This window comes from Pistacia vera, unplaced genomic scaffold (genome assembly GCF_008641045.1).
Source record: "Pistacia vera cultivar Batoury unplaced genomic scaffold, PisVer_v2 Contig398, whole genome shotgun sequence".
NCBI lineage: Eukaryota > Viridiplantae > Streptophyta > Magnoliopsida > Sapindales > Anacardiaceae > Pistacia > Pistacia vera.
This window is the reverse complement of record NW_022196221.1, coordinates 547,474-667,128: the sequence shown is the minus strand read 5'-3', so window position 1 is coordinate 667,128 and position 119,655 is coordinate 547,474. Positions and strand designations below refer to the sequence as shown.

The following is a 119,655-nucleotide window of genomic DNA, read 5'->3' as shown; positions in this document are numbered from 1 at the left end:
GTTTGGTCACACCAAACAAACATAGGTAAAGATTAATTCCAAAGTTTCTGCATTATCAATACTTTTATCCACCTCCACTCATACTTCATCTAATTACTTGGGTTAGAATTAAGCCAAAACATAAATTCTCTCATTATTTTTATCAAAACTTTCACCAGTAATTTCTCTAATTGGGCAAAACATTATCAATTCATATACATGAAAATAAGCATATGGGTGTATCGGTAATATCACTAGTAATAATAAATTATGAATCAGGATCTAAGATATAGTGATACAATTCATATTTAATATAAGGAAAAATAAAAGTTGACCCGATAAAGACGGGCGATCAGCGTATTTGGGTCTCTTTCAGGAGGCTCCTTGTGTGTCCTAAATGCCGCATCAATCATCACCCAATCTAACGGCTACTAAATATTATTTAAAAAATGGATAATTGGGGATTTGATAATAATATCACTAATTAAACGGGTATTTAGTGAATTCCAAAATGATTGATTTGATGAAGACACGCATGAAATGATCAGGTTGAGACTTGAGATAATATAAAATAATCATCTGAAATCTACGAGAATATAAAAAATATTTAATTCTTTATATTCTGTAATTAAAAAGTTATTTGTTTATGATTTGATGAATCCCTCTTTCTAAGATGCCCATTTCTATTTTCTAATTATATATTAATTCCAAATATTTTTATAATTATTAAAAAAAAAATTCATCAAATAATTAAGTACTATTATTTGATACAAAATATAAAAATAAAAATTTATTAATAAATTATTATTACTTAGATATACTTGAATAACGAAAAACACCATATGGGTGTAGTGATAACTAAATCCTTCTATTGTTAAGTATTTAGTATTAAAATAAATAAGGTAGGGAGAAATTTTGTTTTTTGATTAAATTCAAAGACAGAGAGAATTTCATTAAATTATGAAAGAAAATTACATAAAAAAAAAAAGAGAGAATTTCATTAAATTATGAAAGAAAATTACATAAAAAAAAAAAAATGACCCTTTTAAAAATAAAAAAAAAGATGTGAGCACGTTAAAAACATAATTGAGAGGAGGGCATGTGATGTGCACTTTAGATTCAATTGTTTGATGAGTTACTTTTAGCATTTTCGGGAATGAAATTACATACGCACGATTTGGGCGTGACTTACTCTGCATGTGTATTAAATCAGATTGAAACACGTCAGCAGTTGTTAAATGCACATGCACCAGGGGAAAAATAGTCTTATCATATCTATTTATCTAATCTTAATTTTAAAAGAGAATACTTCATATTATATCAGTTTTAATATTTAACTTAAATTTATACTCATCAATCAAATAATAATAATATCCCAATTTGAGTATTTTTTTTTTAATTATCTTTATTTTACAAATACTAGTTGGATTGAATTGAAATGAAATAATAATTATTATAATTTAATTAAATGAAAATGTTAGTGAATTATTATAATTAAATATGAAAATAAACTTATTTTACAATCAAATACAATTAACTATTATGTTTATATTTGTGTGACTAAGATGCTTCTGAAATCCAATATCATCCTATGAATTTATTACTATTATTACTCATTTATTGACAATTAATATGTGTATGACAAAAATGTCCCTATATAAGAAATGTAAGTCTTCCTCCTCTAACGGACATAAGAAGAAGAAAAGTAGAAAACGAACCACAGCCGTCATCAAGGAGCGTACCAACCCAGCAGGAGAGAGAATTAGTTTCTTCCTTATAGTTTTTTAAAAATACATAGAAACCCAAAATTTATGAAAAGTTACAAACACACGCCAAAAGTTGACAGATATTACCCGAATCTAATTATAAATTTATAATAGAACATAAATCTTATCTTCTGGACCCCCAAACCATTATTAATNTTTTTTTTTTAATTATCTTTATTTTACAAATACTAGTTGGATTGAATTGAAATGAAATAATAATTATTATAATTTAATTAAATGAAAATGTTAATAAATTAATATAATTAAATCAATAAAATTAGAATATAACGAAAACCTTCCACGATACAATTAATTATTATGTTTATATTTGTGTGACTAAGATGCTTCTGAAATCCAATATCATCCTATGAATTTATTACTATTATTACTCATTTATTGACAATTAATATGTGTATGACAAAAATGTCCCTATATAAGAAATGTAAGTCTTCCTCCTCTAACGGACATAAGAAGAAGAAAAGTAGAAAACGAACCACAGCCGTCATCAAGGAGCGTACCAACCCAGCAGGAGAGAGAATTAGTTTCTTCCTTATAGTTTTTTAAAAATACATAGAAACCCAAAATTTATGAAAAGTTACAAACACACGCCAAAAGTTGACAGATATTAACCGAATCTAATTATAAATTTATAATAGAACATAAATCTTATCTTCTGGACCCCCAAACCATTATTAATTACTTCTATATCATATTAGATAGTGGAAATAATAATAATAAAAAAAAAGAATATTACAAACGGGTTTTTATATAGTAAAATAATGAATTTCATTAACGGCTATCGAGTTTGTGGGTGCATTTGTTACTTTCTGAAATATTTGAGTGAGTTATATTTTCCCCAGCCATTGAGGGGGAAATTGTTACAAACCCAAGCAGCAGATAATTCATATCCCTTACAAAAAAAAAAAAGAAAAAAACAACCAAACTTACCACTTAAGCCCCCTTCTCTTTTTATCCCCTTCCACTCTGTCCTTACACTGAACCCACTGTCTCACTTTCTTCCTCCTTCCTTTTCTGTTAGTTAAAACTAACCCTCCCTTCCCTTCCCTTCCCCCTTCCTCCACTCCCAACTTTTGTCTCTTTGTCTTTTCTTCCATCACACTCTTCCCCTTTTTTTTCTTCTCCCTTTATCTCACCATTTACTCCACCACATCCTTATGGGAAACAACTGTTGTTCTCCCTCCAAGACTCGCTCCAAGAAATTAACCCCGACCCCCGAAATGGAGTTCCATTCCAAGGCTCGCCCAAACAAATTAACTCCGACGCCGGAAATGGAGTTCCATTCCAAGCCTTGCTCCAAGAAATTAACTCCGACGCCGGAAATGGAGTTCGATTCCATCAAGATCAAGCCGCCGCCGCCGCCGCCTACCACCACTCCCACCGTCAAGTTGTACGGCTCCGCCACCAGCTCTCTCACCGCTTATACTCGTTTTGCGCTTCTTTATAAGTCTGTTTCTCCTCAGTTTGTTGCTTCTAATATGGAAACCACGGTGCAAATCTGCGCCGGTTTTGACTCTGCGACGGGAGATCGCGAAACGCTGCTGCGTTTCGTGGAGAGCAGGTTTCCTCAACCGCCTTTGACGGCGGTGACGGTGATAAGGGATGATTATCGGGAGAAGGTTTATGATGACGTGACGTCGCCGGTTATAGTGAGGGTGGTGGTGCTGCAGCACAAGAGTGTGAGGTGGCACCTAGAGAGGATTGTGAGGTGGGCGGAGGATCTGGCGAAACGTGGCGGGAAGAAGGCGGTGGATCCGGCGGTGGGGAGTCCGAGGATGGAGATAAGGAAGTTCGGGAAGAGCTACTCGCAGCTGCTGGAGTTGATGTTAGAACACGCCCAAATGGAGGAGAGAGTTGTGTTTCCGGTGCTGGAAATGGCTGATCGAGGTAAGTTCTACTGTTTTACCATGCAACGCGTTGTACTGTATCAAAATATGTCTAAAAGTAAGGATTATTAATTTTACTAAATTAGAGATTTCATGATCATTATGATTAGGAATAAAGATTGATTAAAATTCAACAGATTTTTCATTACAATTAATTTAGATTATTATATCTTGAACACGAGACAATGAAACTCACGGTATAAATTGGTGGGTGGAAACAGTGATTTTAATCCTTTTTATAGGCCTAAATATGAAATTGACACTATAGCTGTAACAGTTCAATCACATAGTTTATGTTATTACGATATAATTATGACTTGAAAAGAATTATTTGATTTTTTTTAATTAATAAAGTTAAACATTGCTTGAGTTTTACTTGTTTTGTGCAAATGGGCAATGTATGTAATGCTGATAATGAAATTTGTACAGGACTTTGCAAGGGTGCAAATGAAGAACATGCAAAGCACCTCCCCATAATGAATGGCATCAAAGAAGACATCAAATCCATCGGAGTTTTAGATTCCGGAACCCCTGTTTATCAAGAAGCTCTTTACAACCTTTCCGCTCGCCTCAAATCCTTACAGGTATATATCAGTTCTGTTAGATACGCACTGAATATTACTAATGAGGCTATACATTGTTAAAGTAATCGTATTGTGCTGTGGGGTAATGTTACATGTGCAGTAATGAAAGAGAAACCTTACCCTTATTTGTGCACCATTGAAAAAGAAAGGAATAGATAATGTAGGCCATGTTAAAGTTTTTATTTATATGCTTTTATTGGCATTGATTTGCTGTTACGCTTTAAATTTAATCATAGTTGGATTGACAAGGCAAGATTCAAAGCTTGATGATTTAATTTTGTGATTGTGGTTGTGGGTCCAAATATTGGTGTCGATAGGGGCATTGTAAAGAGCATTTTGAGGAGGAAGAAAGGGATCTACTGCCATTGGTACAGGCCACAGAGATGAGCAAAGAGCAACAGAAGAAAATACTGGTTCAGTGTGTGAGTACGATGCAGGGGACTCACTCACATTTGTTTAAAGTTTTCCTTGAAGGACTTCTCCCACAGGAAGCCATGCTGTATCTGGACTTGATCACCGACGCCGTCGCCAAGAACCAACTCTCTCCATGTTACTTATGATTGATCGTTCAGTGTTCAGATTTAGCGTGAATGAAATTTGTCCCAGTAATACTGGGTTTAGGGATTATGTAACTTGAAATGTAAAACTTGTAACAGTAACGGTTTACAAATTACAAGTTTTATGTAGTATTTACGAAAATCTCGGTAGTCCTTTAAGATTGAGATAGAACTTGGGCCTGTTTATTCGGCTAGAGTTCATGTATATTAGTTATGGATGGTAGTTTATGGTTTTCTGGAATTGAAGAGAGAAAGCTTTTATAATTTGCAGAGCAGGTTTGTGCAGAGAAATGGCATCTTATTAGTATTTTGTAATAGGAGAAGACAGGTAAAATGTGTAAAAATATATGTTCGTTACAAAGAAACTGTCAGTTTTATGATGAATAAAGATTGGTGTTGGAATTTGTCTAAGGGTTTGAGTAAAAGCTACATTCCATGTTATATATTTTTTATATTTATGTTTAAGATACGGAGTATAAATATATATGAGAAATGCAAATCTATTCTTAAAATAATGGAAAGTATAATGAAAAGAAAACATAATTTTTATTTATTTAAAATAGTTCAATAATAATAATAATAATAAAAAAAAAGTTTCTAAGAATCACCTATATTTTATATTTGACAGAGTTTATATATAATGAATATTTTTTGATATGATTTTCTACTCAATCAATTTTCACTTGATTTTTATTGACTAAACATTTTGGTGACAAGTGGCAGTATCATACTATCGATTAAGGTTTAAACCAAATAAATAAATAGAACCTAATTGTGAATGTGAAATTTATACATTAATTCCTAATACCCAAAATATGCAAATTTTAATATGGGAAATTAAATAAAAACTTTCAACCAAATTAATAAAATAAAACAATAATACTACGGACACCGGCATTTTTACACCGAAATCTTGTATCGACCTATGTGTCCCGTGATTCACACCAGCAAACCAAACATGTTTCACGTTATTTTTATTTTTTTCTAGTGAACGGCCGTTTATCAAATATGGACGGCCGTTCACTTACATAGACTCCCGTCCATATTATATGGATGAGATCCATTTACTACGGACGGGCGTCCCTAAAATAGGGACGCCCGTCCATTAGTAAAATAGAATAGTTTTTTTTTTATAAAAATTAGGGACGGTCGTTCATAGGTTATGGATAGCTGTCCTTAAATATTGGACGGGCGTTCATATTTTAATGGACGCCCGTTCATTAACAATTCTTTTAAAAAAATTAAAAAACATTTAGGGACGTCCGTTCATCAGTTATGGACGGCTGTCCCTTAATTTTGGATGCCCATCCATAAATTATGGACGGGCATCCCTTAAGTTTGGACGGGTGTCCGTAAGGAATGGACGCATGTCCCTTATTGTGAAATTTGGATGCTTGTCCATAAATTGTGGATAGGCACCCCTTAAGTTTGGATGGGCATCCATAAGGAATGGACGCCTTCATTATGTATGGACGGCCGTCCGTAAGGATTGGACAGCCATCCCTTATGTAAAGGACAGTCGTCCACATAATATGAACGACCGTCCATAATATAACAAAATGTTTTTTTAATTAATTTTTTTTTATTTGCGAATAACATTAGCTTCTCCAATACGCTTCTCCAAAAACCAGCGCCAAGAAAACTTCATTTTATACCTATCGTCGTCTTCTGCTTCATCGTTGTCGTCTGTTCTTCGCGTTTGCATTCCTCAGCCGTTTCTTCCTCATTTTCCAGCTGCTGTGACAAGAACGAAAGCTATAAATTTTTCATCAAACAATTTTTTATAGTGGAAAGGAAGATAAGAAGATCAAAATTTGTCCAGATTAGAAAGATTTGTTGAGGTTGTTAACTGATTAGAAATGGAGTTCCATTCCAAGGCTCGCCCAAACAAATTAACTCCGACGCCGGAAATGGAGTTCCATTCCAAGCCTTGCTCCAAGAAATTAACTCCGACGCCGGAAATGGAGTTCGATTCCATCAAGATCAAGCCGCCGCCGCCGCCGCCTACCACCACTCCCACCGTCAAGTTGTACGGCTCCGCCACCAGCTCTCTCACCGCTTATACTCGTTTTGCGCTTCTTTATAAGTCTGTTTCTCCTCAGTTTGTTGCTTCTAATATGGAAACCACGGTGCAAATCTGCGCCGGTTTTGACTCTGCGACGGGAGATCGCGAAACGCTGCTGCGTTTCGTGGAGAGCAGGTTTCCTCAACCGCCTTTGACGGCGGTGACGGTGATAAGGGATGATTATCGGGAGAAGGTTTATGATGACGTGACGTCGCCGGTTATAGTGAGGGTGGTGGTGCTGCAGCACAAGAGTGTGAGGTGGCACCTAGAGAGGATTGTGAGGTGGGCGGAGGATCTGGCGAAACGTGGCGGGAAGAAGGCGGTGGATCCGGCGGTGGGGAGTCCGAGGATGGAGATAAGGAAGTTCGGGAAGAGCTACTCGCAGCTGCTGGAGTTGATGTTAGAACACGCCCAAATGGAGGAGAGAGTTGTGTTTCCGGTGCTGGAAATGGCTGATCGAGGTAAGTTCTACTGTTTTACCATGCAACGCGTTGTACTGTATCAAAATATGTCTAAAAGTAAGGATTATTAATTTTACTAAATTAGAGATTTCATGATCATTATGATTAGGAATAAAGATTGATTAAAATTCAACAGATTTTTCATTACAATTAATTTAGATTATTATATCTTGAACACGAGACAATGAAACTCACGGTATAAATTGGTGGGTGGAAACAGTGATTTTAATCCTTTTTATAGGCCTAAATATGAAATTGACACTATAGCTGTAACAGTTCAATCACATAGTTTATGTTATTACGATATAATTATGACTTGAAAAGAATTATTTGATTTTTTTTAATTAATAAAGTTAAACATTGCTTGAGTTTTACTTGTTTTGTGCAAATGGGCAATGTATGTAATGCTGATAATGAAATTTGTACAGGACTTTGCAAGGGTGCAAATGAAGAACATGCAAAGCACCTCCCCATAATGAATGGCATCAAAGAAGACATCAAATCCATCGGAGTTTTAGATTCCGGAACCCCTGTTTATCAAGAAGCTCTTTACAACCTTTCCGCTCGCCTCAAATCCTTACAGGTATATATCAGTTCTGTTAGATACGCACTGAATATTACTAATGAGGCTATACATTGTTAAAGTAATCGTATTGTGCTGTGGGGTAATGTTACATGTGCAGTAATGAAAGAGAAACCTTACCCTTATTTGTGCACCATTGAAAAAGAAAGGAATAGATAATGTAGGCCATGTTAAAGTTTTTATTTATATGCTTTTATTGGCATTGATTTGCTGTTACGCTTTAAATTTAATCATAGTTGGATTGACAAGGCAAGATTCAAAGCTTGATGATTTAATTTTGTGATTGTGGTTGTGGGTCCAAATATTGGTGTCGATAGGGGCATTGTAAAGAGCATTTTGAGGAGGAAGAAAGGGATCTACTGCCATTGGTACAGGCCACAGAGATGAGCAAAGAGCAACAGAAGAAAATACTGGTTCAGTGTGTGAGTACGATGCAGGGGACTCACTCACATTTGTTTAAAGTTTTCCTTGAAGGACTTCTCCCACAGGAAGCCATGCTGTATCTGGACTTGATCACCGACGCCGTCGCCAAGAACCAACTCTCTCCATGTTACTTATGATTGATCGTTCAGTGTTCAGATTTAGCGTGAATGAAATTTGTCCCAGTAATACTGGGTTTAGGGATTATGTAACTTGAAATGTAAAACTTGTAACAGTAACGGTTTACAAATTACAAGTTTTATGTAGTATTTACGAAAATCTCGGTAGTCCTTTAAGATTGAGATAGAACTTGGGCCTGTTTATTCGGCTAGAGTTCATGTATATTAGTTATGGATGGTAGTTTATGGTTTTCTGGAATTGAAGAGAGAAAGCTTTTATAATTTGCAGAGCAGGTTTGTGCAGAGAAATGGCATCTTATTAGTATTTTGTAATAGGAGAAGACAGGTAAAATGTGTAAAAATATATGTTCGTTACAAAGAAACTGTCAGTTTTATGATGAATAAAGATTGGTGTTGGAATTTGTCTAAGGGTTTGAGTAAAAGCTACATTCCATGTTATATATTTTTTATATTTATGTTTAAGATACGGAGTATAAATATATATGAGAAATGCAAATCTATTCTTAAAATAATGGAAAGTATAATGAAAAGAAAACATAATTTTTATTTATTTAAAATAGTTCAATAATAATAATAATAATAAAAAAAAAGTTTCTAAGAATCACCTATATTTTATATTTGACAGAGTTTATATATAATGAATATTTTTTGATATGATTTTCTACTCAATCAATTTTCACTTGATTTTTATTGACTAAACATTTTGGTGACAGGTGGCAGTATCATACTATCGATTAAGGTTTAAACCAAATAAATAAATAGAACCTAATTGTGAAAGTGAAATTTATACATTAATTCCTAATACCCAAACTATGCAAATTTTAATATGGGAAATTAAATAAAAACTTTCAACCAAATTAATAAAATAAAACAATAATGCTACGGACACCAGCATTTTTACCCCGAAATCTTGTACCGGCCTACGTGTCCCGTGATTCACACCAATAAACCAAACACGTTTTACGTTATTTTTATTTTTTTCTAGTGAACGGCCGTTTATCAAATATGGACGACCGTTCACTTACATGGACTCCCGTCCATATTATATGGACGGGATCTATTTACTACGGACGGACGTCCCTATTTAAAGGACGCTCGTCCATCAGTAAAATTGAATAATTTTTTTTTTTTTAATAAAAATTAGGGACGGTCGTTCATAGGTTATGGACGGTTGTCCCTAAATATTAGACGGGCGTTCATATTTTAATGGACGCCTGTCTATTAACAATTCTTTTTAAAAAATTAAAAAACATTTAGGGACGGCCGTTCATCAGTTATGGATGGTCGTCCCTTAATTTTGGACGCCCATCCATAAATTGTGGACGGGCGTCCCTTAAGTTTGGACGGGCGTCCGTAAGGAATGGACGCATGTCCCTTATTGTGGTTTAAAAAAACAAAATAAAAAATTTGGATGCCCCTCCATAAATTGTGGACGGGCACCCCTTAAGTTTGGATGGGCATCCGTAAGGAATGGACGCCTCTATTATGTATGGATGGTCGTCCGTAAGGATTGGACAACCGTCCCTTATGTAAAGGACAGTCGTCCACATAATATGAACGACCGACCATAATATAATGAAATGTTTTTTTAATTAATTTTTTTTTAATTTGCGAATAACATTAGCTTCTCCAATACGCTTCTCCAAAAACTAGCGCCAAGAAAACTTCATTTTATACCTATCGTCGCCTTTTGCTTCATCGTTGTCATCTGTTCTTCGCGTTTGCGTTGCGTCTGCATTCCTTAGCCGTTTCTTCCTCATTTTCCAGCTGCTGTGACAAGAACGAAAGCTATACATTTTTCATCAAACAATTTTTTATAGTGGAAAGGAAGATAAGAAGATCAAAATTTGTCCAAATTAGAAAGATTTGTTGAGGTTGTTAACCGATTTTTATTTAACTTATGCAGTTATTTAGTTTTGTATTCTATTTTGGATTGAATATATGTTACAATAGAAAAAAACTGATAGAGAATATTTTTAGTGATTGTTATGAATCAGATTCGTGAACAGGAACACTAGTATTGGTTTTGCATTAAATTACAGAATATGGAAGAGTCCAGTTTGCCTCATTTCAATGATGTTGAGGTAAATTGTGGTCGAAACCTTAACTTTTTTGTTAACATGATTTTAACTTTATTGTATCGTATTGTTTCTTTTGATGTGCTGTATTAGTACATTCTAATTTTGTCTATTATAAAACTATTAAATAATCAGGAAAATGAACGTGATGAATTAGAAGATATGGGATGCGCAGAGGAAGAAGTAGAGCCTCATATTGGAATGGTGTTTGATTCAGTTGATAGTCTGGTAGAGTATTACAAACGGTATGGTAACAAAATGAGATTTGAAGCAATGATACGTACGTCAAAGAAAGGCGAAGATAGAGAGATGAGATATGTGCAGTGGCATGTTCTTGTTCTGGGAAGGAGAGATGTAAGTCCAGAAATACCTAGAAAAAACAACCTGTTGCCAAAACAGATTGTAAGAGTCGGATTAGTGTAGCTTTGAATGGTGAATGCAAATGGGAAATTAAATCAGTTGTACTTGTACATAACCATGATCTTACAAGTCCAACAAAAAAGAAGATATTTCAAGGTTAACCGAACGATACAACCTTATGTGAAAAGGCGACTTGAAGTTAATGATATGACTGGGATTAGACTGCGTAAAAATTTTCAGTCATCTTCAGTTGAGGCAAGAGGTGTAGAGAATTTGACGTTTCTACAAAAAGATTATAGGAACTACATTAAAAAAGTGAGAAAGCTACAACTTGGAGTTGCAGATGCTTCAGCAGTACTTGAGTATTTTAGGAAAATGCAAAAGGAGAATTCAAATTTCTGGTACATGATTGGTATAGATGAAGAGAGTCAATTACTAAATGTGCTATGGGTTGATGCTAGATGTAGGGCTGCATATAAAGAATTTGGTGATGTTGTCACCTTCTACAGAACATATCTGACGAACAAGTATGATATGCCTTTTGCTGCTTTTATGAGGGTTGATCATCATGGACATTTAACGTTGTTAGGTTGTGGGTTAATTTCTCATGAGGACACTGAGACATTTGTATGGTTATTTCGTTCTTGGCTTGAATGCATGGATGTTGCTCCTAATGGAATTATCATTGATCAAGATAAGGCCATGCAAAATGCAATTGAGATTGTTTTTCCTAGTACAAGACATAAGTGGTGTTTGTGGCATATAATGAAGAAACTGCTTGAAAAGTTAAGAGGGTATAAGAAATATGAAACTATAAAGTTTAAGTTGCAAAATGTTGTGTATGATTCCTTTACGCGTGAAGAGTTTGAAGAGCGGTGAAACCAATTTGTTGACATGCACAACCTTCACGAAAATGCATGGTTATATGGATTGTACAAAGAAAGAGTACGATGGTGCCTGCATTTCTTAAATATACTTTCTGGGCAGGTATGTCTACTACCCAACGTAGTGAAAGTATGCATACATTTTTTTATGGGTATGTAAATTCCAAAATTACTTTGAAACAATTTGTGGAACAATATGATAATACATTGCGAGCTAAAGTGGAAAAAGAAAGGGAGGTTGATTTTAGATCTTTTAAATCTTGGATACCATGCATAACTAATTACCCTATTGAGAAACAATTTCAAAGTGCATACACAACTGCAAAGTTTAAAGAGTTTCAAGAAGAGATTGCGGGGAAGATTTATTGTGAGTTATCTTTTCTAAATAAATATGATTCATACGAGGAGTATCTAGTTTTGGAAGATGTTTGGTTTGGAGATAGTAGTCACCATGTTTCGTTTGCAGTATACTTTGAAGAAAGTTCATGTGATATTCGTTGTACTTGTCATTTGTTAAGTTCAGGGGGATTTTATGCAGATATGCCATTATAGTGTTGATTCATAAAAAGATTTCACACGTTCCAGAAAAATACATTTTATGGCGTTGGAGGAAAACTATAAACAGATGTCATACGAAAATTAAGGTGAGTTATAATAGGTGGAGCACCAACATTGAAGGACAACGTTTTGATAAGTTGTCTAATTTAACGCTAACAGTAACGGATATGACACCAAATAATGAGGAAGATTATAATATGATAACGGAGTTTATGATTAACATGAGGAAAAAGTTGGAGCAAAAGGAAAGTGAGGGAGGACTTGGTACAAAAGTAAACATCTCTTTCACAACCGGGTTGAGTAGTCAAGATGGGGATAGTCCTCCGAAAGAGGGGAATAGTCTAATTATTAGTCCACATGCAGCTCGTAGCAAATGTCGTCCTCCATGTAGAAGAAAGCAATCGAAGGTTGAAGAAATTGTACGTAGGGTTAAAAAGAAAAAATTACAAAAAACAAAGAATTGGTATGAGTTATACACCTATGCTTACATGATAATATTTTTTAAACATTATTTACTTATTTGAAGTTTAGAATAATATCAACTTGATTATTAATGTGTTATGCTACTTTTTAGGAAAAAGGATCATCGGTACATCAACAAAAGGAACAGTACAAAAGGAACAATTTCTTTCATGTACTTCCGTGGCCGATGCGGAAACTTAAGTGTTGTCGAATGATGTTGTTACTACTCAGGTATGTGTTATGTATGTTGTATAATTGTAATTGGCTTAAGTTTTCTATAACGTGTGCTAAATTGTTGTTGTTAAACAATGACAGATGTCCACTGGTCTGGTTCAGAATCTTGCAGGACAAAGTAATTTCTATACTGGATAGGGGTTTGTAAATGATGAACATGCCTCGCTGGGAGATGTTTGATATTGTTGACAGGTTGAAGCATATAGAATTATATTTGGTAGAAATTTTTCATGCTTTGGTTAATTTCTACCGAATGCAATTGAGTTGTATGCTTATTCAATTGTTTTATTTTTAGTATTTTCTTCATTGGTTGTGTAGGATAGTGAATTCATGATAATGACCTTAATGTAACTCATTATGAATGTTTTCACATTATATTATCATCACATTGCAGACTTCGGTTGTAGATGGAATTTTGGATATACATTTCATTTGAGATTTTAATTTTGATGTCTTTCAGTATGTCTAGTATTACATATACATATGCATTCAAAAGAGTAGTTCACACATGTATAAACAAAAGACAAATCTATTTATAAATAAAAGACAATCTTTATCAAGAACATCCGCTGAAATCAATATATTTATAAACAAAAGGCAAAAATAATCTTCATACATAAAGCTAAGTATTTGAAGTACACATAATTATAATTAACATTCATAGTGCATTCCCCAAGAATGTTGACAAGGAGCAGGCTGTTGCGTCTTCATCGTGGTGCAAGGGGTAGAGTTTGACTGGAGGAGGAGGAGGCTGTTGAGAAGTTCTTCATCATACTGAAAATCTCTGTCATGCGTTCCCCAATGATGTCAACTATTTCTTCTATTCTTGATGCAAACGTGTTGAAATCACTTTGCAATTGATCATGTTGTTCTTGCATTTGCCTCTCAATACGTGAAAAATGCTCCTCTTGAAACTTTTCCATCCGCTCAAATCTGCTTTCTATTTCCTCTAAAGTATGAGAAGACATATCTTCTACATTCTCAGATGATCCAGGTTCAGTACTCGTTCTTCTTCTTTTGCGCACATAGACTTGTCCTTTATTAACCCTTTTGGAACACTGACACCTTCCTGAACTGTTGCATCTCTCTCTATTTCATCCCTAATCACAAACCATTGTCTTGCCATATTCTTTTTAATCAAACCCATTTTATTCATGTCACATCCCCCAAGACATTATTTGTAGAAAACTTAATCTTATTTACTACATCATCAGGGGTGATCTCAATACCCAACTTCTCACATATTAACGCACCAAGCATCCCTAATATATTTCTCTTTTTTCTGCTTGAATCTCTTCCAACTTCTTAATCAGTAACTTCGCTGAATTAACTTGCCTCCCTGCTACTGCTGCTTCCATGAACATTAAATCCTTAACCGTCACATTTCCATTTGTCTCTTTCCTACCATTAAATGTGTAAGTCAAATATTTGTGAAATACTCTCATAGCAGGATTCTTTAACTTTGTAGATTTACACCTATGTGAATGGTAAGTCCTTATCCTAGAAACATTAATCCAAGCTTGTTTGGAATCCCAAGTTCTAGATACGTTTTCCAAACCTTCAAAATCAAATCCTATCCAGGTTGCTAAATCTTGTGGTCTCACTACAAAGTTCTGATTCTTTAATCTAAAAAACATTGTATACACCAAAAACTCATCAGTATCTGTCTCCACAACTTCCAAACTACCAAAAAACTCATAGATCAAATGCTTATATCCATCATATCTAATACTGACCAACCGATCCCATTTCAAATTATTAATCCAACCATTCATTTCATCATCTAAACCTAAACTTGTTAGAAGTCCTAAATCCAAACTTCTTCCAAGGTAAATATCTTTTTTCGACACGTCCTCATATTGTTTTTTATGTTGCAAGTCTCGAAATTGAATTGCAGATGATGATGTGCCTCCATGAGGAATAGTTGTATTTTTTGCTTTCTTCTAAAACCTGTATACATAAAAAAGTCATCATCATTATCTGCCAAACCTAAATAGATTTGCAATTACCTTTCAAAGTATTGCCCATACATACTTTAAAAAATATTCCTTAGTATGCTACACCGCCTGACCTAAACCAAAAACTACAATTCTTAATACACTAGTAGATTCTCAACCACCATTCCTTTGTAAGTTTCAAGTTTCAGCACAAGATAAAGTTAGATGAGCTTGTATAAAAGACATCACAAACCACAAAACCTACCAATATATTGCCAACATATGTGCTTCAGTAAAATTGGATACAGAATATAAAAGCAGAAGCACTCAATTTTTTTTTCCTTTTTTCTATAGATGTGCTCTAATGCATTCGAGAAAGGTGCAAACCTTGATGATTTGGATCATCCTATCCTAAACTTCATATACTACCTGGTAAGTTCGGGTATAAATGTGGTATAAAAATATCAATAACATACTCTTCTTTAGATATGTTCTTGTGGAAGTTCAGAACAAGAAGTTTTCTATTTGTTTTTTCAGCTATACTATTAGAGATGTCAATGATGCCCATGAACATAATAAAATGCATTTTAGAAGCTTACATTATTTCAGAACTGTTCATATGTATCGGTCAATGAGTGGTTTTGGTCTGCTACCTTTTGGTCATTGATATAATTATTCTTAGAAAGGTGTGTGATGGTTTTCTTAAATTATATTATGCCAAATTGAGATGAGTGAATTTATGATGGCTGTTTATTTCCTTGAACTATTTAGTTTAGGTCACAACCCAGGGTTCTTGTGCTGAAACTTGAAACTTACAAAGGAATGGTGGTTGAGAATCTAGTAGTGTATTAAGAATTGTAGTTTTTGGTTTAGGTCAGGCGGTGTAGCTTACTAAGGAATATTTTTTAAAGTATGTATGGGCAATACTTTGGTATGCTCTGTAGGAAGTGGGAGAATGGCAGTAATGGCTAGACTTCTGGAAGTGGGTAGGATCTCGCCGAATACAGCAGATCGGATCTTTTACAAATACTTAAACCATGCAAAGGAGACAAACTTAATATCTAATACTAAGCAAATGCATTTTTCCTCACTAAGATTCCAGCCCAGCCGAGAAATGCAAAACAGTTCAGCAAATATTACCCATACAAAAAAAATGCAGAATTTCGTCCCCTCTTCAATTAGCAAATTTTTACCTCCCCTTTACAAAACACATTTTAGCTTCAACATCTCATCTCACACACCATTTAACTTCATACAAGAAACTTTACTTATACATATATATAACATAGCATATAGTCACACATTTTAAACCTAACAATTGCAATGTCACCCAAAAATGAAGGCTTATAATTCATTTTGAAACACACTTAATATCTTCATGGCCCAGGCAACTCATATATCCAACAAGCAGCCAACATACAAAACAATTGAAAACCCAAATAAAGTTTAAATTTAAAACACTTAATAGTTTTTGTCTTAATGTTTTAAGAATGTTATGTCAAAATGTTGGATCCCTGCGTGTTCAAACAATTCAGACAATAAAAGAACTAGTATTTCAAGCAATAAAAATGGAGAATTGACAATAGTAAACCAGAAATGCAAACTGACCTAAGACAGAGCATTCGAAGTATTATCAATGGTAGAACACTTCTATTTATCAATCACGCAAACCAGTCCCACCAAATTGACTGGATTTCTCTTTATCAACTCAACTCTATTCAACACAAACGTAGAATCCAACACATTCATCCAACATAAAAAAAATAATAATAATAATTGAAAAACGAAAGTGTCTAATTACCAATGGCAAATGAGGAAGACGAAGAACAAGCGTAGAAGAGGAAGACGAAGAACAAGAGCGCGAAGACGAAGAACAGGAGCGCAGATGGAAGACAAAGAAGAAGACTGGGGCTATGTGTTTTAATTTTCAAAACTTCCCCCAAATTTTTTTAACCTAATACTATTTCTTTTAATTACAGTATGGACGATCATCCAAAACTTAAGGACGACCGTCCATTCCTTATGGACGGGCGTCCATTACTTACGGGCGGTCGTCCTTTACATAAAGGATGACTGTCTAATCCTTACGGATGACCGTCCATACATAATGGACTGGCGTCCATTACTTACGGATGCCCATCCACAACTTATGGATGGCTGTCCAAATTTTTTATTTTGTTTTTTAAAACAACAATAATGGACGGGCGTCCATTCCTTACGGACGCCCTCCCAAACTTAAGGGACGCCCGTCCTCAATTTATGGACGAGCGTCCAAAATTAAGGGACGACCGTCCATAACTGATGAACGATTGTCTCTAAATGTTTGTTAATTTTTTTAAAAGAGTTGTTAATGGACGGGTGTCCATTAAAATATGAACGTCCGTCCAATATTTAGGGATAGCAGTCCATAACCTATGAACGGCTGTCCCTAATTTTTATAAAAAAAAAAAAAAAATTATTCTATTTTACTGAGGGACGGGTGTCCTTTAAATGGGGATGCCCGTCCGTAGTAAATGAACCCCTGTCCATATAATATGGACGGGAGTCCATGTAAGTGAGCAGTCGTCTATATTTGATGAACGGCCGTTTACTAGAAAAAATAAAAATAACATGAAATGTGTCTGGTTTGCTGGTGTTAATCAATAGGACACGTAGGCCGTACAATTTCGGTTTAAAAATGCCGGTGTCTGTACATTATTGAAATAAAAAGCATGGAATGAACTTTCAAGTTTTTTTTTTTTTTTTTTTTTAAAGAAACTAAAAATCATGAAAGTGTAAAAGTTTCACAGCAAAAATATGAGAATTCTGCCTGAGTATGGTTATAAAAGTGAATGATTTTTGAGATTACAAAATTATTTGATTGGGAAGAAAATGTGAATTAATTGTTAGTAACTTTTATATGTTGTGTAAGTAAAAAGCTGTCGTTTGAAGAAAACAAAATTATCAAACCCATAAGATTATTTTTATTTTTTTTCTTTTATCATATTTTTAGTAAGATGATAAAATTTGTAATTTCACACACATATTCTGCTTCTTTTAGGTAATCCCCACTCAAATTATGCAATTTTAATATGGGGAAATAAATTAACAATTTACCAAAAAAAATTATTGATGAATCGTAGTTAGTGCTAAGCTTCACAAGCAAAAATAGGAGAACCACATTATAGTGCATACCATTAATTTAGTTTTTTTTTTGGTTATTTATCATGATTTTTAGGTATAAAAAGTTAATAAAATACAAGCTAGCAATGGAAATCTACATTAAATTATATTTTTTTTATTGTCTATTCTCATAAATAATTTATAAATTGATGTGGGATTCTAGTAAATTGATAAAATTTTGATTTTTTTTTTTTTAAATTTCAGTGACTTGTGTAATAGGACACACCACACAACACACACACACACACACACACACACACACCACATATATATTAATTATGAACTTAAAGTGCATTAAAAATATGTGTGACAGGATTCTCGGGAAAATTAAAATAAAAAAATAGATAATAAATTAGTGAATATTTATATCTTCTAATATTAAAGTTTGAATTATTGTAATCAGATAATATTTATTTGGGGCTTACTCTACTTATTTTGTAAGTTAAACAAGTTCAAATATTGGTAAATCATTTGTTTAAAAGATTAAGGTTCAAGCTTATATTTTATTATCATTTTATAATTATTTTGAAAAACCTCCCTTGCTCATTATGATAATGAACACGATAAACTTACTATGTAAAATTATTTGAGTTAATTTTTCGACTGATGCATAGACTTTTGTTGTATTATTTAGAGGTTTAAGTTCAATCTCTTCTTGGTTATTAATAAGGGTAGCCATTGGATTTGTTATCCGACTGAAGTTCTTAAGTTTGAAAGATAGTTGGGATGCGTACAAACTGGCTCGGATACCCCTGACATAAAAAAAAATTAACATCAATGATTTTTATAAACGAAAAAATCAATATTTAAGTAACCATTGATTTGCACGTTGAAATTTGCGAATATATGTTACTTAAATTTCATTTGTTTATTTATCTTTTATCATGATTTAATGATTAAAATGAAAAAAAAAATGATATTTTATGCTACACTTCATTAGATATATACCATGCAATGAATGAATGGATTAAAATTTGAGTTCAGAATTTAGGTAAAAATTTTAAATTAAGTATCCTCCCTTCTATTTATTTAATTATTAAAATAATTTACTTTAAAATAAAATAAAAAATATTATAAACCCCCTGAGGTCTCAGACGTACCCAATTTTCCCTTACTAAAACCAAAATTACTGAAGCACCAACCTTTTGTCCTTTTGTCCTTTCTGGCGGAATCGAGTTGGTAAAGTTGTAGCCTCCAAAGCAGAGGCGACTGAGACTGTGTGAGTAATGCGATCGGAAGCACTCTCCCAGTCCCAGAATGGGCTCAAAGCCTTGCTTTTGGGCATCGACGAAGCTGGCCGTGGCCCCGTTTTAGGTCAATTTTTGTTTGCTTTCATACATTTGCTTCTTTCTTTACTTCTGTTTTCTGAAATGTTTTGTTTGTTTCAGGTCCTATGTTGACGGATGCTTGTACTGTGCTCGCTCCTATCAGAAGACTCTTCCACCTTGAACTTGCAGGTTTGACTCTACAACTTTTCCTTCCATTTATTTTTAATGGGTCTGTTTTGTATGCATGAAGTGAGAGGATATTTAGGTTTATTTGTCAATTTTGTGCTTTTAAATGTCAGATTCATGTTTATTTCTATGACTGTTATTAAGTTATGCCATTTTTCTATCAGTCCTTTTTTGGTCAAATTTCAAGCTTGAATTATTTGCATAGCATGAGTATGGGGATGTGGCTTTTACTGCAACATGGGATTTAATGGGAAACCAATATGTTACCTTTGTTTTTAAGTGATTTGATTTCTCGAAATAGTTAAAGTGTTCAATGAGTTGAATGTTCCCTATTTGTTAGCTTTCAGTGTCTTAATTTCTTCTCTTGCTGGAAACTTGTATCAATAATTCTTCAGATTATGCCTTTTTCTTTTTACTAGATATTTTTTTGAGAAAAAGAGCTCTGCACCTCTTGCCCTGGTTCTTTTACTTTGTTGTTTTCTGCTCTCTTCTAAGCTGGGCTTGGTTTTTTCATGTCTTGTGTTGTATGTGATGCTGCAGTTTGCTGCATAACTTGATACACCTTACAAACTACGTCATATAAACTAAAAATGGTTGGAATATCTTATATTAGTTCAGAATATAACTGTCTTTCCTTTAGAGGCATAGTTCGCGGATGTTCTGTGGTACTACATTTGTGGAGCAAAGTGATAAGTGCAAGCTGTTTTCCTCTATGATATCGTTTCATCAAATTATTGGTTTTTGGGCTCTAAAGTTTTTGTTAAACTGCCTGCAGATTCGAAGACATTAAAGGAGGAAGAGGGGAAGAATTATTTGAGACTTGAAGGCTAATGAATCAATTGGATGGGCTGTGGGTCTTTGATCCTAGGAGCTTTCAGCTAAAATGCTCAATAAGTTTGTACTGTTTATAATATTGATTTTCTGGCTTTTGAAGAGTTTCCTTTTTTCTCAATCCCCCCCCCCCCCCCCCCCCCCCTTGTTTTTGTTGACAGAAATAAGATAAACCTGAATGAGATTTCACATGACTCTGCAATTGGCTTGATCACTAGGGTGCTAAACATGGGAGTTCTTCTAACTGAGGTGAAGTTAACAACTCTTTTAACATCATAGCTCATGTCAGTAATGGCATCATAGAAGAGGAATAATTCTACTTGTTTTTATATTTCAGGTTTATTTGGATACCGTGGGACGCGGAGAAGTATAGAATAAAACTGTCTGAAAGATTTCCTTCCATCAATTTGTTGTTGCAAAGAAAGCTGATAGTCCTCTCCAGTTGTTAGTGGTGCAAGCTAGTTGCTAAGGTAACAGCTCCCTCTTCTCAAATCTCCTCAATTTTAGTTGTAAGATTAATTATATTTTTATTGCTAAAGTAGGTCACCAGAGATCAAGCTTTGAGAGCATGGATGCTTGAGGAACAGCTGAAATATGCATACGAACTTTGGTTCTGGATACCCTGGAGGTGAAAATGCTTAATTCTCATTATTGTAGTCTGTTTAAAACTTTGAAACGGTTATTCTAATATGATGGATATGGTATGTTTTCATGTGTTCAGATCCCGTAACCAAGGCCTGGTTGGAAGATCACAAAACACTTTGTATTTGGATTTCCGTCTTTGGTCCGTTTCAGTTGGGGTACATGCACTTCTTATTCCAAAGACGGTGTTAAGTCTTGTGGTTAGTCCTCATTCAACATTCCCCATAATCTTTTATGATTTGGTATTACTGTGTGTCTGCCTGCAATATTGCCCATCTACTTTATGCTCTATGCAGTGTAAAAAATGGTTTCTCTTGCTTAATTCAGAGTTTTGCTTATTGTTTGTTTTTTAATTGATTTAGTTACTACATGCACTCTGATGCCTCATCAATTATGTTTTATTGACAAAATGCACACCTCCTATAACCAAGACATGAGTGGGAATCCTGCAATTGTAGGTTTAGAGCGCTTTTTCCTCTCCTAAGCCATATGTAGCATGGAGAAATGATGGTTGGGAATGTGAGATGTATTGAAATCTCTATGTTTCTTCTTCTTAATTATATGCAAATAATACATTTTTCTTTCAATAATATTCAACTTGGTGTAGTTTTGATAAGTATCAAAGGCTATAATAGCAATTCTAACTATTTCTCTGGTGATGATAATTTCTGTTTTCAAAATATAAGTCTTCTGGCGTTGGTTTGTTTATGCCTTTGGAAGTCCAAATAGGAAAAACATTGGCCACAAAGAAACAAGAATCTTGAAAATGAGTGACTTTTATCCCTTTACTTGATGTTACTTATCCTGGGCAGTATGTTTAAAGTAATGAAGGTCATTAAATGCCCAATTTCTAGCCATTTGAATTGAAAATCTTCCTGTGTGTAATTGCTTTGTCATTGTTCTTAATTCAGGCAGTGCATTTCTCTGGCCCTTAACATCCTGAAACGTAGTCATCCAATCCTGAACTCCTTATTCGGCTGTTGGCCCCAATTTTTTTTTTTTTTTTTTTTTTTTTTTTTTTTTTAAAGTTGTTCTGCAGTTTATATCCACTTTGGTTTTCAAAATTCAGAACATGGTTGTAGCTTTATGCTCCATTACCAATGCATGTTTCTAGCAATTTGCATATCAAGTACAATTCAGCTACACGCATTTTACCAATCTTTCTACTCCCGATATCTATATGCAAAGCTACAATTGATAACAATATCTGGGTGGTGCTTTTGTAAATTTTAATTTATCTCTGCGTGTTTGTTTAGGGAGTCTGAAGAAATGAATGAGATGGTTTCAACAGAAGCAGTGGCAAGCGCAATTGAAATTAAGCAATGTTGGTTTCACCTCATCCAAGAAGAAGTGAAGATATTGAATCAAGTGGTAAAGGCGGGTGCAAGTTTTTCGAGACTCGCAAACTTGAGCAACTAACTCATTCTAAGTGAAGGTTAATCATTATTGTTGTTGAAGATCCTTGTTTATTTCCTTTGTTTTTCTTCTAGATCAAAATTTGTGAATAATCAATTGTGGCTTCGTTTTAATCTCTTATTGATGAGGAAGGTGAAGACTGTAGAACATTAGACTGCATTCTTAACTAAAATTGCAGTAGAATCAAAATTTTGACTGGATGATATAAGTAGAACCGAACATATTCACATATTCAGGTTTTATTTTGGGTAACTTGTAATTTTATAAAGAGTAATTTTATTCGAGATGTTTATTGAGGTAATAACATATGAATCTTATCCATCCTTTGTTTTCTTTCAGTGACTTAATAGAAGGATTTAGTGGACTGAATGCTCTTTTGGTTTTATAGTACTGACATTTGTGCTTTAAAATTTTTAATACTGTAATTTTCTACATTTCTTTATTCCATGGATATGATGCTTAGTTGTAGTGTGGTCTTTGTGTGTATTCTGCTAGCATGAACTACTGGTCCAAACCTTGCATGTAATGGAACAGGATGAGAAGTCCGAAAAAACTTGAGGGGAAAAGGTGCAGAATTTGCCCTACTTGTTTTGTTTCAGCCTTTTGTTTAATTACTTTTTCCTAATCGCCCCTCCATTGTGTTCTTTCCTTAATCCACATAACAATCAAATTCTTGTTCTATCTTGGAGTCAAGATCTCAATTATATTCTGTTGTTGTTGAATTGAGATATATTCCAGCCAGTTTATTTTTCCATCCCTCTCTCTCACACATGTGCACACACCCATATTCACAAGACATCAATATGGATTTGCATGCACTTGAAAAAGCTTGAACATTTATCTCCCAAGTTGAAAGCATATTAGTTTGTGCATCAAATGTTTTTGCATTATGATAATATAATCTACTACACCAAAACATTTAACAAGAGAAATATAATGAAAAATATATTTGAACAGCTGATACAGGTTCACTGACATTTACAAGACACTTTAATTTAGGACGTTTACATTAATGAACACCATTCACGTTTTCTACATACATGTCTTACACAAGCAAAAAAAACTCTCTTGCACTAGAGGATGGATTGGTCTAGTTTTCCTATCCACTTTATAAATGTACAAACCAGGCAACGGCAGTCAAGATCAGGGTGAGAAATCCAGTTGAACTCTGGTTGCAGCTGACGGCATTGCGGTGTGTTTGGGTGGTGGTTACTTGCTGCTCCCCCGGCATATATGGGGATGATGGTGGTGCCTCCTTGTACATAAGGTGTTCCAGAACCACCATTACTTCCGTGTTCACCAAAACCAGGTGATCCACCCCCAGCATGTGCTCCTCCGGTGCCATGGGCAAATTTGCTGCTTTCTACAATATCACTTCTGCATAGTGATCAACATTAGCTGTTCCCGTGCCTGTTCATGTTCAGGTACATATTTATTACCCTGATCAATATCCTCCGAAATCTGTAGATAGAATTTGTGTTGGGTTTAGCAACAGTGTCTAGAACACATAGAGAAACAGCTATTATGTTGCCTTCTTGTTACCCACTAAATATTCAATAGTTGTCCGTCTCTCATCAGTCAATTGATATAGTATTTAAACTACTGTTTTAGGCCGTCGCTTACCAGCTTAAACTGACTGCTTACGGATTTAATGGAAATTTCAGAAGTATTATATCAGATTCATTTCAATGTGAACAAGTCTTTATCTATAGCTTAAGCTTTAAGCTTTTGTATTTTAATGATGATTAACATCAAAATAGAGGGGAATAAGATGGAGGTTCTACGTGTGTGAGAAGAAGGGAGGAAAATTGGTGATGAATTTTCAAGACCTCTAGAACATATTTAGGGTGTATTTTATTCATATTCCAAAAAATTTCTCAGTGTTGACCGTACAGCAGTTATTATATTCCAGCTTAATTATTGTAGTGAAAGTTTCATGTATGAGGCCAAACAATCTCCTCTCACTTTAAATGAAATTTGCACTATTACTAGGACAAACTTTTCTTGTGGGAGACAAGAATCTTGACATAACTATTTTCATATTTGATTTTAATTTTTATGCTTTCCATTATAATTTGATTTTGACCCAAGACAAAAAATAAAAAAAAGTAAGCTCACCTTGGATACCCATGAATGAGTTAGGCATCTGTATTTTGTTATATAAATAAAGAAGAAAATGACTGTAAGAAAATCTGTTGAGTTTTTGGTTTCTAAAAATACATGACTTTTAAGGATATTATGTAAGTAATTTTAGTTCTTGAAGAAAGAGAAGATTTGATTACATCATTTATAGTTGCATACATTAATATACTGCAGTAGATTCTTACTTCTTCTTTCTTATAAAACTCTCCTTATTAACACTAACTCCGAAACTTGAAATAAAATAAGATCCACCATTTTAAGTGTTGATTACGGTGGGCAAAGGATATGTCAACTTCAAAAGTATAACTTTTGCTTTAGAAAAGGCACTTTAAGTGGAATCCATTGGTCCATGGCGAAATTTTATTTAATTTAAGTACGAATATGAGGTGTATTTGAAATTATTGAATTCCATATCTTATCACAATTTAAGAACAACTAGAATTTGTCAATGGCTTCTTGTTTTGCTCTCAAATTCATTTTTGATGCTTAAGACAAGCACAAAATCAAACTTCAATTACATCAAAAGGTTGGGTTGAATAATTATGTCCTTGATTTGGTTTTATTTAGGAAAAAGTTACTGTAGGAGATTTCTGAATATCAAAGAGAGAACTTGTAATTGTGAAATATATGTTTCTTCAGATGATTATTTATGCAAGACTCCAAGTGCTGGAAAACTATATTTTTCTATCCTCAAGTTCTCTGTTGGCTGCTGCATGTGAGTTTTTGATATTAATATTTTCTACTGATACTTTTGCAGCCTGGAAATTCAAACCCTTGTGTGGTGTGTGCATGAATCTCAGAAATTTCAATCAATCTCTCGGCTCTATGACTGTTTTCTGACACTGAGCAACTCAATACTAAGCAAAAGCATAAAAACCCATATAAAAACATGTTCTTTTACATAATAAGGCGGCTATAACAAAGACTAAAGTTTATAATTACCTGAAGAAAAAGCCTTCTTATGAAGAGGACTGGAAGCTGCAGCAAGCATGTGAAGATTCATGAAAGCACAACCAGCAAACAAATCTTTTGACTTCCCATTTGGCTGCTTCTTCTTCCCATGCATGCAAAAGAGGTAGACCTTTTACACCTTATCTAATACTCCTTATATATACTGCTAGTTAGCAAGCTGCCATTTTTCTTTCTGTCTCAATTACTTTACTGTTAATAACAAATACATATATAGAATCTTGAAAGTAGAAGAGGATAATCATCAACCAAAGTGGTCTTATCAATACAGTAATATAATCAGAATCAATTTCAGGGACATTGTTTAGGCTTTGCTGATGTTTAAAGGTTCATCCATTTGTCCTCCTGGGCCACAAACACAACTACTTTTTCCTTGTTTGCTTTTTCTTCTTCACTGTATTTATATATTAAATATTAAATATTAGAATCACAGACTGAGACTCTCCACGTAAAGAGTTACTAAATAAGTTACTAGTTTTTTATCTTTTAATAATTCTTTATATAGCAGAAAGACATACGTGAAGAAAGAATTAATGTTTATGGTGGTATTTATTACCCCTGGTTTCGCCAATTGTGAGAATTCTTTTATTATGCTTTTAACAAGATCATCACTTTTTGGCACTTCTCAATCCTTCTCATTCCATATCCTAGATTATTATTGCTTTATTTTGCTGGGTCAAGCTGCTAAAAGAACAGTTGGAAAAATTCTAGCTGCGAATGTCTCGAAGTTTTTAATATGCGGATCAAAGTTAGGTTATTAGCTTTTTGATTTGATTTGTTAAAGATAGAGATTAACTGCTTACTTTTGATCCGATCCGCACGTTAAAAACTCTAGAACGTTAATACTGGAGATTGACTATATATATAATATATACCAAATTAAAGCATTTGTATATTACTGATTTGTGTTTCATTTTCAGGTGGAAGAAGACATAAAGTATTGCCGAAGTGTCTGTGTAGAAAATTAAAGGCAGTGGGGGTGGGGTAGAAAGAAAACAAGAGAATGATAAAAGAAAGAAGATAATAAAGAGGAAACATGTGTCATGAATTTGGTGGTGATATTATGATCTCATTGCCCATTAAACATATATAATTCCAAACTCAAAGCAATGCCATTTCTTTTATTAATTCTATAAAATCATATAATTATATTTCTCATTCTGGTTAGATTTGATGAGAGTAAAGCAAATCTTTCAAGAACCCTCGTTCGGACTTCCATTCAAACATAATACACAAACGAGAATGTAACTTTAACACATAGATTGAATCTGTTTTGAAATTTCTATTGCGATATTAAATACATTTTGAAACTCCGTCGTATTATTTCTGAGTAGATGAGGCAATTGTTGGTTATCTCCAGTTAGATTGCCAATGCTAAATTAAAAGGCAAACGAATTTATTAGCAGTCTATCCAATCCTGATTGTAGTGAAACTTCCAATAATCCTATCAAGTTATAAAATGAGTCACATTTACTCACCTTCTAATCATGAAGTTTATGTGTTATATATATTTGCATATATATATTTTAATGATCAAAGGTATTCGGACCAGTTTATGCGATACTCTTTAATGAAACCAATATCCATCACCTAAGCTATTAAATTGTGTTTCTAGTCATGCTTTTCCCATAGTTATACCTATATGTTTTCTCCATTTCTCACCTTCTTGCTCATGAAGTTTAAGTGTGTTTTACATTTTTTTCTATGATTAGGGGTGTTTGGGTCAACTTATGCACACCTCAAATAATCTCTCGGGACCCTGAAACTATCGATTGGGTAAGAGCACTAGTTGCTATCCCTATTAGCAATCGATGAAGGATTCGAACTTATGACCTATTGAGTAATACGCCTAAAAGTCTCTATCGAATTACTCGATCACCTAGAGGTAGTTATGTGTATTTTTTACATTTTCTGCCACCAAACTTAAAAAATTATTACATAACTTTAACATTATCCCTTTCCTAAATTCATGTTCTATGTCAACTTTTAAACCATAATTCAAAGTTTAGGTCCATATTGTTGTAATACCCACAAAATCATATTTGTAATATATTGTGTTTTATTAATTAATATTCAATCATATATATATCTCTAAAATTTGTTCATTATGATAATGTTGTGGTTTGTAGGTTATAGGGTTTAGGGAATAAGAAAACAAATAAATGTGAAATACCATTTCATTTTGAACTATTCATAATTTTACCCTTATTCGTGCAAGAAATGAGGCTGTTTAGTAAATTATATGGGTGTATTCAGGATCACTCAAGACAAAACCATAACTAAAATCCACGGATAGGCCCATTCCCTCTAAATCCGAACCTAATACAGCTGTTCGAGTTTCCAAACACCACCTTTTGTACCAGTCCCTCTTCAGAAACCCTAGTAATCCCCTCCATATTTAACTTCTCTGCAACCCCGGATAAAATTTCTCTTTTTGCTCTAAAACCCTAACTCAAGGAACTCAGTCATCAGCTACAATGGTACGAAAACAGAAAAAAATGAGAAAAAGTTAAACATTTTTCTTTTTCTTGTTTGTAAATTCTCTTTCTAATTAAATTTTGATGGGTATTTATTGTAGGCGCCGAAGAAGGATAAGGCTCCACCTCCGTCATCGAAGCCGGCGAAATCCGGTGGCGGCAAACAGAAGAAGAAGGTAACTGATTTATGGTTTACTTTCTATTAGGGTTGTGGTTTTGCCTTCTGCATTGGCATTGTTAATGTTATTTGAACTTGTAGCATTAACTTCAAATTTGTAATCGTGAATTTAAAAACCTGAGTTTTAGCTTAAACGTTGAACTCGTAATATTGAAATGCAATCTCCACTGGTGTTTTTGCGAATTAAATTTACAATGATGTTGGTGTTTTTTATTCTTATATATGGATTTTAGTTTCTTTGTTGTTTCTTTCTGGTTATTATTATTATTATTATTATTTTGGTGTTTTGTGGAACTTGTTGGATATTCTGGGAATGGATGGAAGCTTCTTGTAGTTAGATATTTAGTATTTTCAAGTTGTTTTAAAGTGGCTTGTGTTGAGAATAATGCTTGTTTTTATAGAAATGGAGCAAAGGAAAGCAAAAGGAGAAGGTGAACAACATGGTTTTGTTTGTTAGTGGTGCAAGCATAGTTGCCAAGGTAACAAGCTCCCTCTTCCCAAATCTCCTCAATTTTAAGTTGTAGATAATTATATTTTTATGCGAAGTAGGTCACCAGAGATCAAGCTTTGAGACATGGATGCTTGAGGAAACAGCTGAAAATATGCATACAAACTTTGGTTCTGGATACCCTGGAGGTGAAAAATGCTTAATTCTCATTATTGTAGTCTGTTTAAAACTTTGAAACGGTTATTCTAATATGATGGTATGGTAGTTTTTCATGTGTTCAGATCCCGTAACCAGCCTGGTTGGAAGATCACAACACCTTTGTATTTGGATTTCCGTCGTTGGTCCGTTTCAGTTGGGGTACATGCACTTCTTATTCCAAGACGTGTTGAAGTCTTGTGGTTAGTCCTCATTCAACATTCCTCATAATCTTTTATGAATTTGGTATTCGTGTGTCTGCCTGCAATATTGCCCATCTACTTTATGCTCTATGCAGTGTAAAAATATGGTTTCTCTCTTGCTTAATTCAGTGTTTGTTTATTGTTTGTTTTTTAATCGATTTATAGTTACTACATGCACTCTGATGCCTCATCAATTATGTTTTATTGACAAAACGATACACCTCCTATAACCAGAGACATGAGTGGGAATCCTGCAATTGTAGGGTTTAAGCGCTTTTTCTCTCCTAAGCCATATGTAGCATGGAGAAATGATGGTTGGGAATGTGAATAGTATTGAAATCTCTAATGTTTCTTCTTCTTAATTATATGCAAATAATACGTTTTCTTTCAATAATATTCAACTTGGTGTAGTTTGATAAGTATCAAAGGCTATAATAGCAATTCTCTATTATGTCTCTGGTGATGATAATTATCTGTTTCAAAATATGAAGTCTTCTGGCGTTGGTTTGTTATTGCCTTTGGAAGTCCAAATAGGAAAAACATTGGCCACAAGAAACAAGAATCTTGAAAATGACGAACTTTTATCCCTTTACTTGATGTTACTTATCCTGGGTAGTATGTTTAAAGTAATGAGGTCATTAAATGCCCAATGTCTAGCCAGTTGAATTGAAAATCTTTCCTGTGTGTAATTCTCTTGCTGGTGCTTTCACTTCCTATTTACTTGCTTGCATTGTTCTTAATTCAGCAGTGCATTTCTCTGGCCCTTACTCCTGAAATGTTTCATCCATCCTGAAACTCCTTAAATTAGGCTGTTGGCCCCAATTTTTTTTTTTTTTTTTTTTTTTAAAAGTTGTTCTGCATATTATATCCACTTGGGTTTTCAAAATTCAGAACAGGGTTGTAGCTTTATCTCCATTACCAATGCATGTTTCTAGCATATTTCATATCAAGTACAATTCAGCTACATCGCATTTTACCAATCTTTCTACTCCCGATATCTATATGTCAAGCTACAATTGATAAAAAATATCTGGAGGTGCTTTTGCATTTTAATTATCTCTGCGTGTTTTGTTAGGGAGTCTGAAGAAATGAATGGGATGGTTTCAACAGAAGCAGTGGCAAGCGGCAATTGAAATTAAGCAATGTTGGTTTCACCTCATCCAAGAGGAGAATGAAGATATTGAATCAAGTGGTAAAGGGCGGTGCAAGTTTTTCGAGACTCGCAAACTTGAGCAACTAACTCATTCTAAGTGAAGGTTGATCATTATTTGTTGAAAGATCTTGTTTATTTCCTTTGTTTTTCTTCCTAGATCAAATTTGTGAATAATCATTGTGGCTTCGTTTTAATCTCTTATTGATGAGAGGTAAAGACTGTAGAACATTAGACTGCATTCTTAACTAAAATTGCAGTAGAATCAAAATTTTGACTGGAGGATATAAGTAGAACGAACATATCCACATTTCGAGATGTTTATTTTGGGTAACTTGTAATTTATAAAAGTAATTTTGTTCGAGATGTTTATTGCGGTAATAACCAATGAATCTTATCCATCCTTTGTTTTCTTTCAGTGACTTAATAGAAGGATTTATGGACGGAATGCTCTTTTGGTTTTATAGTACTGACATTTGTGCTTTAAAATTTTTAATACTGTAATTTTCTACATTTCTTTATTCCATGGATATGATGCTTAGTTGTAGTGTGGTCTTCGTGTGTATCTGCTAGCATGAACTACTGGTCCAAACCTTGCATTAATGGAACGATGAGAAGTCCGAAAAAACTTGAGGGGAAAAGGTGCAAATTTGCCCTACTTGTTTTGTTTCAGCCTTTTGTTTAATTCTTTTTCCTAATCTCCCTCATTGGTTTCTTTCCTTAATCCACAAAAAATCTGATAGGAACCCCTCTAATAACTGAACAATTTAGGCTGGGCCAGGGTCTTTCATAGGTTGGGTAGAACTCTCCTTGGAAAACCCGCTTGCCAAGGGAGGGTGCCCAAGCCTTTATAACCCACATGCCCACCCTTTTCCTTTCAATGTGGGATCCCAACATTCCACCACGCTTCCACAACCGACGTCCACGTCGGCCTCTTTACCCCTTGGGTGACTATGCGGATCCCCTTTTCCCTCGGGCCTCTATACCCTTTCTCGGGGTACAGCCCGGCCCAAGGTCAGCCTGCCACGCGTGCGTTGCCATAGGCGCAGGATCATGCTCTGATACCAATTGATAGGAACCCCCTTCAATAACTCACATTTGGGTTGGGCTATGGGTCTTTCATGGGCTTGGGTAGAACTCCCTTGGAAAAACGGCTTGTCAAGGGAGGGTGCCCAAGCCTTTATAACTCACATGCCACCCTTTTCCCTTTCAATGTGGGATCCCAACATTCCACCACGCTTCCGCAACCGACGTCCACGTCGGCCTCTTTAACCCCTCGGCCTTTTTACCCCTTAGGTGGACTACGCGTCCCCTTTTCCCTCGGGCCTCCATGCCCTTTCCGAGGTAGCAGCCCGGGCCCAAGGTCAGCCTGCCACAGTCAGCCTGCCACGCGTGCGCTGCCATATAGGCGCAGGATCATGCTCTGATACCAATTGATAGGAACCCACTCCAATAACTCAACAATTTGGGTTCGGCCATGGGTCTTTCATGGGCTTGGTAAACTCTCCTTAGAAAACTGGCTTGTCAAGGGAGGGTGCCCAAGCCTTTATAACCCACGCCCACCTTTTTCCCTTTTAATGTGGGATCCCAACATTCCGCACGCTTCCGCAACCGACGTCCACGTCGGCCTCTTTACCCGGTGTTACTACGCATCCCCTTTTCCCTCGGGCCTCCATGCTCTTTCTCGGGTAGCAGTCCGGGCCCAGGTCAGCATGCCACGGGTCAGCCTGCCACGCGTGCGCTGTCACATAGGCACAAATCATCTTTGATACAATGGATAGGAACCCACTCCATAACTCAACAATTTGGGCTGAGTCATGGGTCTTTCATGGCTTGGTTAGAACTCTCCTTGGAAAACCGGCTTGCCAAGGAGGGTGCCCAAGCCTTTATAACCCACATGCCCACCCTTTTCCCTTTCAAGTGGGATTCTAACAAAATCAATTCTTGTTTCTTATCATTGGAGTCAAGATCTCAATTATATTCTGTTGTTGTTGGAATTGAGATATATTCCAGCCAGTTTTGTGTTCCATCCCTCCTCTCACACATGTGCACACACCCATATTCACAGACATCAATATGGATTTGCATGCACTTGAAAAAAGCTTGAAATTTATCTCCCAAGTTGAAAGCATATTAGTTTGCATCAAACGTTGTTTGCATTATGATAATACAATCTACTACACCAAAACATTTACAAAGAGAAATATAATAGAAAAATTATATTGAACAGCTGATACAGGTTCACTGACATTTACAAGACACATTAATTTAGGACGTTTACATTAATGAAAACACATTCACAGTTTCTACATACATGTCTTACACAAGCAAATAAAAACTCTCTTGCACTAGAAGGATGGATTGGTCTAGTTTCCTATCCACTTTAAATGTACAAACCAGGCAACGGCAGTCAAGATCAGGGTGAGAAATCCAGTTGAATTCTGGTTGCAGCTGACGGCATTGCGGTGTGTGTTGGGTGGTGGTTACTTGCTGCCCCCCGGCATATATGGGGTGACGGGGGTGCCTCCTTGTACATAAGGTGTTCCAGAACCACCATTACTTCCGTGTTCACCAAAACCAGCTGATCCACCCCAGCATGTGCTCCTCCGGTGCCATGGCAAATTTGCTGCTTTCTACAATATCACTTCTGGCATAGTGATCAACTTTAGCTGTTCCCGTGCCATGTTCATGTTCAGGTACATTTTATTACCCTGATCAATATCCTCCGAAGAATCTGTAGATGAATTTGTGTTGGGAGTTAAGCAACGTGTCTAGAACAATAAGAGAAACAGTTTTATGTTGCCTCTGTTGCCCACTAAATATTCAATAGTTGTCCGTCTCTCAATCAGTCAATTGATATAGTATTTAAAACTACTGTTGTAGCCGTCGCTTACCAGATTAAACTAACTACTTACGGATATAATGGAAATTTCAGAAGGTATTATATCGAGATTCTATTTCAATATGAACAAGTCTTTATCTATTAGTTAAGCTTTAAGCTTTTGTTTTAATGATAAGTTAACATCAAAATAAGGAGGGAATAAGATGGAGGTTCTACGTGTGTGAGAAGAGAGGAGGAAAATTGGTGATGAATTTTCAAGACCTCTAGAACATTATTTAGGGTGTAATTTTATTCATATCCCAAAAATATTCTCAGAGTTGACCTCACAGCAGTTAATTATATTCCAAGCTTAATTTGTAGTGAAAGTTTCATGTACTGATGCCAAAACATCTCCTCTCACTTGAAATGAAATTTGCACATTACTAGACAAACTTTTCTTGTGGAGACAAGAATCTGACATAACCATTCTCATATGTGATTTTAATTTTTATGCTTTCCATTATTATTGATTTTGACCCAAGACAAAAAATAAAAAAGTAAGCTGACCTTGGATACCCATGAATGAGTTAGGCATCTGTATTTTGTTATATAAATAAAGAAAGAAATGACTGTAAAAAATCTGTTGATGTTTTTGGTTTCTAAAAATGACATGACTTTTAAGGATATATATGTAAGTAATTTTAGTTCTGGAAGAAAGAGAAGAATTTGATTACATCATTTAGTTGCATACATTAATATACTGCAGATAGATTCTTACTTCTTCTTTCTTATAAAACTGTCCTTAATTAACACAAACTCCGAAACTTGAAATAAAATAAGATACACCATTATAAGTGTTGATATGGTGGGCAAATAGGATATGTCAACTTCAAAAGTATAACTTTTGCTTTAGAAAAGGCACTTCAAGTGGAATCCATTGGTCCATGGCGAAATTTTATTTAATTTAGTACGAATATAAGGTGTATTATGAAATATTGAAGAAAGTTGCATATCTTATCACAATTTAAGAACACCAGAAGAATTTGTCAATAGCTTCTTGTTTTGTTCTCAAATTCATTGTTTGATGCTTAAGAACAGCACGAAATCAAACTTCAATTACATCAAAAGGGTTGGGTTGAATAATTATGTCCTTGATTTGGTTTTATTTAGGAAAATGTTACTGTAGGAGATTTCTACATATCAAGAGAGAACTTGTAAATTGTGAAATATATGTTTCTTCAGATGATTATTTATGCAAGACTTCAAGTGCTGGAAAACTATATTTTTCTATCCTCAAGTTCTCTGTTGGCTGCTGCATGTGAGTTTTTGATATATATTTCTACTGATACTTTTGCAGCCTGGAAATTAAACCCTTGTGTGTGTGTGCATGAATCTCAGAAATTTCAATCTATCTCTCGGCTCTATGACTGAGTTTCTGACACTGAACAACTCAATACTAAGCAAAAGCAATAAAAACCCATATAAAACTATGTTCTTTTACATAATAAGGCTGCTATAACAAGAGCTAAAAGTTTTATATACCTGAAGAAAAAGCCTTCTTATGAAGAGGACTGGAAGCTGCAGCAAGCATGTGAAGATACATGAAAACACAACCAGCAGCAAACAAATCTTTTGACTTCCCATTTGGCTGCTTCTTCTTCCCATGCATGCAAAAGAGGTAGACCTTTTACTCCTTATATATACTGCTACTTACAAGCTGCCATTTTCTTTCTGTCTCAATTACTTACTGTTAATAACAAATACATATATAGAATCTTGAAAGTAGAAGAGATAATCTCAACCAAAGTGGTCTTATCAATACAGTATATAATCAGGAATCAATTTCAGGGACATTGTTTTGGCTTTGTGATGTTTAAAGGCTGTATCCATTTGCCTCCTGGGCCACAAACACAAACTACTTTATTTCCTTGTTTTGCTTTTTCTTCTTCACTGTATTTATAATATTAAATATTAAGAATCACAGACTGAGACTCCCACGTAAAGTTACTAATAAGTTACTTTTTTTTATCTTTTAATAATCTTTATTAGCAGAAAGACATACGGAAGAAAAGAATTAAATGTTTATGTGGTATTTATTAGCACTGGTTTTCGCCAGTGAGAATTCTTTATTATCTTTTACAAACATCACTTTTGCATTCTCTTATTATCTCATTCCATATCCAGATTATATCATGATTTATTTTGCTAGGTCAAGCTGCTAAAAGAAATAGTTTGGAAAATCTAGCTGCGATGCTCTCGACGTTTTTTATATGCGGCTCAGATGACGATAGTAGTAAGGTATTAGTTAACTTGGAAAATTTTAGCGACTAGATTTTGTTTTGATTTAAGTGTCTAGGTCGTATACCTAACTGCTTTTATCCAGATAGTTGATCGTCGGTGAATGTGGTCTGCACGTTAAAAAACGCGTGAGAACTGGGTATCGGGAAGAGGATAGAGACTAAATTACCCACAAATTAAACATATAACAGTTTAAAGACACATTACAAGGAAGAAGGAAGACACAGAAGGATAGACAGAAAGAGCAAAGTGATCGTGTAGAAAATAAAAGCAGGGGGGGTGGGGAGAAAGTGAAACGAGAAGATAAAAGAAAGAAGAGAGATAAAGAAGGAAACATGTGTCGAATTGGTGGATGAAAAAATATCACTTAAAAGGGTGTGAATGGATTGCGATCTGAATACCAGTTTATTATGATCTCAGGCCATTAAACATAATATAATTCAAACTGCAAGCCATCATTTATTAATTCTATAAAATCATATTTCATTTTGGTAGATTTGATGAGAGTAAAGCACATCTTCAAGAACCCTCGTCGGACTTCCATTCAAACATAAAACAAACGAGAATGTAACTTAACAATGATTAAACGTTTTGAAATCTATTGCGAATCAAATACATTTTGAAACCATCGAGTATTTCTGAGTAGATGCGGCGATTGTTGCTAAATTAAAAGGTAACGAATTTATTACCGTCTATCCAATCCTGATAATAGTGAAACTTCCAATAATCCTATCAAATATAAAAGGAGAACATTTACTCACTCGTTCATAGTGTTGAGGCAATATCATTACTTTATTTGGTTACCTCTAATACTCAATTTTATCAACAAATCAACCTCAATCAAATAAACTAATGTTGATTAATCTGATATCATTGTTAAAGAGTATCTAGATGAACTTTAATGAAATATACCCACCCCCTATATATATATATATATATATAAATATAATGATCAAGGGTATTCGGACCAGTTTATGCGATACTCTTTAATGAAACTAATATCTATCACCTAAGCTATTAGATTGTGTTTCTAGTCACGCTTTCCCATAGTTAACCTATCTGTTTTCTCCATTTCTCACCTTCTGCTCATGAAGTTTAGTGTGTTTTCCAGTGCTATTAATTGTGTGCTTCAGTCATGCTTTTGCCCTTAATTACACGTATTTTTTTCCATTTCTCACCTTCCTGCTCATGAAGTTTATGTGTGTTTTAACATTTTTTTTCCTATGATTGGAGTGTTCGGGCCAACTTTTGCACACTTCAAATAATCTCTCAGGGCCCTGAACTATTGATTGGGTAAGAACTCCAGTTGCTATCCCTATTAGCAATCGATGAGGTATTCGAACTTATGATCTATGAGTAACACACTCAAGTCATTATCGAACATTCGACCACCTAGAGCTGTTAGGTGTATTTTTTACATTTTCTGCCACCAAACTTAAAAAACTATTACTAATCTTTAACATTATCCCTTTCCTAAATTCATGTTCTCTGTCAACTTTTAAACCTAATTCAAAGTTTAGGTCCATATTGTTTATACCCACAAAATCATATTTGTAATATATTGTGTTATAATGTTGTGGTTTGTAGGTTATGTTGAAAATGTATCACGTGGGTCTGTATTCTTAGCCTAGTCTTTAGAATTGTTTTCTCTATTTCCTTTATTGTTGCAAGATGTGGTTTATTGTTATTAACCGGGTCTATAGGAATTGTTAGTGGATTTTAGTACGTGTCAAGTTTGTTATGGTCATTGGCTGGTCTTTAGTTTTACCTGGTCTATAGGAGGATACGTTCTTTATTTCTGTTTTGCATGTTCAGATGAGTTCCTAGTTTGGTGGTACAACGTTGAGTTGTAATGCTACATATAGGTTGCTTAATTGATAATAATGTGTCAAGTTAATCCAGTATTTCTCTTTCATTTAATAGTTCCTCTACTTACATATACAAGTTTATTTTTTATCAGTGGTTCCGAGCTAGAGAGTGACAACTGGTGTGGAGAAAAAAAAAAAAAAGGTGAGCCAAGAGAGAAGGAGTTCGTGAGACACTGCTGCCAAGAGTAAGTTTAAACAGGAGAGATTGAGTGAGTCAAAAGACAGGGAGAATACGGGAGACATGAGAGTATGTGAGATATAGAAGTAGAGCAGTAGCTTTGTTCCTTTCTTTTTTTTGCAGTAGCAGCAAACAATGGCTCAGAAAACTTTGTGCAACCTGCAATTCCACGCTTTGATGGTCATTATTACCATTGGAGCATGTTGATGGAGAACTTCTTGAGGTCTAAAGAGTATTGGCGATTGTTGAGAATGGAGTAGCAGAACCGCAGCAGGCACAGTTTTAACAGACCAGCAAAAATTGAACTTGATGGGCAGCGATTGAAGGATCTCAAAGCAAAGAACATCTTTTCCAAGCTATTGATCGCTCAATCCTGGAAACCATTCTTTGCAAGGACACTCCAAACATATTTGGGATTCCATGAAGAAGAAGCACCAAGGAACAACAAGAGCAAAGAGGCAGCAGCTCTAAGCACTCCATACAGAGTTTGAATTACTCCGTATGAAACCAGGAGAGTCGGTTTCTGATTTTTTCTCACGAACAATGACAATTATCAACAAAATGCGGATTCATGGTGAAAAGATAGATGACAAAGTAATCGAGAAAATACTTCGATCGATGACACCAAAGTTCAATTATGTGGTGTGTTCAATTAAGAGTCAAAGGACCTTGATCAGCTCTCAATTAATGAACTCCAAGGTTCATTACTGGTACATGAGCACAAGTTGATCCAGTAGGACATGAGGAGCAAGCCTAAAGCTTCAACTAACAACAATGCTACGACACATAATCAATCAGCAGATCGAGGTAGAGGAAGAAGAGGTAGAGGCAACAGAGATGCATAGCAAAAGAGGAGGACGAGGCAATAGAGGCAGAGGTAGAGCAAACAATGATCGAGGAAACCAATACCAAGATAATCAATTTCAAGGAAGAGGAAGAGGACGAGGAGGCCACACTCGACTTCTTATAGACCAAGATCAGCAGACAAGTTCAATGTGGAGTGCTACAGATGTCTATATGGCCACTAAATCTGAATGCCGAACTAATCTGAATAGACAACATGGAGAGATATCTAATCTTGCAGAGAAGGAAGAAGAAGTATCCTATTAATGGTTTGTCATGCAAAGGAGGAAACCAACAAGAATTTGTGGTACTTAGACACAGGCTGCAACAATCATATGTGTGGAGACAAGTCTGCATTCTCTGATTTGGATGAGTCATTTCATAATAATATGAAGTTGGTGACATTCTAAAGTGTCAGTTATGGGAAAAGAAAGGGTGTCAATCCAAACCAAGGGAAATTCTACTCAGACCATTTCTAATGTTCTTTTTGTTCCAGACTTAGACCAACTTACTTAGTGTGGGTCAGCTGCAAGAAAAAGGGTATGAGATTTCCATCAAAGAGGGAGTATGGTCGTATACAAGATGCAAAGTTAGGCCCTAATTGCTCAAGTTAACATGACGGCAAATCGAATGTTTCCGCTGTATCTTCAAAACACCACTCATTCATGCTTATTGCAAGACAATGACGAGCATGGTTATGGAATTTTCGCTATGGGCATCTCAATTTTGGCAGATTGAGAATACTACAACAACAAAAGAACATGGTGACGGGTCTTCCTCAAGTTATTGCTCCATCTCAGTTTGTGAAGAATGCGTTGTTAGTAAACAACACTGTAATCAATTTCCACAAGGAAAATCTGGAGAGCAAAGAAGCCATTGGAGCTAGTTCATTCTGACATTTGTGGGCCAATTAATCCATCCTCTAATGGAGGTAAACGATACATAATACCTTCATTATGATTATAGTCAAAAAACATGGGTGTATTTTTGCAGGAGAAATCTGAAGCTTTTGTAGCCTTTAAAAATTATAAAGTACGTGTTGAGAAAGAAGTTGGTAGTCCAATAAAAGTTCTTCGTACTGATCATGGTGGAGAATACAACTCACTTGAATTTGCAATTTTTGTGGGACCCATGGAATTAGAGGCAACTTACAATAGCATATACGCCTCAACAAAATGGGTTTGTGAGAGGAAGAATCGCACTATTTTGAATAGGTGCGAAGTCTTTTAATGAGGAGTGGCATTCCGAAAACTTTTTGGCCTGAAGCTGTTAACTGGAGCATTCATATTTTGAATAGAAGTCCCACTCTTGCTGTTCAAATATGAAACCGAGGAAACATGGAGCAGACGAAGATCGCTGTAGATCATTTCAAATTTTTGGATGATTGCTTATGTCCATATTCCAGATGAAGAGGAAAAAGCTAGTGACAAGGAAAAAATGCATTTTTCTTGGTGTTAGTGATCAATCAAAAGCTTATAAGCTATACAATCCTAGCACTAAGAAATTGTAATTAGTCGTGATGTTGTCTTGATGAAGAAAAGACCTGGCCATGGAGTGACAATGTTGTTAGACAACATTTCCACCAGCGGATTTGATGGTGAGAGTGATGAGAAAAGGCAGCAACCTATGGCAGCAACTCAGAATGATTCACAAAGCCTACCTGTGGTTGAAGAAGTTGAGAACAAAGGCCTCAAGTTAGAAAAAGACCAGCGTGGATGATAGATTATGAGGTAATTGATGAATCTGATGAGGACCCACTCACACATTTTGCCTTATTTGCTGATTGTATCCTACAGCTTATGAAGAGCTATCAAAGAATCAAAATGGCACAAGGCGATGGATGAAGAAATGCAGCCATTGAACGAAAACAATACTTGGGAGTCGACTGATCTTCCAATAGGACACAAAGCAATTGGTGTCAAATGGGTGTACAAGACAAAATGAAGGAAAATGGTGAAATTGACAAGTATAGGCGCGCTTAGTAGCTAAGGTATAAGCAAGAGTTTGGTGTTGACTATAAAGAAGTGTTTGCTCCTGTAGCTAGGCATGATACAATCAGATTGGTGATCGCTTAGCAGCAGAAAACTCATAGCCTATCTTCCAGTTGGACGTGAAGTCACTTTTCTTACATGGGAGACTTGAAGAACAGGTATTTATTGATCAACCTCCTGGTTATGTGAAGCTTGGAAGTGAGCATAAGGTGTATAAATTAAAAAGACACTATTGGACTAAAACAAGCTCCAAGAGCTTGGTATAGTCGTATAGATGCTTATTTTTCTAAGGAAGGGTTTAGAAAATGTCCATATGAGCATACGCTTTTTACAAAAATTAGAGATGGAGGAAAAATGCTCATTGTTTGTTATATGTGGATGATTTAATTTATACGGGAAATGATAGTGCCATGATTGAAAATTTTAAATAGTCTATATGAGTGATTTGAAATGACTGATCTTGGAAAAATGCATTTTTTCTCGATATTGAAGTGGTGCAATCTGCTGTTGGTATTTTTATTTCTCAAAAAGTATGTGCAAGAAATTCTAGAATGGTTTCAAATGAAGAATTGCAATTCTGTTAGCACGCCATCTGAAGTGGGTTTGAAGCTCATCAAAGATCCTGAAGGAAAGAAGGTTGACAGCACCCTTTACAAGCAAATTGTGGGAAGCTTGATGTATTTGACCGCCACAAGGCCTGATATTATGCATGTTGTAAGTCTCATTAGTAGATACATGGAATGCCCAAAGGAGATGCATCTTTTAGCTGCCAAGAGGATTTTTCAGTACTGCAAGGAACCATTGAATATGGGTTGTTCTATAATGAAAAGTCAGATTGTTTGGTTTTACTGACAGTGACTATGCAGGTGATCTTGACGATAGAAAGAGACGTCTGGCTAGTTATTCTGATAGGTTCAGCAGCTGTTTCATGGAGTTCAAAGAAGCACCGATTGTTACTTATCAACAACAAAAGCAGAGCTTGTAGCTGCAACTGCATGTGCTTGTCAAGCCATTGGTTGAGGAAAACTTTGAGGAGTTGCACTTCAAACAACAAGAAACCCACTATACTTTATTGTGACAATAGTTCAACAATTAAACTTTCCAAGAATCCATTTTGCACGGAAGAAGCAAGCACATTGATGTTAAGTATCATTTCTTAAGAAACCACACAAGATGGAGTTATTGATTTGTTTACTGCAGAGTGAAGACCAAGTTGCTGACATATTACCAAACCCTCAAATTGCTTGCGTTTCAGAAGTTGAGGAGTTACTCGATGTCTGCACTTTAAGATCTGGATTAGAGGGTGTTTGGCTGTTGATATGTATTAAACTAAGTGTTTCAAACATCATTTGAGAGAGGGATTGTTGAAAATGTCATCATGTGGGTCTGTTATTCTTGTCCTAGTCTTTAGGAATTGTTTCTTCTATTCCTTTATTGTTGCAAGATTGTTTATTGTTATTAACCGGGTCTATAGGAATTTATTAGTGATTTTAGTACGTGTCAAGATTTGTTATGATCATTGGCTTGGTTTTTAGTTTTACCTGGTCTATAGGAGGATACGTGTCTTTTTTTCTGTTTGCATGTTCAGATGAGTTCCTAGTTTGGTGGTAGAACGTTGAGTTGTATGCCTATATATAGGCTGCTTATTGATGAATAATGTGTCAAGTTAATCCAGTATTTCCTCTTTCATTAATAGTTTCTCTACTTACATATACAGTTTATTTTTTATCAAAGTGCATTAAAAAATATGTGTGACAGGATTGCTCTGGGAAAATTAAAATAAAAAAAATAGATAATAAGATTAGTGAATATTTTATATCTTTCTAATAATTAAAGTTTGAAATTATTGTAATCAAGATAATATTTATTTGGGGCTTACTCTACTTATTTTGTAAGTTAAACAAGTTCAAATAGTTTGGTAAATCATTTGTTTAAAAAGATAAAGGTTCAAGCTTATTATTTTATTATCAATTTTATAAATTATTTTGAAAAACCTCCCTTGCTCATTATGATAATAAACAACGATAAAACTTACTATGTAAAATATTATTTGAGTTAATTTTTCGACTGATGCATAGACTTTTGGGTGTATTATTTAAGAGGTTTTAAGTTCAAATCTCTTCTTGGTTATTAATAAGGGTAGCCATTGGATTTGTTATCCGACTGATAGTTCTTAAGTTTTGAAAGATTAGTTGGGATGCGTACAAACTGGCTCGGATACCCCTGATCATAAAAAAAAAATTAACATCAATGATTTTTATAAACGAAAAAATCAATAATTTAATGTAACCATTGATTTGCACGTTGAAAATTTGCGAATATATAGTTACTTAAATTTCATTTGTTTATTTATCTTTTATCATGATTTAATGATTAAAATGAAAAAAAAAATGATATTTTATGCTTACACTTCATTAGATATATATACCATGCAATGAATGAATGGATTAAAATTTGAGTTCAGAATTTAGGTAAAAAATTTAAATTAAAGTATCTCATCCTTCTATTTATTTTAATTATTAAAATAATTTACTTTAAAATAAAATAAAAAATATTAATAAACCCCCTGAGGTCTCAGACGATACCCAATTTTCCCTTACTAAAACCGAAAATTACTGAAGCACACAACCTTTTGTCCTTTTGTCCTTTCTGGCGGGAATCAGAGTTGGTAAAGTTGAAGCCTCCAAAGCAGAGGCGACTGAGACTGTGTGAGTAATGCGATCGGAAGCAGCTCTCCCAGTCCCAGAATGGGCATCAAAGCCTTGCATTATGGGCATCGACGAAGCTGGCCGTGGCCCCGTTTTAGGTCAATTTTTGTTTGCTTTCATACATTTGCTTCTTTCTTTACTTCTGTTTTCTGAAAATGTTTTGTTTGTTTCAGGTCCTATGGTGTACGGATGCTTGTACTGTGCTCGCTCCTATCAGAAGACTCTTTCCACCTTGAACTTTGCAGGTTTGACTCTACAACTTTTCCTTCCATTTATTTTTAATGGGTCTGGTTTTGTATGCATGAAGTGGAGAGGATAGTTAGGTTTAATTTGTCAATTTTGTGCTTTTAAATGTCAGATTCATGTTATTTCTATGACTGTTATTAAGTTATGCCATTTTTCTATCAGTTCCTTTTTTGGTCAAATTTCAAGCTTGAATTATTTGCATAGCATGAGTAGTGGGATGTGGCTTTTACTGCAACATGTGGGATTTAATGGGAAACCAATATGTTAACCTTTGTTTTTAAGTGATTTGATTTCTCGAAAATAGTTAAAGTGTTCAAATGAGTTGAATGTTCCCTATTTGTTAGCTTTCAGTGTCTTAATTTCTTCTCTTGCTGGAAACTTGTATCAATAATTTCTTCAGGATATATGCCTTTTCTTTTTACTAGATATTTTTTTGAGAAAAAGAGCTCTGCACCTCTTGCCCTGGTTCTTTTACTTTGTTGTTTTCTGCTCTCTTCTAAGCTGAGGCTTGGTTTTTTCATGTCTTGTGTTGTATGTGATGCTGCAGATTGACTGCATAACTTGACACACTTACAAACTACGTCATATAAACTAAAAATGGTTGGAATATCTTATATTAGTTCAGAATATAACTGTCTTTCCTTTAGAGGCATAGTTCGCGGATGTTCTGTGGTACTACAATTTGTGGAGCAGAAGTGATAAGTGCAAGCTGTTTTCCTCTATGATATCGTTTCATCAAATTATTGGTTTTTGGGCTCTAAAGTTTTTGTTAAACTGCCTGCAGATTCGAAGACATTAAAGGAAGAGAAGAGGGAAGAATTATTTGAGGAATTGAAGGCTAATGAATCAATTGGATGGGCTGTGGATGTCATTGATCCTAGGGAGCTTTCAGCTAAAATGCTCAATAAGTTTGTACTGTTTATAATATTGATTTTCTGGCTTTTGAAGAGTTTCCTTTTTCTCAATCCCCCCCTGTTTTGGTTGACAGAAATAAGATAAACCTGAATGAGATTTCACATGACTCTGCAATTGGCTTGATCACTAGGGTGCTAAACATGGGAGTTCTTCTAACTGAGGTGAAGTTAACAACTCTTTTAAACTCATAGCTCAATGTCAGTAATGGCATCATAGAAGAGGAATAATTCTACTTGTTTTTATATTTCAGGTTTATTTGGATACCGTGGGAGACGCGGAGAAGTATAGAATAAAACTGTCTGAAAGATTTCCTTCCATCAAATTTGTTGTTGCAAAGAAAGCTGATAGTCTCTATCCAGTTGTTAGTGGTGCAAGCATAGTTGCCAAGGTAACAAGCTCCCTCTTCTCCAAATCTCCTCAATTTTAAGTTGTAAGATTAATTATATTTTTATTGCTGAAGTAGGTCACCAGAGATCAAGCTTTGAGAGCATGGATGCTTGAGGAAACAGCTGAAAATATGCATACGAACTTTGGTTCTGGATACCCTGGAGGTGAAAAATGCTTAATTCTCATTATTGTAGTCTGTTTAAAACTTTGAAACGGTTATTCTAATATGATGGATATGGTATGTTTTCATGTGTTCAGATCCCGTAACCAAGGCCTGGTTGGAAGATCACAAACACTTTGTATTTGGATTTCCGTCGTTGGTCCGTTTCAGTTGGGGTACATGCACTTCTTATTCCAAAGACGGTGTTGAAGTCTTGTGGTTAGTCCTCATTCAACATTCCTCATAATCTTTTATGAATTTGGTATTACTGTGTGTCTGCCTGCAATATTGCCCATCTACTTTATGCTCTATGCAGTGTAAAAATATGGTTTCTCTTGCTTAATTCAGAGTGTTTGCTTATTGTTTGTTTTTTAATCGATTTAGTTACTACATGCACTCTGATGCCTCATCAATTATGTTTTATTGACAAAACGATACACCTCCTATAACCAGAGACATGAGTGGGAATCCTGCAATTGTAGGGTTTAGAGCGCTTTTTCCTCTCCTAAGCCATATGTAGCATGGAGAAATGATGGTTGGGAATGTGAGATAGTATTGAAATCTCTAATGTTTCTTCTTCTTAATTATATGCAAATAATACATTTTCTTTCAATAATATTCAACTTGGTGTAGTTTGATAAGTATCAAAGGCTATAATAGCAATTCTAACTATTATGTCTCTGGTGATGATAATTATCTGTTTCAAAATATGAAGTCTTCTGGCGTTGGTTTGTTTATGCCTTTGGAAGTCCAAATAGGAAAAACATTGGCCACAAAGAAAACAAGAATCTTGAAAATGAGCGAACTTTTATCCCTTTACTTGATGTTACTTATCCTGGGTAGTATGTTTAAAGTAATGAAGGTCATTAAATGCCCAATGTCTAGCCAGTTGAATTGAAAATCTTATCCTGTGTGTAATTTCTCTTTTCCTGGGTGCTTTCCACTTCCTATTTACTTGCTTTGTCATTGTTCTTAATTCAGGCAGTGCATTTCTCTGGCCCTTAACATCCTGAAATGTAGTCATCCAATCCTGAAACTCCTTAAATTAGGCTGTTGGCCCCAATTTTTTTTTTTTTTTTTTTTTAAAAGTTTGTTCTGCATATTATATCCACTTTGTTTTCAAAATTCAGAACATGGTTGTAGCTTATGCTCCATTACCAATGCATTTTTCTAGCAATTATGCATATCAAGTACAATTCACTACTCGCATTTTACCAATTCTTCTACTCCCGATATCTATATGTCAAAGCTACAATTGATAAAATATCTGGGAGGTGCTTTTGCATTTTAATTTTACTCTGCGTGTTGTTTAGGGAGTCTGAAGAAATGATGGAGATGGTTTCAACAGAAGCAGTGGCAAGCGGCAATTGAAATTAAGCAATGTTGGTTTCACCTCATCCAAGAGGAGAAGTGAAATATTGAATCAAGTGGTAAAGGGCGGTGCAAGTTTTTCGAGACTCGCAAACTTGAGCAACTAACTCATTTCTAAGTGAAGGTGATCATTATTTGTTGAAAGATCTTTGTTTATTCCTTTGTTTTTCTTATAGATCAAAATTTGTGAATAATCAATTGTGGCTTCGTTTTAATCTCTTATTGATGAGGAAGGTGAAAGACTGTAGAACATTAGACTGCATTCTTAACTAAAATTGCAGTAGAATCAAAATTTGACTGGATGATATAAGTAGAACGAACATATCCACATATTCGAGATGTTTATTTTGGGTAACTTGTAATTTTATAAGAGTAATTTTGTTCGAGATGTTTATTGCGGTAATAACCATATGAATCTTATCCATCCTTTGTTTTCTTTCAGTGACTTAATAGAAGGATTTAGTGGACTGAATGCTCTTTTGGTTTTTATAGTACTGACATTTGTGCTTTAAAATTTTTAATACTGTAATTTTCTACATTTCTTTATTCCATGGATATGATGCTTAGTTGTAGTGTGGTCTTCGTGTGTATTCTGCTAGCATGAACTACTGGTCCAACCTTGCATATAATGAACAGGATGAGAAGTCCGAAAAACTTGAGGGGAAAAGGTGCAGAATTTGCCCTACTTGTTTTGTTTCAGCCTTTTGTTTAATTACTTTTTCCTAATCGTCCCTCCATTGGTTTCTTTCCTTAATCCACATAAAAACTGATAGGAACCCACTCTAATAACTGAACATTTAGGCTGGGCCATGGTCTTTCAAGGTTTGGGTAGAACTCTCCTTGGAAAACCGGCTTGCCAAGGGAGGGTGCCCAAGCCTTTATAACCCACTGCCCACCCTTTTCCCTTTCAATGTGGGATCCCAACATTCCACCACGCTTCCACAACCGACGTCCACGTCGGCCTCTTTACCCCTTGGGTGACTATGCGGATCCCCTTTTCCCTCGGCCTCTATACCCTTTCTCGGGGTAGCAGCCCGGCCCAAGGTCACCTGCCACGCGTGCGTTGCCACAAGGCGCAGGATCATGCTCTGATACCAATTGATAGGAAACCCACTTCATAACTCAACAATTTGGGTTGGGCTATGGGTCTTTCATGGGCTTGGGTAGAACTCTCCTTGAAACGGCTTGTCAAGGGAGGGTGCCCAAGCCTTTAAACTCACATGCCCACCTTTTCCCTTTCATGTTGGGATCCCAACATTCCACCACGCTTCCGCAACCGACGTCCACGTCGGCCTCTAACCCCGTCGGCCTTTTTACCCCTTAGTGACTACGCATCCCCTTTTCCCTCGGGCCTCCATGCCCTTTCTCGAGTAGCAGCAGCCCGGCCCAAGGTCAGCCTGCCACAGGTCAGCCTGCCACGCGTGCGCTGCCATAGGCGCAGGATCATGCTCTGATACCAATTGATAGGAACCCACTCCAATAACTCAACATTTTGTTCGGCCATGGGTCTTTCATGGGCTTGGGTAGAACTCTCCTTAGAAACTGACTGCTTGTCAAGGAGGGTGCCCAAGCCTTTATAACCCCATGCCCACCTTTTTCCCTTTTAATGTGGGATCCCAACATTCCAGCACGCTTCCGCAACCGACGTCCACGTCGGCCTCTTAACCCCTTGGTGACTACGCGGATCCCCTTTTCCCTCGCCTCCTGTCTCTTTCTCGGGGTAGCAGTCCGGGCCCAGGTCAGCATGCCACGGGTCGCCTGCCACGCGTGCGCTGTCACATAGGCACAGAATCATGCTTTGATACCAATTGATAGGAACCCACTCCAATACTCAACAATTGGGCTAGTCATGGGTCTTTCATGGGCTTGGGTAGAACTCTCCTTGGAAAACCGGCTTGCCAAAGGAGGGTGCCCAAGCCTTTATAACCCACATGCCCACCCTTTTCCCTTTCAATGTGGGATTCTAACAAAATCAAATTCTTGTTTCTTATCATTGGAGTCAAGATTCTCAATTATAATTCTGTTGTTGTTGGAATTGAGATATATTCCAGCCAGTTTTGTGTTCCATCCCTCTCTCTCACACATGTGCACACACCCATATTCACAAGACATCAATATGGATTTGCATGCACTTGAAAAAAGCTTGAACATTTATCTCCCCAAGTTGAAAGCATATTAGTTTGCATCAAACGTTGTTTGCATTATGATAATACAATCTACTACACCAAAACATTTACAAAGAGAAATATAATAGAAAAATATATATTGAACAGCTGATACAGGTTCACTGACATTTACAAGACACTTTAATTTAGGACGTTTACATTAATGAAAACACATTCACAGTTTCTACATACATGTCTTACACAAGCAAATAAAAACTCTCTTGCACTAGAAGGATGGATTGGTCTAGTTTTCCTATCCACTTTATAAATGTACAAACCAGGCAACGGCAGTCAAGATCAGGGTGAGAAATCCAGTTGAACTCTGGTTGCAGCTGACGGCATTGCGGTGTGTGTTTGGGTGGTGGTTACTTGCTGCTCCCCCGGCATATATGGGGATGATGGTGGTGCCTCCTTGTACATAAGGTGTTCCAGAACCACCATTACTTCCGTGTTCACCAAAACCAGGTGATCCACCCCCAGCATGTGCTCCTCCGGTGCCATGGGCAAATTTGCTGCTTTCTACAATATCACTTCTGGCATAGTGATCAACTTTAGCTGTTCCCGTGCCATGTTCATGTTCAGGTACATGTTTATTACCCTGATCAATATCCTCCGAAGAATCTGTAGATAGAATTTGTGTTGGGAGTTAGCAACCGTGTCTAGAACAAATAGAGAAACAGTTATTATGTTGCCTTCTTGTTGCCCACTAAATATTCAATAGTTGTCCGTCTCTCAATCAGTCAATTGATATAGTATTTAAAACTACTGTTTTAGCCGTCGCTTACCAGCTTAAACTGACTGCTTACGGATTTAATGGAAATTTCAGAAGGTATTATATCGAGATTCTATTTCAATGTGAACAAGTCTTTATCTATTAGCTTAAGCTTTAAGCTTTTGTATTTTAATGATGAGTTAACATCAAAAATAGAGGGGAATAAGATGGAGGTTCTACGTGTGTGAGAAGAGAGGAGGAAAATTGGTGATGAATTTTCAAGACCTCTAGAACATTATTTAGGGTGTAATTTTATTCATATTCCAAAAAATATTCTCAGTGTTGACCGTACAGCAGTTAATTATATTCCAAGCTTAATTATTGTAGTGAAAGTTTCATGTACTGATGCCAAACAATCTCCTCTCACTTGAAATGAAATTTGCACTATTACTAGGACAAACTTTTCTTGTGGGAGACAAGAATCTTGACATAACTATTTTCATATTTGATTTTAATTTTTATGCTTTCCATTATTAATTTGATTTTGACCCAAGACAAAAAATAAAAAAAAGTAAGCTGACCTTGGATACCCATGAATGAGTTAGGCATCTGTATTTTGTTATATAAATAAAGAAAGAAAATGACTGTAAGAAAATCTGTTGATGTTTTTGGTTTCTAAAAATGACATGACTTTTAAGGATATATATGTAAGTAATTTTAGTTCTTGAAGAAAGAGAAGAATTTGATTACATCATTTATAGTTGCATACATTAATATACTGCAGATAGATTCTTACTTCTTCTTTTCTTATAAAACTGTCCTTAATTAACACAAAACTCCGAAACTTGAAATAAAATAAGATACACCATTATAAGTGTTGATTATGGTGGGCAAATAGGATATGTCAACTTCAAAAGTATAACTTTTGCTTTAGAAAAGGCACTTCAAGTGGAATCCATTGGTCCATGGCGAAATTTTATTTAATTTTAGTACGAATATGAGGTGTATTATGAAATTATTGAAGAAAGTTGCATATCTTATCACAATTTAAGAACAACCAGAAGAATTTGTCAATAGCTTCTTGTTTTGTTCTTCAAATTCATTGTTTGATGCTTAAGACAAGCACAAAATCAAACTTCAATTACATCAAAAGGGTTGGGTTGAATAATTATGTCCTTGATTTGGTTTTATTTAGGAAAAAGTTACTGTAGGAGATTTCTGAATATCAAAGAGAGAACTTGTAAATTGTGAAATATATGTTTCTTCAGATGATTATTTATGCAAGACTTCAAGTGCTGGAAAACTATATTTATTCTATCCTCAAGTTCTCTGTTGGCTGCTGCATGTGAGTTTTTGATATTAAATATTTCTACTGATACTTTTGCAGCCTGGAAATGTAAACCCTTGTGTGTGTGTGCATGAATCTCAGAAATTTCAATCTATCTCATCGGCTCTATGACTGAGTTTCTGACACTGAGCAACTCAATACTAAGCAAAAGCAATAAAAACCCATATAAAAACTATGTTCTTTTACATAATAAGGCGGCTATAACAAGAGCTAAAAGTTTATAATTACCTGAAGAAAAAGCCTTCTTATGAAGAGGACTGGAAGCTGCAGCAAGCATGTGAAGATTCATGAAAAGCACAACCAGCAGCAAACAAATCTTTTGACTTCCCATTTGGCTGCTTCTTCTTCCCATGCATGCAAAAGAGGTAGACCTTTTACACCTTATCTAATACTCCTTATATATACTGCTAGTTAGCAAGCTGCCATTTTTCTTTCTGTCTCAATTACTTTACTGTTAATAAACAAATACATATATAGAATCTTGAAAGTAGAAGAGGATAATCATCAACCAAAGTGGTCTTATCAATACAGTAATATTAATCAGGAATCAATTTCAGGGACATTGTTTTGGCTTTGCTGATGTTTAAAGGCTGTATCCATTTGTCCTCCTGGGCCACAAACACAAACTACTTTATTTCCTTGTTTTGCTTTTTCTTCTTCACTGTATTTATATATTAAATATTAAATATTAAGAATCACAGACTGAGACTCTCCACGTAAAGAGTTACTAAATAAGTTACCTAGTTTTTATCTTTTAATAATTCTTTATATAGCAGAAAGACATACGTGAAGAAAAGAATTAAATGTTTATGGTGGTATTTATTAGCCACTGGTTTTCGCCAATTGTGAGAATTCTTTTATTATGCTTTTAACAAGATCATCACTTTTTGGCACTTCTCAATCCTTATCTCATTCCATATCCTAGATTATTATTGCTTTATTTTGCTGGGTCAAGCTGCTAAAAGAAACAGTTGGAAAAATTCTAGCTGCGATGTCTCGAAGTTTTTAATATGCGGATCAAAGTTAGGTTATTAGCTTTTTGATTTTGGATTTGTTAAAGATAGAGATTAACTGCTTACTTTTGATCCGATCCGCACGTTAAAAACTCTAGAACGTTAATACTGGAGATTGACTATATATATAAATATATACCAAAATTAAAGCATTTGTATATTACTGATTTGTGTTTCATTTTCAGGTGAAGGAAGACATAAAGTATTGCCAAAGTGATCTGTGTAGAAAATTAAAAGCAGTGGGGGGTGGGGAAGAAAGAAACAAGAGAATGATAAAAGAAAGAAGAGAATAAAGAAGGAAACATGTGTCATGAATTTGGTGGATGAAAAATTAATTACTTTAAAAAGGGTGTGAATGGATTCTGAATCTGAATACCAGTTTATTATGATCTCATTGGCCATTAAACATATATATAATTCCAAACTCAAAGCAATGCCATTTCATTTTATTAATTCTATAAAATCATATTTCTCATTTCTGGTTAGATTTGATGAGAGTAAAGCAAATCTTTCAAGAACCCTCGTTCGGACTTCCATTCAAACATAATACACAAACGAGAATGTAACTTTAACACATAGATTGAATCTGTTTTGAAATTTCTATTGCGATATTAAATACATTTTGAAACTCCGTCGTATTATTTCTGAGTAGATGAGGCAATTGTTGGTTATCTCCAGTTAGATTGCCAATGCTAAATTAAAAGGCAAACGAATTTATTAGCAGTCTATCCAATCCTGATTGTAGTGAAACTTCCAATAATCCTATCAAGTTATAAAATGAGTCACATTTACTCACCTTCTAATCATGAAGTTTATGTGTTATATATATTTGCATATATATATTTTAATGATCAAAGGTATTCGGACCAGTTTATGCGATACTCTTTAATGAAACTAATATCTATCACCTAAGCTATTAGATTGTGTTTCTAGTCACGCTTTTCCCATAGTTATACCTATCTGTTTTCTCCATTTCTCACCTTCTTGCTCATGAAGTTTATGTGTGTTTTCCAGTGCTATTAAATTGTGCTTCTAGTCATGCTTTTGCCCCTTAATTACACGTATTTGTTTTCTCCATTTCTCACCTTCCTGCTCATGAAGTTTATGTGTGTTTTACATTTTTTTTTCCTATGATTGGGAGTGTTCGGGCCAACTTTTGCACACTTCAAATAATCTCTCAGGGCCCTGGAACTATTGATTGGGTAAGAACTCCAGTTGCTATCCCTATTAGCAATCGATGAGGTATTCGAACTTATGATCTATTGAGTAACACACTCAAAAGTCATTATCGAACCATTCGACCACCTAGAGCTAGTTATGTGTATTTTTTACATTTTCTGCCACCAAACTTAAAAAACTATTACATAATCTTTAACATTATCCCTTTCCTAAATTCATGTTCTCTGTCAACTTTTAAACCATAATTCAAAGTTTAGGTCCATATTGTTGTAATACCCACAAAATCATATTTGTAATATATTGTGTTATAATGTTGTGGTTTGTAGGTTATGTTGAAAATGTCATCACGTGGGTCTGTTATTCTTATCCTAGTCTTTAGGAATTGTTTCTTCTATTTCCTTTATTGTTGCAAGATGTGGTTTATTGTTATTAACCGGGTCTATAGGAATTTGTTAGTGGATTTTAGTACGTGTCAAGATTTGTTATGGTCATTGGCTTGGTCTTTAGTTTTACCTGGTCTATAGGAGGATACGTGTCTTTATTTTCTGTTTTGCATGTTCAGATGAGTTCCTAGTTTGGTGGTACAACGTTGAGTTGTAATGCCTATATATAGGCTGCTTAATTGATGAATAATGTGTCAAGTTAATCCAGTATTTCCTCTTTCATTTAATAGTTCCTCTACTTACATATACAAGTTTATTTTTTATCAGTGGTATCCGAGCTAGAGAGTGACAACTGGGTGAGAAAAAAAAAAAAAGGGTGAGCCAAGAGAGAAGGAGTTCGTGAGACACTGCTGCCAAGAGTAAGTTTAAACAGGAGAGATTGAGTGAGTCAAAAGACAGGGAGAATACGGGAGACATGAGAGTATGTGAGATATAGAAGTAGAGCAGTAGCTTTGTTCCTTTCTTTTTTTTGCAGTAGCAGCAAACAATGGCTTCAGAAAACTTTGTGCAACCTGCAATTCCACGCTTTGATGGTCATTATTACCATTGGAGCATGTTGATGGAGAACTTCTTGAGGTCTAAAGAGTATTGGCAGATTGTTGAGAATGGAGTAGCAGAACCAGCAGCAGGCACAGTTTTAACAGACCAGCAGAAAATTGAACTTGATGGGCAGCGATTGAAGGATCTCAAAGCAAAGAACTATCTTTTCCAAGCTATTGATCGCTCAATCCTGGAAACCATTCTTTGCAAGGACACCTCCAAACATATTTGGGATTCCATGAAGAAGAAGCACCAAGGAACAACAAGAGCAAAGAGGCAGCAGCTCTAAGCACTCCATACAGAGTTTGAATTACTCCGTATGAAACCAGGAGAGTCGGTTTCTGATTTTTTCTCAAGAACAATGACAATTATCAACAAAATGCGGATTCATGGTGAAAAGATAGATGACGTAAAAGTAATCGAGAAAATACTTCGATCGATGACACCAAAGTTCAATTATGTGGTGTGTTCAATTGAAGAGTCAAAGGACCTTGATCAGCTCTCAATTAATGAACTCCAAGGTTCATTACTGGTACATGAGCACAAGTTGATCCAGTAGGACAATGAGGAGCAAGCTCTGAAAGCTTCAACTAACAACAATGCTACGACACATAATCAATCAGCAGATCGAGGTAGAGGAAGAAGAGGTAGAGGCAACAGAGATGCATGTAGCAAAAGAGGAGGACGAGGCAATAGAGGCAGAGGTAGAGCAAACAATGATCGAGGAAACCAATACCAAGATAATCAATTTCAAGGAAGAGGAAGAGGACGAGGAGGCCACCACTCGACTTCTTATAGACCAAGATCAGCAGACAAGTTCAATGTGGAGTGCTACAGATGTCATCAGTATGGCCACTACAAATCTGAATGCCGAACTAATCTGAATAGACAACATGGAGAGATATCTAATCTTGCAGAGAAGGAAGAAGAAGTATCCTTATTAATGGTTTGTCATGCAAAGGAGGAAACCAACAAGAATTTGTGGTACTTAGACACAGGCTGCAACAATCATATGTGTGGAGACAAGTCTGCATTCTCTGATTTGGATGAGTCATTTCATAATAATATGAAGTTTGGTGACAATTCTAAAGTGTCAGTTATGGGAAAAGAAAGGGTGTCAATCCAAACCAAGGGAAATTCTACTCAGACCATTTCTAATGTTCTTTTTGTTCCAGACTTGAAGACCAACTTACTTAGTGTGGGTCAGCTGCAAGAAAAAGGGTATGAGATTTCCATCAAAGAGGGAGTATGTCGTATACAAGATGCAAAGTTAGGCCTAATTGCTCAAGTTAACATGACGGCAAATCGAATGTTTCCGCTGTATCTTCAAAACACCACTCATTCATGCTTATTTGCAAGACTAAATGACGATGCATGGTTATGGAATTTTCGCTATGGGCATCTCAATTTTGGCAGATTGAGAATACTACAACAAAAGAACATGGTGACGGGTCTTCCTCAAGTTATTGCTCCATCTCAAGTTTGTGAAGAATGCGTTGTTAGTAAACAACACTGTAATCAATTTCCACAAGGAAAATCTTGGAGAGCAAAGAAGCCATTGGAGCTAGTTCATTCTGACATTTGTGGGCCAATTAATCCATCCTCTAATGGAGGTAAACGATACATAATTACCTTCATTGATGATTATAGTCAAAAAACATGGGTGTATTTTTTGCAGGAGAAATCTGAAGCTTTTGTAGCCTTTAAAAATTATAAAGTACGTGTTGAGAAAGAAGTTGGTAGTCCAATAAAAGTTCTTCGTACTGATCATGGTGGAGAATACAACTCACTTGAATTTGCAAATTTTTGTGGGACCCATGGAATTAAGAGGCAACTTACAATAGCATATACGCCTCAACAAAATGGAGTTTGTGAGAGGAAGAATCGCACTATTTTGAATATGGTGCGAAGTCTTTTAATGAGGAGTGGCATTCCGAAAACTTTTTGGCCTGAAGCTGTTAACTGGAGCATTCATATTTTGAATAGAAGTCCCACTCTTGCTGTTCAAAATATGAAACCGGAGGAAACATGGAGCAGACGAAGATCGGCTGTAGATCATTTCAAAATTTTTGGATGTATTGCTTATGTCCATATTCCAGATGAGAAGAGGAAAAAGCTAGATGACAAGGGAGAAAAATGCATTTTTCTTGGTGTTAGTGATCAATCAAAAGCTTATAAGCTATACAATCCTAGCACTAAGAAATTGTAATTAGTCGTGATGTTGTCTTTGATGAAGAAAAGACCTGGCCATGGAGTGACAATGTTGTTAGACAACATATTCCAGCGGATTTTGATGGTGAGAGTGATGAGAAAAGGCAGCAACCTATGGCAGCAACTCAGAATGATTCACAAAGCCTACCTGTGGTTGAAGAAGTTGGAGAACAAAGGCCTCAACGAGTTAGAAAAAGACCAGCGTGGATGATAGATTATGAGGTAATTGATGAATCTGATGAGGACCCACTCACACATTTTGCCTTATTTGCTGATTGTGATCCTACAGCTTATGAAGAAGCTATCAAAGAATCAAAATGGCACAAGGCGATGGATGAAGAAATGGCAGCCATTGAACGAAACAATACTTGGGAGTCGACTGATCTTCCAATAGGACACAAAGCAATTGGTGTCAAATGGGTGTACAAGACAAAATTGAAGGAAAATGGTGAAATTGACAAGTATAAGGCGCGCTTAGTAGCTAAAGGGTATAAGCAAGAGTTTGGTGTTGACTATAAAGAAGTGTTTGCTCCTGTAGCTAGGCATGATACAATCAGATTGGTGATCGCTTTAGCAGCAGAAAACTCATAGCCTATCTTCCAGTTGGACGTGAAGTCAGCTTTCTTACATGGAGACTTGGAAGAACAGGTATTTATTGATCAACCTCCTGGTTATGTGAAGCTTGGAAGTGAGCATAAGGTGTATAAATTAAAAAAGACACTATATGGACTAAAACAAGCTCCAAGAGCTTGGTATAGTCGTATAGATGCTTATTTTTCTAAGGAAGGGTTTAAGAAATGTCCATATGAGCATACGCTTTTTACAAAAATTAGAGATGGAGGAAAAATGCTCATTGTTTGTTTATATGTGGATGATTTAATTTATACGGGAAATGATAGTGCCATGATTGAAAATTTTAAATAGTCTATGATGATTGAATTTGAAATGACTGATCTTGGAAAAATGCATTATTTTCTCGATATTGAAGTGGTGCAATCTGCTGTTGGTATTTTTATTTCTCAAAAGAAGTATGTGCAAGAAATTCTAGACTGGTTTCAAATGAAGAATTGCAATTCTGTTAGCACGCCATCTGAAGTGGGTTTGAAGCTCATCAAAGATCCTGAAGGAAAGAAGGTTGACAGCACCCTTTACAAGCAAATTGTGGGAAGCTTGATGTATTTGACCGCCACAAGGCCTGATATTATGCATGTTGTAAGTCTCATTAGTAGATACATGGAATGCCCAAAGGAGATGCATCTTTTAGCTGCCAAGAGGATTTTTCAGTACTTGCAAGGAACCATTGAATATGGGTTGTTCTATAATGAAAAGTCAGATTTGTTTGGTTTTACTGACAGTGACTATGCAGGTGATCTTGACGATAGAAAGAGTACGTCTGGCTATGTATTCATGATAGGTTCAGCAGCTGTTTCATGGAGTTCAAAGAAGCAACCGATTGTTACTTTATCAACAACAAAAGCAGAGCTTGTAGCTGCAACTGCATGTGCTTGTCAAGCCATTTGGTTGAGGAAAATTCTTGAGGAGTTGCACTTCAAACAACAAGAACCCACTATACTTTATTGTGACAATAGTTCAACAATTAAACTTTCCAAGAATCCTATTTTGCACGGAAGAAGCAAGCACATTGATGTTAAGTATCATTTCTTAAGAAACCACACAAAAGATGGAGTTATTGATCTTGTTTACTGCAGAAGTGAAGACCAAGTTGCTGACATATTTACCAAACCCCTCAAATTGCTTGCGTTTCAGAAGTTGAGGAAGTTACTCGATGTCTGCACTTTGCAAGATCGTGATTAGAGGGTGTTTGGCTGTTGATATGTATTAAACTAAGTGTTTGAAAACATCAGTTTGAGAGAGGGATTGTTGAAAATGTCATCATGTGGGTCTGTTATTCTTGTCCTAGTCTTTAGGAATTGTTTCTTCTATTTCCTTTATTGTTGCAAGATGTGGTTTATTGTTATTAACCGGGTCTATAGGAATTTGTTAGTGGATTTTAGTACGTGTCAAGATTTGTTATGGTCATTAGCTTGGTCTTTAGTTTTACCTGGTCTTTAGTTTTACCTGGTCTATAGGAGGATACTGTTTTGCATGTTCAGATGAGTTCCTAGTTTGGTGGTAGAACGTTGAGTTGTAATGCCTATATATAGGCTGCTTAATTGATGAATAATGTGTCAAGTTAATCCAGTATTTCCTCTTTCATTTAATAGTTTCTCTACTTACATATACAAGTTTATTTTTTATCAGGTTATAGGGTTTAGAGAATAAGAAAACAAATAAATGTGAAATACCATTTCATTTTGAACTATTCATAATTTTACCCTTATTCGTGCAAGTAAGGAGGCTGTTTAGTAAAATATATGGGTGTATTCAGTATCACTCAAGACAAAAGTCACAAAACCATAATTAAAATCCACGGATAGGCCCATTCCCTCTAAATCCGAACCTAATACAGCTGTTCGAGTTTCCAAACACCACCTTTTGTACCAGTCCCTCTTCAAAAACCCTAGTAATCCTCCATATTTAACTTCTCTGCAACCCCAGATAAAATTTCTCTTTTTGCTCTAAAACCCTAACTCAAGGAACTCAGTCATCAGCTACAATGGTACGAAAACAGAAAAAAATGAGAAAAAGTTAAACATTTTTCTTTTTCTTGTTTGTAAATTCTCTTTCTAATTAAATTTTGATGGGTATTTATTGTAGGCGCCGAAGAAGGATAAGGCTCCACCTCCGTCATCGAAGCCGGCGAAATCCGGTGGCGGCAAACAGAAGAAGAAGGTAACTGATTTATGGTTTCCTTTCTATTAGGGTTGTGGTTTTGCCGTCTGCATTGGCATTGTTAATGTTATTTGAACTCGTAGCATTAACTCCAAATTTGTAATCGTGAATTTAAAAACCTGAGATTTAGCTTAAACGTTGAACTCGTAATATTGAAATGCAATCTCCACTGGTGTTTTTGCGAATTAAATTTACAATGATGTTGGTGTTTTTTATTTTTATATATGGATTTTAGTTTCTTTGTTGTTTCTTTCTGGTTATTATTATTATTATTATTATTTTGGTGTTTTGTGGAACTTGTTGGATATTCTGGGAATGGATGGAAGCTTCTTGCAGTTAGATATTTAGTATTTTCAAGTTGTTTTAAAGTGGCTTGTGTTGCGAATAATGCTTGTTTTTATAGAAATGGAGCAAAGGAAAGCAAAAGGAGAAGGTGAACAACATGGTTTTGTTTGATCAGGCAACTTATGACAAGCTTCTTAGTGAAGTTCCCAAGTACAAGCTTGTTACTCCTTCAATTTTGTCTGACAGATTGAGGGTAGGTTACTCACTATCAGTTTCTTTCTTGTGGTCTTGTGTTATTACTGTATCATCATAATGTCCATTGATAGATTTAATATATCTCTATTCTCTTGTTGCTGTATCAGTTACTAGGTTGATCCTGTAATGCTAACCTTTGAGCTAGTTAGAATACTAAATAGTTTTTGATTGCTAGGTTTTTCAAATGAGCAATTTCTGTTCCACAATGTCATGATACTATTTTGTGGACAAACTTGATTTGTAAAGTCCTTGATAATCTATATAATTCATGTATTGCTGATTGAGTATTGTTCTGTTTTTTGAGGTCACTCTTGGAATGGGAAGTTAAAAAGGGAAATAAAGTTATTCTGTAAATTTTGTTTTCCCTTCTCTGGAATTTATTAGCTTTTGCTATTAAAAGATGGCCACTGAGATTGCATATGCAAACAAGTAAGGTAGTGTGGGTAGAGAAAGAAGTTTTGAGTATAGTCTGATATCTGAGATTAAATGTTCATTTATGATTCTTTTTTGGTGCTAAAATTATGATTAGTAGTAACTATATCATATGTTAGTTGAAAATTTGGTAGGACAGCGGTTTCCTTTTAGTAGTTCTGCAATTTGCTGGTCATGTTAGTGAAGTTCCAGATTAATTAATTAAACATTAATTGATATTAGTAGTATACATCTTGCAGATGAGCCTTTGTAATGGGCTGTAGGTTTTCCAATATCTTTATTTTATCTTTGCTCTTTGTATCATTGACAAATTCTATATTCCCAGTGAATCTAATTGTTTTCCAGAATATCTTTAATCAGTTTAGTTACAATTGTGACTGTTGAATTGTGGCTCAACTAGAATGAATCTTGTTTGTGCCATTTGGGACTTTATATGTTTAAACCATGAATTATTTTGGGAAAGAATTAGTTGTACGAGAAATCATGCTCCATTCTTGTTGTTTACTTTCTTTTTTTTGAAGCAATTGGTTGACTCTCTATGATGCAATGAATTTATGTTTTATCTTTTTACTTTTCTTTTCTTCAGATTAATGGTTCACTTGCACGCCAAGCAATTAAGGATTTGATGGCCAGAGGTGCCATTAGAATGATAGCTGCGCATGCCAGCCAGCAAATTTACACTAGGGCTACCAACACCTAGACAACACCAAATTTGTATTTTTCGTTCCTTCCCTCAAAAGCATTGATGGAAAACTAGTTTCTAAATGTTTCGATTTTCGCTACATTCATGGTATTCTTTTTTGGTACTGGCCAAATGCTTATCATATCTCTTGGATTGCTGAGTGATTTGAACTGAATCTTGTTTGTTTAATTTCATGTATTCTTTTGAAGGGAAATGATACATTACAAGGATTTCTTTTGCTTTTAATTGTTAATATTTATCAGGCCAATACCACATTATTTAATGCTCATTGAGTTATGGCAAGAATTATGTTATATTATGAAGTTTGCATTATGTCAAAACATTTTTCCAAAACGTTAATCTATAGCATTTTTTCCAATTTTTAAAAGTGAAAATTCAAAAACATTTTCCTAATCCCTCCAAGTTCCATGTGATATAAATTGGTGGCAAGACTTTGTGGCAATTTTCTGATTTTCTACCCGTCCTATTAAACCTCAATACTAAAACTAACCAAACATTCAACTCAATATGAAATTTAAATCAGCAACATTGAGTCATCACATTTGAAAATCTAAAGACACTATCCCAAACAGCAGGTGGCCAACATTACCAGCCTGGTTAAAAATATTCTTAGTATTTCTAGCATAACACATTTGAAAATCTAAAGACACTATCCCAAACATCAGGTGGCCAACATTACCAGCCTGGTTAAAAATATTCTTAGTATTTCTAGCATAACACTCACTAAAAGCAAAAGTGAAGCTCATAACATTAACTAGAAAAGCTCCTCTTCCTTGTGTGTATGAATCACACAGTCGGATTTCGGATATGAGATACAGGTTAGCAGATAACCTTTCTCCATCTGCTTGTCGTCGAGGAATGATCCATCTGTTTGGTCCACAGAGCCCTCACTCAACTGCCCGGCACAAGTAGAGCAGGCGCCAGCCCTGCATGAGTAGGGCAGATCCACTCCTGCAGCTTCAGCAGAGTCGAGGATGTAAGCATCATCAGGAGCTTCGAACTCACATTCCTCACCATCTGGTAAAATCAGTTTCACTTTGTAGGTTGCTGCAGACACTTTGAATGAAGAAGACTTCAAGCCAAATGCTTTGGAAACACTTTTTACAGAACCAAGAGATGCGGGGCTCTTAACAAATGCGCTAGATCTGCTTGGGATTGCACATTTGAATGAGCCAGAAGTTCTGCTTGGTGGTGCAGTTTTGAATACACAAGATGTTGGAAGTCTCACAGTTGACATGTTTAAACCTGAGCCCATAACCAATATGAAATATAGAGAGTAAATAATTGATATATGTAGTCTCACATGTGTCTGAACTTTCATTTAAGGAAGTTTCAAGTCAGTTACAGAAATTGTTCGAGGTAGAGCACTATCCAAACAAACCCAGCATATCAATAAAGGCATATGAATGGTAAATCCAACCATGGAAAGATAAAAAATATGCTTGATAATGGAGGAAATCAGAATGCCAGTACGATACCATTAAACAAATGAAAGCAGCTTATATCCAGTGCAAGTCACAAATTTTTGCCGCTTTATAAAACTTTAAGCAAACACAAGAAAGAGAGATGCAATGCCAATAATGTGACAACCGTTCAAGTAAAAGTGGAAATTATAGAACTGCAATTGCACCAGACATTCGAGTATCTAAAGGTGTTAGTGGTGTTGACTTCACTGTAATCATAGACAATTCCTAAATTGAAAATTGGCAGCTCATCTACTTCGGTCAAACGTCTTTTTACTTGGAAATTGATAAAAGCATATATGACCAGACGAACTCTCATATACTAGGAGAAGCAATAAATTTCTGTTGATTAATAGAAAAAAAAAAAATAAATGCAGTAACATTGTTATAATGTCTTTTATTCTTCCCAAGTATAGGGAGCTCTCATCAGAATTCATCACTATAACCACCAATGCACAGACATGCCTTCACATTGACTAGTAAGAGATAACCAGAATACCAAACCGTAGCCACACTCATAGATGTTGGCAGCTGCAGCATACATTACAATTTTTTTGATTCATTAACAATGTCAATACTGTTCTAAAGATTTCTTATAAAGGTTTTGACATATCGGCTAATCTTTTGAACGACCTTGACAAGTGGAACAGAGAAACCATTATACATCAATAATAAAAACATCATTTAATTCAGAAAGACACTTCCATAGTGATGCTTATGCCTCAACTATAGGCGCACTTTTAACTAAATATGTAGATACTAGAGAACAATCCATCAACAGGTGCTGACATCTATAAACCAAGAAGAGCTTCTACAATTCAAAGGAAAGGATAAAATTGACTTTGCTTCATTTCAAAATCAGATAAAATCTCAGATGTAACTCATAGATATATATACACATGTAAATTTGAGAGTGACATTTGCAAAAAAAGTATATATATGATTTTCATCCAAATTCATCTTCAAAGCAAAATTTTGATTCATCAATAATAAGTCAACAATTCACAAAGTTCTGAAACCATATCTTGTACTCATCACAGAATTAAAAATATACGCCCTTAAAATATAAGTATCACATGTACCAACTGTCATCATGCATCAAATGTTTGTACATCTAACACTATTGGTACTACAAATATGTAAACAAAGGACCAAAAGGGAGGAAAAAAAAAAAAAAAGATATTTTTCGACAAACTGAAAATCCCTAGCTGTTTGTACCTGGTTTAAAACTGAGGACTCCATGGTCCTAAAACCTTATTAGTCAACAAACTCATGGATACAATATCCTAACAATTAGGATTAACAAAAAAAAAACAATTAAAACACTGAATTTAATATATCAATAGTATTGGTACCCTAAAACCACCTAAAGCAAGCAAAATTAATGAACTTTATTCACTTAACACGAATTCAAAATTATCAAAGATCTCGTTTTTACACTTCAATATACATAATATAATCGCAAACAAACCACAGCAACAATCACAACCCACAATAAGAAAGAATAAGAAAAAACACTCAAAAGGGTTATGTTGTTTTAGAATAAATCAAGCGAGCAGATTATCAAACAAGCCATTCATCAACACAACAAGATCAAAAAGAGACAAAACAAGTGATTTGCATAACAACCCACATAAGAAAAAACAAAAAGGAAGGAGAAAGAGAAAGAGAGACCTTACAGAGAAAGCGATGAGTTCGTAAGAGAGGAAGGTGATGCGATCTCCACCAAACTCTACGGAGTGAGTGAGTGCGTGTGTGTTGTGCGTTTGTGTAATTATATTAGTTATTAATAGTAATCGCGTGAAGAGTTGTGTGTATTAGAAAATGACATTTGCGTCCTCGTGTTACATGACAAAAGCTTCTGTCAAGTGTCACCTACCAACTATATATTTTTTTCATCTTGTGTTGACCATGCATTTCAGCTTTTGTTTTGTCTGGATTCTTCCCACATCTGGGTAAAACCGTAAAAGCATCTTTTCTAACAGGTAATTGCTACCCTTGCCCCACCGGTAAAGTTACTCGTGCCTTTAGAATATGTTCCTTGACTCACGGTCAGGTCAAGGGCTGCGGAATGGATTATATTATGGAAAATGTTACCTTTACAAATACTCGTATAAAAAATGTTATAAAATAACATCAGAAGAAAAAAAAAAACAAAGAAAAAATAAAAAAAAAGAGAAAGAAAATTTATGAAAATCAAGGATGAGGATTGTCTTTATATGCCTTCTTTATATGTGCCTTTATAAAACTAATATTGCTCTTATATTATTTGGGGTATTGTTATCGCATCCATGAATAAATTAATAATTTGTGATTTATGATTTAAACTGATTTTTAGAACCCAAAAAAAAAAAAAAATGAAGTTTTAAATTATATCTATGAAATTATTATTGAAAAACTATGGAAGAATTCACTTTGAACTAGCTATAGTAGAGTGTTATACCAATGTAGTTGGTAACTTGGTAGGTTTGTACTCAATAAGATATTTGATAATCTTTTATTTTTTTATACTCAAGTCAATAATTTAGAGGCAATTTGATAAAATATAATACAAGAAAATAAAAAAAAATAAAAAATATTGAACCAGAATAAAAAGATGGACAATATTATACTTATAATCTAATCTCACTAACTCTCTTTCACAACCTTTAGATGACAACTTCCAATTTTTTTATGATGAATTTCTCAAAATTCAAAAACAAAAAACTGGAAGCCACATTGTAAGGATTATGAATAAGAGTGTGCGGGATTAAGTTGCACGGTAATCTTTATTATAAAAAAATTAAGATTACGTTTACTTATTAAGAAATGATAGCCTTACAAAGATGCATACAAAGAGGGACATACAAAGACAAATCATACCCTTAATCTTCATGATTGTCTTTCTCAAGGGTTGAATTTATTTTTATATACCTCTTTTTGTATGCATCTTTGTAAGTGTAGCATTCCTCTTACTTATTAATCAAGGGTTACTACATAAAGGGATCTTCGAGGACAGGTGACCTTTGGAAAAGATCCAATTACTTGTTATCAAGTATACTTTTAATGGATGATAGCTTTTAATGCATATCATAAAAAGGTTTGGGCGCTTTTACGACTTCAATCGAAATTAATGTTCATAACAATGTTTTAAGATGACAATTGACTATGACTCATATCAATGTTTTAAAACCCAACCTAGGGTGAAACCCGGTAAAGTTGTTGAGTCCTGGTTTGACCGTAAAAACCCAACTCGGGGTGAAACTCGGTAAAGTTGTCGAGTCCCAGTTTGACCGATTTACTATCAAACCGGGTGACAAAACTTTTAAAATTTAACAAATACACCCCTAAAAATTAAGCTAAGTCCCTATAGGTTTGAAATTTAGCAAACACATCCTAAATACAAACCAGCGACGACACCCTAAATGCAACCCCAATTGTCCCTTGAGCCCATTCCCCTAAAAATCTACTCAAGATTTGGCGACTAGATCTCACTGACGTTGGCGTCGACATTCCAAGCCAGATTTCACCGACGCTGGTGTCGGCATTTCAGACCAGATTTCACCGACGCTAGCGTCGACAACCCTTGTCATCACCCTGAAAATACGCTCTTCCTGCCCACCAAAACTCACCTCACTCCACCCCTGTTAGCCTCACCAATCACCGGCAAAAGTCGGTTGTTGCTATCACCAAATTTTTTCAATTTCCAGTTGATTCATTCACCAGAAATCAACTTCGTCGTCATCATTGTACTCACCGATACTTTTTCTTCAAAAGCCCAACATCCCGACCTTCAATTGTTTGCCGATCATCATCCTAAATTCTAGGGTTTTAGGTGAATAAGAAAAATATAACCCGGCCCGATGAAGCTTCTGGGTACCGATTAAACCGACTGGGCAGGTCGAGTTTTAAAACAATGACTTATATTCTAAGTGCTCAATAGCATTGGATAGTACATTTGTTGCCATTTACTATCATGGCTGTCAAGTAAAACTCGTGAATTAGTCAATTTTATTACTTAAGTAGTGGAAAAAGTCATTGATGGAACAAACATGCTAACATGAAAACTATTTTAAAAACCTTGGGGTTAATGAACTCAGAAAAACCCTGGGGGCTTTAATTAACTCCATTGATGGAACACTGTTATTATCAAAGTCCAAATCTTTCTTAATATTTCTAGAATCCCCTCCAATGGAAATAGTAATATACAAAATGAAAATTAAATAATAAAAAAGATGGCGTTTTGATGAAGGAGAAGAGAATATTTCAGTTTCTTCGTCTTCGAAAATGGTAGCCAACAAGGTTGTGCCCGCCGTTAAACACCAAGCCTTATCCTTAACCGATGCCGCAGCAACCAGAATCCGTCAACTCCTACAGCAGCGCCAACGCCCTTTCCTTCGTCTCGGAGTCAAGGCTCGCGGCTGCAACGGCTTATCTTACACCCTCAATTATGCAGGTAAGGAATCGCGATGATTTTTTTTATTTATATAAATTTAGTTTAAGAATTTTAGGATTGGATAATAGTATTCAACTAGCATGTTATTATGTGAATCGAAATCATTATAATGATTTTGTTGGTAATCAAAATTATTGAGATTGAGAACAAGAATGCAATGAAATGTACGAGCTGAGCTTGTTATCTTGGAGAAATGATAAAACTTTATACTGTTTTTGAGTTACTTTTGTTTGTAAGTAGCAAAACACGTCACAAATGAACCTAAAATGGAGATTAATATCTGAAGTCATATAGGGAGAATAGGAGGATAATATTGTTAATAGTGAAAACTGGAACATGAATGAATGTGATGGTGTTTATATTGAATTCGATGTGTTCAACATGTATTCTTTGTCTTTTGTTTTAGTTGGGGATTCTGTGTGGAAAATCCTGTAAGAGAAAATAATGATTCATCAGAGTGGAGTCTTACTTTTATGTTTGTTTACCGTGAGGTGAAAATATTTCTATCCATGTGATGTTTTGCAAGCAACTAAATTGAAATTTGACAATTTTTTATTTTCGGTTTTTGAAGGGTTGGGGGAGGATGATGGGGAGCATCATTGCGATATAGTTGTTCCATAAACTTTTCCGACATGTTTAATGTGTGAGAGAAACATGGGGGAGAAAATTACAGTTGGTTATTGGTTAGAAGTTAGAAGCACTCTTGCCATTCATACTAGAAATGATTGATCTTCTTGTTCCAAAAAAAAGGTGTTGGGGTTTAGATTTTTTTTCCTTTTACTTCTTACATCTTATTAGTGAAACATGATTAATGTTGAAAATCATGGCATGAAATCCAAGTTATCCCTGTTTGGCTCAGTTATATTTATATCAGCTTTTTGTGGTCACCATATGTGAAATAAATAATAATATTTATTCTGTTCTCCCTTTCCTTTCTCCTTCCCTTTTCCTCTGTTGCACTATGCATGGCATGTTTTCCAGTGTTGTAGCTTGCAGGCTTTTAATTGTGTTAAACTTTTCCGACATGTTTAATGTGTGAGAGAAACACAGGGGAGAAAATTACAGCTGGTTATTGGTTAGAAGTTAGAAGCATTCTTGCCATTCATACTAGAAATGATTGATCTTCTTGTTCCAAAAAAAAGGCGTGGGGTTTAGATGTTTTTTCCTTTTACTTTTACATCTTATCCGAAACATGATTAATGTTGAAAATCATAGCATGAAATCAAAGTTATCCCTGTATTGGCTCAGTTATATTTATATCAGCTTTTTGTGGGCACCATATTTGAAATAAATAATAATTTTGGAAATGTTTTATTCTGTTCTCCCTTTCCTTTCTCCTTCCCTTTCCTTCTGTTGCACCATGCATGGCATGTCTTCCAGTGTTGTAGCTTGCAGGGTTTTAATTGTGTTACTGTTGATTACCGGCCAGTCACCATAAGAACTTAATTAAGGAGACAACTGTAGTCAATGTAGTGTTTGAAACAATTAGGTGATGTTTGAAACAATTAGGTGATGATTATTTTATCTTTGTTTCTGGTTAATACTTGCTCCTTTTGCTTCCACCTCAAAATTTTGTTTTCTTGTGGCTCAATTCACATTTAATAATGTTCTGTTCCTGTATCAAAGTTCAGATGAGAAGGCAAGTTTGATGAGTTGATTGAGGACAAGGGTGTTAAGAGACCGATTGATCCAAAGGCACTGATGCATGTTATTGGAACCAAGATGGATTTTGTTGATGACAAGTTGAGGTACAAACAGTTGTCATATATTCATTTCCAACCATATATGAACTCGCTCTTGCGTTTTTTTATGAAGTAGGATATAACAATGGAATGCTTCATTTGCTAGGATATATACTTATGGTTATTAGCAAAATTTTCACAATGGTGTTGTATCCTGCATTGGGGAAGTATCTTGGCAGCCTAGTGTCACATAGATGAGCCTAATTTAATAACTGCACCTCCTTGGATGTTTGATTTTGAATGATGATTTCTCATATGTCCACTAGGCATTTATCATTTAGTTTGCCTGGTTTGATGATTATATGAGCTTAAAGTTGAGAACTATATATTAGATATATTTTTCCATCATGTTCCACTTAGACCCTTTCTTGGTTCAATGTTTGAAAATGTTGGCTCATTCTTCTGTAAACTTTAAGTTCTTTTCAATAAATTGAACTGATAATCAAAACCAAGTTCTTTGAAGTCATTGTCTTGGCAACTCTTCGTTAGTTCTTGGTTTTCCAATTCTTCTCCACTTTGTTGTTTTTGGCAGATCTGAGTTTGTTTTCATCAACCCCAACTCAAAAGGGCAATGTGGTTGTGGAGAATCCTTTATGACAGCAAGCCGTACCGAAGCTGCCAAGAGAGGTCGTAGTTAAGGATTGTGAAAATTGACTGTTAACAGATGTTATCTCAGCTAATCTCATGCATTTGGTGCCTATCCAAACAGTCTTGTTAACCAGCAACGGTGACGTTAAAGCGATCATTGTGTACACTTCACACTGTTAAACTTCACCACACGTGAGTTTAAGTACTCATAACACCTCAAAACTGCCCATATGTAAATAAAACTGATAATATTACTGTGCAAAAAATCTGTGGAGTTTTATCTTGGTAGAATTTTGATTTCACTTTAATATCAATACCTATGAGCTATTCATCTTTTTGTTGGCTGTGGAGAATCGACCCATTGTCGACAGAGAATGATCTGCATCGTGGGGCGTTCTGTGTTCTTACCGTGTTGAAAATACGCCAATGGTTAAATTACATTGCTGAAACCTCAACAGCACAGTAGAAGATGATTTTTCACAAAATTTATGCAACTTTCTGCGTTTAGCATATTCGTCAGCTGAGTATTAAAGAAGATATCAGTGTTTGTGATTAGTAGATGTTAAATAGTTTGTGATTTAGTGCATAGTTGTGTTTGATTTAATGTAATACTAAATAGTTTGTGATTCAGTTACATAATTTCTCATTTAAATGTTTTGAGAATATTTTATCCTGCAGTATCCTTGACATGTTCTTTCTTTACAAGAGAACATTATCTGGATGCACAAATATTTCCTAGAAGTCTTTTTTACATACGATGGTGTAATTTGAAAATAAATTTAAGAAGGTTAAAACATTATAACTACCTTTGTATGGTGGAGTTGTTCGATAGATACTCTTGTGTGTATTATTCAAAAAGTCTTGAGTTCGAGTCTTTTTTTGTTTGTTAATAAGAATAACCACTAGTGTTTTTATCCAACCGATAGTTTTAGGGTCTTGGAGGATTAGTTGAAGTACATGTAAGCTGATCCGAATATCTTGTTTATCAAAAAAAAAAATACTATCATGGCTGTCAAGTAAAACTCGTGAATTAGTCAATTTTATTACTTAAGTAGTGGAAAAGTCTTTGATGGAACAAACTGCTAATGAAAACTATTAAAAACCTGGGTTAATGAACTCAGAAAACCCTGGGGCTTAATTAACCCATTGATGGAACACTGTTATTATCAAAGTCCAAATCTTTCTAATATTTCTAGAATCCCTCCAATGGAAATAGTAATATACAAAATGAAAATTAAATAATAAAAAAGATGGCGTTTTGATGAAGGAAAGAGAATATTTCAGTTTCTTCGTCTTCGAAAATGGTAGCCACAAGGTGTGCCCGCGTTAAACACCAGCCTTATCCTTAACCGATGCCGCAGCAACCAGAATCCGTCAACTCCTACGCAGCGCCAACGCCCTTTCCTTCGTCTCGGCGTCAAGGCTCGCGGCTGCAACGGCTTATCTTACACCCTCAATTATGCAGGTAAGGAATCGCGATGATTTTTTTTATTTATATATATTTAGTTTAAGAATTTTAGGATTGGATAATAGTATTCAACTAGCATGTATTTATGTGAATCGAAATCATTATAATGATTTTGTTGGTAATCAAATTATTGAGATTGAGAACAAGAATGCAATGAAATGTGCGAGCTGAGCTTGTTATCTTGGAGAAATGATAAAACTTTATACTGTTTTTGAGTTACTTTTGTTTGTAAGTAGCAAAACACTACAAATGAACCTAAATGGAGATTAATATCTGAAGTCATATAGGGAGAATAGGAGGAATATTGTTAATAGTGAAAACTGGAACATGAATGAATGTGATGGTGTTTATATGAATTCGATGTGTTCAACATGTATTCTTTGTCTTTTGTTTAGTTGGGGATTCTGTGTGAAAATCCTGTAAGAGAAAATATGATTCATCAGAGTGGGTCTTACTTTTATGTTTGTTTACCGTGAGGTGAATTTTTCTCCCATGTGATGTTTTGCAAGCAACTAATTGAAATTTGACATTTTTTTATTTTCGGTTTTTGAAGGGTTGGGGAGGATGATGGGGAGCATCATTGCTATAGTTGTTCCATAACTTTTCCGACATGTTTAATGTGTGAGAGAAACATGGGGAGAAATTACAGTTGGTTATTGGTTAGAAGTTAGAACCCTTGCCATTCATACTAGAAATGATTGATCTTCTTGTTCCAAAAAAAAGGTGTTGGGGTTTAGATTTTTTTTTCCTTTTACTTCTTACATCTTATTAGTGAAACATGATTAATGTTGAAAATCATGGCATGAAATGTTACTACATAAAGGGATCTTCGAGGACAGGTGACCTTTGGAAAAGATCCAATTACTTGTTATCAAGTATACTTTTAATGGATGATAGCTTTTAATGCATATCATAAAAAGGTTTGGGCGCTTTTACGACTTCAATCGAAATTAATGTTCGTAACAATGTTTTAAGATGACAAGTGACTATGACTAATATCAATGTTTTAAAACCCAACCTAGGGTGAAACCCGATAAAGTTGTTGAGTCCTGGTTTGACCATAAAAACCCAACTCGGGGTGAAACTTGGTAAAGTTGCCGAGTCTACGGTCAAACTGGGTGACAAAACTTTTAAAATTCAACAAATACACCCCTAAAAATTAAGTTAAGTCCCTATAGGTTTGAAATTTAGCAAACACATCCCAAATATAAACCGGCGACGACACCCTAAATGCAACCCCAATTGTCCCTTGAGCCAATTCCCCTAAAAATCTACTCAAGATTTGGCGACTAGATCTCACTGACGTTGGTGTCAGCATTCCAAGCCAGATTTCACCGATGCTGGTGTCGGCATTTCAGACCAAATCTCACTAACGCTGGCGTCGACAACCCTCCTCATCACCCTGAAAATACTCTCCTCTTCCTGCCCACCAAAACCCACCTCACTCCACCCCTGTTAGCCTCACCAATCATCGACAAAAGTCGGTTGTTGCTGTCACCAAATTTTTTCAATTTCCAATTGATTCATTCACTAGAAATCAACTTCGTCGTCACCATTGCACTCACCGACACTTTTTCTTCAAAAGCCCAACATCCTGACCTTCAACTGTTTGCCGATCATCATCCTAAATTCTAGGGTTTTGGGTGAAGAGGAAAAATATAAACCGACCCGATGAAGCTTCTGGGCACCGATTAAACCAACTGGGCAGGTCGAGTTTTAAAACAATGACTTATATTCTAAGTGCTCAATAGCATTGGATAGTACATTTGTTGCCATTGACTATTAGGGGTGTTCAAAAGCGGTTAACCGATTTTCTAAACCAAACCGGATTTTCGGTTCGAGAATTTTTCCAAACTGAAACCGAACTGGTTTTAGGAAAAATTGGTTTTTCGGTTAATCGAAAAACTGGTTAACCATTTTAAAAAAAGCGATTAACCGGTTTTGAAATGGTTTTCCTTTTTTTTTTTTTTTATTTTGTCATAAATTAAATTGTAAATATAGACAATACATTGGGAACTAAGAAAAAAAATTGGGGTTGGGATTTTAGATTAAGTGAATTAGAGATTTATTTTAGCTTAGGTTATTATTTATTTATTTAATATATAATATATATATATATTTGAAAAACCGGTTTAGAAAACCGATTTTCGATTAACCGTTTCTAATTTCTCCCGGAATAGGTAACCGAACCGAAAATTTGGTTTTTTAAATTTTTTAAACTGTAATCGAACTATTTTTTCGGTTAAATAGTTTTTTGGTTCGATTAGCGGTTCGGTTCGATTTTTCAATTTTAACACCCTATTGACTATCATGGCTGTCAGTAAAACTCGTGAATTAGTCAATTTATTATTAAGTAATGGAAAAAGTCTTGATGGAACAAACATGCTAACATGAAAACTATTTTAAAAACCTTGGGGTTCATGAACTCAGAAAAACCCTGGGGCTTTCATTAATTCCATTGATGGAACACTGTTATTATCAAAGTCCAAATCTTTCTTAATATTTCTAGAATCCCCTCCAATGGAATAGTAATATACAAAATGAAAATTAAATAATAAAAAAGATGGCGTTTTGATGAAGAGAAGAGAATATTTCAGTTTCTTCGTCTTCGAAAATGGTAGCCAAAGGTGGCCCGCCGTTAAACGCCAAGCCTTATCCTTAACCGATGCCGCAGCAACCAGAATCCGTCAACTCCTACAGCAGCGCCAACGCCCTTTCCTTCGTCTCGGGTCAAGGCTCGCGGCTGCAACGGCTATCTTACAACCTCAATTATGCAGGTAAGGAATCGCGATGATTTTTTTATTAATAAATTTAGTTTAAGAATTTAGGATTGGATAATAGTATTCAACTAGCATGATTATGTGAATCGAAATCATTATAATGATTTTGTTGGTAATCAAAATTATTGAGATTGAGAACAAGAATGCAATGAAATGTCGAGCTGAGTTGTTATCTTGGAGAAATGATAAAACTTTATACTGTTTTTGAGTTACTTTGTTTGTAAGTAGCAAAACACGTACAAATGAACCTAAAATGGAGATTAATATCTGAAGTCATATGGGAGAATAGGAGGATAATATTGTTAATAGTGAAAACTGGAACATGAATGAATGTGATGGTGTTTATATTGAATTCGATGTGTTCAACATGTTTCTTTGTCTTTTGTTTTAGTTGGGGATTCTGTGTGGAAAATCCTGTAAGAGAAAATAATGATTCATCAGGTGGAGTCTTACTTTTATGTTTGTTTACCGTGAGGTGAAAATATTTCTATCCATGGATGTTTTGCAAGCAACAATTGAAATTTGACAATTTTTTATTTTCGGTTTTTGAAGGGTTGGGTGAGGATGATGGGGAGCATCATTGCGATATAGTTGTTCCATAAACTTTTCCGACATGTTAATGTGTGAGAGAAACATGGGGGAGAAATACAGTTGGTTATTGGTTAGAAGTTAGAAGCACCTTGCCATTCATACTAGAATGATTGTCTCTTGTTCAAAAAAGTGTTGGGTGTTAGATTTTTTTTCTTTTACTTCTTACACTATTAGTGAACATGATTATGAAATCATGATGTATAATATCCTGTTTGGCTCAGTTATAATATCAGCTTTTTGTGGCACATCATGTGAATAAATAAATAATATATTATTTGTTCTCCTTTGCCTTTGTTTTACAATTTACTTTCTCCTTTTCCTTCTGTTGCACATCACTGCATGGCATGTTTCAGTGTTTGTTGTCTTTGTCTTCAGCTTTTAATGTGTCGTTATTAATCTTTTCCGAATGTTAATGTGTGAGAGAAAAACACGGGGAGAAAATTACAGCTGGTTATTGGTTAGAGTTAGAAGCATTTTGCCATTCATACTAGAAATGATTGATCTTCTTGTTCCAAAAAAAAGGCGTGGGGGTTAGATGTTTTCCCTTTACTTCTTATATCTTATTCGAAACATGTTAATGTTGAAAATCATGGCATGAAATCAAAGGTATCCTGTATTGGCTCAGTTATATTTATATCAGCTTTTGTGGGCACCATATTTGAAATAAATAATAATTTTGGAAATGTTTATCTGTTCTCCCTTTCCTTTCTCTTCCCTTTCTTCGTTGCACCGCATGGCATGTCTTCCAGTGTGTAGCTTGCAGGGTTTTAATTGTGTTACTGTTGATTACCGGCAGTCACCATAAGAACTTAATTAAGGAGACAACTGTAGTCAATGTAGTGTTGAAACAATAGTGATGTTTAAACAATTAGGTGATGATATTTTATCTTGTTTCTGGTTAATACTTGCTCCTTTTGCTTCCACCTCAAATTTTGTTTTCTTGTGGCTCAATTCACATTTAATAATGTTCTGTTCCTGTATCAAAGTTCAGATGAGAAGGCAAGTTTGATGAGTTGATTGAGGACAAGGGTGTTAAGAGACGATTGATCCAAAGGCACTGATGCATGTTATTGGAACCAAGATGGATTTTGTGATGACAAGTTGAGGTACAAACAGTTGTCATATATTCATTTCCAACCATATATGAACTCGCTCTTGCGTTTTTTTATGAAGTAGGATATAACAATGGAATGCTTCATTTGCTAGGAATATACTTATGGTTATTAGCAAAATTTTATCATGGTGTGTATCCTGCACTGGGGAAGTGTCTGGCAGCCTAGTGTCACATAGATGAGCCTAATTTAAACGCACCTCCTTGGATGTTTGATTTTGAATGATGATTTCTCATATGTCCACTAGGCATTTATCATTTAGTTTGCCTGGTTTGATGATTATGAGCTTAAAGTCGAGAACTATATTTTTCCATCATGTTCCACTAGACCCTTTTGGTTCAATGTTTGAAAATGTTGGCTCATTCTTCTGTAAACTTTAAGTTCTTTTCAATAAATTGAACTGATAATCAAAACCAAGTTCTTTGAAGTCATTGTCTTGGCAACTCTTTGTTAGTTCTTGGTTTTCCAATTCTTCTCCACTTTTGTTTTTGGCAGATCTGAGTTTTTGTTTCATCAACCCCAACTCAAAAGGGCAATGTGGTTGTGGAGAATCCTTTATGACAGCAAGCAGTACCACTGCCAAGCGAGGTCGTAGTTGAGGATTGTGAAAATTGACTGTTAACAGATGTTATCTCAGCTAATCTCATGCATTTGGTGCCTATCAAACAGTCTTGTTAACCAGCAACGGTGACGTTAAAGCGATCATTGTGTACCTCACTGTTAAACTTCACCACACGTGAGTTTAAGTACTCATAAACTGCCCATATGTAAATAAAACTGTATAATACTGTGCAAAAAAATCTGTGGAGTTTTTTGTGTAGAATTTTGATTTCACTTTAATATCAATACCTATGAGCTATTCATCTTTGTTGGCTGTGGAGAATCGAACATGTCGACAGAGAATGATCGCATCGTGGGGGTTCTGTGTTCTTACCGTGTTGAAAATACGCCAATGGTTAAATTACATTGCTGAAACCTCAACAGCACAGTATGAAGATGATTTTTCACAAAATTTATGCAACTTTCTGCGTTTAGCATATTCGTCAGCTGAGTATTAAAGAAATATCAGTGTTTGTGATTAGTAGATGTTAAATAGTTTGTGATTTAGTGCATAGTTGTGTTTGATTAATATATACTAAGTAGTTGTGATTCAGTTACATAATTTATTTAAATGTTTTGAGAAATTTTATCCTGCAGTATCCTTGACATGTTCTTCTTTACAAGGAAAATTATTTGGATGCACAAATATTTCACAAGTCTGTTTTACGTACAATGGTGTGATTTGAAAATAAATTTAAGAAGGTTAAATTATATAAATACCTTTGTATGGTGAAGTTGTTCGATAGCCATTTTTGTGGTATTATTCAAGAAGTTGAATTCGAGTCTTTTTGTTGTTAATAGGAGTAATCACTAGTATTTTTATCCAACCGTAGTTTTAGGGTCTGGCGGATTAATTGAGGTATACATAAGCTAGTCCGGACATCTGTTATTTAAAAAAAAAAAAAAAAGTTAAAACATTATATTTTTAATTTAAAGTAATGATATAATATTAAAACATTTAGAATTAACAAACTATGAAATTTTAATTTATAAATAAGCGAACAAATTGGTTATGTATGATTAAATTTTATTTTCATTTTACATTTCTTATCAATTCTAATCACTATTTAATTAAATTAACACTAAATTTCGAACCGGAAATGTAAAAAAAAAAAAAAAAAAAAGCCTTATAAATAATTCATTATTTTAATTATACAAATAATTGACTCCTAATTTTAATTTCTTTATTTATTAAAAATGTTCCGGTGTAAGGTTACCGGACCAGCAACGTTGCCTTCGTAGCAAACTTTTAAACCTGACGGTTAATACCAGAATATATTTTAAAAATAGAAATCACTCAATCAGGAATTATAATTGAGAAAGATCTAGAAGAAATGGTAGCCAAATCCAAATTTGTCTTTTGAGAAATCAATGGCAGCCTCTTCTTCTAAAATTTTAGCCGAGAAGGTGGCGACCGCCGTACGCCGTCAAGCCCTAACCGTAACGGACGCCGCCGCTACCAGAATCCATCAACTCTTACAGCAGCGACAGCGCTCTTTTCTCCGCCTCGGCGTCAAGGCTCGCGGCTGCAACGGCTTATCCTACACGCTTAATTATGCAGGTTCGTCAGTTCGTTTTCCTAAGTAATTATAATCAAAATTTCTATTATTATACATGTTGAAAGTTTATGAATTTAGAATTCGAATAAGTATTTCTGTTATAAGTTTATTTATTTCATATGATTGTATCAAATTAATGTAGCTCACGTTTATTAACTTTGTTAAGAGGCCCAGAAAGCATAACAAGAATTTCTGGAGCGAGAGTTTGCACAAAATATTGTACATGTTTGAGTTGAGGAACATTCTCGAGTGACATATTGCCTGATTTGCAATTTTTTGGTTAAATTCTTCGATTTCAAATTAGAGTTTAGTGATTCAGCCTGATTTCGATGTTTCATCCCATGAATTTCCTCATATTTTAAGGCCCATTATTTAGGCACCGCTTAAGTTTAGATCCCGTAAGCACGTTGCAAAGGCCAAGAAATTTCTGGGTGTTCAAAAAAAAAAAAAAAAAAAAAAAGGGTTATGTATTTGGAATTTTAGGATTGTTGATATTGAGATTAAGGAACTGCAATAAGCTGTACTAGTAAGTAGGCTTTTGTCAATTTGATGCAGATGTCGTGGTAAGTTGTAGGCTGTGGTGAATTAATTTAGGAAGTATGTTTGTTTATCAATAAAATGACAAAGATTAATATTTATCATCCACAAACTACATCTACATTACCCCAAAGCTTTAAGTGGAGATTATTTTTTAAATCAGAAACAAGGAATAGGATATTGAAAATTGTTAAAAAGTTACTGAGACATGACTGCATCTGGATGTATCTGAGAATCTGATATATTTAGCATGTATTTATTTCGTAACGTATCCTTATGAAAAAGTAATGATGAAAGCATTTGACTGACTATTTGATAAATGGATGCTTTTTTATATTTTTTTAGTGATGTTTAGCTATGTGGATGGACATGCAATTTTCTAAATGTTTGTTTAATGCGTTTATTTGCTCCCTTGTTTTTTTTTGGGGTGGGGGGTTGGATGGGGAGAGAACACCATCTTCATATTTTGCTAGTTTGATCAATATTTCCAACATATTTAATGTGAGAAAAATTCTTTAGGAATTTAAGTCGATTGATGGCTAGAATTTAGAAATACATTTGCCTTACTCATAGAGCGGTTATTCTCCAAATAAAAGAATAATGTGGTACTGAATCAGATGCTTCTTCATGTAATTAAAACATAGTTAATATAGAAAATTTTGGTGTGAAGGTATAAAGTTATACCTCCGATTTGCATACAATTGTGTTTGAATTGATAGAGACCATATGTGAATACCATAATAAGCTACACATGGGAATTCTTTTATTTGATTTTCCCACCCCCTTTTCCTTTTTCTCCTGATTTTCTGTTGTGCACAGGTTGTGTTGCTAGTGTTGTAGCTTGTAGGCTGCTAGTCGCCTTACTGTTGGATGACAGGATGGTCCCTCATCCATAAGAACATGTATAAAGAAGTGCATTATATTGTTTGAAAAATATTAGGCCGTTGTCATTTCATCAATTGACTTCAGATTTGGCCACTTTTTATTATTTTGATTTACATAAGAATGTTGCTTTTCTATGGATTACATCACATTTTGATTATGTTTTGTGCCCATACTAATCTTCAGATGAAAAAGCAAAGTTCGATGAGCTAGTTGAGGACAAAGGTGTTAAGATACTGATCGATCCAAAGGCCTTGATGCATGTTATAGGAACCAAGATGGATTTTGTGGATGACAAACTCAGGTACAGACAATATCCGTTACTTTTTTCTCAGTTCATATAGATTTTCATCCATGTATTAACATGAATATATTGTGGTACGCTTAGCCTTGATTTATATTTACATGAATATTACTTAAGATTTTCCAGATGCTGTTGTATCTCACATTAAAGGAATGCTTGAACCTGGTGTCTTGTATTGAGCCTGATAGATTTTCTGCACCTCTTTGGTTTGTTTAGATTATGATTTTTGTATATACCGAGTTGGTGGTTATCTGTGCTTAACTTTATAGATATATCTTTTCATATCATGCCCCAAATAAACCCTCGTTTAGTTTGATAATTAAAAATGTTGCTTGATTCTTCCATAGACTTCTTTAAGTTCTCCTCAAAGAATGCTAATACGATGATAGTGCATTGCAACCTTGCTTTAGTACTTGATTTTCTGGGACTATATAATCAAGTATTTGGTTTCCAAATTCTCCTCTACTTGACCTATCAATTCATACTTATTTATTTGTTTATTTTGTTATTCTTCAATTTATTTGGTTTAGCAGATCTGAGTTCATTTTTATCAACCCCAACTCGAAAGGGCAGTGTGGTTGCGGAGAGTCCTTTATGACAAGAAGTAGTGCTGCCAAGTGAGGCTGTAGTTAAGGTTTATAACAAACCAATGATACCAGGTTTTATTTTTTTGTAACCTTATGTATTTGATGCCTGTAAAAACAACATTGATTATCATTTGCAAATAAAAAAGGAAATACCTGGTGCACCACCGGTGGTGATGTGTAAGTTAACAAATACCAGAATTTTGCCTAGTTTTACAATCTTGATGAAAGTACTTTTTTTGGATGCTAATCTAGAAAGTACTTTTTTTGGATGCTAATCTATTCAAATCACATATATTTGTTGTTGGATATCAAGAGTGTATAAGCTGTTTGGTTAACTCAACTACCATTATTTGCCTGGATCCTGTTTTGGGAAAGGGAGGCTTATTTGGTTGTCTTATTGAATTGAACTAGGCATTTTGGATTACCTCATAACTGACTATCCTGTAGTAAAAAAGTTCCTCGCTACTGAATCAATTAGCTAAATTAGTCTTGACCAAATCATATTTGGGTTGATATCTATATCATTAGAGAAACAAAACAGCAATTACGTTAAACAAATAAGCAGAATCATCAATCATTCAAGCAATAGAGAAGAAATTTATCAAAGCAAAATCAAGAGACTGGAAATTTAGCATGACAAAACATTGAAACAGCTATCCCTTGTTAGCATAGCATATCTAATAGCCTTTTTTTGTTTATCAACACAGGCGGCAAGCCAAAAATTAGATGAACCAGAAGGGCAAGTTAACCATGGGAAAAAAAAATGACTTACAAGATCTTTGTATATTAACATTATACAGAGTCCTTCAATGGAGAAGATGGTTTGCCTGAAAGTTACTATATTTTACAATAATTCCATTTTCTCCTCAGATAACAGAATAGTATTTCTTTGACATGGAATCAAATATCAAATAAACAAGAAATTAGAAGCAGTTAAGAGTCACTGCATAATAAGCAATCCCAGTCATTGGAACTAAAGAAAAGAAAGTAAACACTCTTCTTGTCTGGAATATCAGATTGTGTGTGGAGAGGTGATGGAGATAATAACAGGACTTTTATTCATTCCTTTTAGGAGTAGATAACCGGTGTTTAGACCATTCTTCCAGTGCCGTGCAGTGAAGAGCATTCATTTGAATATAAGGTCGTCTTTCACGGATGAAATTCTCAGCCTTTTTCCAATCTTCTACAATACCCAAACCCACTAATAGCGCACACATAACAGCAACACTTCTTCCATGACCTATAGAATGCATTTCATGGTGTTAATTGTTTGTTTGCAATCAAATCAGATCATGAAAACCGCAAGCTGTAATTAGCCAAGTATAAAAATTGTCAACAAAGTACCCATATATTCCACCAATCAGTAATTTTAAACATTATTTTGTAAAGAAATTAAGCCCCTACATGCTAAACTAGCAAGCAGGTAACCAGTAGTTTGGCTTGAAAAAGTTGGGAGTGAGGATAAAACTAAAAAGTAAATAACAATAATCCAATGAACAAAACTAAAATGTGAAGTCAAATTAAGTCTACTCTCCCAGTAGTAATATGCCCCTTATTCTTCAACCAAAACCAAACCCCAACTGGCCACCTTGATTGACATTTTATGATTAAAAACATAAACAGGTTCATGTTTGTTTCTCAAAAGACAACCCGCATGCAGAGTGTTTCATGTGCTCTTGTGGTGTCTCTCACTCGACCAAACTCTCGCAATAGAGTCAATACATAGACAATTGAAACCTACAAATCCCTAGTAAAACCAATCCGAACTAAAACTCATACAGAGGAGGAAACATCATTCGATAGGGGCAGCAGACAAATAAAGATAAAATGCTTTTGAATAATCAAAACAAAGCATCATGTCTAGGCAATCAACTAGACTGAAACCTAAAGGAAATACTTAAAAACAACTGATTACGATGAAGACCATACAAACACTAAATCACTTATTTAACAAAATCCAAAGCAGAACTCATGCAAACAAATACAACATGAAACAAGAGTAATTCACCAACAAAAGGATCACAGAAATCAGACATCATACCATATGCACAGTGGACGAAAATCGGCCTATTCTGAGCTCTCTTTCGACAAGCCCACTTCACGGCAGACTCAATCTCCCCCGGCTGAGGCGCCCTGGTATCCCAAGTGGGCACACACAAATAGGGGCACCCTTCAAGTTCCTTCATTCTTGGAAACTCACACGTGCAATCAATAACAGCAGGGTTACCAGGTGGCAACGTACTAAGTGAAGAAGGCCACCCACCAACATATATCCCTTCACAAATCTCATTATAAGGCTCTTCACCACTCATCAATCTTCTCAATATTGAAAAGATTCTGACAAAATATATGTAAGGACTAAACATAATTGTTGACCAAATGGGTAAGCTCCCATCTGATTTCTTTCCCAAAAGCATAGGGAGATTAATGAATGGATGAGATGCAAATGCAATAAGTACTGAAATTAGTGACGCATACAAAAAAAATAATGAAAATAATGTTAAACCTAAAGTTTTCAACTGTGTAAATATGAAAAAATAAACTGCTGCTTTTAATCCTATCAAGACTGAAATACCTACACCCATGTTGGATTTAGCTTAAAAGGGTTTAAACTTGGAGCAAAAACAAGAAATTTAAGCCCACAACGTTAAAAGGGTTGACTGAGTTTGGTAGATATTAATGGAATTTTATCTAACAAAAGAAAGTATAACCATGGAAGTTTTAGGTACCTCTGGGTTTAAGAAACGGACAGTTGTTGACAGGATCTGATCTGGGTTTATAGCAAAAAAATTGTTCTGTGAAACGAATGAACTGGAAGAGAAGCAAAGGAGGCCGAATAAAGCGTGTCGTTGTTGTCAGACATTTTCTTTTCTTATGCAATAGTTGACAATGTGACGATCGGGTTCCTGTAGGCGTAGGATGAAATTCACCAGAATATTGAGACCTTTTGGATATTTTCAATGGGTAAAATATCAGGGATCCCCATAACATTATCTAAGACTAAATAAAAAGTTTTATGACTAATCTACCGTTCAGAGTAACAATTATATAGGCTGCGTTTGGTTCAAAATTTGGGGGTTTTGGAAAAGTTTTTTGAAAAAGTTAAAAAAAAGTTGAATTGGGCGGGTATTACGAGGTAAAATTTATAAATTAATAAAATCTCCTTTATGTTTGTTTTTTTACAAAATACCCCCTATAATAAAACATTAAAAGTTAACAAAAATACCCCTAACCCACCCTCAAACACCCCCAGCCGGCGACCACCACCGGAGGTGGCCGGAGTAGCCGTATGGGCGCATGACCATTGGATCTTGCCGTCATGCGTCCTATGGCCTTCTCCGGCCACGATCCACGTGGATCGGCCGGAAAAGGCCAGATCTACGTCAGATCTGGCCGTCAACGGCCGATCTGGCCGTATTTGCTCTCAACGTGGCCAACACGGTCATCGTTGATGGTCACGGACCTTTGTTGGCCGTCGTGCCCGAGTGTTACGGCCAAAGATCTGCCGTCACGGCCAGATCTTTGGCCTTAGATCTGGCCTTTTCCGGCCAATCCACCGTGATCTGGCCGGAAAAGGCTAATCGTGCACTGCCGACCAGATTCAGCCGGTAGTGCGTCCATTTCTTTCTACAAGATTCTGGCCATTTTCCGGTGGTGGTGGCCGGAATCTGGTAAATGTGGATTATTGGGGTGTTTTTGTAATTTAAAAAAAAATATTTAGGAGTATTTAATTTAATTATCAAATTTAAGGGGTTTAAAAAAAGTTGAATAATTTTGGGAGTAGTATTCCCAAAAATCTGAATTTTTGGGTATTTTACTGTTTAACTTTTTTGGGAATACTAAAAGTAGTATTCCCAAATGTTAAACAAACGCAGCCATAGTATTTATGGCTTCGTTTGGTTCAAAATTTGGGGGTTTTGGGAAAAGTTTTTTGAAAAAAGTTAAAAAAAAAAGTTGAATTGGACGGGTATTACGATATAAGATTTATAAATTAATATAATACCCCTTATGTTTGTTTTTTTACAAAATATCCCATATAATAAAATATTAAAAATTAACAAAAACACCCCCAACTCACCCTCAAACACCCCCAGTCGGCCACCACCACCGGAGGTGGTCGGAGTCGCCTTATCGGTGCATGACCGGATGGATCTTGCCGGTCATGCGCCGATATGGCCTTTTCCGGCCAGATCCACGGTGGATCTGGCCGGCAAAGGCCAAATCTACTGCTAGATCTGGCCGTCAACGGCCAGATCTAGCCGTATTTGCTCTCAACGATGGCCAACAAACGGTCGTCGTTGATGGTCAACGATGACCGTTTGTTGGCCGTCGTAACCGACTGTTACGGCCTTAGATCTGGCCTTTTTCGGCCAGATCCACCGTGGATCTGGCCGGAAAAGGCTAGATCGACGCACTACCGGCCAGATTCAGCCGGTAGTGCGCCATCCTATCAGATTCCGGCCATTTTCTGGCGGTGGTGGCCGGAATCTAGTAAATGTGATTGTTGGGGTGTTTTTGTAATTTAAAAAAAAATATTTAGGGGTATTTAATTGAATTAACAAATTTAGAGGGTTTAAAAAAATTGAATAATATTGAAAATAGTATTCCCCAAAATGAGAGTTTTTGGGTATTTTACTGTTTAACTTTTTTGGGAATACTAAGAGTAGTATTCCCAATCTTGAACCAAACGAAGCCTATGTTTAAATTTTTTGTGTTTATTTTATTATATTCATAATATTATGTTAGCAATTTTTGGGTTAGCTTACACGCACTTTAACTAATCCTCCAAGACCCTAGAACTACCGGTCCGGTAAATAAGACGAGAATCTAAAGAATATAATATATCACACATTTCATTATTATTATTATTTTTTGGAAAGAAATATAAAAATACTAAAAATGAAAGATGAAAAACATATTAGAAAACATATGAAAAATGAAACTTGTTGTTTTCTAATATTGATCTAAAGAATATAATACTTAATACATTACAAATACTATTATTTTTTATTTGTTATTGTGTTCTTTATTTTTCGAAAGAAATATATACGGTAAAGAGTTCTAAAAATGAAAAAGAAAATAAATACATTTAAGATAAAAAAAAAAAAAAAAACTTGATATAAAAAAGTTTGATGAAAGTGAAACTACTTGTTTGAATTAGATAACACTGATTAAGGGTATAAATGTAACTTCAACATATTGAAAAAAGTCCAATATAGTAAATTTAAAGACCAATTCATTATTATTTATTTGATCGATATTTTTACTACTTTTGGAACTTAAGGTCTTTGTTGTCAATTCTTGAAATTAATTACCCCAAAACGATAATATCCCTTATTTTTAATGAAAGTGTGCATTAGATTTTTTATTTTAGTGTTTAATTTATCCCGTGAAATTACATTATTACCCTTCTCTTGTCGCTATAATGATCAGAATCTCAAGAAACACATTGTTAGTTTTCCAAAACAATAGGGTGAGACATGTCTTTCAGCCCGTAGATGGGGGTAAAACCACTGATAACATAAGGAAAATTTTGATTTTTTTTTTTTTTTTTTTTTTTTTTTTTTTTTTTTTTGGAATATGTAAAATATGCTTTGATAATAATTTTTCCACAATTTAGATTTATATTTATATTATAGTGTATTGTAATTTTTAAAACAATATTACTGGTCCACAGTGGGGTATACTTATGTTTTTATTTATATAAAGTAATTTTCACCCCTTAAAATTTCTTGACCTCCTTGTTTATAAAATTTTACAGTTTAGCCCCAAAATACTTTTTTCTGGTTTCCTCAATGTCATATTGTATATGTTGACTATTTGTCAACGTTAGACTTACATCAAATATCAAACTTAATTATATGAAATAAACATGAATTAACTAATTATTCAACCAATAATTAATAAGTAGTAATTAATATTAATCATTCAATATAATGCTGAAATCAACTCAGCAATATCATAGTAAACAACTTCAATTATTCAAACATTCGTCACGATCCCCTTCATTCCGGCCGGTTGCCTTCACCGTTGAACGGCTGATTTCGGTCAGAATCACAACTAGGAACACCGTCGGACAGTGATCGTTGCAGTTGGCGACGCTGAACCTTAGCATCAAGCACAGTTTGAATGGCATGCACAAGTTTGATCACCTTGCCCATCTCATAACCGCCTCCACCTTCTTTATAATTATAGCTTACTGCAGCCTCCCTCCGATCACCAGCGGAACAGGCATCGTCTTGCCGGAGATGGCACTTTTGAAGCTTCACATACTTGTTTGTGAGCAGCCTCATTGTTTCATAAATTATGTGTAATGTAATTGAAGTTGATGAAGGATTGATTTTATAGGGGAGTTTGGTGAGAATAAAAACAGCAGTTAGGACAACAAACTTGGAAAATTACTGTAAATTTTGTTTTGGTTTTCCCTTTCACTAATCAGAAGGGTCACATTGCCGTGGCTGAAAAGTTGAGTTAAAGTTTATACAAATAATTAAACATATTAATTATTATTATGCACCACATTGAATAAAGTATTAATTTTATTAATAACTCTCGTTGACAATAAAATCGTAAATAGATTATCTTTTTCAACAATAATCACTATCATAGTTTATCAATAACTAATATTATCCTTATCGCTGGTAGTTTGGAAATATTATTAAATTCTAATGGAAGGATTTTACCTTATGACACGATATTATTGTCACTGTTTTATATGTAGAGACTTGGAGATTAGCTACAGCTTGTTTGGCCCCCTAATTAATTAAGAGTTAAGAAATGAAAAGCTCAGAATATTTTTTCATTTAAAATTTGACAGCAGGTTAATGAAGAATTTTGAAACCACCAGTACCCAATTCATTTTTTTTTTTTTTTTTTTTTTTTTATGATGGGGGTGTCTGGGCCAATTTATGGGTATCTCAACTAATCTCCCAAGATCCTGGAATTACTAGTTCGGTAAGAGCTCTAGTGGTTATCTCTATTAGCAACCGATGAAATATTCGAACTCAAAATCTCTTAAGTAATACATGCAAGAATCTATGTCGAACCACTTGGCCACTTAGAGGTAGTTATCTTCAATTTATTTTAAGTAATTCCCATTAAATTTTGATTTACTTTGATAAAATAAAAAAGAGTAAACGAATTTTTCCCACCCAAATAATGGTTTAACGAAATTTTCCGAACCACAGACTTTTAAAATACCATTATAATACCCAAAATGTATATTTCATTTCTGATTCTGACATCATTGCGACCACACACCACCACCATTCTTTTCCTCGATTATCACTCACTAAACCTATTCCCGTCGACCCTGTCAATCGCCAGCAATCAAGCGATTAGAGTTTACATAGTCCTCCCTCTCAAGTCAAATTCCAATTTATCCTAACCAACAAAATTCAATCTTCCAACATCGAAAGCCTCATCAGTCTCTCCTCTTCAAAAGCCCCAACAACTTGGATCGAGTTTGTTCTCTGTTCGTCGTCAGAATATAATTTTGATAGTAAAGTGATATTTTAAAAGTTTGTAATTGAGAAAATATCATTAAATAATTATTAGTGGGAAAAAGTCATTAACTCGATAAAAAAAACTGTCTTTATATTTAAAAATGAAAATATCATCAGAAAACCACAAGATTGTTGAGTTGGGCTTGGGCTATATGAGCACCCGACCCGTGCCCACTTTTTGCCGGCTTCTCCCTCCGGTTTAAGATGGTTTGATATGCTTGAGAGGGAACACAAAACAAATTTGTTAGCTTCGAGTCTGATGGAGAAGGGAGTTGTAAGATGGGTAGTGGACATATCAAAATGGAACCCAATACCCCATCACTTCTCTTCTGCTCTTTCTCTTCTTCCTCATCATCAACACTCCTCCATCACCAGGTCACCTTCTCTTTCTTTTTTCTTTCATTACTGACTATCTGGGTTTCTGTTTAGTTTCCTGGAAAATAATGAGGTAACTTGCATTTGACACAACTGGTTGTAGTTAAATTTATGGATGAATAAGAATTGTTATAGTTTTATTTTTATTTTTCTAGTGTTGAAGCTATTGGCTGATGGGACATGAAGATAAATTGAAAAATATGAACTTTATGATTGAAAATTTTATATATGTTATTTTCTCTAGTTAATTTATCAATGAAATGTGGGTTTGTATATAGATTATGGTTGATGAAATGTCTCTCCAGTTTGGAACTTCATTTTTGTTGTGAATTAACTTTTGACTAATTGAGGTTAGTACTTCTGATAACAAGGGGTTTGATTTTCATTGTTTGTTTTGTGTTTTGTAGATTTGTGAAAATGGAAGATAGGAAACGAGCACTTGTAAGTAGGTTGCTTCAAAATGCTCTGGTTCATGAAGTGTTGGGCATTCCAGTTGATGAGATTATCATAAAGCGCACGATTGAAGGCAAGCCCTATTTGGTATGATTGAATGTTAAAGTTCCCATTCTTGTTTCTGCATTCCAATTAATGGTGCATACTAAGATTTTGTTTGTAATTTTACACAAAATCAATGCATTGAAATAAATAATTTAGCAAGAAAATATGTACATGATATGAAAAAAGATTCATTAGTGCATATTAATTTTTTGTGTTTTGTGAAATTTTAAAGATTCTTCCCTTTGACGTTTAATGTTCTGAACTTTATTGAAACAGGCAAAAGAGAGTTTTGTTTCCGATTGGATGTTCAATTTTTTAAGCAGTTTGCTGTTATGCAATAGAATTTCTTGATAATGAATTCTTCAGGTCTAGACGCGTAAGAAATCATGAAGGTTTCAGGAATTAAGTGAACTTTTGTGATTCTTTCATTTTTATGATTTAAAACGTAACTCATGTATTTGTGTCCATGAGAACTTGATATATGCATGTCTTTCCAGTCACAATTCTAGTTCCCATTCTTGGCTTGCATATACTTCTATTATGCTAATCTTGTTTGATTTTGTTATACCATTCATATTTGTCCCTGTTTCCCAGGAATGTGATAAAGTTGGCATGGAATTTCCCAATTTTAATTTCAATGTGTCCCATCATGGTAACTATGTGGCAATAGCATCTGAACCTCTTTGCCTGGTGGGCTTGGACATTGTTTCCTGTATCATTCCTTGCAGAGAGACAGTTCCACAATTTGTTCAAAACTTTTCCTCATATTTTTCAAGTTTGGAATGGGATGAAATAATTAATGCGGGCTCCTGTGATGAAATCCTGATTGAGTTTTACAGGTACGGTGTTGCTTTGTCTAAATTCTCCGATTCCAAGAACTTTGACTGACAAAAGCTGCCTTTCAGTTCAATTTTTCAGTACATTATCATTCATATCTCTTATATTTCTGCTATTTGTAAGATCATAAACCAGTAAACACTTCATTGCAATTAGCACTACTTTGAGGAATGCAGTTGGCCCAACCCCAATAGTTTTACATTCATGGTTCATCATGTAAATGTTGAATAAAGATGCTGGACCTTTCAAATTTTAACCAGGGAAAGTGGCAATCTGTCACTTAATTGCTTGATTGCATCTATTCTATTACCACATTGAGTGATTTTTCTTATCCCCAATCTCAGTCCAAGATCAACAGCCTGCTCAGTTTCTTGCCAGTTGATTTCAATTTAGTTATGCTCAAGAGGATTTTATTGCACATATAAAATGTATAATCTTATCAGGATCTTATTAAGTATTTTTAATATACATAAGCGGATGGAGGGAAAGGCTTTGAAACCAAATCAATGTGTGAAGGAAGAATAACATAATTTTTAGGATTGAGCTGTCTTAGTTAAATTAAACTTCTATTTCATTTTTTTAGGAGGATTAGGATTATTAAACCATTGTTTTTTAAGACTTATATCTTGATTAGGATTTGGTTTTTTAGGCTTAAAAATAAAGGTTTATTTCATTATTATTTTCATGCTAGATTAAGTAATTATGGAATAAGAATATTGGTTTTTCTTCCCTTGGATTTTTTCTAGTCTGCTTGAGTTTCTTGCTACCTCTTCTACTAATTTCTCCTCTTGACCTATCTAATTTTCTCCTTAGTCTATCTTATTTTTTTTCTATTTCTCTATATTCTTTATTTAATTCTCCCTTTGCTCCTCTCTGAATTGGTCTTAGAGAAAGTTCTGATTTCTCTAAAACCTTCTGCACCAAAAATTCTAAGTACAAACAAACCTAGATTTTCCCTAACACATAGACACCCCTAAATATTCCCATCCAAAATCATAAACCCTAAATTACATCGAAAGTTCAAAAAAACCCTAGTAAGTTAGAAATTGTACTCCTCAACTGTCAGAATAGCCAATGTCACATATTAAATATTGTTCATGGTATCGTTCGTAGTACTATTTACAGTATTGTTCATAATTTTGTTCTCCCCTAAGGTTATGTTTATTTAATTAAGCCCTTCTTTGTTTTGAACATTTTAAATTTAGCCATACAAAGTGTGTACTCAATCTGGCTTCTAATGTTGAAAAAAATTTTAGTCTTAGCATAAAATTCAGAATGGTGTCAATGCTATCCAAGAGAGGAATTTTTTTCCTATCTTTTATATAATTGACACCCAAATTTCATGAAAGAGACTAGAAATTTTTGCGACATCAAGAAAGCCATGGATCAAGTACACACTCTGATGACTATGGACAGTATTGTAAATAGTACTATAAACAGTAGCATAAATAGTATTTCTATATGTGAGATTGGTTGTTCCGACATTGCTAGGGATTTTTGGTTTTCCGAACAATCTGTGTAAGGTTTACAAAAGAGGATTTTGGATGGAAAAAATTAGGGTTTTTGTGTATGTGTTAGGGAAAATCTAGTTTTGTATGTGTTTACGGTTTTTGGTGTGGAAATATTAGACCTTGCTCTGATACCCATTGATAGAGGAGTTAGATTAGGAATACAAAATCCTTTTCCTTGGAAGTGGATGTTGGTCTCTTATTAGTTTTTGTCCAATAATATTTTTAACTACTGATAAGCATGAATGATTGACATGGATTAATTTTCTCTTAAAGCATGTTTAAATGATGATTGTATTTTTTGTCCTGCAGATATTGGTGTCTTAAAGAAGCATATGTCAAAGCCATAGGGAGTGGAGTGGCATACAGATTGGACAAAGTGGAGTTTCATCATACTGACTGGACAAACATATCTGTTAAAATTGATGGAGAGGCAATGACAGAGTGGAGGTTTTGGCTTTTTGAGTTGGGAAGAAGACATTGGGTGAGTCCTTTACCAAGTTTTTCTTCTCATTTTCTATAACTGAACTTTTATCCGGTGAGATTTTGATTTTGTACACCAGTAACTGATCTTTCTTAGTTTTTTAGTTAAACTAGTTAGAAAACAAAATGTTTTTGTTCACTTGATTCAAATTTCTCATTGATTATCCCGCATGAGGTGGATTAATACGTATAAAAAACTCAGGGGCAGTTTGGTTCGGGGTTAAGTGGCATTACTGGGGTAATGTCATCTTATATTACTTGATTACCACGTTTGGTTGTCAAGTAATATAAGATACCAGTAATCTTCAAATACCAATAGTGGTTACTATTGGTAATATAAGAGGTAATCTGATTACCTCCATTTTCTTAGGTTTTCTGAGATTACCAGGGTTATCTTTTTTTGTTACAATTTTATCCCTTATTAATAAAAATTTTGGACAATAATACCCCTACTTTAAAACAAATTTACATTAATATCCTATTTCAATTTTACCCTTGTTTAGTTAAAATTTTGGACAATAATGCCCTTATATTTAAAATAATTTACAGACCACTACTGCCACCAAGCCACCACCACCACAGCCACCCAGCCACCACCGCCGACAGCGGGTCAACCACCACGGACCACCGCCGGAAAATTACCGGAGTCCCTAAAAACACTAGAAATTCTGTGGGAGGCTCCGGGAGGCTTCGATATGGTCGGAAATGGCCAGATCTAGCCAGATCTGGCCCGATATGGTCATTTTCGGCCATCAATATGGCCGGAAACGGCCATAACGAAGTCTTCCGGAGCCTCCCGCAGAATTTCCTTCTTTTTTAGGAGCTTCGGCGATTTTCCGGCGGTTGTTCGCGGTGGCGGCAGGCGGCGGCAGGAGGTGGGGGTGATTTCGTCATGAATTAAAGTTTTTTTATAAGCGGGGGTGTTTTAGCTAAATCTGAAATATTGGGGGTTAAAAAATTATTCAAAAATTAATAATAAAAATAATATTATATTAATATTTAAAAGAGGGTCAATTTAGTAATTTAAATAACATACCCACCAATTTATTCCCATAACCAAACATATTAATATAACATACCTACCAACTAACCAAACATATTTTCTTAAAGATTCCCAGTAATCTTCCAAGGTAATCTATCTTTCCAGTAATCCAATATTCCCAGTAATCTAACATTCCTGAACCAAACGCCCCCTCAGTGTCATCACTGTTCACGGAATAAACAAAACTGGTTATAATGATGATTTTGAACCTTCATATAATTTCTAATTGGATGTGAATGCAAACGGTTTATGTTATTGCAGGTATCTATTGCGAAAGGTCACCCAAGATCAGCCACTGAAAATTACAAGAGAACACTAGCAAGGATAGATTTTAATGAAGAGAACTATAATGAGGATCTTCATCTTCCAAATGCACCTTTTGTCATGCGAACAGTAGAACAACTTGTATCACTCTTACAGAATGCAAATGGGATACCAGATGCTTACACGACATGTTGAAACGGAAGGGGATTACAAAAGGGACAAAAATGGACATTGTGATTGTAATATAGACAAAGTAAAATAAAAAACATTTCAATTGGTATTCTTAAATGTCCGGATCTGTCAAAATATCTGGTTCCATGGCTTCTATGCAGAGCTCTGCTGGCCAACTGGAGTGTGGCTGGTTCAGGACTGGGCGACTGGCATTCCGTCGTCCCATAAAGAAGCAGGAATAACTAAGTGTATTGTAAAAGGTAACTCTTGCAAACACAGAAGTAGGAGAACTGTAAATGTTTTGCTCATTGCAAAAACTTGACACAATCCCTTGTAAATGTTTTGCTCATTGCAAAAACTTGACACAATCCCTTGTAAATGTTGCTGCAAAACAGCTTAATTTCATATATAAATTGCTGAAAGCCATTTTCAGTTTTATAAAGGTTTTTGGCATCCATGGCAGTTGTAGATGTCACAAAACAAATAAAGAACATTCTTGACTAAGAATTCTGAGATAACACAGGATTGCCAAGTACATCAAAACTGTTGATGACTATATTGATGATGAATAAAAAGCGACTGAGCTCAAAATGATTGGGTGAGTGAAAATAATAAGTCAATTCATTAATTAAAAGATGAATTTTATGATAATTGATGAGTAATTACGTCGGTTGTCAAAATAATAAAATATTGGATTACGTCCGTTGCTATCCATTCATGACGGAAGTTGCGGGTTATGTATTGAATATTTTGGGGTTGAAATAATCCTTTTTTGTTTTTTTCCTAATATAATTGTATTAGGACTCAACATTTTTTTTTTTAATTACAGGGATTGTTCGGACCAGTTTACGCACACCTTTATTCCTTCAAAGTCTTGAAATTGTGATAAAAACCTCAATGATCATCCCTATTAGTATCTAAGAGAACTCAAACTTAGAAATTTATAGAACTCCTTTTTACTCTTCTACCATCATGTCACCAGATAGTTATTAGGACTCAATATTTAAGATACCATTTTTTTTATTGAAATCACCAACTTCATACAGTTCTTCCTCTGAGCTCTCGAATCCTAATGTATATTTCTTATAATCAGCTTGAAGGAGAGAGTTTTGGCAAGGACAAGTTTATTACATCATTCATAGGTTAGTAAAAGAAATCTTTTATATATTAATTTTTAAAACCATCAGTCAAAGTGGTAGTTAATATGCAGTTAATGGACATTACTGAATTGACTATAATATTCTCTCTCTATGCATCAGCCATACCAATTTCAGTCACCAGATTTTATCAAAGATTGAATAAAACTCACAGAATGCCCAATGTCTTCGCAGAATCTCCAGTTGAACATATTTTAAGGCATGAAAGACAACGTTGATTAAAGATTATACTTAAAAAGCTCCAATCTACTGGAAACAAGCCTGCCTACACCAAACAACTCTCTGAGAACAGTAAATACCCCACAATTTCCTCCCAAAAATAAGTGCTTAATCCCACCAGAAGCTTTCCCCTCTGAACCTTCTCAAATCCAATTCCTCAACCATATCACCGAAAAAACCACAATAAGTAGCACATTTACAAAGAACTTAGCTGTCTCAACTACCAGCTATGTTCAAGTATTCTGTGATAAAAAGACCTACATGAAGCCAAAATAACCAGCTATGTCTTAACTTCCTAAACTACTTGTGCCACAATCTAGTAGTAGGTTATCGATAGTTTTCACATTTTCCAGAACATAACACATACTGTTCCTGGTTTATATGCCATCAACTTACAGTAAAAGAGTTCTCCATTGTTCAAACAGTGGTGCACCATAACTTACATAATTTCTCCTAAGAAACATAATGCACACCAACAATATTACCTTCAACACTCTTGGTTATCTTCTTAAAGTTACTAGGCCTTTCCTTTGTAGAAATCGAAAAACTCCAAGTTGTTTCAGCCTATGATCTGGACTTCAGGTCTAATTTATACTTGTAGCTTTAGGATCAGCCACCAACAGAAATATGATAGAGCTACAGTATTGCCATCATCAACTTCCACACAGATTCACAATATGCATACCAAGAATAGGTGCAATTGAGCATGACACAGATTTCCGACAATCAGAGAAAAGGATTAGCAGAAAACAAATTAATCAACTCAAACCACCCAAACTGCAGAAAAATAAATTTACTGTTCGTCCCAGCAGGGAGCACCTGGAAATACTCCTTTCATAAGACTTTGTCAACCTCTAGAATGCTGACATTAAAAACTTAAAAAGATCTCCACCTCTTTGCAATGCTTAACCAGCCGCAAATATATCAATCTATCCAAGAAATATCTAGCAACAGACAATAGATAAAAAGAAGAATAATACTACACATATAACATTTCTCATGCAACATTATGTGGCAAAAAATGATTGGGTGAAAATTTAATTTTAATTTAAAATCAGCCAATCATATTTTGCCACATAATATTATATGAGAAATGTTGTATGTAAATATTAAATGTGTAGTATTACTCTAAAAAGAAAGCAAGAAGGAAATGAAACAGTGCTTACACTAAATAAGACTATGACTTGTCTATGTTGAAATTGACCACATTTAAAGAGTATTCAAATGAATAATATACATAGGCTAGAAATCAATGACTTCAAACAAAATGTTTACTTGACTCAAGCAAACATATCTATATCAACTATCAACAGTAGCAGGAGCAGGAGCAGGAGCACTGTCACTGTCACACCTAATTACAATGCAAGAAACATAAGGGGCCTTACACCTTGAACGACAATCCTACTACAACAAAATGACACAGAAACCACAGAATGCGTGATATAGGACAATGCAGAAGAATACTATCCAATCTAAACATGAAAAAAGGAATAATGCAGAAAACAAAAGGTGCCATACTGCAGCAGTTCCTCCACTGAGCAACAAAGGTGCCAGGAGTCTTGTAGACTCGTAATCAGACAAGATTCATAAAAGCAACATCAAATGAACACCAGTATCAAATTCTTCCAGCCAATATGTGCTGGAGACATTACCAGGCCCAAACTTCCCAAGAATAAAATAAATACAGCACATCAATGTCTCTATCACAACAAAATGTAACAGTACAAATGCAAATGAAAAATTACTACACCAAATTATATACTACAAATACTCAAGGTGATCAATGTCACTGAAAAGATGCTACCATTAGTAAATCAAATCACCCACCTGTAAAGAATTAAGTGAAGACAACTGTCAGAACTATAGATAATGTCAGATCTATCAAACTTCAAAAGAGGATTATTCATGAATTTCTTTAAGTAGAAACACCCTCCTCTGGTAACTAGCAGCTATAGTGACAACAAAACAAATTTAAACACTCGATAACTATTTTAAATCTTACTACCCTTTTCCAAGTTGCAAGAAAGCCAGTAAAGAATGAGGTATTCTACAGAATGAAGCACAAAGATCTATTACAAAATATAAGGGATAACATACCTTATGAGATTCCTTTCCAAGCCATAGGCTTCAACTTGAAAGGGGCATGGAAAGCGAGCAGGCACAGACTCCAAGACCAGAAAGCAATAAGATGAATCCCAAACGATTGATCTTCCCAGAGAACAAGACAAATATGATAAACCCATTTCAGTGGTTCAATAATTATGCTAGATACAGTTGTATGAGGAAGTAGAGTAAATTAATCTAAAGCCTCATATTGATCAAGGAGTTCACAAAAATATGCTGAACCATATACAGATATTTATCAAAAGACCAGAATAAGTTTAGTACCACCTTAACAACAAATAAACAACAATAAAGAGATTACATCAATAAAAATGAAGCAACAAATCGCCGCCTACAGAACATATTATAACCAACATAACAAACAAAGTTGAAAAGGTCATTATAACATTCAGATCAGCTCAAAATCCTTATTGACTAAAATTGATACTTTGTTACAGGAGTCAGGCAATCAACTCACAAATGAATCAAACACACACATCCTGCAATTTGTCAATCTAATGTAAGGCAGCAGTAGTGAGAAAACTCAATTACATATGAAAAACAGTTGTAAAGTAATGAGTAAACATGAAAATAAAAATGCAACACAATATGTCATGGTTAATGGAGAAACATAAAACACCAAAGTGCACTGACAAGTAGTTCCAGTAAGAAAAATAAATTCCTAGGTAATTAAGAACTCAACAGAACTGTAAAGACATGGTAAGAAAAAAACAAAAAGGCCCTATGAGGAAGCTGAGATTTGTTACAAGGGGACAAATTGTCTAAATTACAAACAATTAGGAGTATCTCTGTAACTTCTTTAGAGAAGTATACAAAAAGAATGGATATAATTACAAATGCCAATTTGCCAGAGGCATAAATATATTAGCAGTTTGTCCCCTGACAAGAGCACTATCATTCTTATCTAAACAGTTGAATAAACCATGGGAATGTACAGTATACTGTCTTCATCAAAACAAAGTTAACTCCGAGAGGTCATCCATAGGTATTTGAAGACCCATTAAGTCTTGGTCTTGTAAGTCGTCTGCATTCAAATTATTGAATAAAGTACTTAGATCTTGGTGATCATTCAGGTCATTTACGCCACCAAGTTCTTCTATCAAGTCAAATTGTTCCTTTACTTCAGTAGAATTTTGTGTAACATTATCATGAGAGATCAATCCAAGTTCTCTCTTCTTATTGCCACCACCATTAACCCCTTCCTTAGAAACATTAGAAGCAGAGTACACAGAATGACCAGGTTCTATAAACTTATCAACAAATCCATTTCCTGATGTTGGCAGCTGAGCTGTCTTCTGCTTAGGCTTTGATTTCATTTTACGCTCACCCTTAAAATTACTCATCGATGCACGGCCAGATTTTGCAACAGAATTTCTGACTGAAGTATCTTTGTCCCTTTCTCTTTCACTTCTCTTCCCCTTTGCACCAGCTGATAAAGTATTGCCGAGAGCTGATGCAGCTCTCAGGGAAGCACTGCCACCAACATCATCAAGTAGCACTTCCTTCTTCCTCCCTCTGTTGAATATTGGTCCAGTTTTGACAAAATCTTGGTCCATGGGGTGTACATGAGTTTCAAATGAGTCAAATGAACCCCCGTCAACTTTATCACCATGGAAATTCTTACCATGGAAAGAGCCTGCAAAAAATAAGTGATTTGAAGAAAAACATCAGAATGCACCGAATTTTACCCATATGACTTGACCCCTAACCAGATACCAAAGCCTATAGTGTCAAGAATATTTGGAGCACCATGGCAGATGAATTGTAAAAACATGTGTTTGTAAAGCACAAACGCATTTTAAGACCATTAATACATTTCCTGAAATCTTCATAACAGTTAAGTAAAATAGCAAACCTGACACTGAAGGCACTGGTTGAGAGCTAACAGTTTCAGGCTGCACATTTCTAGAAGCAGCAAAAATGACATCTCGAAGTGAAGGCTCAGCAAAACAACTTTTTCCAGTTTCTTCAAATTTATGACATCTTGCAAGAACCCTCTTCATAAAAGCCGAAGCAACTTGTTTTGAAACCTTGGTGATCCCACTTTTTGAACTGCTTCCACGGGTGACCTGCCAGTTTTATTCAAAGAGGCATCTTATATTTCACACTAATAAATCCTACTAAATCCAAATTCCTCATACAATGCGGAAAATCAAGTATCATGACAAAACCAGCAGGAAGTAAACACTGGGATATTTTTGAAAGAAAAAAGATCATATGCATTAATATCAGCCACACTAAATTATATAACAAAATATGAATAAAGAAAAGTCAAAGTCAAGTATATAACATTGAAAGCATAATATCAATCACAGTCAAATATACTAATATAACATATGGATTTAAAAAAAAAAAATAAATCAAAACCTTCCTGATTTTCCCCTCCCACACCTAAAATCCAATACACATGCACACGCATGTGCTCTGCTAAGAAATAATGTGCGAGATACTAAAGATAGACCTCAATTATACATATAAATTAACAATCATTCAGTCACATGATAGAATGAGATAGGAAAAATTACCAGCTTCTTTTTGTAAGCCAACTCAACAAGTCTGTCCATTGCAACCTGCTCAAGGCCCCTGCAAAATTAACCACATAATTTTATTCTTCAACAATAGTTGACTAATATACATCCTGCAAAGCTTGAGTCATATATGAAAATTTTCATTCAATAATGAATAACCTACCGTTCTTCTGTTTCCTTGACTTTCTCCATTGCTTTGAGTATTTTGTTTAGGTGTTCCTTCTTTTTACCAATCTATGGAATCCAGAAAAAAAAAAAAAATTAAAAACTAAAAGAAAAAAGCATTTAGTAAATACAAAAAAGAATATTTGACACAATGTTCAAGTGAAAATAACTCAAAATTGTTCAAAAAAGATTCAAAAACAATATGCTTTTGGCAGCACATCAATAATAAAATGGACTTTCCACAAGTCTAGCCAAACACTATGAAATTGAAAATTCTACATAAAAAGAAAAATAACCTGTTGGCGAAGTCCCTTTTGTAGTTTAACAATGTCTTGATTAATTGTTTCTTCCTCTCCATCTGCTAGATCAGGCTGTGCATGGCAACCATAATTGAGAATTGGATTAAAGAAATAAAAATGACATGTGGTTTGACTCCGCTACTCGATTTAAATGCAGATATCTGGTAACACAACCTTTAACTGTTGTTTTTTAAAAGTTTAAAATAAATGAATTTATATATACACATACACGCGTGCACACACATACACACACAAAAATTCTCATGTTTGGACCTAAATCTGAACTTAAACTCTCAAATACAAGAGTTAATTCTTGCATGCAAGACTTGATATAAGTTCACGAAATTTTGTGTTCTTTTGCCGCTGAAAGACAAAATCTTACAAACATCTAGCAATTATTGCATGCAAAAGTGAATTGCATACACAAGCTTAAGTCCAGATTTTTACATTATCAAAGTTACTGCAGGAGAAACTTATACACATAAACATTCATTTAAGGGGAAAACAAATAGAAAGGCGGAGGAACTACTTCATAATGGGTTACTTTCAAAAACCACCCTTGAGGCTTCAAAAATTATCAACTGGTTGCTAAGTTTAGGCAAATTCATCAAAAACCACCCCTAAGCCCTAAGGTTCTGAAAAATGGTCAAAATCTACCCCTACTAACGAAATCCGTTAATAAAATATTAAATGCCTGTTATACCCTTATTATCATCAATCTTAAATTCATTTCTTTCTTTTTTTTACGTTTTACTTCCCTCCTCCTATCCCCCGCTCTTTTCTTCACTTCAAAAACCCTAGATCTGCAAAACACGCTGGCAGCATATATCCTCATACTCACAGTGACACCATCCCAGCCCCCTCCCCCACCCTCACAGCCTACAGACCTTACCCTAACCCCACATGGTGCAGTATCCTTGGCTGCCCCAGTCACAGCTGGGCAACATGCAACTGCTGCACCTCACGCCACTGATCCAACCATCGTCAATCTAGTTATGGTAGTTTTTATCCTGCTTTATTATTATTTTTTTATTTTCTTTTCAAATTATTTAAAAGTAAAAAAAGTTTTTCATAAAGGCTTGCAGAACATACCCTATAAGAACTCCCTCCCCCACCCTCACAGCCTACCGACCTTACCCTAACCCCACATGGTGCAGTATCCTTTAGCTGCATCAGTCACAGCCGGGCAACATGCAACTGCTGCACCTCACGCCACTGATCCAACCATCGTCAATCTAGTTATGGTAGTTTTTATCCTGCTTTATTATTATTTTTTTTATTTTCTTTTCAAATTATAAAGAAGTAAAAAAAACGTTTTTCATAAAGGCTTGCAGAACATACCCTATAAGAACCACGACCACTACCTTACATCGTTTCATCAATTCACATCATTGAGGTTGACTGATGGATGATGTCAAGGTGGCTTGAGATGTTGATTAGTGGAAAAAAGGGTTTGAGATGTAGATGATAGGAAGAAACTGACTGAAATGTAAAATGATTTTCACAAAAGTCAGCAGGAAATTAAAATTTTACCCCTCAAAAATAATGTGAGAATTTTATTTTAACATTTCACTGTTAATTTGTTTTGGACAGTATAGGTTCTGGGGTGGTTTTGTCTGTTTTTCAAACCTCAAGAGTGGTTTTTGAGGAATATGCCTAAACTTAGCATCCAACTGAAAATTTCTGAAACCTTAGCGGTGGGTTCTAAAATTAACCCATATTAAAAACCCTTTGACTTGGAAAAAAGAATTAAATGCTTCCATGCACATCATTGTTTTACACTACAAGCTTACCACAGCTTCCAGATGCAGGCCAATACTCTGCAGCTCCAGCAAAAGTTTGTCTCTCAGAGGTATGTCATCATATCGGCAATCAAAGGAATCAATGCCAAAAGCATTTGTATGTAGAGCTTGTGGCCGATTACCGCCATTTTCGGAAAACTCAGTCAAAATCCCAATCTCTGAATGCATGAGCCCAGTCCCTCCATTTGCAAAATCATCATTATACAATCTATTTTGGATGTTTTTGCCCCTGTTAAAGGTAGCAGTCCCATTGCAAGCCAATCGGTCAACAGAAGATTGCTTCTGAACCTGAAGACCCCCCATGGAGTCATATTCAATTTCCATCCCATCCATCTTCCTAGAATCAGCATCAATAAGGAGACATGTACCACCAGGAGAATCATCCCGATTATATTGGAAAGACATATTTCTCCCTCCACTATTATCTGGAAATTCTTCAATTTCATCTTCCACAATCAGAGCTGAAAGCACTCTTTGATACAATGGAGTATCTTCATTCCTACTCTCGGAGTCCGTTGTTCCACAAAAGAAACCATTGTCCTGAACTTGATCACCCAGATCAGGAATCCTAGTCGACTCTTTTGACTGAATCTGACCTTGCAGGCTTCTGTCTTTTTCACCAGAAACAAGAATCTGAGACAGAAAATCTTCATGCACAAGATCACCCTGTCAAAAAGTTATGACTTCAGAACTACTACATGAAGTACCATTAATCCATACAAAAACTCCAGACATTCTGCAAGTGTTTCTATTTTATTTTGATTTAAGTTTTGTGGATTAAGACCACCCAAAAATGAGATGCAAACAAAAAATTTGGATCAGAGATGAGCACATGGAAGGAAAATGAATCCTTAAAAAAGCATCTAGGTGTAAAATCAAACAGAAAAACAGCCAAGTAAACAAATGATAGCTGGGAAAAGATTCACTAATAATACAAGTTCATGACACCAAAAAGGAAAGAATTGTAGAAGAAGAAACAAAAAGGTCAATAAGAAAGATTGTTCAAGTAAAAGTGGATAGAAAAGATCATCCAAGCTTCAGGAAGTAAGAAGTATGAATTAATTAAAGCAATGTCATGGTTCACGCAAATAATCCCATTGTACTCTACACAGCATCTTGTCCCTCATTGTCATCGCATGTAATAGCCATTAAAGGGAATTCATAAAAATGATGTTATTTCAAGCTGAAACCTGTGGTGAAATACCCATACATATGTATCAACTTCCCTTATAAAATGGACTTTGGTTACAGAAAATGCTAAGAGCATAAACAATTCAATAAAGTTGACTTGTTAAAATCCATAGCCAGGTAACATTACAAAGAAACATAATAATCAGTATGGCAAGATAACAGTCCAAAACCATATAGAGGTGCTGTCAGAAAGTAAATATATGCTCTTAGACATTAATAAGCTTTCATGATGCTCATATGTAGATGTCAGCTAATCCAAGAAGACAAGATAGAAGAATAGAAGGGAGTATCATTACAACAATAAAGAATTAACTCAACTACGGCCAGAATATTTGTTAACTACAGACTACAGTTACCACCTGTTGCTTCAAGTAGGATACATCCTCTAAGCTGATTGAAGCAAACATCGGTTCCATTTTCTTCCAGAATGAACCAGAACAGGCAAGATCTACAAAAGTAAGCATTTCTTTTAATAAAAATGTCCCTATTTAGAAAGGAAATGAGAGAGAGAAACATGCTGAGACACACACAATACATATTATGCATGTTTGTGCATGGCAGGAACATAAAATTAAGGTCAGACGTACAGCTGGAATTACAAGCAAAATTTGCAGCTGCCAAGAGATCTTCACGATCATCATCTGAATCACCTAGAATACAAAATGCAAAAGTACGTTACTAGAGCGCAAAACTTCAGCAAGGGCAGTAAATATTATGATCTGCACTTTATCTATTAAAAGGAACCATATATTGTATCATACACAATACATTGGGAACTAAGTAACAAAGAATAGCAAACTTAATCCTGATGGCAAGCAACATATATATCCAGTGCATATGGATAAACATAGATATTTCTGCAGTGTCTGTAATACATATGCATAATAAAAGAATTTGCAAATTACCGGAGAAATTAATAAAAGAGGCATGCTTAATTATTAGAAAACGTTGGAAGTTGTAGTGCATTCTTATATCTCTCAAACATAATTTTTATTCAAATATCACTATCAGATCAAGAGTCAACTCTGAATTCATTCTATTTATTATATTAATTTGAGATGTTACCAGACAAATCTGGGGAAACAGCCATTGATGTATGACCTAGACGAGTAAAGACCTTGCGTTCTGACACTTTCTTTAGTGGAGGACGCCCTGACTTGCTGAAAAAAATTAAAAGATTAAATAAAGGAAAGACAAAAACAAGGGTCATGGGGAAAAGAAAAAAAGCAAAAAAGCAGAACTTTCATCCTACTACTAAGAAATATATGTTACACCTTCCGTTCTTATCAGAACCAGGCCTTGAACTTTTAAGTGGCTTTGATGAGGATGAATTTTCCAACTTTTCCCTCAGTGGTGAAATGCTAGCCCTAGAATACGATGAGCCTCGTCCACTCCTACCTTGTCTACGCACACCATCTCCAATCTCTTCCTTGTTCAGTGCTTTGTTCTTCTTTGTAAGCAACAAGGATGGACCACCACTATGAACACTAGTGGTTCTTTCCTCTACTTCACTGCTACCTATTCCTTTTTCCTTTAACCTACCTTCACGATTTTCCCCAGCACCAGATTCTTCACTTTCAGATAATCTGGCAGGGGATGAAACAATCTCCTGCTTCACCTTATATTGTGGGGTGCCATTAGACATGCCTCTGGCAATAAGCAATCCATTGCTCCCAATAGTAGGTGTTCTAGCACCTAAATCAGAAGGCGTACAACCCTCTGAAGATGTTTGGCTTTCATCAAGGTTTGAGACAGGAGAAACCAAATTGGCTCTTCGGCTGCGTGAGGTCTTTTGTGGCCTCTGACCACCCCACTGAGTTATAGGGGGAGAGGATGATCCTGCAGACAAAGGACGCTTGCGATTACTAGCCCCACCCACAGAATTAATTTTGTTTATACTTGGAGGTTGTTCCCAGCCATCTGCTCCAGATGGACGAGGAATATTAGGAGAAGATTTTGCTGCCATTACAGGACAAGTTCGAGGTGGCCTTGAGGCCTTTCCTTTTGTCAATGGACCAGTACTGACTAAATGACTATCCTCACGTATATTTAACCTGAATAAGAAAATTACACACAAAACAAACAGGAAAACATGAAATTAGCACATAACAAAAGGTAAATCAAGGGGACTTGCACCAAAGCCACAAATCAAGTATCTGTAAGTCTGGCACCAAGAATTGCACAACTGATTATACACATTAAAACATACTTGTTTCCTTTGATGTGCTCCTTATTTGAGCCAGCCATAAAATCCCTTGAAAGAGAAACCTTCTCCAAATCACTCTTGGGAATTGCACGGACATTTGAACCAGCAGGCAAGGAAGTATTATCTAACTTATTAATGCCATTGGCACCAACAGAAGATCCTGGTCTGTGAAAAAGAAAGTTCCAAGAACATATTATGTTTCATCTTTTAGCACATACAAAACAAGACTCCAAAGAGGTGAAACAAGCAATGGATCAAAGAGAAAGAACAAAGAGATAGCATCCAGAAAGAACAAACAGAATTACTATATTTATATATACTGAATTCTAATAACTCAGAACCAAGCTATTTTACTTCAACTAAATACATGCTTACTCTAATAACAGTTCCTTTTAGGGAATTAGATATTAATAAACTGGACAAAAACTGATATATGGCATTCAAAATTTTGTTTTGATCAATTTTCCTGTTTATGGGGCAGAGAAGGGGGAAGGGAATCAAGATGAAAGCAAGTCAGCTTATTGGTCCTTAATTTTATCCTTTCAAACATATCTTTAAAATAACCAAGATAGCAGTGATATGCAAACAATTCTGAGGCTTACATTTTTTTTTTAGCACTCAAACTGAATACATACTGTGCAGTGGTTTAGGTTTAGCTCTTACGTACATGAGGCTACATCTATCATACACATCCTAATTAATCTTACATGTATGTCCAAATAAACTATAATGCTCCAGAAAGTGCCAGATAATTATCTAAAAGAAGATAATAATAACTATAACCAGAAAATATTCATAGCTCTCAAAATCCATCACCAGTGCAAAATCAAGATCAATTTCTCATCATTTACATTAAATAGACATGTATTCAATTACCTAAAGCCTTGGGCATCACAGGACGGCAGACCAGATTCATTGTTAACTTTATGATGCATTACCCGTTTAAGATCTCCATCACCATCCATAGGTCTGGTGAAAACAGTGCCAACTGAACGCTTCCTTTTCATTTTTTTTTCCCACCCTTCTCCAGCAGGCAGTCTACGGATCTTTTCTTCAACCACATCAGAATTTTCACCACCATCTTTCAGCATGTCTCTATCTTTTATCATGACTAGAGTCTGCCTTGCAGGAACATTACTTCGGTCAGCCTGGAGAAGTTTGAAGAAAAGAGAGAAATCGCACATATAAATTAAAATATTTTAGTGATAAAAAATCATGGCATTTTACAAGATATCACGATTCGTTAAGCAATCAAAGACTTTTCAAGATACCAGAAATAAAATTTAAGAAAAGAAAAAGAAAGTGTGATAGATATAGAGTCAAAGCAACAATGAAGCGATATTACGTCTCATAAAGATCACACTCATTAAGTTCTTTGATGGTTTAAAGCATCCAAATAAATCACGCTCACTAAGGTTTGTGATGTTTTGAAATAGCTGTATAGGGGTTTTCACTCTTTCAGGAACTACTTGTGATATAGAGGACAAGGACCTCAGTGGAAAATGAATAATCAAGATATCTTAATTTTCAGGTTCACCAACTAGCAGATTTTATGGCAAAAAGGAGTGTGAAGAAAATTCGGAGGATCTCTCATGCTAATTAGTTGCTCTATTTTCGTTTCTCTCTTGACCTAGAGGTATAAATTACCACACTTATATATTGGCTTTTTCTAGCTCCTTTTCCATTTTTGTATTTCAGTTTCTTCTCAATTAAAAGTTACACTCTAGTTTACCCAAAAAAAAAAAGTTACACTCTAGGCAGGTGCAGATTTATGCATGCAAAAAACCTCAAAACACTATATCAAAACCAACAAGGTAACATGCACAAGAAGAGGGAGAGAGAGGGAGAGAGATTTATTGAATTTCATACAAAACTAGCGAGAAAATAAAAAGTCGACTGATCCTCCCGATAAGATAAAGAAGAAATAAGATAGAATATGAAAGATAACATTGTTAATTAGAATAAAAAAATATATCAAATAAATTTTGATATACGAACCCTTGTTTCAGCTACTGAAGTGCGAACTCTTTTATTCAGACCTACACTTTTAGTTCTGTCCTCCAGTCTTTGAGGCAAAAGGTCAGGAGATTTTCGTTGCATCAAAGCTCCCATCTTTAACATATTCGTTCCACCAGGTCTTTCATTTGTTAGCATCTCACTCCGCGGTAACTTCTTTGGATTTAAAGCCTCAACAAACTTGTTCAGATTGTGCAAGGATTCTTCAATCTTTTTTGCCCTACTCCTGATACAAAAAACGATGCATTTTAGCTGAGAATGATTTTTCAAAATGGCAACAAATCTCTAAATCAAACGTACAATTTTTGTCCATTTACTTTTGAACAATAATCAACTCTTTTAGGAAGGCCAAAAAAAGTTTGGTACAACCTGTACATGGCAAAAATACAAGAGAACCAAAAAGAAAGGAAAAAAAAAAAAACTGAAGCCCTTAACGTAATTTATAAAACATGTACAATTTCTATCTGACTCAATACCAAGATTAAAAAAAAAATACTTATTTTTGGCACACGTCCACAGGTGAATGCTAACAGTAAGATTGATCTTCATTGACATATAATTGTTTGAACTGTCTCGTACTCATACGTGATAGAAGATAACCAGAAAACAGAAAAGTATATGCCAGGTTCACATGTTATGTAGAAACACTAATAAGACAAATTCAAGGGTCAACTGGTATATTGTAAGCAGCATTATAATTACCGGGCCTTATTAGAGCCATCCAACACGTTTGCTTTAAACCGTTTTAATTCCTCGGTAGCTACCGCAAGGGGAGGCTTTGCATGAGCAGCTCCAAAAGCATTTTCTTCTGCAGTGGTCCCAAGAGACGGCCCCAACGCTTTCCTTATCAGATCACCTAACCGTGTATACTTTTGATCACCCATTGTGATAGGATCCAATGTTAACCACTGAGATAATGACAGAACATCCCCTGTTGGTGTAGCCATCCCTCGAGACATACTGCTCACAGAACTAAACATTCGGCTCTCACTCCCCTCCAGGAAGCTTCCAGACCTATCCAATGAATAAATCCCCCGCTGTCCATTTGGATAGTTCCCTGAAGATGCCAAATCTTCCGGACTAGCTGAACTAGACTCAAATCTCACATTTCCCGCCATAACTCTAATTCAACACATATCTACAAAAAGGTTTAATTAAAAAACAAAAAAAAAAAAAAAAAACATTTTAGTGACTCCAACACAGCAAATCCGTCAAACATGGAGCAAAATTTCAACATATAGACCACAACTAAAAGTACCCATATGCCAAAATTAGTGTCAATACTTGCTTATTAATATGTCTTTCTTCAACTCAATATGTCAGAAAATTTCACCCAACATAATAAGCGCTAAATGTTTGCAAGTACAATAAAACTGTACAACAAAAGAGAACAAAAGTTTAGCCATATCATTGAGCTTTCAAAAAGTTACTTTAATTAAGCTAAAACTAGCATTAACCAAAATTTTCCTTCTCTGATTCCAAATAAATCGACATATCTTCAAACTAATTAAAATAATTCTCAACATTCTCAAATTAAAAAATTGTCAAACATAAAAGCGAATCCCAGCAATCAAACGAGCCTTAAGGCTTAACTTCAAAACAATTATCTACAACATTAGCACAAATCGAGAAACCCCCTAAAATTAAACCTCCAAACAGCATTTAAGCAAACAAAACTACTAAAGTTCAAAGCAGAATATCAAAACAAAACAAAATTCAGAATTCGAAAAATCGCGATATACAATACAAAACGACAAAAGAATGCAAAATTCCCATAAGCCCAATCCGTATAATGCTTCTTACTTACGAACAAGCAATCCCCAAACTTCTCTGTACTTCAAAACCCTAATTCGAGCAACGAATTAGGGTTTTGCAAAATTCACCCGAAATTAAACCCTAAAATCAAGTCGAAAACCCAACAATTGAAAAATTCGAAGCTAAAATTACACAAAACGTACCGGCATTGACCGATCGAGCACGAAACGAGATCGTATTGTAGAGAGAGAAACTAAAAAAGGGTTTTTTTATAGAGAGAGAAAGTACATAGTTACTAAAGAGATTCTTCGGACAGAGAGAGAAAGGGGCAAAAAAAAAAACAAGTGGGTCCCGAGAAAATTTAGGGGGAGAGTAGGGAGAAGTATAGAGCAGATGAAATCAGGACCGTTGGTTTCTTTATGAAGCGTAGATCGCAAGCGTTGGATCAGGCTAATTGGGAGTGGGGTCCTTTTGAATTTTTAGATTGTGAGATTGTGATGGTGAAATTGTACTTGAGGAATATACTATTTTTGCACCTGGGTTTTTGTAGCAAAAGAATGGTTGGAATTTTTATTTTTATTTTTATATTATTTTATTTTTATTTTTGGAAAGAAGATGAGGTGAGAATTTTTGAAAAATTAGAGAGGAAATTTGGAGTAAAAAGTGCTCGTATTTTTTTTGGTTGGGACCAAAGCTTAGGGATCAAAAAGGTTACTAAAATTGACTTCGGTTGACTTTGGAGTGTTGAATTGAATGTGTGGATAGGGTTCGATTTGGTGATTTTTGTATGGTTGGTCAACTATTTGGAATATGTTGATGTTTCAAAACTACCCTCAAACTCTAATTTCATCAAAAGAAAGTTAACGTTCAAGGATATCTGAGGCATTTAATCTCACATATTTTACAAAAATTGAGGATAAATTAGTAAGTTTACATAAATTTCAACTTTTTGATTTAATAGTCTTATAAGACTTTTAGGTTTAAGGATTGTTTTTTTTTGTTTTTTTTAATGATATCTTGTAAAAATACTAGTGTTTTAAAACCTGGTCTGACTCGGCCGGTGAACCTTCAACAGGACCTAAGGCCTTCACCAGGTCGAGTTACAAATTTTCTTATTCATTGAAAACCTTAGAAATTAGGACATCAATCTGTGAAAAATTGAAGGATGTAATGTTAAGGCTTTTGAAGAGGAATGGATGATGAGTGCAATAGTGGCAATGGCGGTGATTTTCGCTAAGTGAATCGACCAGAAATCCCAAAAATATATCGCCGAAAAAATCCCACTATTGTTGGTGATTGGGGAGGCAAACCAGGGAGGGGTGAGATGAGTTTTGGTCAGGAGATTGAGGAGAGTGTTTTCGTAGTGATGAAGAGTGTTGTCATCGCCGGGAATAGGCTCTATTTGCCGACGTTGACAGTGGTGTTTGGGGTGTTTTTGCAATATTTCAAACCTATGGGGACTTCAAAAAATTTAGAGGTATTTTTGTTAGATTTCAAACCTTTGGACATCGGTTTAACTGTCGGTCAAACTGAGACCCGGTCACTTTACTAGATTTCATGTCGAGCGGGGTTTTAAAACACTGAAAAATACCATAAATTTGACTATTAACTAAACCTCAAGGTATTTTATGAAAATCTCTCAATATGAAATTGCATCATAATACTCTTTTTCTTCTGTTTATTAAGAAATATCATGTGTTATACACTTGTGGTTTATGAAACTTTCGCACTAGCAGATAGCAATATGAGATTATTTATATGGTATATTCTCTTTTGCTCACATTTATATAATTATATGGTATAATCATAAACTTGAATTAATCTGTTATGTAATTGTATTGTTGATAAAATTTCGAGTAAATTCTTAGTAAAGTCTTCATGATAATTTAAACATTACTTGTGATACATTTGAGTTGTCTTGGTACTACAATTTTCTATTGATGGGCGTATACGTATATAATTTAATTACATAGAAGATTAATATTGATATTTCAACTTATTGTTAAGATATTGTTGTATTTTTATCTCTTACTTACCATAAACAGTGGGACTCAGAGCACATTACTCTTAATTCAATAAAAAAGCTCAGGACCCCACTTTAATCATCTAATGTGAAACTTGTAGATGCAAAAAATCTACCGTCATGAAAATAGGGTATGATCTCGTGAGGTTAAAGCCACTGACAATCCACTAGACCTGTACACATGAAAGAACAAGTGTGAAGCTTACGAAAAACATTGGGGTAGTGTTTGCCATAGGCACTCTGACGCTCAAGTCAGCAAGACTGAAAGAGATTATTTGATAAGATTAAGGAAAAGAAGGATTACCAGGAGTCTTGTCGGAGGCTAAGACTATGACAGAGGCGTCGAGTTCTTGAGAACAAGAACTATAGGAGCAAATAGATGGTTTTGAGTAGTCTAGATTGACTATGGGAGATTCCTCCTTTATAAGAAGGCGGACCTTTGTTTATATAGTGAACACAAGGGGTTGGAATCCTAGTAGGACACTAAGTCATATTTTGAGAGATAATCCCTATCAAGAAAGAAATAGGATTTCTTGACTTTATCAGATTTAGTTTAATAGTTTGAGTAAGATTTGGAATCTTAGTAGAAGAGGAGATAGAATGGGATTCTGTTTTCCTATTTATGGATTATTGTAGGCTAATGGGTTGAAACTCAATTTAGCTTAACTTATAGGATAGCCCAACTCATAGAATGGGTAGTTCACAAGGTGATTTTAAGCGTAGGCCCAATCGGGATTGGGCTGGGGCCTTAGGCCGTGACATGTTTATTTCGTTATTGGGCCTTGTCAGGCTCAAGATAATTTTTGGCCCTAATAGTTAGCCCCCCACTGTCTAAGTTAATGAGTGTTTAGCTTAGAGAGTAAATTTAATTGAATGAGTGCTGACTGGGCAGATTAGTGCTAGCAGCTCGTTAGGTCAGATGGACCGTTATTTGGAGAAAGTTCACTCGACCAACCTGAGTTGGGAGGAGTTTGTTCGACCAACCTAAGTTGGGAGGTATTTGTTCGACCAACTTGAGTTGGGAGGAGTTTGCTTGACCAACCTGAGTTGAGAGAAGTTTGCTCGACCAACCTGAGTTGGGAGAGGTTCACTCAACCAACCTAAGTTGGGAGGTGAATGCTCGACCAACCTGAGTTGGGAGAAGTTTGCTCAACCAACCTGAATTGGGAGAATTTTACTCGACAAACCTTAGTTGGGAGGTGAATGTTCGACCAACCTGAGTTGGGAGAAGTTTGTTAGACCAACCTGAGTTAGGAGAAGTTTCTCGCCCAACCTGAGTTGAGAGAGGTTTACTCAAAGTTTACTCGACTAACCTGAGTTGGGAGATAAATGTCGACCAACCTGAGTTAAGAGGTGAATGTCGACCAACCTGAGTTGGGAGAAGCTTGCTCGACCAACGTGAGTTGGGAGAAATATGGATGTTCGTTCGACCCACTTGAGTGGGGAGGTTGAGTATCCTGGAGAGTATGTTGTTCCTTCCGTAGGTGTAAGAATGTGTGAATCGTAGCCCTCTATCGAATCACTTAGAGATGGCAATGTGTACCTCCCACTTGGCTCGGCTCCTGTTGATGATTAAACGGTGTATGCCAAGTGGAGTTTGTATAGAGCTTGTGATCGAGTCGGCGTGACTGGCTTGTAGTTGAAAATCAATGTATTGGACCTTATGGCCGAGTCGTTGTAAATTGATTGAAGGTAAACATTGTTTTTTGCTGAATAGTACTTTTATTGAGTTGGGAGGAATACTAAGCCAAATGGAGAAGTAAAATGCATGGGATGCATGTGTTCAAGTAATAAGTTAAATGGAGAAAAAATAAACCAAATTGAGTGCAAGTTAAGAGGTGAAGTAATATGCATGGTAGCATGGCGTGTATGTGTAATAAACCAAATGAATAATAAGCCAAATGGAGAAAGAAAAAGACAAATGGGGGTGAATGCTTCTACTATGTGATTAACAAAAGCTAAGCAAAATGAAGTTTTTAAGTAAAACATACCAGGGAAAAATGGTGCGCATGCCAAATTTGCTAGAGTGGTTGATTCTGGTGAGCCGTGCCGAACGATTTGATCGTAGCAGAATCAAGGGCGACTGCTGTGAACTTAGCTTTTATAGGGGAGATCCAAGCCGAATGACCATTGTGTAATGTGCATTTTAATTAATGCATGTGCAAATGATGGTAATGTGCATTTTAATTAATGCATGTGCAAATGATGGTCAAAATAGTAAGGTAATTGATTCGGCTCACCCTTTTAGTTGAAAAATGGACTCACATGGACCATTTTAAAATGGCTTTACTCTTTAGTCTTTGTAACATGTGGTCCCCACATGATGCACTTGTTTTAAATTAAAAATAAAAGCTCTTAGGCTGGGAAAACGAGAATTTGTAGAACTTTTCTATGCAAAAAATCTTCAACCGCTTTTCCTTTCAGGTAAAATCTTCTATCTTTTTTATTTCTTTCCCTTTCAAGTGTTGCCACTCGTGCTTGCTAGATCGTGTCTCACTCTACATATCATCAAATTGAATCTTTCAAATAAGTTGAATCGTTGTTGCAAGCATTGACTCAGCCATGTGCTGAGCTTTTGGCTATGATACCATGGCCACAATGAGTAACTCGAGTGATAGCTAATGCAAGTGCTTGTGGAGATTTGGGTTGGAAAGCGAATTCATTGCACGTTAGTGAAGTGTAGATTTAGATTTTCTTTGGTGGTAATTTCGCCAGAGATCATGGAAGCAACAGAGAAATTTACATTGAATGGGAGAAATAAGGGAGAGAAGAGGTGAAGTTTTTATTTTATTGTTCTAAACACACACAAAGAATGTTGACGTCGATGCTGGAGTTGGCAGTTGTGGCGCTGGAGATGGTGGCTTTGATGATGTTGGTGTAGGTGCTTGTAGTGTCGTGTTGTGGAGGTGGAGGGTGGGTGGATAGTGCTGGGGAGGGAGTGTCACTTGGATGGAAAAGGCGTCCAGGTTCAGGTGACAGTAGCGTACCTGGGTAAGAGCGAAATGGGCAGTATTAGAGGTAAGGATTCAGAAGTGAGAAATGAATGCATGACGATGACGGTTGCCACTAGGTGGCGATGCTGTGGAGCGGCGAAGGTGGCGTAATGGTCCATCAGTTGTTGTCGGCATTGGGTTTGAAGAGGAAAAAGATAAAAGACGGCAAGAGATATGGAGTAAAGTATGAAAGGAGACGTGATTTTCCAGTTTTGTAAGGAAGAAAAAGTGACGATATTCGTAAAGAGAAACAGTCTGAGAATTGTTATACAGGAAAAATAAGGTCATGTTTGGATGTGGTGAGGGTTTTTAGATTGCTGAATAGATATAATATAAAACAAATTAAAATATGGCGAATAAATATAACATGACTTGTGAATAGATAAAACAAATGAAGAAAGGTAAAGAATATTTTTTCTTATCGTGATGGAACTTTTGATTAACGATGTTAGTCAAGGGGAGTTTTGTGCCTCCTCTCATATTGCAAGTCGTCATTGGCAGATAATTGTCAGGGCTCCACGGTGGGCGTCAAACTGTAGATACAAAAAATCTACCATCATGAAAATAGGGTATGATCTCGTGAGGTTGAGGTCACTGACAATCCACTAGACCTACACACATGAAAGAACAAGCATGAAGCTTACGGAAAACATCGGAGTGGTGTTTGTCGTAGGCACTCCGATGCTCAAATTAACAAGGCTAAAAGAGATTATTTGATAAGAATTAAGGAGAAGAAGGATTACCAGGAGTCTTGTTGGAGGCTAGGACTACGACAAAGGCGTCGAGTTCTTGGGAACAAAAACTTTAGGAACAAATAGATGGTTTTGAGTAGTCTAAATTGACTGTGGGAGATTCCTCCTTTATGAGAGAGCAGACATTTGTTTATATAGTGAACCCAATGGGTTGAAATTCTAGTAGGATACTAAATCCTATTTTGGGAGATAATCCCTATAAAGTCAAAAAATATGATTTTTTGACTTTATCAAATTAAGTTTAATAATTTGAGTAAGATTTGGAATCTTAGTAGAAGAGGAGATAGAATAGGAATCTGATTTCCTATTTATGGACTGTTGTAGGCTAATAGGTTGAAACTCAGTTTAGCTTAACTTATAGGATAACCCAACTCATAGAATAGGTAGTTCACAATGTGATTTTAAGCGTAGGCCCAATCAGGATTAGGCTGAGGCCTTGGGCCGTGAGATGTTTATTTCGTTATTGAGTTTCGTCAGGTTCAAGATGATTTTTGGCCCTAACAAAACTCTTATAACTTAACAATACCCCTACAACGAGATGATCAAATGGAGAAGAAACATAGATCGAACTTTATCAGAAAATAATGGAGCCGATCACATCACACATTGAGAGGTTACTGGATTTGACTTTAGTTCTAATATCATATCTTATTGAGAGCTTATTGGATCTGACTTCAGTTGTAATTGTTGGATATTTAGGTTTCCAACTCAAAAAGACTAGTCGATAAGGTGGAGTGACTATCCTTCTTACAAAGCCCATAACCCTTACTCGTCTAGGCATTTTTAGATTTAAAAAGCTGAAATTAAATTTGGTCTAAAATAATTATAAAACTTAATTAAAAGGTGAAAATGTCCACAACATGTCGTTTACCAAAAAGAAAAATTAATATATCAATTAAAAAAAAAAGGCATTTGCATGTCTTTTATCATTACATTACAATTTGCATATACTAAGGATAAATGACAAGTCGTTATCCGCGTAAACCATGACGTTTTAATAGCAAATGGCATGTCGTTTTCTGATCGCACGACATGTCTTACAATAATGAGACAATGAGTCTGTTTGGTTGAGCTTATGAAAATCAGCTTATAAGTAGCTAGTACTTATAAGCTAATTTGAGCTTATAAGCATTTGAAATTTTAAGCAATTACGTGTTTGATTAAAGTATTTATAAGTGACTGATAAGTAGTTGACGCATTTGATAAAATGTGGCTTATAAGTCCATTTTATTATTAAAATGATTAAAAAGAATACTATATTATTTTATTAATTAATAAATTATACGATGAAATTTTAAAATTAAATAGAGATAATGTGATAATATACTTGGTTAAACTAGTTTATAAGCAGAATGTTTATAAGCTGCCCAAAAAAAAAAAAAAGTATCTCTCCTCACAACTTATTTATTATTATTTTTTTTTTCTTATTATAAGCTCATACAAATACCTTTAATAATTCATATGTTTAATAAATGTCGTTTTGCCCCCAAAAGTTTCTCAGTATACTCAAACCCCTTATATTTGGGACTCTTGTGACTTAAATAATATTCATCTATCATTTTTTTTTTTTTTTTTTTTTTTAAGTTAAGAATCTGGAAGATTTGTCATTAATATTTATTTACACAAGCGATGTGTTGTTTATTAATTATATTCATATAAAAGACATGTCATTTATACACCGAACATCATTGCTTCTACAGAAAACGATATGTCATATATTTAGACCTGGCAAACGGGCGGGTTGGGAGGGTATGGACCAGGTAACCACGGGTAATGGGTGAAACGGGCATGGGTAAAAAATTCTAACGAGTCGAAAAATACATGATCCGCACCCGCCTGCACGGGTACGGGTCACCCGCATAAAATGGACTTTTATGCATTTTTTGTTATTTCCCATTGGAGACTAAGCTTAGTCCACCGCCTCTCTTTGTTAAAGCCTGCATTCTGCCGCCTACAAAAACTAGTAAAAAGAGAGAGAGTTCAACAATCCCAACAACCTTTCTCTTCCTTAGCTCACAGCCTCACAGTCACAGATCTTCTTTATAAATCCTAACAACCTTTCTCTCCCTTCTTCTTCATACAAATCCACCTTCTCTTTCTCTTCCATTGCTAGCAGATTTTGTTTATTTAGAATCCCAACAACCTTTCTCTTCCTTCTTCTTCATACAAACCCAATTTCTTTTCCTTCTTCTTTAGACAAACCCCTTCTTCTTTAGCTGAACAAAACACAAATCAAATCGGTACAAATCCGACTGTTGTTAATAATTTGAATCTGACGGAACTGTACAGGGAACTGTAGAGAAGATAGTGATGAGAGTTTGGAAAGGTTTCTAGAAGAAGCTTTAGTGCTCAAGAAAGGAATTGTTGAAGCTGAAACTGAAATCGTCATTCCAAACTTTGAATTGAATCTCGATAAAAGAGAATAAAAATACTTGTTTGTTTGTTTGTTTGGTAGAGAGAGTGCTGCTGTCGTGCTGCTGCTGTGCTGCATCGCCTGAGTGAGAGAAGAGAGTTGACTGATGAGTGTGCTCTACTGCTCTGTGAGTCTGAGAGAGGAGAGTTCAGTTGCCGACATGTGCTGCCGTTGCTGTGCTGAACTGCCGCATGAGAGAAGAAAGTTGTTGAGTGATGAGTACTGTGTCTGTGAGTCTGAGTCTGAGAGAGTGAGAGTTGCATTTTTTTTTTTTACTTTTTGCAGTGATAACTTGGGTTTGTTTTCTTTATTCTTTTATTTGAATTTTATTTTTTTAAAATTCAATTGCGGGTACACGGGTACCCGCGGGCATTACCCAGTCCACCCGCAAATGTCACAGACGGGCCGGATGCGGGTCAATTTTACACAGGTCATTTTATGAGATACCCGTACTCGCCTACTGGGTACCGGTACCTGTTTACCTGCGGGTACGGGTCATGGATTGCCAGGTCTATGTATATGTTTATAAATATCATTTAACCCCCTTATTCTCTCTGCATTTGTTCTTGTGGAGCTAAATGGTATTTACCAAGGATCTGAAAACCAGACCGGGCTCCAGTTTCTGGGTTGTTGGGTTCGACTGGTTAGACTAGTTGGTCAGATTGGTGATGTCAATAACAAAAATATTTTAAAAAAATTTATTAGTCCCTCACATTTTAATATATTGCAAAAATACCCCTAAAGTTTCAATTAGTCCCTAAAATTTCAACATATTGCAAAAATGCTTCCCAAAAAATTATAAATTAGTCCCTAAATTTCTGAAATATTAAAACATTCCTAAAAATTACAAATTAGTCTTTACAAGTTTGAAATATAGCAGAAACCCCCTTAAAACCTGGATCGAACCAGAGAGGCTATCAGTTCCCGGTCGGATCGGTCTGATCCGAGTTTTAAAACACTGGTATTCACCATCTTGAATTTTTAAATGTAATGTCAGAAAGGGCATTAGGACAAGCCATTTTATAGTGAATATAAAAATTATCATTAAACTATTTTATATTATTCCCAAATAGTCTATATCATTAGTTGTAGTTTATTAATAATACTTTCCAAATTCAAATTTAACATTGACGTATAATATTTTAAAATTTTATTTTCTTCATCTTCTTGCACTTTATCAAAAAATAATAATAAAAATAACATTGACCTATATTGTATTTAACAATTATTGAGATAAAGATTAAATTATTTATTTTAATAACTTTTATATTTTTCATTATAATAATTTTTTTTTAATTATTGTTTGAAACAATATGATGATTTAATAGATATTCACATTTATAGATATTCACATTTATATCTTGATTTGATTTTCAAAATTAGATTATTTAAATCTAGTTTAATCATGTAAAATGTTTAAAAATATATGATATTTAATAAGTATCCAAATATTAATTTTGAGATGTTCATGTATATAAAATAATTTAAAACAGCCACTGGGGTTAGTTATACCCAGAGGTTTTGTGCTCGAGTCGTAGGAGAGTTATCTACACATGTGTGCAATTACCTTGATCTATTGGGCTTGTAAGATGTCTCATGATCCTTAGGGGGCGTTTGGTTGGCGGTAATGTCAGATTATTGGGGTAATGTTATCTTATATTACTTGATTACCACGTTTGGTTGTCAAATAATATAAGATTTCGGTAATCTTCAAATACTAATAGTAGTTACTATTGGTAATATTGGAGGTAATCTGATTACCTCCATTTTCTTAAGTATTCTGAGATTACCAGGGTTATCTTTTTTTGTTACAATTTTATCCCTTATTAATGAAAATTTTGGACAATAATGCCCTCATTTTAAAATAAATTTACATTAATATCCTATTTCAATTTTACCCTTGTTTAACTAAAATTTTGGACAATAATGTCCTTATATTTAAAACAATTTACAGACCACCACTGCCACTCAGCCACCACCACCACCACCACCACTGCCACCCAGCTGCCACCGTCGACAGCGGCCAACCACCACAGACCGCCGCCGAAAACTCGTCGGAGTCCCTAAAAAAGAACGAGTTTCGGTGGGAGGCTCCGGGAGGCTTCGCTATGGCCGTTTTCGGCCATCAATATGGCCGAAAACGGCCATATCAGTCCAGATTTAGGCAAGATCTAGCTGTTAATGGACCTGGCCGTTAACGGCCAAATCTATTCCAACCGAAATAGATCTGGCCGTTAATGGCCAGATCCTGCCCAGATCTGGCCAATAATGGCCAGGGATCTGGCCATTTCCTGCCAGATATGGCCTGATATGGCCGTTTTCGGCCATCAAGATGGCTGAAAACAGCCATATCGAAGTCTCTTGGTCACGGTGAGTTGCTGATGGGGACTTTCGGAGACTTCCGACGGTGGTCTGCGGTGGCGGCAGGAGGTGGGGGTAATTTCGTAATAAATTAAAGTTTTATATAAACAGGAGTGTTTTAACTAAATCTGAAATATTGGGGGTTAAAAGAAATTATTCAAAAATTAATAATAAAAATAATATTATATTAATATTTGTAAAGGGGACAATTTAGTAATTTAAATAACATACCCACCAATATATTCCCCATAACCAACCATATTAATATAACATACCCATTAACTAACCAAACACATTTTCTTAAAGATTCTCATTAATCTTCCAAGGTAATCTATCTTTCCAGTAATCCAACATTCCCAGTAATCTAACATTCCTGAACCAAACGCCCCCTAAAAATTAGATAGGCTCCGATGTAGGACCAGATACCTCAAATACCTAAAAATAAAAAAAATAAAAAAATAATTTAAAACATTTATAATTGGTTATTATCCCTCACCTCCCTTGAGGTTTTCATTTTTCCAAGTGACACCCCACAAGTTTAAAATAGCATCCCTAACCTCCCTTTAGGTTTGAAAAATTCTCTCAAATCTCCCCTCTTCACCATTTGCCAGAAGAACTGTTAGATTTACTTTATTTTCCTCGAGGACAAAGTTTAAACCCCCCTACATATATAGATCCTTAAAAACCCCTTTAGATATTGGACATTACTCAAACCCCTACAAACAATACTAAGTTCCTCTCAACTCCAACAATTAATAAATACAATTTACTTTTAATTTTTATAAAAAAAATATAATAAACGTATATACTTGAGGGGCTTTTTTTAATAAAGATACACATAGGGGGTTTAGAAAATTTCTTCTTTGTTAACAAATGGTGTTCGAGAAATTTTTTGAGATTTGAGGGGAGGTGAGGGATTCTATTTTAAACTTGTGGGGTGTCACTAAGAAAAACGCAAACCTCAGGAAATGTGAGGATAATAACCCTTTATAATCAAATATTAAAAAAGCCCATTGAACTCTATTTTGAACAATCCCATGAAAAGTTTGTCTGAATGATTCTAAACAACCCCCACATGTCTTCTAAAACTCCACACATGGGTCAAATTGTTATGAGAAAATGGATAAATGGAGAGGAGTGCATTTAGCATTTTCAATCTCTTGACATCCAATCCTCTAAGAGTGTGTTTGGTTGGGAGTAATAAAAGATTACTAATGTAATGTCATCTTATATTACTTAATTACCATGTTTGGTTGTCAAGTAATATAAGATTCCAGTAATCTTCCAAAACCAATAGGAGGCATTTGGATCATATAATGTTTTATTATATAGAGATATTATATTAACGAAAAGAAAGATCACCTTGAAGATTACCGGGAATGTTTAGAAAATGTGTTTTGTTTAGAGGATAAATTGGTGGATATGTTATATAGATTACTAAATTGCCCTCCTTTTTAAATATCAATATAATAGTATTTATTATTATTATTTTTTGAATAATTTCTTTTAACCCCATACTTTTCAGATTTAGCAAAAAGGCCTTAGCAACCAAAAATGTTTTAAACTTAACAAAAACACCTCTACCCACCCCAAGCCACTGCCAACAACTAGCCACCATCGCCAGTGGCCAAACATCGTCATCTGCTTAATTTAAAAAATATTACCCCCATCCAAATGGGCCTATAGTAATTATTGTTGGTAATATAAGAGGTAATCTGATTACCTCAATTTTCTTAAGTATTTTAAGATTACTTAGTAATCTTATTTTTGTTACAATTTTACCCCTTATTAATAAAATTTTAGGACAATAATACCCTTGTTTTAAAAAAAATTACAAAAATACTAAATAACTATTTTATCCTTATATACAAAGTTTTTAGGACATAAATACCCCTAGATTTTAAAAAATTACCCAAGGGTGGTGACAAGATCTAGCCACCACTGCCAGCCTCCAACCATCACCGCCAGCGACGACAGAATAGTGCACGACTGGTCGACCGTGCGCCGATAAGGCCATTTTCGGCCATGGATATGTGATCCATGGCTGGAAACAGCCACATCTGGACGGCCACAAATCTGGACGTGAAAGGCTAGGTCTTTGGCCGTGAAACAACTGCCATTTCACGACCAGATCTCCATTGTTGATGCCGCCAACGGTGGTGGCAGACTGTCAGCAGTGGCTTGGGGTGGGTTGGGGTATTTTTATTAAGTTTTAA

General features: G+C 35.2%; 11 protein-coding genes and 1 pseudogene across 18 annotated transcripts; 8 read left to right on the top strand and 4 right to left on the bottom strand.

Moving 5' to 3' along the window:
• The first annotated feature begins 2,722 nt into the window (after positions 1 to 2,722).
• LOC116141380 lies at positions 2,723 to 5,194 on the top strand. The gene is made up of 3 exons (XM_031426890.1): positions 2,723 to 3,650; positions 4,079 to 4,233; positions 4,551 to 5,194. The coding sequence occupies exons 1-3, from the start codon at positions 2,921 to 2,923 to the stop codon at positions 4,791 to 4,793; spliced, it is 1,128 nt and encodes a 375-aa protein (XP_031282750.1). The 5' UTR covers positions 2,723 to 2,920; the 3' UTR covers positions 4,794 to 5,194.
• Positions 5,195 to 6,652: 1,458 nt separating this feature from the next.
• Positions 6,653 to 8,860, top strand: LOC116141389. Its single transcript, XM_031426899.1, has 3 exons — positions 6,653 to 7,316; positions 7,745 to 7,899; positions 8,217 to 8,860. Exons 1-3 carry the CDS (start codon positions 6,701 to 6,703, stop codon positions 8,457 to 8,459), a joined length of 1,014 nt encoding a protein of 337 aa, XP_031282759.1. The 5' UTR covers positions 6,653 to 6,700; the 3' UTR covers positions 8,460 to 8,860.
• Positions 8,861 to 11,104: 2,244 nt separating this feature from the next.
• On the top strand, positions 11,105 to 29,059 carry LOC116141342 (annotated as a pseudogene).
• A 13,810-nt stretch (positions 29,060 to 42,869) lies between these two features.
• Positions 42,870 to 46,452, top strand: LOC116141406 (ribonuclease H2 subunit A-like). Its single transcript, XM_031426918.1, is given in 10 exon segments — positions 42,870 to 43,044; positions 43,120 to 43,191; positions 43,977 to 44,100; positions 44,181 to 44,268; positions 44,358 to 44,495; positions 44,571 to 44,658; positions 44,753 to 44,877; positions 45,288 to 45,295; positions 45,979 to 46,067; positions 46,070 to 46,452. Coding segments are annotated over 10 exon segments (897 nt in total). The 5' UTR covers positions 42,870 to 42,953; the 3' UTR covers positions 46,144 to 46,452.
• Positions 46,453 to 48,257: 1,805 nt separating this feature from the next.
• Positions 48,258 to 50,778, bottom strand: LOC116141404 (cold and drought-regulated protein CORA-like). The gene is made up of 2 exons (XM_031426915.1): positions 50,479 to 50,778; positions 48,258 to 48,811 (listed from the first exon to the last, which is right to left on the bottom strand). Exons 1-2 carry the CDS (start codon positions 50,600 to 50,602, stop codon positions 48,453 to 48,455), a joined length of 483 nt encoding a protein of 160 aa, XP_031282775.1. The 5' UTR covers positions 50,603 to 50,778; the 3' UTR covers positions 48,258 to 48,452.
• A 7,422-nt stretch (positions 50,779 to 58,200) lies between these two features.
• LOC116141396 (40S ribosomal protein S25-4-like) lies at positions 58,201 to 60,237 on the top strand. The gene is made up of 4 exons (XM_031426907.1): positions 58,201 to 58,256; positions 58,355 to 58,429; positions 58,833 to 58,967; positions 59,988 to 60,237. Exons 1-4 carry the CDS (start codon positions 58,254 to 58,256, stop codon positions 60,099 to 60,101), a joined length of 327 nt encoding a protein of 108 aa, XP_031282767.1. The 5' UTR covers positions 58,201 to 58,253; the 3' UTR covers positions 60,102 to 60,237.
• Positions 60,238 to 60,596: 359 nt separating this feature from the next.
• LOC116141415 (ferredoxin, root R-B1-like) lies at positions 60,597 to 63,388 on the bottom strand. Of its 2 annotated transcripts, none has more exons than XM_031426932.1 (2): positions 63,247 to 63,388; positions 60,597 to 61,349 (listed from the first exon to the last, which is right to left on the bottom strand). In XM_031426932.1, the coding sequence occupies exon 2, from the start codon at positions 61,339 to 61,341 to the stop codon at positions 60,859 to 60,861; it is 483 nt and encodes a 160-aa protein (XP_031282792.1). In that variant the 5' UTR covers positions 61,342 to 61,349; positions 63,247 to 63,388; the 3' UTR covers positions 60,597 to 60,858. The 2 variants fall into 2 exon arrangements, with proteins under 2 accessions (XP_031282792.1, XP_031282791.1); XM_031426931.1 differs by having other exon boundaries at positions 63,242 to 63,346.
• A 2,297-nt stretch (positions 63,389 to 65,685) lies between these two features.
• On the top strand, positions 65,686 to 68,539 carry LOC116141393 (iron-sulfur assembly protein IscA-like 3, mitochondrial). Of its 5 annotated transcripts, none has more exons than XR_004129784.1 (4): positions 65,686 to 66,002; positions 66,574 to 67,491; positions 67,634 to 67,750; positions 68,277 to 68,410. XR_004129784.1 is itself a non-coding variant. In XM_031426904.1 (4 exons), the coding sequence occupies exons 1-4, from the start codon at positions 65,834 to 65,836 to the stop codon at positions 68,380 to 68,382; spliced, it is 411 nt and encodes a 136-aa protein (XP_031282764.1). In that variant the 5' UTR covers positions 65,686 to 65,833; the 3' UTR covers positions 68,383 to 68,539. The 5 variants fall into 5 exon arrangements, 1 of the variants encoding a protein (XP_031282764.1); XM_031426904.1 differs by having other exon boundaries at positions 65,686 to 66,012; positions 67,053 to 67,066; positions 67,639 to 67,750; positions 68,277 to 68,539; XR_004129785.1 differs by lacking the exon at positions 66,574 to 67,491.
• Positions 68,540 to 76,172: 7,633 nt separating this feature from the next.
• On the top strand, positions 76,173 to 78,944 carry LOC116141390 (iron-sulfur assembly protein IscA-like 1, mitochondrial). Of its 2 annotated transcripts, none has more exons than XM_031426901.1 (3): positions 76,173 to 76,444; positions 78,048 to 78,165; positions 78,699 to 78,944. In XM_031426901.1, exons 1-3 carry the CDS (start codon positions 76,255 to 76,257, stop codon positions 78,784 to 78,786), a joined length of 396 nt encoding a protein of 131 aa, XP_031282761.1. In that variant the 5' UTR covers positions 76,173 to 76,254; the 3' UTR covers positions 78,787 to 78,944. The 2 variants fall into 2 exon arrangements, with proteins under 2 accessions (XP_031282761.1, XP_031282760.1); XM_031426900.1 differs by having other exon boundaries at positions 78,696 to 78,944.
• Positions 78,945 to 79,508: 564 nt separating this feature from the next.
• Positions 79,509 to 81,595, bottom strand: LOC116141381 (uncharacterized protein YnbD-like). 2 transcript variants are annotated; one of them, XM_031426892.1, is made up of 2 exons: positions 80,794 to 81,595; positions 79,509 to 80,002 (listed from the first exon to the last, which is right to left on the bottom strand). In XM_031426892.1, exons 1-2 carry the CDS (start codon positions 81,335 to 81,337, stop codon positions 79,917 to 79,919), a joined length of 630 nt encoding a protein of 209 aa, XP_031282752.1. In that variant the 5' UTR covers positions 81,338 to 81,595; the 3' UTR covers positions 79,509 to 79,916. The 2 variants fall into 2 exon arrangements, with proteins under 2 accessions (XP_031282752.1, XP_031282751.1); XM_031426891.1 differs by having other exon boundaries at positions 79,509 to 79,992.
• A 4,906-nt stretch (positions 81,596 to 86,501) lies between these two features.
• Positions 86,502 to 91,875, top strand: LOC116141398 (L-aminoadipate-semialdehyde dehydrogenase-phosphopantetheinyl transferase-like). Its single transcript, XM_031426908.1, has 5 exons — positions 86,502 to 86,632; positions 87,040 to 87,172; positions 87,725 to 87,969; positions 89,788 to 89,959; positions 91,262 to 91,875. Exons 1-5 carry the CDS (start codon positions 86,517 to 86,519, stop codon positions 91,457 to 91,459), a joined length of 864 nt encoding a protein of 287 aa, XP_031282768.1. The 5' UTR covers positions 86,502 to 86,516; the 3' UTR covers positions 91,460 to 91,875.
• A 3,679-nt stretch (positions 91,876 to 95,554) lies between these two features.
• Positions 95,555 to 106,036, bottom strand: LOC116141386. The gene is made up of 14 exons (XM_031426896.1): positions 105,845 to 106,036; positions 105,125 to 105,368; positions 104,003 to 104,274; positions 103,130 to 103,291; positions 102,195 to 102,974; positions 101,986 to 102,080; positions 101,508 to 101,570; positions 101,280 to 101,368; positions 99,721 to 100,395; positions 97,925 to 97,999; positions 97,627 to 97,697; positions 97,461 to 97,518; positions 96,791 to 97,004; positions 95,555 to 96,571 (listed from the first exon to the last, which is right to left on the bottom strand). Exons 1-14 carry the CDS (start codon positions 106,024 to 106,026, stop codon positions 95,886 to 95,888), a joined length of 3,666 nt encoding a protein of 1,221 aa, XP_031282756.1. The 5' UTR covers positions 106,027 to 106,036; the 3' UTR covers positions 95,555 to 95,885.
• Between the last annotated feature and the right edge of the window lie 13,619 nt (positions 106,037 to 119,655).

Excerpts from the sequence above, each read along its gene's own strand:
- LOC116141396 (XM_031426907.1), top strand. Across the intron at positions 58,430-58,832 it reads GCGGCAAACAGAAGAAGAAG|AAATGGAGCAAAGGAAAGCA; the intron begins GTAACTGATTTA and ends TTGTTTTTATAG. Across the intron at positions 58,968-59,987 it reads TTTTGTCTGACAGATTGAGG|ATTAATGGTTCACTTGCACG; the intron begins GTAGGTTACTCA and ends TCTTTTCTTCAG.
- LOC116141389 (XM_031426899.1), top strand. The coding sequence starts at position 6,701 with ATGGAGTTCCATTCCAAGCCTTGCTCCAAGAAATTAACTCCGACGCCG. Across the intron at positions 7,317-7,744 it reads GCTGGAAATGGCTGATCGAG|GACTTTGCAAGGGTGCAAAT; the intron begins GTAAGTTCTACT and ends AAATTTGTACAG. Across the intron at positions 7,900-8,216 it reads CTCGCCTCAAATCCTTACAG|GGGCATTGTAAAGAGCATTT; the intron begins GTATATATCAGT and ends TGGTGTCGATAG.
- LOC116141393 (XM_031426904.1), top strand. The coding sequence starts at position 65,834 with ATGGTAGCCAACAAGGTTGTGCCCGCCGTTAAACACCAAGCCTTATCC. Across the intron at positions 67,751-68,276 it reads TTTGTTGATGACAAGTTGAG|ATCTGAGTTTGTTTTCATCA; the intron begins GTACAAACAGTT and ends TGTTTTTGGCAG.
- LOC116141415 (XM_031426932.1), bottom strand. The coding sequence starts at position 61,341 with ATGTCAACTGTGAGACTTCCAACATCTTGTGTATTCAAAACTGCACCA.
- LOC116141398 (XM_031426908.1), top strand. The coding sequence starts at position 86,517 with ATGGAGAAGGGAGTTGTAAGATGGGTAGTGGACATATCAAAATGGAAC. Across the intron at positions 87,173-87,724 it reads TTGAAGGCAAGCCCTATTTG|GAATGTGATAAAGTTGGCAT; the intron begins GTATGATTGAAT and ends CCTGTTTCCCAG. Across the intron at positions 87,970-89,787 it reads ATCCTGATTGAGTTTTACAG|ATATTGGTGTCTTAAAGAAG; the intron begins GTACGGTGTTGC and ends TTTGTCCTGCAG.
- LOC116141380 (XM_031426890.1), top strand. The coding sequence starts at position 2,921 with ATGGGAAACAACTGTTGTTCTCCCTCCAAGACTCGCTCCAAGAAATTA. Across the intron at positions 3,651-4,078 it reads GCTGGAAATGGCTGATCGAG|GACTTTGCAAGGGTGCAAAT; the intron begins GTAAGTTCTACT and ends AAATTTGTACAG. Across the intron at positions 4,234-4,550 it reads CTCGCCTCAAATCCTTACAG|GGGCATTGTAAAGAGCATTT; the intron begins GTATATATCAGT and ends TGGTGTCGATAG.
- LOC116141404 (XM_031426915.1), bottom strand. The coding sequence starts at position 50,602 with ATGGGAAGAAGAAGCAGCCAAATGGGAAGTCAAAAGATTTGTTTGCTG. Across the intron at positions 48,812-50,478 it reads TAAGAAGGCTTTTTCTTCAG|ATTCTTCGGAGGATATTGAT; the intron begins GTAATTATAAAC and ends TTCTATCTACAG.
- LOC116141386 (XM_031426896.1), bottom strand. The coding sequence starts at position 106,026 with ATGGGTGATCAAAAGTATACACGGTTAGGTGATCTGATAAGGAAAGCG. Across the intron at positions 101,571-101,985 it reads TGTTTCCCCAGATTTGTCTG|GTGATTCAGATGATGATCGT; the intron begins GTAACATCTCAA and ends TTTGTATTCTAG. Across the intron at positions 96,572-96,790 it reads ACCAGTGCCTTCAGTGTCAG|GCTCTTTCCATGGTAAGAAT; the intron begins GTTTGCTATTTT and ends TATTTTTTGCAG.
- LOC116141390 (XM_031426900.1), top strand. The coding sequence starts at position 76,255 with ATGGCAGCCTCTTCTTCTAAAATTTTAGCCGAGAAGGTGGCGACCGCC. Across the intron at positions 76,445-78,047 it reads CTACACGCTTAATTATGCAG|ATGAAAAAGCAAAGTTCGAT; the intron begins GTTCGTCAGTTC and ends ACTAATCTTCAG. Across the intron at positions 78,166-78,695 it reads TTTGTGGATGACAAACTCAG|CAGATCTGAGTTCATTTTTA; the intron begins GTACAGACAATA and ends TATTTGGTTTAG.
- LOC116141381 (XM_031426891.1), bottom strand. The coding sequence starts at position 81,337 with ATGGGTGTAGGTATTTCAGTCTTGATAGGATTAAAAGCAGCAGTTTAT. Across the intron at positions 79,993-80,793 it reads TTTCGTCCACTGTGCATATG|GTCATGGAAGAAGTGTTGCT; the intron begins GTATGATGTCTG and ends TGCATTCTATAG.